The following is a 119879-nucleotide window of genomic DNA, read 5'->3' on the forward strand; positions in this document are numbered from 1 at the left end:
TATTAAGCAGCTAGCTATCAACACACAAACACGGTCGTTTATTTGTTTGTGTTTTTACTAAAGGGGGCCGGGGCCAAACTCGCCTAAACAGATGAGAAAGTCTGAGCACATTGTTCAGTCTTCCTCAGAGCAGCCTTTACTGCCAGTTAACAATCTGAGGGGTCATCAGTCAGATGGACACCAGGCTTTATTTGGACATTAAGCCATTAATTCAGAAGAAAAACCTTCTGGATATTCCCTCTGTCACATCACAGAATACCAACAGCAACTTCTGATTACATTTTCTCACATCTGATACAAATCAGCAGACTCAGAGCAGGACTGAGTTCTCTTCCTTTTAACATATCAAACATGTCCTACAAAACAAGCAATACGCAGCATTGCATCAATCTGTCCACACACATCCCTCACACTGTCTTAATGTTGCAACATGTCTGCAAAGATAACCAGAACCACACTGACAGTGCTGTACATACTTTTGAAAACAAATTGCAACAAACCATAACCCATTAAATGATCAGGAACGTTAACTCGATCCAGTTATCATCGCATATTACACTCAGCCTCCAAGAAACAGATAGGATGGCCACGTAAACAGCATATTCCCCCCCAATACTCAAGTTTTGTCTCTAATTCCTTTAAGTAAATCCAATCCAATCCAAAATTAGACTTTTAAATGCTTTAGAAGCAATTATTTTCTTTTAACGTTGAAAGCCTCAAGTATCAGGCTACACATGTGAGATGCTGTCTGTAAAGAGGGTGCAGGTGATTGGTACCAAAGGTGGGTGACCTGGGTAGGGTGGACAGGTTGGAGCTGTGTCTAGTACAGGTCACCCATTTATTTACATTTCCTTATGCACAAAAGCCAAGCCACAATTACAAGGGGTTGTTGGTTACCATGAATCATGATTCAATTCAATTTTCAATTCAATTTTATTTATGTAGCGCCAAATCACAACAACAGTTATCTCACAGCGCTGGCAATGTACTGCTAGTGGTGCAAAGAGCAGGTCTAGATCATACTCTATGATGCTATTTACAGAAGCCCAACAGTTCCCACCAAGAGCAAGCACTAGGCGACAGAGGCAAGGAAAAACTTCCTTTAAGAGGCAGAAACCTCGAGCAGGACCATGGCTCAGGGTGGGCGGCCATCTGCCTCGACCGGTTGGGGGTGAAGGAGAGAGAGAGAGAGAGAGAGAGAGAGATGGGGCGGGGGGGCAGGAGAGGAACAGAGAGAAAAAGAGAGGGATGGAAGGAGAGAGAGGGGAGGGAGGCAGCCTACACAATATACACACAGAGGTACAGACAGTGAAGGTAATGTTGCTATAGACTAAATGAAATATGGTACAGATATTTATAGTAGTGTTAATAATAACAATCGTAATGTTAATAATTATAATAACAATAATAACAATAGGACTAGTAACAATAGTTGTTGTAGCAGAGGGTGTCGAGCAGGAACACGGGGGCAGCAGGTGACCCGCAGTCACAGCTCCAGACTCCACAGCTCCAGAGCCAGAAAACCTGCAGGAAGTGATAGGAGGAGAGAGGAGAGGGACGAGAAAGCACAAGACTACCAGAAAGGGGAGAAGTTGTGTTAGTAACATGCAATAATGGGATGAGGTTGCATACAGAGGGAGAGAAAGTAGAGGAGAGAGGAGCTCAGTGCATCATAGGAAATCCCCCGGCAGTCTAGGCCTATAGCAGCATAACTAAGGGATGGTTCAGGACTCACCTGAGCCAGCCCTAACTATAAGCTTTATCAAAGAGGAAAGTCTTAAGCCTACTCTTAAATGTGGAGATGGTGTCTGCCTCCCGAACCCAAACTGGAACCTGGTTCCACAGGAGAGGAGCTTGATAGCTGAACGCTCTGGTTCCTAGTCTACTTTTGGAGACTCTAGGAACCACAAGTAACCCTGCATTCTGAGAGCGCAGTGCTCTGGTGGGGTAGTAAGGTACTATGAGCTCTTTAAGATAAGATGGTGCCTGACCATTAAGAGCTTTGTAGGTGAGAAGAATGATTTTAAATTCTCTTCTGGATTTTACTGGAAGCCAATGCAAAGAAGCTAAGACAGGAGAAATATGATCTCTTTTCCTGGTTCCTGTCAGAACACGTGCTGCAGCATTCTGGATCAGCTGAAGAGTCTTAATGGACTTTTTCGAGCAGCCTGATAATAAAGAATTGCAGTAATCCAGCCTAGAAGTAACAAATGCATGGACTAGTTTTCTGCATCATTTTTAGACATGATGTAAATATCTGAAAGTGACAACAGGGCCCTTTTCTGGTGCTGGAGGCAGGAGTGGTGTTCTGCTTTGTCCTGACAGTCAAGCATTTATTTAAGTGATTTAAGAGAGTGGGTGATGGGACCAGCCTTGATACTATCATCAGTCCTCAAACCCTGCACAGACTCATATCACCTGTCTTGGGACTCAATTTCACTTTTATTTTACTTTACACTGGTTCAAACAGTGCATAGCTGTCCCTGGTGGCTCATCAAACAGAATTAAACCCAAGAAAGGCAGTAAAAGACTTGAAAGCCCCAGAGCCAGAAGAAATGCTTTTTGACTCTCAGTAATGCTCACCAGGTTTCACACATAAGTAGGCCTACATAACTAATAAGAACTACAGGCTGCATTACACTGGAGAAAAATGCTATGGAAAATAAGAAGTTTACACCTCCACAGATTTGTTTTGGAAGAGTTTTGTTTTAACACATAAAAGTAGATGGTGGAAGCTGAGAGTTTTTAGCAGCTATAGCACCACAGAAAGAGAAGCTGGAAGGCAGGTGAAGTTCAGCACAACCTTCAAACTCAGTGATTAGCTTCCTCTGGTAGCAGTGCAGCCTTCTCTTTGATATAAACACAAGTCATAAGGTCAAAACCTTGTTGCCTGTTATCTTTGCAGACATTTTGCAACATTAAGACAGTGTGAGGGATGTGTGTTGTCAGATTGATGCAATGCTGCGTATTGCTTGTTTTGTAGGACATGTTTGATATGTTAAAAGGAAGAGAACTCAGTCCTGCTCTGAGTCTGCTGATTTGTATCAGATGTGAGAAAATGTTATCAGAAGTTGCTGTTGGTATTCTGTGATGTGACAGAGGGAATATCCAGAAGGTTTTTCTTCTGAATTAATGGCTTAATGCCCAAATAAAGCCTGGTGTTCATCTGACTGATGACCCCTCAGATTGTTAACTGGCAGTAAAGGCTGCTCTGAGGAAGACCGAACAATGTGCTCAGACTTTCTCATCTGTTTAGGGGAGTTTGGCCCCGGTCCCCTTTAGTAAAAACACAAACAAATAAACGACCGTGTTTGTGTGTTGATAGCTAGCTGCTTAATAACTCTGATAAAACTAAATATTAACCGATGGTTCGAGTTTGATAACAAGGCTAGCTGTTTAAGTTTAAGCTTGTATATGAGTGAATTAGTTAGCCTGTGTGGTTATCCATTTTCTTGTTGTGATGGCTTTTGGCCTAGTAATGCCACAATCTAGTTTCACCCTCTCAGGTAAACTCCACCCTGCCTCTCCAGTAGCGGCACACACCTGGAGATGCGGTCTGGGTATCTCCGGATAATCCGTAATTCGTTTGTAATACAAAAATGGAAATACCGTTTATCTGTTTTTTGTTTCAAAACGAAAAACCAAATAACCGTTTTTGGTGTCAGAATCAAAAAAAGAAAAACCAATTAAAAACGGCCCGTTTTTGGCAATTCATTTTATTGTTATTTCTTTATGAACAAAGAATGAAGAGAGTCTGTGAACTTCAGTTAATTTGTTTCTCGTTATAAACCAAAAACGGAAATCACGTGGTGGAGTTTCCCTGGCGGAGCTCCGCTTCAGGGTGCCGCCGAGGGCCGACACCAGCTCCAAGGGGATTCGCACAAGAATGGCAGAGCCTTGCGAATATTTCCCCATGGGTACTGTGCACCATCGTAGATGGCTACAGGCTGCAGTTCCGGGCCCGGCCACCTGTGACTGCAGTGCACCCAAGGCAGAGCCAGGCGTTGGAACAAGAAGTTTTCTCTCTACTGAACAAAGTGGCCATAGAAGGCATACCCCAGCCAGTCAGGGAGTCCGGGTTCAACAGCCGGTACTTCATAGTTCCCAAGAAGGACGGAGGATCGCATCCGATTTTAGATCTACGGCTCCTGAACAAATCTCTGAGGAGATTCAGATTCAAGATGCTCACCATCCCCGCCATCGTCAGTCAGATTCAATCCGAGGATTGGTTTGTCACGATAGATCTACAAGATGCATATTTCCACATCTCCATCCGTCCCTCTCACAGGAAGTTCCTGAGGTTCGCCTACGGGGGAGTGGCATACCAGTATCGGGTTCTCCCGTTCGGCCTAGCACTCTCTCCTCGCACGTTCACCAAATGTATGGATGCAGCTCTGGCCCCGATGAGGCTCCAGGGCATCCGCATACTGAACTATTTCAACGACTGGCTCATTCTGGCCCAGTCTCAAGAGTTTGCGGTTCGGCGAACACCTTCGGCGTTTGGGGTTGCAGCTCAACACGAAGAAGAGCGTGCTGACACCCGCCCAACAGACTACGTTCCTAGGGGTGGTGTGGAACTCGACGACGATGCGGGCCCACCTGTCGCCTGCACGCGTCGTGTTCATTGTGTCCTCAGTAACCAGGATAAAGCTAGGCTGCTCCATCACTGTGAAAAACTTTCAGAGAGTGTTGGGTCTCATGGCAGCAGCGTCCGGCGTAATCCCATCTGGCCTGCTGCACGAGAGCCCTGCAGTGGTGGTTGAAATCCAAGGGATTCTCCCAGAGGGGAAATCTGTTCCGTCTGATACGGATTACGAGCAGGTGCCTTTGTTCCCTATCAGCATGGAAGAAACCTTGGTTCCTGTCCCAAGGGCCCGTGTTGGGAGCGTCATGTCGCCGGACAATTATTTCGACAGACGCCTCACTCACGGGATGGGGCACAGTCATGGACGGCCGCTCCGCGAGAGGCTCCTGGCAGGAGCATCATTTCTCTTGGCACATAAATTGCCTAGAAATGTTGGTGGTTTTCAGAGCTCTGAGGAGTTTTCTGCCTGCTCTCCGCGGTCGCCAAATCCTTGTCAGGACCGATAACACGGCGGTGGTGGCCTATTTGAATCAACAGGGGGGTCTGCGCTTGCACCCATTATGCAAGTTGGCGCATCGGATCCTCCTGTGGTCCCAGCAGAGACTGTTGTCCCTCAGAGCGATGTACATCCCTGGGACCCAGAATCTAGGAGTAGACCTGCTGTCGAGACAGGGGCTGAGGCCCGGGGAATGGAGAGTTTGGCCCCATAGACGTGGACTTGTTTGCGTCTCAAGAGACGACGCACTGTCCTCTGTGGTTCTCCCTCTTGCCCCCAGCCCCGCTAGGGCTGGATGCCATGGTACAGATGTGGCCGAGGCTGTGGCTGTATGCTTTTCCCCCAGTCGCTCTGCTTCCGGAGGTTCTGGAGGGGGTCCGTCAGGACGGTATCAGCCTACTGCTAGTAGCCCCGTTTTGGCCGGCCCGAGTGTGGTTCTCGGACTTAATTTTGCTCCTAGAGGGCCCGCCATGGCGGGTCCCTCCGAAGAAGGATCTGCTGTCTCAGGCGCAGGGCCAAGTCTTTCATCCTTGCCCCGCCCTATGGAGACTGTGGGTCTGGCCCCTGAGGGGGCCGAGTTCCTGGAGGCGGGCCTCACGGCAGGAACAGTCGAGACGCTGCTCAGCTCCAGAGCCCCATCCACGAGAAGGATGTACGGCCTAAAGTGGAATGTGTTTGCCGTCTGGTGCAGAGAACGAGCAGTGGACCCAGTCACCTTCCCAGTGACTATGGTACTGGAGTTCCTCCAGGACCGTTTCTCTGCTGGCCTTTCCCCATCCACACTCAAGGTATATGTGGCTGCCGTGGTGGCGTTCCACACCCCTCTGAGGGATGGGCCTCTGGGGGCTTCCACTGGTCGTGCGCTTCCTCCGTGGAGCCCGGAGGATGAGACCCGTGACTCGGTCCAGGCTTCCCACCTGGGACCTGGCGGTGGTTCTCGAAGCGCTGGCTGAGGCCCCCTTCAAACCCCTGGAGTCGGCTGAGGCCAAGCACCTGACCCTTAAGATGGCCTTTCTTCTCGCTATCACCTCTCTGAGGAGGGTGGGGGATCTCCAGGCAGTTTTGGTGTCTCCACAATGCCTGGAGTTTGCCCCGGGGAGGGTCAGACCCCTCCTACACCCCTGTCCGGGCTATGTCCCTAAGCTCCCATCCAGGTTGGCAGGGTCCACGGTGCTGCAGGCATTTCATCCCCCACCTCATGTGACGGCGGAGGACAGGAGACTTCATCTGCTCTGCCCCGTCAGTATTTAGACTCTGAGGTCTTCCCGGTGGAGGAAAGCAGACCAGTTGCTGGTGTGTTTCGGGGTCAGCCAAGGCTGGGCTCTCCGCTTCCAAACACACGATCAGCAACAGGATTGTTCAGACCATTTCCCTGGCCTATCAGGTGCGCGGGTTACCTACACCTATGGCCTTAAGGGCGCACTCTACTCGAGGCATGGCGGCTTCCAGGACCCTCCTCGCAGGGGCGTCGCTCCAGGATTTGTGTGATGCGGCTGGCTGGGCCACCCCTCACACCTTCATGTTCTACTCCTAGTCGTGCCGTCAGGTACTGCACGCTGGGGGCAGGCGGGGTTTCGACGCGGCCTAAGTGGGTATTCTCGTTCCCATAGTGTTGTCACCGACGCAGTTCGAGTTCCCTCGAGTTCCGTCTCGGGTTATGTATGTAAACCTTGTTCCCGAGAAGGGGAACGAGACACTGCATCGGTCCGCCACACCTCACCCCGCCTGGAGTGCCTTGCTTCATAGAAAAGGGCTAATGTGTCTTGTGTGCCAGCGTGCTTATATACGCCACCAGTAAGGCCGTCACACGCTACCGTTCTAGCAACGGCAATAGGATTGGAGTAGTTTCATTCATGTTTCAGCCCTGCCACGCCCAGAGGCGTTCCCATAGTGTCGTCACCGATGCAGTGTCTCGTTCCCCTTCTTGGGGAACAAGAGTTACATACGTAACCCGAGACGTTCTCATAAGTTATGTAGACATACATATGTGTGAAACCTGGTGCACATTATTGAGAGTCAAAAATGATCTCTAGCTCTGGTCTTTCAGATCTTTTAATGCCTTTTTTAGTTTAATTCTGTTTGATGAACCACCAGGGAAAGCCCGTGCTCTGAACTGTTCGTACTTGTGTAAAGTAAAATAAAAGTGAAGTTGAGTCATTTAGTTTTTCACCCTGGTACTCATCTCGGGGCCTCCCAGATTTTCCCCAATACCTGGAGGATGTGAGCCTGTGCAGGGTTTAAGGACTGATGATAGTAGCAAAGATGGTCCCATCACCTACCGTCACTCTCTTCAAATTAATGCTGGACTGTCAGGACAAAGCAGAACACCACTCCTGCCTCCAGCACCATAAAAAGGGCCCTGTTGTCACTTTCAGATATTTACATCATGATTTATGGTAACCACACCTTGTAATTGTGGCACCGTTTTTGTAAATAAGGATGATGTCAACTCATGTCTTAATACACATTATATACAGTAGGCTAGTATGTACAATAGTACAGTGAAGCAGGGCTCTGCAGTGCAACTCTTTCACTCACATATGCCCAGAAATTATTTACAAGCACAGTGGGTTAGTGAAGACTAAAACCTACTGTAAATAATGTTTATACTAGTTCCTACTCCAGGCTGTGGTTAGAGCCTCTGCAGTGGACAGATGTTGATTTAGTTCAAAATCTACAATATTTGTAGGATCATGTCGAGTGTTCAGAACCACTAGTCTTAACATCATAAAACAGTCATTGCACATAAGGAGAAGGAGCTCAGGCAGATTATAAATATGTATATAATACATTTTTATAAATTAATTCTGTGCTACTTCAACAGATCCATGATATAATTTTATCCCATGGGATTTATTATTTTTACAGAGCATTTCTTTACAAGGAGAGACATGCGTTTCAACTGGAAAGGTGATTTATGAAACATCAAAATTTAAAGATCAGGTTTGGGGCAGTTTTATTAACTACACAAGCTCAAACAATAAACGTTAAATAACAATAAAATAAATCGCCAAAAACGAAAAACGGGCCGTTTTTAATTGGTTTTTCGTTTTTTGATTCTAACACCAAAAACGGTTATTTGGTTTTTCGTTTTGAAACAAAAAACAGAAAAACGGTATTTTCGTTTTAGTATTACAAACGAATTACGGATTATCCAGAGATACCCAGACCCAGACCCTATTTAACCGTAATTTCGCTGTTTCTAAAGACGTAACTGTGTATGTTCTTTGATATCGACAGTCTGAATGAGGAAATGTCAGACGGCCGCTTCAGGCTTCGCAGGAGGGGAGGAGTCAGAGAGAAACTCAGCGTTAGTTAAAGTAAACGGTTAGGTTCACAGCGTAAGTTGCAGGGGTTACAGACCTAGAGTTTATCTGATCTCGCTCTCTGAAACGGAAAACCCAGAGTTTTCACTAAACCCTCTTTCTGAAACATGCCTCTGGTCTGCTTGGTCTTTACACTTTGTGTATTGCCTTGTCTATTAGTGCATATAATTTTCTTGCGATGTTGGTAAAATTCACTGCTTGTTCATCTGATTGTGGTTAATAAAGTTTATATAAATAGGTCCTATATATATATATATATATATATATATATATATATATATATATATATTATATATATCAGTTAGTTAGTTAACGTTAGTTCTATTGAAAAAGTAAAATGAATGACAGCGGACCGGACGTTGTCACGTTTCAGGCAGAGTACGTCATCTTCACGACACGATCTTTGTTTTGATCCTCCGCAGGGACTTTCTGGTGCCGACAGCACGCGCGAGCCGTGTGAAGTGTGCCGGAACATAACCGGAAAATAGACGCGTTAGCCTTCAAATTAAAAGTGTAGAAACACTTTAAAACGTTTTGATCTCACAGCTCCTGTTCCCACGTGCTCACTAATGGAAAAAGTAATACAGACTGTGGAAGGATATGCAGCCTATGTATGTATGTAACTATGTACATTTTACATTGACATTACATTTGATTTTGCATTTCTAACTTAACATCAGTAGAAATCATTAATTATGTTAGACCATGGGTTCAAGATCCCTCTAACAGAACCTATAATTTTTATTCCTTATTTTTATTTGTGTTTGGAAAATAAAAAAAGCACAGGGATTGTAAAGTAAGTAAGTAAGTAAGACAAGTAATAGACTACTTACTTAATCAAATTGAATTAATCAAATTGAAATGAAATTAATGGATTATTTCTGGGACAACTGGACTATGAGTCGACGGGAAATAGCGGAGGGAAGTGACCAATCAGGAAGCGAGCTAGAGGAGATGGAAGTTATGGTAAAGTGTTATAGTTAGCCTATAGTGAGGAGAAATAAAAGCAAGAGACTGTTTTTAATGGGGGTGAAACGTCAAATTATTTGTAAGCACTTATATTTTGTATTTATTTGACCTTTTAACAGGTGTTTTAAATGTGGTCTCTCCCACAATACACCTACCTAAACCTCTAGATGCTATTGTTGTTGCTGCTTTAAAAAGAAAAACGTCCTTTAAACCTGTGTGCAAATTGCACTTTTAAGTGGTCTTAAAGTTGTACTGCTTATTTGTGTTTTCAAAGAGTCTTTGTTAAATGTCCTTTGGGTGTTGCGGGTGTGTCTGGTGTCCATATCTGTAACTATACTCTGTCAATATGATGCAATTTTGGCCAGGTCTCTCTTGAATAGGTTTTAAATATCAGTGAGATTATCAGGTTAAAAAAAGGTTAAATAAAATTGCACAACGGCCATGCTGTACGTGGTCACAGTGAACATGAAGGCACCCACACCTTCAGGCCATATTATATTCTTTAAAATAATATTTAATACTGTGTATGTGACATGTATTTGTGTAAACGTTAATTGTTGTTGTCGCTAATGTTGGCTGTGCTGTTAATTTTGTTAGTGGCTGTCATGCACCCATATTTTGCTGACCTTCACACACAGCTTGTGTTACAATTATCTGTAAGTAGGATTTGGATGTTGCTTAAAGGTCAGTGTGTAATATTTAGGAGGATCTAGTGACAGAAATGGGACGGCACAGTGGTCGCTGTGATTGATAGCTCTCTTGTTTTCCAAATATTTATTGCTTGATGACCTCATCAATACAAGATGGCCGATAGTGATGGCAATGTGCTAAATGCCTCAGGCCTATCTGTGAAAAACTTTTATTCAAGGAGGTCAATCAAGAAAACAAAAAAAATAGTAATATGTGCAAGTATTATTAACAGGTTTATGTTTTATACATTAAAATTTAGAGTCAAAGGTCCATGTATGTGGACGTCATGCAGCAGTGGAGAAGATTTCATTAAGTTTGATTTCTGTAATATGCTAGTTTATCCATTCTAATTTTACAAAGATGTGATCAAATGTAAAACAGACATTTGACAAATATATGAAGATAAATAACAATGCAAAAGTGCATATTACAGCATTACATGGCATCTTTTGAATGCTTTGTTGCCTTTACAAGAAATAAAAATATTTATTGTACTCACATACTGTAAAGAAATCTGTTTTAACTAGAACTTTGTATCTGTTATGTATTGGATGTTATGTTAAAACTGAGATGATTCAACATGAAGTTAGATAAGGTTAATGTTACAGCTACAGTTATAAATAACACCATGAGTGATTTTCCTGTAAATCTAGATAATGTTTTTAATAACTCATTCATGAGAGGGTTAACCGTTATGTTTTTATTACCTTAGACTGAGCCATTTCTATTGACATACGCTGTGGGTCCTCTAACATGGAAGTCGCCATGTTTTGCTGCCATGTTTCTACAGCAGCCCAAATGGATAAACTGCTCTACAGAGCAGAGGTCTGCTATTAAACAGAGGCCTAATAATTGGAAAAGGTCACCCTTTGCTTTGTATTTTCTCCAAAACTCACTGTTGGTGTGAATATAATACAATCTCCGTTATTTATGGTCAAAGGGAGGGTCATGCATTTTCCCCGATTCACACAAGGAGGCTCAGGGAAGAATATTTAGGGAGGGTTAAGATGACAAAACAAAATGAAGTTACACCCCAGCCACCCTGCCACCACTCCCCACCCCACTCTTATAAATAAGGTAGGCTACATTCCCTAAAGAGAGGCTGAAGAACACATTGGATGACAGGAGAGAAGCTGTATAAAGAGGAGGAGAGAGGATTACAAGGTAAACTTGCACCAAGACGGGGCTTCTTCTTGCGGTGACTGGAATCCAACACACAACTAACTAGAAGTAAAGATATCAGGGATGCTAGAAGTGCTAAAGTATTGAGAAATGGATCAGAATAAACACATGACAAGAAAGTTGTCTAATGACAGCGAGTTGGTCAGGGGAAGTGTCACAGGGATGCACTGAGTTTAGTTTATAATATTAGTAATAATAATAATAATAATTATAGAGTATTTTTCAAAATCCATGTCACAAAGTGAATTCACAGAAGGGCAGAAAATAAAACACACATAACACAAGTAACTACGGAAGCCCTAAGAGGCCATACATTTTATTTACATTTTATTTACTTATTTCCCAGGATAACAAGTTAATTTAATTTGTTTTCTCGAGATCTCAATTTATTTATGGCAGTTTCTCGAAATAACAAATGTTGTTACTGGGATAACGAAACTTTGTTTTCCCGAGATAATAAATTTAACATCTTGAGAAAACAAAACAATAGTCTGGTATTTTTAATGATTGCAGGAAACATCATTTGGTGTAGCAATGTCAGAGGAGCAGGGGAATATTGATCACCACGTCTCACACGTCTTTTCAATCAAGTCCTGACACAGTCTGAAATAGCTTTATGTCTTGCTGTTATAGATAATATATACGTTAGTGTGCATCATCCAAGAAGTTATTATAATTATAAGTTATTAATAATTCATTATTGTTTTCGTAAGTATGTAAATATCTTGGGAAAACCAAGTTTCATTAACTCGAGAGAATTATCCTGTTGAACATCCATGAAAACAACATTTGTTATTTCAAGCAAACATTTATAGGGAGTTAAAATACAGTTAAAAGAAAAAAAATTCAAGTAAAATCAGAAAATGCTCTTTTATAAAAGGATATTTTAAGAAAGGACTTAAAGGACTTCACTTACTCAGCCACCCTGATTTCCTCATTCAGGCTGTTCCAGATCCTCGGGGTCCTGACTGCGAACTGTCCCTTTTAGTTTTCATCCTAAAAAAATAAAAAGGCTGATTCAGTAATTCAGGCGTGATGAGATTAAGGTGTGTAAAATGCTCTCAGTGTCATTAAAAGTCAACATAGATCGTATTTTTCATACATTTCTAAGATATTAAAAACATGATTTGTAGTGTGCGGCTCAAAACTATATAGCTATATATTTTCATAATATTACAACTTCATTCTCCAAATGTCAGAGAACACAGATATGTGGGAGAGATTCTCATTGTGCAGGAAGTTGTAAACATAAGCAGAAAACTGCTCAAACACAGGAGCTATTAAAGTCCAGGGGTTTATAAATTAATTAAAAGAATTTATTATTGACGCGAAAAGGTGCAAGATGTACATTTAAAGAGGTTTCTTCAATCAGTCACACCTGAATGTGTGCTGACACAGCAGGGATGATATCACGTGAGAAAAGTAGCAGGAGAAGCAGATCTGAAAGCAACACAGAATGGCGGAGAACCTTACTGCATTACACTCTGTTAGAGGTGTAAGTTTTGAATGTCACCTGTAACCTGAATTTTGTATTTCCCTTTAACATCAATAGAAAACATTTCCACCATAAATTGGTGCAAAATTCTTCAAAATGCAAGACCTTAAGTGTTTTATTATTGTTATTAGAAGTAGTAGTAGCAATAATAATAATGCTGATAACAATAGATGTATATAGCCTGTCACATTTACAATAACAATAATTATCGCAATATATTTTTAGAGATGTTTATTTTGTTTTTTGGAAAAAGGACTGAAAAAAGCTTTGATTTAATTGTACTCGTGCATATTTGTTGACAAAGATTTTGTCATAATTGTTTTGAATGTTCTAGATTTGTGAATTGATCCACTGTTTGGCCTCAAGTGTTTGTTCTGACCATAAAGAAGAGTTTAAGCTTTCAACTTTCACTCAGGAGCAAAAATCAGTCTTTAAACTTGAAAGAAAATACGATTTGATAATTATCGTGATAATTACTGATATCAAAAGATCTTGAGCTTTTTATCGTGATGACAGTTTTGGCCAAATTGTCCAACCCTAAGTTGTTGTGAGATCTGTTTTGAGTGGATTAAAGTTGTGTCAGAGGTGGGGATTAAACAGGTGAAAATGTAAAGATGGCTGGGCTGAGCCCCTGATGTTTCAAGATCCTAAAATAGTGCCCGTACCAAAAACCAGGAAAAGACTCCTCAGGTACTTCTAGCTACAGACATGTTGAAATGTTTAAAATCATGGATGAATGGTCACAGAGAGGTTAAATATCCCAGTAAATAAAACTTGTTTGTCTCCATATCAAACTTGTTTGTCTCCATATCAGACAGGAGGAATGCACAGACCAGCAGGGAAGAAGTGAGTTGTCTTCTTCAGTATATGCGTATGACAACATCTGGAAAGAACGTATTAAGTTCAAGTCATTGGGAAAAAAGTGACACATTCACAAAGCTCAACGTTACTAACAAACGTACAAATTATTAAAATAAATAAATGCAAAAGCAGCAAATCTTCACATTTGTGAAGCTGGAACCTTGAAATGTTTTTAAAATGACTTAAGTTTTCTGTCAATCAACTGATCCTGTCAGCTGTACATGTATAAACTGTTGGGAAGTTTAATTTATAACAAAACATCACATTTTTATAAACTCTTAATATGTTTTGTGCATTCATTTGTAAAGTATTGAGTATATAAATTTGTCAGATAAATGTAGTGAAGTAAAAGTACAATATCTCCCTTTGAGATGTTTTGGAGTAGAAGTAGAAAATGTTATGAAAAGAAAATACTCAAGTAAAGTACAGGTTGTTTTAAATCAAATACAACATAAAGTATTGTTTTCATGTATGGTTAAGGCTCTTCTTGCAGAGTAACAGATGTTAAATGTTCATCTTTCTGTAGAGTCCCAGAAATATTTGTTCTTACTGAAGCATGTCACCTGATGAAGCTCTGATTGAGACTGAGAACATTAAATAGTGAATATTCTGCTGGCAAAATGTTAGGCCTATTTACACACATCGTAGATCTCCTCTCCTGTTTTTGCAGCATTTAAAAATTTATTGTGTTTAAGGAAACCCCTCTCACACTTTTACAATACTAGCTTTTGTCAGTATATGTGGCAGTCGTGTTTTCAGATGTAGCAATGAACTACAGTCACGTTCTCCAGATGTCAGCCTGAATTGTTGTTTACGATAGAGTGGGAATACACATGGTTGAAAAATTTAAAATTGACTCTGCCTTTGGAGCTGCGGTACAGGACGGCATTCAGCATAGACGGCCATTTGTAGCTGCTGGTATAAAACTATATTAAAACTATGGAATGGCAGGGTTTTTTGTCTTTGCTGTGTGGCAGATGTTACAGCCAATCCAGTGGTGGACAAAGTACACAAATCCTGTACCTGAGTAAAAGTACAGATACCCCTTGCTAAATATTACTCCACTAAAAGTAGAAGTCTTCAATTTAAATTTCTTGAGTACAAAAGTACCTGCTTTTTTTTAAAAAGTACTGTTTGTATGGTTATGTTTGTCAGTGGTTCCTGATACGACAGAGTTTGAAAAACGATCATCAAAATAGTTGCCGATTAAATTATATCAGTAAACTTATTGATCCAGTTTCATAACCTATTGGGTATTTTGATTTATAACAGAACTTTTTTTTAACTCTTTATATGTTTTGTGTGTAAAATTATGACTTTGTAAAGTAACTGAAGCTGTCAGATAAATGTGGTTAAGTAAAAAGTACAATATCTCCCTCTGAGATGTGGTGGAGTAGAAGTAGAAAGTGGGATGAAAAGAAAGTACTCAAGCAAAGTACAAATATCTCTAATTTGTACTTTATTAAATGTACTTAGTTTCTGTCCACCACTGAGCCAATCAGACAGCTCTTTTCTTCCTCTCTGGATGTTCTATTTCTTGAGATTTGGTTTGACCAAGAGCTCAGAAGGAGAGTCAATTTGAATAAATTTAAGAACAGATGTAAAAAAGGTCGTCAGTGTACTTTATTAGGGGAGGAGGGGAACGTTTGGGCACTCATGAGATCTGTCTCTGACCAACACATTCTCACAGTGGGTGTGTGGCTCACATGTCAGCAACACATCAGTCCTCTGACACTGTTGTGTAGCCTACTTATGTTTCCTCAATGGGCCTGCAGGTTATCCAGTATTTGGATCAAGTAACAGGCTAAAAATAAGTTGTGAAACTGAAATCCACCTGACAGGTACCAGCCCTGATTCTGACCCTGATTAATCTGATACACTGAAACCGGTGTCATGTTTACCTGCAGCGACTTGGCCTTTTCTCAAAACGTTAGGTGTACTACAAACTCAGGTGGTGCAGGTGGAAACTGGAGAACTGCTTTTAAGGATCAGAAGAGTGAAGTTAAGGCTGGCGTACTGGGTTACTCTCCAGGGGCAATGTGATACTCATTCGGTCTTTTAACAGAGTGCTAGGAACATGGTGAGACAATTGATTCACAAGGTTTGGGTGGATTGGCGATGCAAAGGCAGAACACATAATAGGACTACGTCAACTACAGTTCAGCCCTGCAGTTTTCAGTTTCATCCATCCCTCCCATTCTTCCCCATGCCAAGTGTACACCTCAGCATACAGCAGGGACTGAAGGACAAATCAGAGCAACTTACAGTATGGCGCAAAGTCCAGAACTATTTTGTTCTGCATTTTACAGACTGTTTGGCTTCAAAGATCCGGATACAGGGTGCGCAGGAGCAGCCGTACATATTCCAGTAAATGATTCATATATTAAGAAAGGAGTCTCTGACCATGTGTCGGTATATACCACAGAGCTGTTGGCAGTATTACTGGCCATGCAGTGGAGGAGAAGGAGACAAATAACACTGTTTTTGCATCTGACAGCTTTTCAGAACTTCGTCCACCACTGGTCGCCTTAATGCACCTCTAACTTGGTTTTTACAACCGCCAACACTGAAGAAGAACAACACAGAAGAAGACAAAGAAGAAGGAGACTGAATTTGCTAAAAATCTAGGTTTTGTATTTTTGTATTTTTTTTATTTATGATGCATAATTTCTTGTTATACACTGCAGTTCAGTTGGTGGCAGTAATGCACATCTAAGTTAGTTTTTACAACCAATACACACTGAAGAAGAAGAACGAATAAAAAAGAAGGAAACTGATTTGGCTAAAAATCTATATTTTTTGTTGTTTTCAGCGCCGACAAAACGGAGCAAAACGTTTTTTTCAACTGAACACCCTGTTTAGTACGCAAGCGCACTGCATTTCCCTGCCTTCTTAAAACCGTTGTGTTTATGAACTTGTCGCAGCTGATTGGGTAACACCTGAGACACGCCCACCAAACGACAGAAAACATACCTCGAAGCAAACCGGTACAAAACGTTTTGAGATTGAACTTGCCACAGTTGGTGACAGTAATGAACCTCAAAGTTGTTTTTTAGGCCTGGTGGGTTACTGCAACTCTAAGTTGGGTTTTTACTACTTCCGAAAAACACTGAAGAAGAAGAACACACAAAAAATAAGACAAACAAGAAGGAGGTTTTTTTTATTTTTGTTTTATTTATTTTTTCATGAATAATCTCTTTTTCCACACTCCAGTCCAGCTGGTGGCAGTAATGCGCCTCAAAGTTGGTCTTTACAACCGCCAATAAATCTCTGAAGAAGAAGAAGGGACTCGGAGTGAAGAAAAAGATGACAAGACGAGAAAGGAGAGAGAAATGAAGAGAAGAGAAGAGAAGGAGAGGAGGAGAGAGGGAGGGGAAAGAGGAGGAGGAGAGAATGAGGAGACAGGGAGGAGAGTAAGGAGGCCCGCCCGCCTGCTTTTATTGTGAAAGTGTCACCGGAAGCGCCTTCTCCCCGCCGCCAGTGAGGCTTTACATGGTGGACCGTTCTGTCAGGGAAAAACGCTCCGCGGTGGGACTTCACGGAAGATGCCGAAGAAACGGGAGCTGCTGGTAAGTTTAACAATTATTGACTTCCTCCAGAATGAGGACTGGTTAAGACACATAATCCACCCCGCTGCTCACCTAACAGACATGTATGTAAACACCGAAAGCTCCGGAGTTAGACGAGCCGCGGCGGCGGGAGCTCGGCGGCGGCTGTGTTGGGTTAGTTTACCTCCCGGAGTGGAGCTCCTGTGAGCCGCTGTTAGCCTGCTGCTGTCACCGGTTGTAGCAAGACGGACGCTAACGTTAGCTTGTCCGTCCGTGACTGACATTGCTGTTTGTATGTTTGTTTGTTGACATGTCGGCGGGCAGCTGTGCGTGCTGCTGGTTGTTGTTGTTAAAATGTTCAGCCATCACTTCCACTGCTTCATCCTTGTTGTTGTGTGTCGATGTTTGAACCTGTGTTAGCCAGGGAGCTAGCTGAAGCTATCTGTGGCTAACATGAACATTAACGTGTTTGTGTGTGTGTGTGTGTGTGAGAGAGAGAGAGAGAGAGAGAGAGAGAGATGCTGCAGGTGGTGAAGTGAGGGGTTTAAAATGATGCCGTGAGTGTGAAGGTTATAGATTATCTGTGGGGCTTCATACAAGATCAATAAGTTTGTCTAAATAGTTCAAATCAGTTCATGGACTGCAGGTGAATTTGATTTAGCTGATTGTTTTCTTCCCGTGTGTGTGTGTGTTTGTGTTTGCATGTAGCTTCTTTCATGCAGTTACAGTGCAATGTAAAAATAACGTAATCAGTGGTGGATGAAGTAAAAGTACTAATGCCTCACTGTTTAAATAGTGTTACAAGTAAAAGTACTATATTGAAAATGTTACTTAAGTAAAAGTATGTAAGTATAATCAGGATTAATGTACTTCAAGTATTAAAAGTACTCAATGCAGAGTGAAAAATGACTTGTGACTGTTATTATATATTATATCATTAGATTATTACTACTCATATGTTAATGTGAAAGCAGGATTTTACTGTATTGAGGTTGAACTGTTTATCAGACTGCAATTAATGATTATTTCCATTAAGGATTAATCTGCTGATTATTTCCTCTGTGAATCGATTGTAAATATTTCTGAAAATAGTGAGAAATGTTGTCACAGTTACCCAGAACCCAAAGTAACACCTTCACAATGCTTGTTCTGTCAGTCCAAACCTCAAAATGATTAAAAATATATTAAAATCATCAGAAGGAAAAGCTGCAAATTTTCACATCAGATGTTTTTACATGAAAAATGACTTAAATGATCATCAAAATAGTTGCGAGTTATATTTCTGTCAATCAACAAATGTACTAGCTGTACTTGTATACATCATATTTTTTTAACTCCATGTGTGTTGTGTGTAAAAAATCTTTATTTGTAAAGTAACTGAAGCTGTCAGATAAATAAAAAGTACAATATCACCCTCTGAGATGGAGTAAAAGGAGAAAGTGGCATGAAAGGAAAATAGTCATGTAAAGTACAAATACCTCAAATTTGTGCTTAAGTACAGTACTTGAGTATATGTACTTAGTCACTGTCCACCACTGGGGGAAGAAAAATACATTATAAAAATCATATGACATGACACATAGATAAATATGCTCTTCTATGCCAATCTCTGCTGTTTGAAGTCTTAGGTTTTATTTTACTCGCCTTAATTTGTCACATAAAGGGTCTTTGAATATCTAGCAAAGCACTCTTTTAAAATAAAATGTATGTTTGTAGTAGAGATGATAAAATACAATAGAATTGTAAAATGTGCTCAAGATGAGATGGTAAAGAAAGCACCTTTGAATAACTTATATAAAATCATACTCTGACACACTGGAAAAGCGGTATAGTCTACTTATGTTTCCTCTGGCCTGCAGTGCGGTGGCCTTTTCTCTGAAGCAGGACACTTGGTATTTGGATCAAGTAACGGGTGACAAAGGTGTGAAATTGAGACGCCACCAATCCAGGTCCACATGAAAGAGAGAAACCATCTGACATGAAGTAAGCCTACGAACAGGAACGTGCAGATTACAACAGCATCTTGATTCAAATAATAGATGTCCTGGTTAAGAACTGTGACGTTTATATGCTAAGATTGTATAAATAATAAAAATGCTGACTTTAGTGAGGTGATCAGCTGGTCGTTTCTCACCTTTAATTAGTCTGTTGAACTACAAACCCTCAGTCCTGTTGTAGTCCTGCAGTGATGGTACAAGGGGGGCCGTTTTCACATTCTTAAGCTCCATCCACACGACTATGTTTTCGTTTTAAAACTCAGACCTTTTGCTACATTTCCTCCCCTTGTCAAGACTGAAACGGCGAATCCGAAGACCTAAAATGGAGAAGTTTGAAAATGCTGCTGAACCTGTTTTGGCTTTAACCGTTAACAGTTCCTTAGAAATCCTAACCCATTTGTCCCTAGTGACAAAAAATTCCTTCTTCCCAAACACTGCTGTAAAAATATTATAAATTAATATTTTTTTTCACACTTTAAATAATCCAGTCTTTTTAAGCTACTTCAGCCTGAAATATACGTATCATGTATCAATTGTATTTTTGGGATTTTAACCCTTTAAATGTCAATATGTTTACGTAACTCGATGATTGGCCGCAACATTGATTTTGATGCATCGTTGTTTTTTTTGCGGTGCCACATTTTAAGAAAAACTCACACACAAGGTCCTTATGACAAAAAATGTCAGCTTCCCAACAGCTGCTGTAAAAATATCATCAATTAATATTTTTTTCCACTTTAAACAAGTTAGTCTTTTAAAGTTTCTTCAGCCTGAAATATACATATCAAACATTTATTCATAAAATTTCGTTGGCAATTACGACAGCAACTAATACTTTTTATTATGAATTAATCTGCTCAATATTTTCTCTATTAATCGATTGATTGATTGTGACACCTTCCTCATGCTTGTTTTGTCTGACCAAAAGTCCAAACCTCAACATTATTAACACTACATGCAAATAATTGCAAGGAAAACCAGCAAATCTTCACATGAGAGCTATACATGGAAAATTGACTTTCTGTCAATCCACAAATGTACTAGCTGTTTAAACTGTTGGGGAGTTAAATTTATAACAAAACATAACATTTTGTTGTCACAGTTACCCAGAGCCCAAAGTGACACCTTCACAATGCTTGTTCTGTCAGTCCAAACCTCAAAATTATTTAAAATATATTAAAATCATCAGAAGGAAAAGTAGCAAATCTTCACATCAAGTGGTTTTACATGAAAAATGACTTGAATGATATTTAAAATAGTTGCCTATTATATTTCTCAGTCAGAAAATGTACTAGCTGTACTTGTATAACATCATAATCATATTTTTTAACTCCATGTGTGTTGTGTGTAAAAAATCTTTATTTGTAAAGTAACTGAAGCTGCCAGATAAATAAAGTACAATATCACCCTCTGAGATGGAGTAAAAGGAGGAAGTGGCATGAAAGGAAAATAGTCATGTAAAGTACAAATACCTCAAATTTGTACTTGAGTAGATGTACTAAGTTTCTGTCCACCACTGGTTTTTGTACCCCACCCCTGCAGTCGCCAGCAGCTCACGTCTCAAACACACCTATTGACCTTATCTTCATGTGCAAGTGTCTGTCAGCAAATGATAAGCTGCCACCTTGAATGTTCTCTTTGAAGTTGAGTGGATCCTGGTATTTTATCAGCAGGATGTTTTTAATCTAAAACGCAGAAGTCTCTGGAAATGAAAACACTGATCAGGTTGATCAGAAGTCAAGGCGGCGAGACAATGCTGTGTCAAACTATAGTTATGGCCAGATTTGCCAAACCGCTTTCAGAACATGTGACTGCTGTAAAGCAGTCTCAGATTTCAGTCGGTGTCTGAGCATCAGCGTGACTTCAGCAGTTTGTTCAAACAGTAAAACACCCAGAATATTCCTTCAGCTCCCTCACCACGCAGACAGAGGGACTGTTGTCGACATAAAATCACTGCCATGTTGCACATGTTCCTTATTAGTCTTTTATATTTTGTCAATTTTATATTCATACATTTAGATGAATACATGTCCTCTCCACCTGTAATATGTTTGCGCAACACAAATCCGGAGTAATGCACGTGTAAATACCTTGCATAACTGTTTATTCCATATTTAAATGTTTTTAAATCTATTTATATCAGCTGTATGTTTATGTCCAGCACATAATCACCACAGCAAATACCTCGTCAGTTCTGCAGGTTTATGTTTTTTATTTTTAACTTTTCATGCAGCTGCTTGTTGACTTTGCAGATTAGAGCTCCTGAGTCAGTGTGGACATTTGAATTAGGTTGCAGTTTCGACCTAAAAATGTACACCAGCTTTCAAACAGAAGACACATGACTGCATGCATGTAGGGGCTTTGGTGTCTGACTGGTTTTTCCAGGGGTAAGCTCCCTGAAGTGATAAGTGAGCTGCCCTACGTTTAAAATACCTTTTTCTTTCTTTATTTCTTTATTTTTAAAATTGATTCTTTTTAAAGATAAATCTGACTCCGCGTCTTTCCCCTTGTTGAAGACTGTTTCTTTATATTTAATCTGCATGAAATCAGTGAAAACAACCCGACGTGAGCGCTGTGAGGCCGTGAAAAAGACGGCCCGTTTCCTGTTTAATGAAGCAGACAAGTTTTTCTGTCGCGAGGAAGAACAGATCCCCTTCACGTCTCGGACCGACCGACCACCCAGCTGTGATATTTACCCAGCAAGCAGCAGAGAAGGTGAGCGGTCAGCATGATGACTCTGCTCCTCTTTACAATAATACACTTCATTAGAACTACCAGGGACCAGATGCAGGGCCTTTCTCAGTCTGTGTGCTTCCTGTAAACCACCTCAGTACTGCTTCTAATGCCCAGAAATGTTCTCGTTCCGCTCGTTTTTATTGTGTGTGTGTGTGTGTGTGTGTGTTACCCAGCATGCATTTCATGTAAAGGCAGCCAAACCAGAAACAGAATAGTTGTCCTGGGCCCAGTTGTTCAGAAATAATCTGATCGGATTGGATCAAATTTTGAATTTTTTGGAAAAAAATCTAGTCTTGGTTTTGATCTGGATCGGACCTTCAGTATGTGCTGTTCAAAGGTTTCTAGAAGGGTTGGGATACATCTGATCCAAAAAGTCAGGATTATCCTGATCCCAGCAGAAGGCTGGATTCAGGGTGGATTTTAAGAACAATTTTATTTTATTTATTAGCTGTGGGTCAGATGAGGGGTCTGATGTAAAGTGACTCCACGCTGGCTGTTGTTGTTGTGATCCAAATTAGTTGTTTGAAAAACCATCTCAGATGTGATCATTCTGATTCAGATTAAACCTTTTGAACAACTGGGCCCTGGAGATTGGTATCAGGACCGGTCCCGGCATATTTTAATGGTCAGTATCGGTTAAAATTAGAGCTGCAAAGATCACTTAGTTGACAAGTATTAAAGTAATTCCCAGCTATTTTGATAATCGATTAATCAGATTTCTCTGATTCCACTTTATGTGAATATTTTCTGGTTTCTTTTCTCTGTGAAAGCAAACTGAATATCTTTTGTGTTGTGGACAGAACAAGCATTTGGTGACGGGTGTTAATTTCCATCCCTAGTTCTATTTGATAAGTGATACCATTAAAGCACTGTCACTTGCATACCAGTGTGTTTCTCCAAGCTGCTTAGACGTATGCTTTGGTTCACGATGTCAAAAGTTGCACTTGCTTGATTGCCATCGCTCTGTTTGATAGGTTGTAATGGGCCCTTTGTGTTGTGTTTGACATTTATAAACTTGACTTGACTAATCCCTGGAAAAAAAAACAACTCAACATCACCGTGGAGGTCAAAGCCATCAACAAAAGTCTGAAGAAGCCGTGTGTTTACTACTGACTACTACTTATTGCCCAGCCCTATGTGTCCCTCAGCTGGACGGTGACTAACACTATAAGAGATCAGTATAAAGCGATAACTGTAGGTTCTGTGGGTGTGTGCCAGCTCTGTTTCCACGCTGACATGATGTTTATTCCTGGTGAGTGGGACACAAGGACACCTATAAGCAGCTTATCCTGAATAATAAGACTACAACCAGGATCTGAGGTGGAGTGCAGGAGATGAATTACATAGAAAAAGTGTCATTTAATCCTGAAACTGAGCTCTGGGCCGAGTGGTGTGTTTGCTCTTGTTGTGTACCTGCTAAAGGGAGGAGGAGGAGAAGGTCTGAGCGGTGTGAAGGTGGCTGTGTTAAACAGACTCCCTCCCTCCTCACTGTAACCTGTTTTGTGGACAGCAGCATCCTCTCAGTTTCTGTTTCACACTCTGCTGCTCGTGTCTGTGTTGGGGTCACGTTGATGGATGGCCTACACAGCGGCCCCGTTAGCCCGTTTGTCGTCTGTCTGGTAACCTCCACTCAGCACTTCCCTGCAATCCTTCTGGACCCTTCTTCCAAACCTCCTACTATAAACAAGACAGGAAGATCGCTGTGTGTGTTATCAGATTTGTAGACAGGTTAATCATCAACGCATTTGGTAAATGGTTCTGAAACCGAAGCTGAGATGGCGACACAAACGTCCACGCCCTCTCATTAAGACAGCAGCGGTGTGTTACATATTTCTAGTAGGTTATGTCATTATTTCATCATTTTAATTCTACTTCATTCTCCACCTTATTTTAGTGTTTACTTGAATTTGCTTCCTTTCTCTCCCCTTCTCTTTTCCCCACTCTCACACACCTTCATCTGTGGTCTCTCACTGCAAACACACCTGCTGGCCCCGCCTCTTCCTGTCTCTGCCCTGCTCACTGTCTCCATCAGCAGTACATTTTATAAAGTCGTCGCGTCTAATAAACTCACCCGCGATTCTGTTTTCACAACAGCAGGTGCGCCACGTGTGGATCGGAACCAACTTGGTGCCAAATGACATCTGCAGTGGTGCATTCACTGTCCCTGAGTCTTGTAACGTAATACGCTCCGTATTTTCATGCAAAATGCTAAAATGAGTCGCCAATTATACTTTTCAGCTGGTAATATACCAGGGTGCTCCAAGTAAAGTACATGTGGGAAACAGTGTTTAAAGTTAGGGCAAGCTGTAAGCCTATATTTTGTAATTATTACACCATAAACTTATTTTATTGTCTTATTTTAGTGTCACGTGACTATTTTGGTCCAAACATGTTTGAGTGATCATGCCAGCAAGTTAAACTAATTAACCTAAGATGCAGGAGGATGATAACAATAACAACAACATTATGATGATGATGATGATGATGATAATCCCGATACGATTATTAGTAACCAATTAGACCGATATGTGGAACCGATATACATTTTCTGTAACATTTTTAATCTTGGTGTCAAAATTTTGAATAACACATTGTCATGTTTAATCTTTAAAATAGAAAATTAAATGAATTCGAGATCCATCCAAGAGATGGACTTGTTAACTATGAATGATAAATTATCATAAACTTTGTCTTTACCTGCTGCCATTTATATTGTATTTGTTTTATATTGTTAGGATTTTGATACATTTATTGCTACAATTTTTTGATACTATATTTTTTATCCATGCTCTTATTGGTTTTTCATTACTAAATAATTGTCTTTAAAAATGTCATTTAAAATATAAATTCAGAACAGTTATCAAATTAAATATTTAATTTTAAGTAACTGTTTTCAGAGCAGCAGCAAAAGTAAAGTTTACAGCAGCAATGTAACAATATGTAATTAGTTTCTCACTAGAAACAAATGGAACATGTTAAATTATATTCCTGACATCAAAATACTGAGTGAGGGCCCGTGTCCACCAAAGCGTTTTTTACCAGCTGAAAACGCCACCTGCTCTTCTGAAAACGCTTAGCTGGGAGCACTAGGGTGCGTTTAGAAGGCGCAGCATTTTGTTGGCTGAGACGCTTTGGTTGCTATAATACACACAGAATGGTGAGAACAGACTGAGAGAAGCGGCTGCATCAGAGCCAAAGGAGCACATTTTTTAATTAATTGATTATACCGCTTATCTGTTTTTGAAATAACCAATGCAGATTATTGGAAAAATGCAGAATATCTGCGGCGATAATCAGCCAGACTGATTATTGGTCGACCCCTAATTATTATAGATGTGTTTAGTATAACTGTTGTGTTGAAAAACGCTTTTTGAACCTTATTTTAGGGCAAAGTCATCAAACTTTTGAACAGTGATTTTATACACACAGGTTTTATGTCCAGTGAACGTGCAGTTACAGCCCCCTCCCATCTATATAGATAGGGGCTTGGTCTTGTTAGCCTAAAATAACAACCTGGAGGCGTTACCAAGATGGCATGTTTAGTTCAACTGAGCGAAACTGACCGTGGCTTATAACTGCTATAACTTGTTAATCTCTAATATTAGTTTACGCTGCATAAATTAGAATTGAATGATACACTGGTCAGCCATTACATTATGACCACCTGCTGGTCACAGTCTAGCTCTTACTGTGTCCCTGATCAGTTGAGGCCTGGACTCCACAGTGTCTGCCCTGTGTCCTGACACCTTTCTATCAGAACCAACTTCTTCAATGACCATGTTGCCAGTTCAATGCTTTTCCTTTTTTGGACCACATTTGATAGGTACTGACTTGGGACGTAATGAGACACTTAGCTCACGAGATGACATGAGATTTTAACACTATTTATAAGAAATCTTCAAGGCTGAATTATAAGAATATTTTGAGCATTAAACAGATGATTTGCTTCATCAACTTTTCTCATTTAATATTATTCCTGCTGAGTCATGATGTAGACTTCCCTCCTCTTAGTGTCTTTGTTTGCGGCTCCTTTTCACCTCATTGAGAAATTAATTAATTTAGAAACTCCTGGACTTTAATAGCTCCTGTGTTTCAGCAAGTTTTCTGCTCATGTTCAAAAGTTTCTGCGCATTCTTAATCTCTCCCACAGATCTGTGTTCTCTGACAGGTCCAGTGAAAGTTGTAATATTACAAGACTAATGTTATCATTAAATAAGAACTCTCAGTGTTATTCACTTCACCTGTCACTGGTCATAAAGTTCTGGCGGATTGGTGTAAATCTCAATATACACATTTTGTCTAAAATAACATAACGTACAGCCTCAAATAATGCAAACATGATGATCCTGTAAAATGTGATAAATTAGACTGAAGTAATTTTAAATTTCCTAAAACTGGAGGTCTCCCAAATACGTTCTGTAGCTTTTCACCGTCTGGACAGACTCTGCCATAGTGTTTGCAAGGAAATGAAGGGAAATTCACTTTTTACTATCAGCTTTTTTTATTGAATGCAACAGTTTAGACAGCTGGGGAACGTGATCATTAGGAAGTAAAATAAACAAAATAATACATAAAATAATGATGGGCTGTCTTGTTAAAGTGTGAGAGGGGAATTCTTAAAGTACAGTTTCTTTTCAAACACAGGAGGAGATCTACATGTGTAAATAATATTTTGTGAGCAGGATAGTCAGTATGTCAGTATTTGATGTTCTCAGCCTCAAACAGAGCTTCACCAGGTCACATTACTTGCTTCAGTAAGAACAAATATTGGGACTCTACAGAAAACTGCAGGAACTCACATCAGCTGCACTGCAGGAGGACCCTGAACTAAAAATGGAAACCAGCGCTGATGTAAGATTTGTTTTGACTTCAAACAACTTGCTGTTTATCTGTGTAAATTAACACAGTGGCTTGTATTTAATATAATCCTGAATCTCTGTTTTGTTTAATAGAATACGCATCAATGTAATCATATAATTATTAGAAGCCTACAGCTGTAACTAACGACTATTTTGATAGTTCATTAATCTAATCTGTCAATCATTGAAACGAACAAATTGTTTTTTTTTTTGTTTGTTTGTTTTTTTTATCCAAAATTATACAATGCTTCTTATTTAGCCATCAGCTTTTAAATTTAGCTTGAGGTTGTTTAGGGCATGTGCTAATAAACAATAAAGACAATCAAATGCATAATGCATTCAAAAATACATATTTTGAGTAATGTTTTGTGTATATGTGAATCCATATACAAAATTAATTAAGAATTCAGTGTTTCCCACAAGATTTTAAGAGACTATGGTGGATGGGCCACAGACCCTCTAGCAGGGGTCCGGGGGCATTCCAACCCAGAGATTTTGTACATTTTAAAGTTTAATTTGGTTTTAATTTGGTGCAAAATTAAGAATTCTATAAATAACTTTACAATGTTGTGCTCTAGTAAACTATTTGATGATAAACTCATTGTATGGCTATAAGTAGTGATGAAACGGCAACAAGACTCAACAAATTTATTTAATGTTTTTTCCAGCAACCCTAAATCAAAGAATTGAAAATAGAATAAATTATATAATCCAATTAATCTTATTTCCATCCTGTATATTTTGAAAACCACATGTGGATTCTCACTCTAAATTCATCCAGTCTGACCCAGTTTGATAAATAATGTTGTATGTGGTTCTCATATTGTGTAACATGAAGACTTCACAGCCTCTCTTCAGGTAGGACTCTCATCCTGCAACACTTGTCTTTATAAAGACATACAACATTATTTATCAAGTCCCCCGGTGAGAGGGTTCAAGGCCCACCCTCCATAGTCTCTTAAAATCCTGTGAGAAACACTGAATGTTATGGTACCATGACTGTATCCCTGCAGAAAAAGTTCTTCAAACATGGAGGTGGTGAATAAACATTTACAAAAATTAACAGAAACGGGTTCCTCAGGCTGATAGTCCTAATTTAGCAGTCTTGTGTGGCGACAGAAAATAATAGATCTATATTCTGTGATCCTGAGGTTTGCATTTGCTTGGTTTTAATTGGTCCGAAGCTTAAAAAGTTTGGTAAACAGCAAGACATTTAATTAGCATACTGTGTGCTTTATTGAACACAGGTGGGGTTCTTCCTTTTAGTCGATTCAGTTTTTGTGAAGTATTTAGATTATGTCATTTTAAGGACTTTGGAACGGCAGGTTTCTTAGATAAGCGCTCGTCAGAGGGTCAGTAGATAAATCTCCTAGATGATTAACAGGATAAAAGAAAGAAAAGTTCAGTCAGGAACCGACTGCATTTGGATTTAACCAGTGCTGGATGAAGTATTCAGATCCTTTTACTTAAGTAAAAGTACTAATACTAACAACTGTCTTGCTCAGGGACACATTGGTGGTTGATGGTCTCTCATACCAAAGGCGTGTCTTATACATACATACAATACAATACAATATAATTCTTCTGACGTTAGCACAGAGGTGGAGGGAAACCCGGACTGATATGTCTGCAAGTTCTGGGACACTCTTAAAGGCTGTGATCCAACTTCGAACAGTGAATAGTCCAGGCAACTAACAATTATTTTCATTGTCAATTAACATGTTCATATATTTTTTCCTCGATTAATCGATTAGTTGTTTTGTCTGTAAAATGGTGGAAAATGTCGATCGGTGTTTCCCAAAGCTCGAGGTGACGTCCTCAAATGTCTTGTTTTGTCCACAAACCCAAATATATTCAGTTTACTGTCACAGAGGAGGAAAGAAATCATAAAATATTCACATTTAAGAAGTTGGATACTTTCTCGATCCCTCACCCACGGTGTCATTTTCACGTTGCTTACTAACTTATAACTTATAAACTAGGACTGCAACTAACAATCTATCGATTATTGAATAATAATCTATTATTTGGATTATGAATAGCAAAATGACACAATGCCTCTCATTTAGCTATTAGCCTTTAAATTAAACCTAAGGTTGGTTTAGGCATGTGCCAATTAACAGGACAATAAAATAAATACTGCTTTCAAAAATGCATTTTTTTAATGAACGTTTCTGCTGCAGCAACAGAAATCACGTCCTGATGAGCAGCCGATCTGCTGTTTAGTGACGGAGCAGCTTTCATGCCAGTACTGCAACACCCCGGGACAAACTGACACTGTATACAAAGAAAGGAATAACGTCATGCATTTCACTTGCAAATTTACAAGAGGGGATCAATAATAACGATTTTGTTGTAACTTGGACTGCGTTTCACAACGCAGAAACAGTTTCCCCAAACTCAACAACTCACAAAACTCTGTGATTTTTTTATGGGAGTTTGGAGCGGATTAGCAGCCGCCTCATGCACAGACAAGAGAACTGTTCTCTCTTCTTTAGAAGTATGATGAAATTGTCCGGTGCTGTCTAATCTTCAGCACTCTGTAGCAACATGTTCTCCAGCTGGGAACGTCGCCATGAGCGATGCATCGTTTATGACTCTAAAGTCAGGGCACGTCTGGAATGTGAACGCGGCCATTGTGTATCATAATTATGTGCTATTCTCAGCGCCCTTACCAACCAATCAATCAAACTGACCAACTGTATAGAAAACATTTCAGGTCATAACGGGAAGTAATATGGCTTTAACGTGAAGCTAGCTCGCTAACTAGCTCACCGAGACGAATCTTCTTACGCGCCTCCTCTTCAGATGCTCCGGTGTTTCCAGGAGAGCTCAGCTTTGCTGCAGTTCACAACCTTTCTGGCTGAGTGAAGAGTGAAACGCTGCCACACTCTGGAGGTTTTAGGGTGTGAAGGTGTTACTGCAGCTCTGATGTTGTTTTAGTAACTTTAACGTTACTGTTCCCATCACTTTACTCTGTTAAGCTGACGGTGTCGCTACGGCCCGATGACGTCATGAACGAGTCGATTTTACTAAATTTGTTGGCAACAAATTTAATAATCGATTTTTGTAGACTACGTCGATTAGTTGTAGCAGCACTACTATAAACGAAGAAAGGAAAAACGAATGAATCATCACAAAGAAGCAGGAACTGAGGAATGTTTGAAATTTCTTGGTTAAAAGAAAAATCAGTTATCTGTCGGTTGACCATATCTTTAAAGAGGTGGTATTCTGCTTTTTGGCTTTTTCCCTCTCCTTTATTCTCCCTCCTCTTTTTTTGTGCATGTAACAGGTTTGCTGGGTGAAAAAGCCCAAAGTCCAGCCCAAAGGGAGTTCTCATCTCCCACAGAAAACTCTGCTCTGAACTGAAAACAGCTCGTTTGTAGTCCAGCCCTTCACTTCCTTTACTTGTGATGTCACAATGAAAACGCGCCATAAAGCTTGCCAAGCGGCTAGCGGGGTCAGCCACGCCCTCAAACCAAGCGAGTCTGAGCGGAGGCCCTTTGGCTCGACTCGCCTTTGTTTGGTTTTCCATTGTAGAAATGTTGCACCCGTACCTGCTTCCAGGTACTTTTTTCGTATCACCTCACCTCCGTCGAGGTTCCAAGCGAGGTGAGGGATACTAAAATGTAACGTGAAAACAGACAGACTGCTGATTGGTCAGAGAGAATATTCACTATTCACTGCATCATCATTGCTGCACCAGACAGAGGCCAGCAACAGAAAGTTTTATATTTTACAGTTTCCGTATGGAATTCCATCACTAAATCCACTTCTGAGAAGTTTTGAGGTGAGAAATCAGCTGTGTAGATTTCCAATATTGACAGTTTTACGAGAAGGGATGGCAGAACAAAAACGTGCTTGAATATTTTGGGAGTTGAGGAGCTGCGCGAGTGGCTGCGGGGTTAAGCCTGCGCCAACCCGCGGGAGGAGCGTGTGACGCCGGCCGCCCGGCCGCCCGCTCACAGAGCCCTCTGCTCACGCCGTCACACAGACCGCTGCAGCAACAACGGCAGAGGAAAACACAGCTGGAAGCTTTTCATACCGCTTATCTGTCTTTACATTCTGAGGAACGTTGGAACGTTTTAACTTAAAAAAGAGAAAGCTGTGTGGATCGCTGGTGTGTGCGTCGCATTGAACATTACATTGCAGCAGTTGTGTGTGGCGTCGCTATGACAACCAGCTACATACTATGTCTGGGTGCTATCTGCAATAGAAAACGGAGCAGCGCCGAGTAGAGTCGAGTATCGATTTGCGCTGTGGAAGCATTTTTCGTTTAGTCCTCCTGACGTTAAGATGTGGAACAATGATGTTGTGGACTTGTGAGTAACTTATACCATCTGCTAGGTTACGGTCGCAGTCTGAAGCGGCTTTGATTTGGATCACACTACCTTGTTTCTTATGACCCGCCCTTCTCTGCTTCTGATTGGCTAGTAGTCCTTACCTGGGAACTGCGCATGTGCAACAAAGATTTTGTACAAGTAAGATGCATCACTCTGTAGCTCAAAAGAGGAGCTGCAGCAATGTGCAGTATGAGAAAAATATAGTGTTTTTTGAAAATTAAACCATGTAAACCTGTTCTGGTACAACCCCACCACCTCTTTAATCATTTTAGCTCATGTACAGGTAGGACTTGAGGACAGTTATCGCAGGAGTTATCGCTTATTTTTGAGTATTGCTCTTCTGTAGATGGAAGGATCCATCTACAGAAGAGTGATACTCAAAAATGCAACTCCATACGGCTGAATAGTTAATCAAATTTTATTTCAATATGGCCTCCTGCAATTTTAAAGTTGCTTTGTTAAAGGGGTATTATGGAGTTTTCAGCAGCCACTAGCGGTGCGGTTTTAAGATTGCTACCAGGCGTGTGCTCGTACGCATGCTCGCTTGACCTCATGAGCGAGCATAATCCGAAACACAACCGCTTTCATACAGAGATCCTGCAATAAACGCAGGAACACCAGCATGCAGGCTGTGGCTTTGCACTCAGACATGTTCAGGCTCTGTTACTTCAACGTTCCCGTCTCAGAGGCAGATCATCAGCGGCGCCGTACCTTTCATTGAGCGCCGTGAGACACCGGCATATTGGCACAGTACTCCCGAAAAAAGGCAAAGTGTGAGAGCGGCTATAGACAGGTAGGGAGCCAGCTTCACACAACATGGTGGAAACTCAGGTAAACTCCCACCACAACGTTCCAGTAATATTTTTATCAGCTTGATGTTGAACTAATCCACGCTTGTTACATGATAAAGTTACACTGCATTTAGCCGAAGTGCTACAACGTTAGCTCGCCTGCTGCTTTCAGTAACCATCTTTATTGTCTGTGTATCTTTCACCGGAGGCTCAGCAATGTCAGCACAGCTACATGTACTGGATGATAGCGAAACGGGTAGTGAGCTGGACTTAATATTATAACGAGATTGTGTCACACTTTATAACTGTTAGACCGCAGTAAGTAAATTTACCGTTAACTAGTGTTAGTGGATGGCTCTTTCTCTGTGTTGTATATTATGTGGGTCATGTTAGTTATAGCGTCTGAGAGGTGGAGAAGCTGTGTACCTGAGTATCGGTAAAAGGCATTAAATCTAAACTAAATGTTATGAAGCAAACAGCGGCGGGTCCGAGCTACTGTAGCGTTAGCTGGCTGCTCCTGGCTGCATCACTATGGGATAGTAAACAAATCGCTCCACATTAGCTTTTTACCATTACATCATTTCTTGCAGGCTTTGACACTTTAACATAACAGTGGTACAGAGGAAAGTAACATGGGTTGCATTAGTGGCCGAAGTAATGTGAAAGCGATATAACTTTTAGGGCTGTAATCAACCAAAGAAAATCTTGGTCGACTAAAGTCCTGAAATTTTCGACTAAAAATGATGTAATTATTATTTTTTAAAATTAGTCAGCTGTGCACTGTGCGCAGTACTTGGTAGCCTTGTTGTCCGCCTAAATTGTACATAAACATAAAAAAAATAGTAGGCTATTTGCAGTTTATTAAATCGTTTTTTATCTAATTATTTTGCACTAAATGAGTCTGTCGGCTCTGACAGCAATGCGTCACGTGCACCTGCGCAATATCATAGCCTACGATTTACGAACATAGAACTATGTTGCTTGTCAACAAGTGATATCATCACAAGAATTGTTGAGAAATATGCAACATCATTTAGACAATTATTTTTGTCATATGTTATAATAATAAGTTTATTAGACACTATGATCATTTCAGCAGAGCGCAGCTGAGCGGCGGCAGACAGGAATAGACTATTAACTTAGTTTTTGCTCTTAATAAACACAAAAGGCACATCCACTTTAATAAACAAAGAATATTTATTAAACAAACCAGATCAAGAGCAGAAACGAAATAAAGTGCAAAACTGAAAAAAAAAAGTGGGCACAGCGCAATTGCGCGTTAGGCTACAAAAAATAAAAGGTGCCCAAATCCAATAAATAAATGTGCAAAATTATAAATTTTGATTAATGTCCAAAACGAACAAATGGCTACTCACAGAGAGTACAATCAATGTCCACTCCACACTTTTTTGTGTTGTGTGCGAGAAACACAAGCATATCCATGTTCTTTGGAAGGAGACAGCTTCTTGCTTTATTGACAATAAATCCTGCCTTGGAGAAAATGCGTTCAGATGGCGTGGATGTTGCAGGGATACAGAGCAGTCGCTTTGCAACTCGGGCCAGGCTCGGGTATCTGTCTTGGGTTTTTTTCCACCACCCCAATGGTCCGGAGTCTATTTTGGTTCTGTCTTGAAGATAGTTTTTCATTTCTTCTGTCACTGTGCTTCTCCATCCTGATTCTCTAGAAAGCAGATCGTCTTCGTCTTTGCACAACAGCATAGCAATCTCCTTCTCTTTGTCGTTTTTCTGCTTTTTTGACACATGTTGCTCTTCCTCACTTCCAGGTTCACCTTTGCCCGTGACAGTACTGAGTGCACCCAGTTGTTCTGCCAGCTGTACAACTACTATATAGGCCTCGTCTCGTTTGGCATCATCCAGAAAAGACAGCTGCTTAAAACGAGGGTCTACTACTGCAGCTGTAATGTATACACTGTTAGTCATCATCATTCGGTTTTTAAACTCCCATCTACTGTCAATTTCTTCGACCAGCTTGCTTTTCATTTTTTTTTGGTAATGGGGCTGTCATCATCCGCGATGGCCAGGTGACGTTTCTTCAAGTTTGCTAGCATGGGTACTGTTGCAGACAGGGACGCGTTGTCCTCTTCAGACAGCAGCTCGGTCAGGGTTGTCATCAGTTTCAGCACATTTTTAATGTCCTCTATCGCATTCCAGTGTGCTGTGGTAAGGATCCAGTATACTGTATACCAGTATAATGTCGCTTTTCTTTGTAAAGTTTGGGTCAGACAGCACTGCGGTAATGGGCCAGCGTTGCTCCAGCAGTCGCTCCAACATTGAAAATGTTGAGTTCCAATGTGTGGACACATCCTGAATTAATTCATGCTGAGGGACGTTTTGCTGCTCCTGCTTCTGTTTTAGCCCAGTTTTTGCTTTGTGCCCCTTTTTGAAATGTCCCACCAGATGACGTGATGCAGCCACGGCATGACAAATTGGATCTTGTTGAGTGCAGCGTTAATACAGAGCTGCAAAGTGTGCCCGGCACACCTGACGCCCTGCATCTCTGGCCATTTATGTGATTCCTTTAGTGTTTACACACAGAGTGCCATATTAGCCGCGTTGTCACATACAACAGAAACTCTCTTTGCTTCTTGAATTCCAAAGGTATCAGCAATTTCAGATAGTCGCGCAGCAATGTTTATTCCCGTGTGCGCCTCTTCTATTTGTTTTGTCTCAAGCACAAGACTCTGTGCTTTCCAGTCTCCATCAATGAAATGGGCAGTCACTGTCATATAGGACTCCATTCTAAGAGATGTCCACATATCTGTGGTCAAGCTCAGTGCCTCGCTGTGTCGTATTAACTCTGATACTTTCTCTTTGAGTCCCTCATATTTTGCGGTTAGTGCATGCGTGATTGTGTGGCGTGCTGGCACGGTATATCCAGGTTCCAAAACTTTTAACAAGTTCTTTAAACCTTGGCCCTCCACAACAGCAATGGGCCTCATATCCTGAGCAATAAAGTTAACAATTACTTCCATTATTTTTCCGTTTGGATGATAAAGGAGGCTTAAAATGTCTGGGGGATGCCGTCATTATGGATGGATGCGCCTGCATTTATAAAATGATTATTACACTAAAACATTGAAATAATTCGAATTTTGATATGTTCATATAGCCTACTCAAAATACAGACAGGGCAACCTAACGCAGACAAGTTAGCTTACCGCTTTTAGATGGTACGTCATATTTGTCGTCGAGCTGTGGAAGGCAAACTGTTGGTTGCAAATTTTGCATTGAACCTTTTTCCCGTTGTCAATTTTAACAAAGTGCTTCCACACTGTCGATGTCTTTGTTGTTGACATGTTAGAAGACAGACTATTAAACACTCTCACAGTTAATTATAGATAAATAATAGGTCTATTTAGCATCAAACCTTCTATAGCCTACTTATCTGTCTCTCTTCTCCTCCGGTGGGTTGGGCTAATCCAAAAAAGTAAAAACAAGGGGGGTGTTCTTAAGACAGACTATTACCTGTGAGACAGGGGTGCTCTGAAAACACCCCCATTAGCAATTAGTGGTTTCCACCTGATGAAGCGCGGCAAAACTGATGAAATGAAAACTGATGAAATGAATGCGGCAAAAAATCGACCAATCAGAATTTCAGTCGAACCAGAATCGACCAATTAATCGACTAATCGACTGGGACGTTACAGCCCTAATAACTTTGCACTGGACAACATTAGCAACTGCTCGGCGTTAGTTGGCGAGCTAACGCTATCTAACTTGAGCCAACTGAAGCACAAAATCAAAATATGTATTACATGCTTTGTAGTAATGTTAGCTTACCTGTCCAATAGGATGAAGCCAACTCTGGGTCTGTTTTTATACCCAAACAAAGTGGTTTCTCCATGATTCAAAAGCCCTGCCGATGTTGATCCGTGTTTTTGTCCGAAGTCGATCTCATTCACATTAGGCCTGACGAGCTTCAGCAGATAAAACTTTTTTTTGTTTTTTATCCTTATGTGGAGTTTGTGTTGGAGTCTGTGTTGTGCTGGGAGCAGGTCGTTTCTTAGTGTTCGCAGCGACGACACTGCAACTTGTGACATGGAGTCTGCTGAGTGCAAAGTCAGTAGACAAAGCGAGAGCCTCGGGAGCACGCATGCAGGTGTCCGACCCGGAGCCTTCAAATAGGAATAGGAATACTTGCCTTCAGAGTTAATAGCCAAACCCAGCAAGTGGATCATTTTAATGTCAGATTACAACCCCTTCACACACAGGCAATAAAAAAAAGGATTCATTTTAGTAGAAAAACTACATATAGCCCCTTTTAAAGGCCAACTGTGTGTCTAAATATACAGTTTTAAATTAGATATGGTCGTGCTGCAGAGATGTCTAGTACCTGGCGCTGGCCTTGCTTTTATTAATCTTTAATTTCTCTTTTAGGTGTTTTTATTATATTTTGCTTTTCTTCCTAATATTTAAAGTTCTCATTTTATGTTCTTAGTTTACCTAATAACTTTGCAATGCAGACTCTTTTATCCAGTGTAGAGATTACAATATTTTGGTTACATGGTTAGGCTGGAATTTGTACACACGTTAGGCACCCTGTGTTGTTGTTGTTTTGCATGAAAGGCAAATAAATGTTAACAATAAATCTACACAAATAAAGTCTGATTGATTTAATATATTCTACAGACTTAAGAAAACATCATTCCTTAGTACAGATCCCAGCAAAAATCTGAATAATTAAGTAAAAATAATGGTAATATCAGTCAAAATAATCGATATTTTAGCTTGAAGTCATGCTGGTGACGGAGGTAAATCTGTGTAGCTCAACTGTGGTGGTGTCTTCAGTTGTTTGTTTTTGACAAATTTTTAGTGTTTTTAGAGGACTTCTCGTGCAGATGGACGATGGAAAAGTGTCTTTGATTATCGAATGGTTTGCGCGATGCCCGTGGACACGTTGTCACTGTTTGAATTTGTTGTAACTGATAGCAGCTGTTGTATTTGCTGCTCAAACACCCGACCAGCCTGTGACTGCAGCTGCCCTCCCGTCCTAAAGGGGGCAAACCGGGAGTCTTGATCCACCCAGGGGGAAGGGGGGCGGAGGAGTAAGATCCTCCTTTTAAGCTCCAGTCCCTCCTAATCAGAAACAATCCTCTCACCTCCACTCATCAGGCCTTGCTACGCTTCTCTGCTCACAGAGGAAACTTTGCACAGCAGAGCAGACGTTTGCTCAAAGGAACTGAGGCAGCAGAGGACATAGACTTTAATTTCTATTTGATTAGTGAAGGATTTAGAGCTGTTACAGGCTGGCTTGTTGTCTCTGTGGTGGACCTGAAGAGCTGCATCAAGCAAGAGGAGGCCCCGTGAAAGCAGCGTCCGTACAGGAGTGTCTCTTCTGTACTCCTGACCTGATCAAAGGTGATTATACCTGCTGCCAGGAGGACAATTCAGAAACCAGTCACATTTCAAACTTCTGGGGAAAAAATATTAGCATGGTTTAAAAGAACATTTAATTTTGTTCTACAAAATGTCAGAAGTCAAACAGAAGATCTGCAAACTGTACTGGAAATAAAATACAATTAATAATTAAATTACATTTGCTTGGAGCTCTTGGTACAGTGAGCAGATCTTACTTTTGTCTTAATTTTGTTTTTATCCAGCTTTTTTTGGATGTGTGCAAGCCCTAAACTTTATATCAAGATAATGTTATAAACTGTATATTAACTGTTTCATGAGTTTAACTAAGGAATGTTTTAAAATAACTAGTGGTCGACCGATACAAGTTCTTCAGATGGATAGATTGATACTTTATTATCCTGAGGGAAATTCAAGTATCCAGTAGCATACGAAACATACATGCATACATTAAACCTATATTAAAATAAAATTTTAATTCAATATTTAAATAAAATAAACTTATAACACAGTAGCCACAGTAAACAGTGCAAATGGATGTAATGATTACAGATGGCAGTAGAAATTGTCTATTCATAGCAGTGACGTCACATTCCAATGAATACGCTCCCTTGGAGGACAAAAAAGACGTTATATTCCGCTGCCTGCCCAACCAGGAAGCAAGTGACACACTGTTACTTTGAGTTTGTTACTTTTGCGTTGCCAAAATGCTGGATGGTGGTTGTGCTTTCAGATGCACATCGAGGAGGAGACGAGCCTGGGCTGTGTTAGGTGAGGGATTCCCCAGAAGGTCTTTAATGGTAGAAATGCGGCAGCGGATGCTGTAACGTCATATGGATCGGATATGCCCAACACTTGCAGTTTGTGTTCATATTTTTCTTTTTCTTAAGCTGAAAGGTTATCCAAATAAAATTTTACTGCTTTTGCGGGGTCTCTACGGGGGAGACGCTGTGAGCCTGTATGTTGGTCTGTTTGATTTGCCCTCCAGGTCATGTCACATGACTGAAAACTAAGATTAGTCCTCTCTTATTCCGAGCTAAAGAAAACAACAACTCTGTAATGTTACAGTCCGTCCAACGTAAAACCAAACTTATGTCACCTCCACAACAGCACCTTATCAGAAAGCAGCTGGAGTTCTGCCAGCCGACCACAGACAAAGTAACAGTAACAACAACTTTAGCATTTAACTGAAATCATGATTGATTGTTGAGTTGAAGCCAAAGTAAGCTGCAGTCCTCAGCTGAAAATGTGCACACGTGCATTTGTTCCCCTTTTTGGGCCGTGAGTTGTAACCTCACAGTCAGGAGTTAACTGGGTGTCGGGAGCTGCACCTTTTAACTCCCCTCCAGCTCTCTGTAGCTCAGACAATCCCTGCTACCTGAAAATCACGTATAATTCTGTTTTTCCTGCAGATTACAGTCTAACATATGTGTGTTCTCTAAGCCAGTTTTGTGTTGTTTGATTAATGAATGAACATTCTTGGGTTCTGCTGTAGATTGCAGAGCGTGGCTGGTGTTTAAGGTGCACTTTATCAGACGTCATGCAGCTGCATTATTCTCTACAGTATAACTGTTTTCATTTTCGATTCATCTGTTGATTATTTTCTCGATTAACTATTGTTTGGTCTATAAAATATTAGAAAATGGTGAAAAAGGTCAATCAGTGTTTTGCAGAACTCCGAAATGATGACCTCAAATGTCTTGTTTTGTCCACAACCCAAAGATATTCAGTTTACTGTCAAAGAGGAAGCAAAGAAGACAGAAAATATTCACATTTAAGAAGCTGGAATCAGAATTTTTCCTCGACTCAACTCAAACAGATTATTTGATTAGCAAAATAGTTGCAGATTAATTTAATAGCTGTGAACTAGTCTTTTAATCATTGCTGCTCTACTGTAGATCTGTTTATAGGCCTCATGAGTGAAGGTATCGACCCGATTAATCTATCACTATCGGACACACGTTGCAGCAGCAATTAAAAGCCCAGAAGGAGAAGTCGCGAACTTTGATAACAAAAGGATAATAAAGTAAACTGACTGTAAACCTTTTGCCAAGTGGCTTTAAACAGCTCTTCATATTGACATGAAAAATGATCCGACAGAGTGATGAAAGTGTTCATTGTGAGGAAAAGTGAAACGAGGCCTTGTTCTGTTTTTTTTAGCTCTGTGGGTTTTGTTAGATGGAGCTGCTGTGCCTTTTGTTTCCTGCTGCCATGATGCCGTGAGCTTCCTCTTCCTCCTCATCCTCTCTGGACCTCAAGTCTTTGGTCCTCTTCTTCTACATTGCTGGATGGAAGTCGCGATTAAAACTAAAAACACTAGGGGTGGGAATCACCAGAGGCCCCACAATACAATATTGTCACGATATTTATGTTGCAATTCGATTTTATTGCGATTGGAGATATATTGTTAATAATTTATTACCTTTTTCTAACTTCCAAGGTTCCTAAAGTCAAACTTTGTCACCACCTGTTTATCTAAAAATATACATTTCTCTGTTTGTTAATATCACTTTTTCAGTCCTCTAGATGGTCTTGTTAAGTTTTCTAGTGGACTAAAAAAGCAATAGATTTTATTTATTTTTAATTAATTTTATATATTTATTTATTCTAGTACCAAAAAGTTAAAACTCCTATCTGCAATTTATATACTAAAATATCGATACTTGGCGTCTGTGTATCGATACAGTATTGCCATGGCAAATATCACGATACTATGCTGCATCGATTTTTCCCACCAGCGTCTTTAACATGGGACTGAAAACTAGGTACAAAAAATGATGCCAGGATATTTTCTGGGACTTTGTTGATAATGATAATTACAGGATATTTTGCATCCATATCCTTAGGTAAGTGTGTTTGTGCTGGTACCGTGGCAGGTTCAGGTCTGCCTGACTGCTGACTCCCAAAGCTTTTCATATAGTTGATAATCAGTGTGGTGCATAGTTTGTGGTCTTTAAGATTTTTGACATCGCTGGCGGATTGACGTCTTTTCCTGGGGGTTGTTTGTTCACTCATTTTTTAACTTTTCTTATGCAATTCAGCTTGTTCAACTTCTGTACTAAATGCATGACCCAGGTAATACATGGGCAAGGAGTTTTTTGACTCCTTAAAACAACAATATTATCGTAGATGATGCATATCGCACACCCCTAACGGAAGTCTAACACGTACAATTTTCTAAATGTTGATTAAATATGTATCTGACACCTTGAAACAGCAACCCTAGCCTTCTCAGTTTGACCCATCTCATTTTTTATGAGCTACTTCATCCAAATACTGAGGGTCCTGATTCAAAACTATTAATCTTGAAAAGCTCAAATTATTGATAAGATATTAAGGAAATTAAGTAAAGGTCAGATCAGCCAGGGAGAAGATGAGTTGCTCTGTGAAGGTGATGTTTTTTTGACCTGAGAAAGACTCACCAACTTCCAGAGAGCACACACAAGTTACCCATCAGGTTATCCCATGTGATTAATAATTATTGGTGGCAGTTGAACGACCTGCCGCGCCCATTTTTGTCAGTTAAGCTTAACGATGAAAGTAAAGTCATGATTTTCATTCTCTTTTATTCTCCTGCTGCAGGACAGGACACAGTTTGTCTTTAACAGTACAGATGTTTGAAATGTTTCGGGTTCCTTCCCCGGGAGCGATTAGTCTAAAGTAATTAGATTCCTGTAATCCTCTGTGATGTTCAGGTGGGCTTAGTGACGACTGATATAAAGCCCTGTTTGTGGGAACTGCTGTGCTGTGTTTTACTGCAGGGAGAGGTGGATTATGTTGTTTAGTGTTGACTTGTGTTATAAGCATTCAGCTCTGACACAGAATCACAGTAGCTGAAGTTTAAATTGGTGTTGAATGAGGGCTGCAGACAAAGTGATGATATTACACTGAGACATTAGAAATGTGTTGCTACTTCACCCACTTATCTCTGGGTGTATAGGTTTGTCGATCAGTCACCAATTCCAGACTGAAATATCAGAATCGGCTTTATTGCTGAGTAGGTTTACACATGTTTGAAATTTTAGTGTGTGTGTGTGTGTGTCTCTCAAAATACCATTTTAAATTTAAAATGATCATACTGTTTTTCCCAGTACCTAATAGTGTAACTAATTACTTTTCCAAAACAGTAATATTATTAGTTACTTATCCTGTTGTTCATATCAGCTGCTTTTCCACAGCTGTAAGTAGCTGCTGCCATTATTGTGTTACAATCTAAGATGCAAAGAACATTGTCATCTATTGTAAACTCTGTGCGACCTGCGAAAAGCTTTCAACTGCGAACAACTCCACATCTGATTTATTGAAGCATCTGCTAAAGCAGCACAGCAGCGTTAAACTTAAAGAATGAAACTCCGTTTGCTACTGCCTCTTATGCTTGGACTCGTCCGGAGAGAGTGGCGTTAACGTAATGTTTTGTCACTGCTCTTATAAATAGGCTACATGTGTAGAGAAACAGCTTTTAAATAGTTCAGAAGTCGGGGTTTACTTGCTTTATTTTTTTATTTCAGAAACATTAGGCCTATATGCTTTGTAAAAACCACTCCCTGCTGCTGTTATGAATATTATACTAGTTATAAAGTCGGGAGAGACTGCTTTGTTTGGGGCTGAAGGGGGGTGGTAGTAAACGCGATCCATCCATCCATCGTCAACCGCTTCTATAGATTTTCTCAGTATGAGAGTGAGGACGCTGGAGTGTGTCGCTGCTTCACAAATCGCCGTTTTTCACAAAACTTGAGTCACTAAGCTTTTTTGAGTTTAGTGACCAGACACTAGGATAAGGTGTGTATGTAAATATCTGTATTGCCAACTGTTGCTCGGCACAACTGCGGCTCTGTAGCCTAATGTTACTCACCCATGCCGGTGTTCTGACGATCTATTCTGCCTTTTCGAAAAATGCTACCGTAGCACAAATCGAGTCTATCGAGTTGCTCTGCCCTATCGGAAAATGCTACCTTATGTGTTCCCTTTTCCAATCCCATAAAGGTATACCTCTCACAGTATTATGGCATCTTCTGTTTTTTGATTATAACATCATTTCAGGGGTAGCGTATTCTGATAGACTAATAATGATTTAATCATATTTTATGTTACTGACGGTCAGTCACTGTCTCGGCTGCATTTCCCAACAGCAAGGTTGCACAGATTTATGGGCGTGGAAACAAACCACGCTTGTGGGTCATACACATGCGCAGAACCCCTAAGTAGCACATCATGATAGGTAGCATAAATTGACAGAATCTGGGATTATCTTTTCTGGTACCACTGACTGGATAACTCTGCCACGAAACCTGGATTATCGACTATTCTGCCTCATCTTCACTGCAACGCTGTTGATGTGGTTGAACGTTGGATGTATTCTCTCCGGGCCCCTGTCTTCGGTAGCTAAGCTAGCTGGTGCTTCCTCGTACCATCATGTTGCTAATTAAATACTCCTCCCTGGATCTCCTGAACCTCTTCTGTCACATCATACCAAATTGTCTTGATACCATCAAATCTCTCAAACTCCTGTGTCGCCCCCGCAATGTACATAGGGGCTCCCAACGTAAGTTTGTTTACATGGACCACCTAGTGTTCGGTTGGACAGACGCTCTGTTGCAGTGAGATGATGTCATCACAACAAACCACACGTGTGTTCTGTCAATCTGAGGCCCCTGGTCTGTGTTGATGTTGCTCCTACTACACTGCATGCCTCAGCACCTAACAAGACTGCAATGTTCATGTTATTGAACACTCGCTCCCTAAATAATAAAGCACTACTCATACATGACATTGTTACTGACAAGAAAATGGCTTGGCAAAATCGGCTAGATTTTATGGCACTCAAACAAGCCACCCTACAAGGCTATGTGCACATACAGAAGCCTCGATACACCAAGCTGACATCCCAGTGAAAAAACTTCCAGTGCCTAACATCACCTCATTTGAGTGTATTCGTTTCACATTGGCTGGGTCTGCACAGCTCCAAGTGGTCCTTGTTTATCACCCCCCAAAAACCTCCACCATCTTCATGGCCGAGCTACTCCTCTCCGTGTGCTCCATCCACACTCCTGCTCGGGGACTTCAATATCTGTGTAGACTCTTAACAGCTGTGCCTTTTGCTGCTGAATTCCTGTCTCTATTGGACTGCCTCAATATCATTCAGCACGTCAAAGATCCCACTCACACCAAAGGTCACACACTGGATCTGGTGTGCTCCACTGGTGCTACTCCCTCCCAGCTGCAATGCATCGACCTAGCAAAATCCTGGAAAGAGCAGTTGCCGCCCAACTTCATCAACGTCATCTCCCTACCCTAAGAAGACCTTGGTGTCATTTTGGACTCCACCCTTTCCTTCCAGTCACATGTCAAACTCCTCCTTACCTAATCTGCTTTCTACCACCTCAAAAACATCTCCAGACTTCGACCATCACTCTCAGACTCTGTGGCAGAGTCTCTCATCCATGCCTTCATCACCTCCTGCTTACTGACTAATGTAATGGTGTCCTGTATGGGGTACCCAGCAAGGTCCTGGACAGGCTACAATATGTCCAGAACTCGGCTGCCAGGGTTCTCTCTCACACTAGGTCGTGGCAGAACATCACCCCAATCCTCACTCAGCTTCACTGGCTCCCAGTCAAGTTCTGCATCACCTACAAAATCTTACTCCTCACCTATAAAACACACACACACACACACACACACACACACACACACACACACACACACACACACACACACACACACACACACACACACACACACCCTGCGGTCCACCGTCAAGGGCCTGCTCTCTGTCTCCCACACCAGACTGCGGGCTTTTGGGGACAGAGCCTTCAGCGTCACAGCCCCCACCCTCTGGAACTCTATCCCCACAGAGATCCGAAATGCTTCCTCTCTGGACACCTTCAAAAAACTCCTAAAAACCCACCTCTTCAAAAAGGCATTCAACCCTGAATGACTTTTTATTGCTCTGTCTCTGCAATTATGTGTAAAGCGCTCTTGGGTCTCGTGAAAGGCACTATATAAATAAAAGTTGTTGTTGTTATTATTTAATCGATGCGTCGTTTAAGAAGTACTTTTGCTTGGCAGTGGTGCCCCCCCCAGGTGTGCACGTTTATAGGTGATAGATTTTTATTGGTCCTTTTGGAAATTCATAGTGTGTCATACAGCAAACATCAGACCAACAACCAGATAGCTGCTTTACAAACACAAACATCATTCGAGTACAAGTTATTCTAAAGGCTCGTGCAGTTTTCTTCAGCTTGAAATAATCGCATACTTTGGACACTTTCTTCTTGTTCCCTCGCTATTTTCCTCTCTCTTCCTCCACAGCGGCATCATAATCACGATGTGATCACAGCGTAAGCGCGATGTGCGACAGTAATAAATGTCTGTGCGAAACAGTGGTACTATATAGTTGTATGGATGAAACGAAGCCTCGATGCAAAGTATTTGTGTCGATGCATTGTGTAGTTTGTCTCGCAATAATAAACAAAATACTACAGTATTCGAACAGAGTAACCAGAATATTCAAGCAGAGAATATTGCACATTAGCATAAAAACAGATGATAAAGTAATTTGTTTCTGTTGTTGGAGTTTAAAATTGATAGACAGAATAGAAACTTGTTGTCATTCAGCTCCAGGCTGCTGCCGCAGAGCAGCTCAGTGTCTCCGGCCTCACACTGTGATCGTGCAGCTCGTCTCTATAGTAAACTTGTTGAAGTGAACGGAAGTTAACTGAAAGATTTCAGCTAACTGGAGCCGTCTGCTCCTCGGACCCCCTCCACAGATAAATGTCCTCGAACTCGGTGAAGAAGAATTTGTTCGTGCGTGTCTGGTCTGATTCACTAAAGTTTTTCTCTCTGTGTTGCAGCTTTCCGAGAGACACCCCTCCAGTGAAGATGAGACCATGGTCCTGGTACTAGCCCCCAGAAAAGCCAGCGAACTCCCTGTTAACGAAGTAGTGTGTATCCTGCAGGTACGGTGTTTTAAAACTTATGATTAAGAGGATATTTAAAGGTACTCGACACAAATTCTGGGAAAGGCTGTACTGATGTGAGAACAAGTAGGTTTTCAATTTTGACTTAAAAATATCCACTGAACGTGCTTCCCTAACACATAGTGGAAGGTCATTCCATAAATCGGGAGCAGGGTTATTGTACGGAGGTTTGACCAAGAGACCAGCATTTAGAGAGCCAGTGAAGAGAGGCCAAATTAAGCCTTTATAGGTACATATAACTGTGTGTCATCAGCGTAGCAATGGAAATTAATAATGTATTTGTGGATGAGAGAGAGAGAGAGAGAGAGAGAGATGGATATAATTTTGATTTCTGTTGTATCTTGAGCTGCTGTAACAAGTACATTTTCCCCGTCGTAGGATCAACAAAATCTTAAACAAAACATGTATATAGATGGCAGAAGTAAAATGGTAACCGTTTTGAAGTGTTCAAGTACAGGCAAGCAATACAAAAGATTAAAATAATAAACTAATGAATTAAAGAACACTGTGCCCCCACACACCATAACACATTTAATGAAATTCAACAGTTAAAATATATTCTATTTCAAAGCTAAGCTGAGAAGCCTTAGCCTGTCCTTGGTGAAGTAGGTAGTGTTTTAAGCTTTGACTTGAAACTGGTCAGAGTCAGGGCTTGTCTTATATCTGAAAAAATATGTATATGTAGTTCCAAAAAAACACGAGCTTGATCCCTGCAACAGCCTGCTTGCTCCACTAGATTTGATGTGCAGTAAGTCTGTAGCAGGAACTGAGCATCACCTGTAAAACAACAACCAAACTATTTTCCTTTTAGAAAGTTTGTGTTGCGATCTTAAAGTCGTCCTGTGTTTTGTTGGTGCTGACAGGCGGACCTGCAGTTGGGTTTGACCCAGGACGAGGTGAGCCGGAGGAGAGCGTACCACGGCTGGAACGAGTTTGACATCGGTGAAGAGGAGCCACTATGGAAGAAATACATTTTACAGGTGACAAATCCATCACATTATAATGGAGTCTTGCACAGGAATGTGCCTTTAAGTGTTGGCAGTGTGTAGACAAAGCCACCATAGTGTTGCTGCACGTCAATCCATCCATCGTCAACCACTTATTCTGCGTACAGGGTCACGGGGGGCTGGAGCCAATCCCAGTTTACATCGGGCGAAAGGCAGGGTACACCCCTGACACGTCGCCAGTCCAGGTGTGGCTGCACGTGTGGCCCAAAATCTTTCACAGTTTGCCAAGTTTATTTGTTTGGTTTTTACAGCATGTAAAGCTGAACGTCTGACTGTAAACTGTGTGGTCTCGCTGCTGTAGGCTAATCTGACAGTCCATGTTTTTAACGCTGCTGACGTATGAGACGGCAGCGGCCAGAATGCAGCTGCAGGATAAAGCCAATATCCTATTTTTATCTTCTGCCTGTAACATGTCTTCAGGCACATCATGTTCCAGAGTGTCATTGTTTTGTCACGAGGAACAGTACTTCAACTCAGGCAGCAAAACATCTACAGAACACCATGCCAAGCTCAAACATGTTTCACACGTGGAGACCTGCAATGCTGCTTTTGTTTTTGTGCTTGTAGAAAATTAGGTGGATAAATGGTTAATAACAGGACAGTTACAGAAGACACGACACAAAAATAAAACTGATTTAACAGGGTTGCGATATGAACCGCACCACGGCTCAAAAAACGAGTGGTGAACCGAACTGTGGATTTGGTGTATCGTTACACCCCTAGTATTAAACTTTGACTCTTTTAAAAGCTCCTGGACGAAAACATTGAGAAGATCCTCTCCTCATATATTAGAGAAAGTGACCAATGGACAGTTGAACAGCTGAACATGGCAGTCTGTCTCCATCAGATTTGAGAGGTTAAGTAATGGAAGCAGCCTGAGGGAGTTTGGCTGCTGGTCTGTTTTGTCCACATGAACTCAAGGACAGAAGCTGCTGCTGCTGTTGAGCCAGAGGAACAAGGGATGGGAGGAGGGAGGAGAGGCCTCTGTGAGCAGCGACAACACATACGTTAAATTCAGAAAGGCAACAGGAAAGGAAGTGAGGATGAGACGGAAGATGGGAGAGTGAAGGCAAGAAGAAGATGTGTTGGATGGTTTTTATCTCCTTTCACACACAAAATCCTTAATTTCTGCATGAACTCGTGTCTTGACTAATCAGCCACAATCTGTCAGGTTTCCTGAAACTTTTCACATTTGACCGGACAGGCCTGAAATGTGAGGAGAATCACACAGAGTTCGTTCATTATTTACTTCCTGTCAGTAAATAAAGGCATTTAAAGTGTCTCACAGAAAAAATCACACACAGCTGATGTTTTCAAGCTCTTCACCAGAAACCTGAGTGATGTTTGGAGCACAAGTTCTTGTACATCATTTGTTCAGTAAGTTTGTTTCAAGTTTGTTTTAATCCCCACATTGATATTTTGCCATTTCTTTTAAGAAGTTATGTCATATCAGCCAGTCTCTTAGGACTGTTTTAATTGTGGGGTTTGGCTGAGTTGCTTCTTTAATACCGTAAAACTTCAATTAATAGCAGAGTCCCAAATAGCCGCCCGCCCCGTATACTGGCCTGGTGTGGAAACACATTTTGAAACTCAGGTCTTCATTAAACGCCTGGTCTGGTTTTTATAGAAGTTCTTTGGATGTATAAAACCTCTTAAACCCCCGCAGGGTCACCCGCTTTAGCTGCTTCTAAGCTGATTCGACCATTAATACAAATATTAATGTTTAAATGTATAATCAATATGTCAGTACGGACATGCTACATATCATTAGATGGGTTAGATTCTCCAAAATTCGATTGTTCAGTTCATACAACGGAAAGTGCATAAGCCGTCTGTTGGAGCTAAATCAAATGAATGACGTGTATTTAATAATTTATATACAAGTAATATTCTGTTTGATATAAACTGTTTTGTCTATTTCAGTTTTGTGCGAAAATAATTAAAGGCCGGTCCCATATGATTTTAGCAAATAAAAGCCTGGGCTATTAATCAAAGTTTTTTTGTAAACACTAGTGCAGTGCCTGTTCACAGGGGCCGATGTGACGCCTCCCTGCAGCATATCTCCGAAACAACACGACAATGGCGGAGATACTGCTAGATATTCAGCGCTTCCATAGAACTTCATAAATCTCTTCCTACGTTTCAACACATTCGTTTCTAACATATGATCGTGATCACGCAGGTTTGATATAGTCTGTTTCACTGCCACATCAGAGCATATATGCCCCGTCCTGGCGAGCATTACCCCGCCCTCACTGTTGTAAAGTGGAGCGGCATAAACCCCAAACCTGAGCAAGCCACTCCGCTCTGTTCTGTTCTCCAGTATATTTATTCATTCTGAATGTTCAAATTGTACCAAACGTGACTCTCCCTTGTTTCCACAGCAACACATCCGCCACGTGTGAAGTCGATTGGAAGAACTGTTCCTGACATAATTAAAATAGAGACAGTCACACAGAGATTCCTGCCTTTTACTAAAGAGATGAAACAGATGACATTCACTCTTTTAAGACTCCCAGTTTTCGAACTACTGTTTCTGTCTATGAATGAATCAGTCTGTAAATGATGAATAAAACATATTCTGTTTTAAAAAGATACAGAGGTAAGGGGAAATACAGTATTGATAATCACTTGGGGTTCTGTTGATGTGTATAAATATTGCTGTTTGTGTAAATATATGTATGTGAATATAGTTATATTTGGATATGTATTTTCTTTGATTTTTATAGATCGATAGATATAGGTAGGTAGATATATCTAGATAGAGATATAGATAGATTTATTATTTTGTAGTTTTATTAATTGTGGTATTTAGAGTATACAGGAGCACATAAGTTTTACTTTTTCCTACTCCTTTTTGCACATGTAAATGTGCTTAAGTAATGGAAATTATGGAGTTTTATTTTGTTTATCTGTTTTGTTACCATCATTAATTTTTCTCAATAAAAATCTCTCTCTCTATCCAACATGTGTGGAAACCGTTGTCACTTTTCAGAAAATATAGTTACAGGTGTCCCCAGTTTAACTCCCATACATTATATTGTAGACGGTAAGATCCAGCAGATTTGTGGATTAAACCGTGAAGAGGGAAGTTCTTGCTACTGCTGCTGCAGTCATGTTCTTGATGTGGAAACCAGGTCATTTTGATGCTTGAACTGAAAATAGAACTGGAGTCCGCTTCACCCAATGAGCTCCGCCTTTTCACTGTGGATGACTGACACTTGTTGTACTTCTATCTTTGTGAGGATCTGGACAAAATGTTCTGTGTGTGTGTGTGTGTGTGTGTCACAGGGATGCACCGAATGTTTGGCAACCAAAATCAATCGGCCAAAAACAGCAACAAAAGCATTTTTCGGTGTTTGGCCTAATATGTCAAAAGACCGAATAAATTTTACCGGACAATTGACCCTTCGCTAAGACACGCTGGCCTATCACAGCGCAGTATAGGACTCGCTCTAACTGAGGTCTGACACTTTTATGGCTATGCTCCATTCACTCTAATGCAAAAAGAGTCGTTTTTCTAGCTTTCTTCTACCGTATTTTTCCGAGATATGGACAAACGCTGTTCCTGGGGCACTTGTAGTAGTTACAGCAGCTACCCTGAGAGGTTAAAAGGAGAATACGATTCTTTTTCCAAAACCCAGTTTGAGTCAGTTTGACAGCTTGAATACAACTTTCAAATGTAAAATGCAATTGCAAAACTGTTTGCTGCTTTCTGAGATTGCGACGCTTTTTCCAACAAATTTGACAATATTTCTCCGGGGAGTGCAGTAATAGACAGTGGCAACGCCAACAGTTTGGTCAGACTTAGCAACAGTAACTAAGGGGGGTGGGGCTTAGCAAAGGGTCAGTTACGTGTTACATGTCAGCAGTGTGAAAGCATATGTCTGACTGTAGCTGATTTCTTAGAAAAGGCAACAAATGGTCTGACCCCGCTTTGAGTGTCACTCGTTTGGGAGAAGACAATTAAGCTAGCCGCACCTACATTTGGAGTGCACATGTATTCAAGCCTTTATAGTAAATCCACTGAAACATACTAGAGCGAGCTGACAGGCAGGTTAGCGACTCCTTTTATTATTTAATTTATGCAATAGTAAAAATGGAAAAATAAATGGAAAAATAATTTAAAACCTTGTTCGGTATTCAGGAAAGTTTTTCATTATATTTGGGTTTGGCTTTGGCCAAGAATTTTCATTTCGGTGCATCCCTAGTATAACACAAAGATTCACACAGTTTACATAAAACAGTGGCTCTGCATTACAAAGACAATAAGTTACTTTCCAAGGAAGTTTAAATCAGGGGCAGCTGGACTTTGTTGAAGATGCATTTCATCCAAAAGGCTTCTTCAGTTCTGACTGACTGGCATGGAGTCCCAGCTGTTTAACCTCTTTGGGGTCGCTATCAAGGTGATTGGCTCGTTAGTGCTCCTGGCTGTTGGAAGCCAAATGTGAGTGCTTGTTCAGGCCCCCTGGAATAGACGGAAGAACAGCATTGTAGGTGGGGGTTAAGTGGTGTCTCGGCCCTCTTCACACGTTCAGAGATGGTTTATCCATTCTGGTGTAAATGGCTTCTCTTTCAAACAATCTGTCCTCCCTGAACAAAATATGTACATTTTTGTCATTGAGAGAGTGTCCTTTAAGCTTCAGATGTAAGTAAACTGCTAAGCCTTGACCTGAGGAGACCTGTTGAGCCATGCGTTTGTGTAGTGGTTGTTTAGTTTCTCCAACATACAGGTCTGTGCATTCCTCACTACATTGGACTGCATACACTAGATTGCTTTTCTTGTTTGGGTGTGCGGTCTTTGGGGTGGGCCAGTATCTTTCTTAACATGTTCTTGGAATGTAGTGTTTGTTGAAGATCCTTCGGAGTTTCACTGATAACCCAACCTCTTTCTGTGTCTCTCCCTCTCTGCAGTTCAAAGATCCCCTCATCCTGTTGCTGTTGGCGTCGGCCGTCATCAGCGTTCTCATGCGCCAGTTTGATGACGCTATCAGCATCACTGTGGTATGTTACACCTCACACTACAGCACACTTCACTTGTTCGTTTCTCCTGTTATCTGAGAAAACCCCCCATAGACCTGAGGTTCTTAGATTGTTATTAAAAGAAAAATCAGCGTATTGTGGTATTTATGGCAGCGTCGGCAGCGGATGAAAGTAGAGACTGTAACGTGCAAGGAAACTCGCTGCAGGTGTCTGCCTGTGAGTCTGGCAAATTAGAGATTATATAAACTAATTTTATTTCTTCTTTTTGAATCCCTGTGGGGAAAATGTTGTTGCAGTAGTGAATAATTGCATTGATGTGCAGGATAAGAGAACAACGGAGGAAAAGGCAAACATTAAAGTAAATGTTATATCAGAATATACAAACAAAGATAAAAGTCAAGCAGTGTTCATTACATCCTTAATATAAGTTGTTGGACAGAACAAACTGTTCTTAGAGACTCCCCAGTAGTGGCGCTAAAAAAAATTTGTCCTGATGGTGGCGCTAGAGAAAAGGCCATATCCTGTATAAAAGAAGTGGATGTAGCCGCCGTGACGTCACCCGTTGGTTTGTGAAATGCCATGTTGAAGCCTACAGTTTGGCATTTTGGCCGTCGCCATTTTGCTTTTTGGAGACAATTTGCCAAAATTAGAGCAAGATTATCTGCTAAATAGAATTAAGACCAAGAATAATAATAGGAGAGAGAAAGTCTTTTAATGTTAATTTAATTAATGGAGAATGAATTATTATCAGGACATTTCTTGGAGTCACTCGCTGCGTTATATGAGATCTTCTGTGCAACGTTAAACTTTATTCTGATGGCAGTTTCCTAGAGGAAAAGTTAGGAGGGTGTCCAAAGTCATTAGGAGGCAAGATTAACAGTCTCTGGACTGAACTGTTGGACCAAATTACATCTGCGTTTGGAAGAAAAACTGCATTAAACATAGTGTTCTGCTTTGGTGGCGCTGTGTTTACACAGCTACAGGCTGGCAGATGAAGACCGGTTTACAATATGTGTACTCAGTAATATGGTCCGATGAAGGTGAATAGCGCGGTTATTCAGTTTACATTACAGAGTCCCATGCCAACGCCTAACGCACACACCCTAAATCTCAACAATGGGTCATGCGGACTTGACTGTCATGCTTGTTGGCAGAGTTCACACCCCAATAAAAAATCAACATAGTTATATGAATGGAAAGTTGTATGAATGAAAGTTAAATGACAAGATAAGGAGAAGCAAAAGATTTTTAGGCCCAAGAAGAGCCTTCGGTAGGGATGGTCTGTTTTGTTTTACAACGTTGAGTCAAAGTAGATTTAACATGGTTTTTTTTTTGTTTTTTTTTACACTTATCAACCTTTTAATCTCAAAGTAAAAACAGATATTTACAAATACAAAATACATTTTTGCATAAATAATCACCCCCTCCAAGTTAGTGTTCAGTAGATTCACTTCGGTATTTTTCAACCTATTTTCCCACGTTTTTGTATCTATTTAATTAATTAGGACTACTTTTTTAAAAAAAAATGGTCCAGTATTGAGCGAGCACGCTGCAGTCGGCAACAGTGAAGACTGCAACATACCATAAAACTACAATTAATAGCCGAGTCCCAAATGGCCGCCTACGCAGTTACTGGCCTGGTGTGGGAACACATTTTGAAAAATAAACACAGGTCTCCAGTAACCGCCTGGTCTGGTTTTTATAGAAGTTCTTTGGATGTATAAAACCTCTTAAACCCGGCGGGGTCACCTGTCATGTGAAGTCCATCACTCTCTGTCTGCTAACTTCTCTCACCCTGCACCGTGTTGTTGTTATTGTGATGTGCTACATCAAATGAATGATGTGTATTTGATATATTGGATAAGTTTTATACAAGTAATAGAAGTAGTTTTATGCAAAAGGAATTAAAGGCCTGTCCCACCTGTACACCTCTCCCAAATAAAGGCAGGGTAAATTCAGTGATTTTAGCAAATAAAAGCCTGGGCTATTATCCAAAGTTTTACGGTAATGTGGGTAATACGGTTTTTGCTGCTGAAAGGCTCAGACTGCTACTGTACAAATGTCTGACAACATTAGAGACAGAGACAGACATTTGTTTAAAGAGTAAGATCCTTTTTGTTTAACCAGAAACAGTTGCTATAACAATATGGGCAAATCAACTAGACTCCATTGATAAAAACGGACTACTGCGTTTTGGTTTTAAAACGGAGAGTTTTTGCTACGTTTGCACCTCCCATCTAGACTAAAACGGCGAAAACGAAGACCTAAAACGGAGAAGTTTGAAAAGGATGCAACCCCGTTTTTCGCTTCAAAACTCCGGGTAGCATTTTAGTGCAGACGGTCAAAAACAGAGGACTTTAGAAACGATGAGGCAGATGGTCTCGTTTGGTTCTCTGATTGGGTCTAATAAGTCATGCAAAGCAGAAACACAATGCTACTGACAGAGTTTTAGTATTTTTATTAAAATATTTTGAACCGTGCAAATAACACTAACCGCCTACACTTGTACTGTGCATGTCGCCTTTTTTACTTTGCGACGACTCGCAGTCTGTTTTCCACCACCACAGCCCATTCAGTAACAGTCCCAGCTCGTTATTGGTCCATGCAAAATAAAATCTGGTGTGGTTCTTCATCTGTTAGGGGTGGGAATCACCAGAGGCCCCACGATACGATATTATCACGATATTTATGTTGCGATTCGATTTTATTGAGATATATTGCAATTTATTACCTTTTTCCAACTTCCAATTAGGTCCCTAAAGTCAAACTTTGTCAACATCTGTTTATCTAAAAAGATACATATCTCTTGTTTTTTCATATCACTTTTTCAGTCCTCTACATGGTCCTGTTAAGTTTTCTAGTGGACTAAAAAAGCAATAGATTTTATTATTCTAGTACCAAAAAGTTAAAACTCCCATCTGCAATTTATATAATAAAATATCGATACTTGGCGTCCGTGTATTGATACAGTATTGCCATAGCAAATATCACGATACTATGCTGTATCGATTTTTTCCCCCGCCCCTATCATCTGTAGTACTTTACTCTTTCACCAAATTTTCTGTAACTACGGAGTAGACCAGCTGCTGTGGACGAAGATCGTAGTCATTTTAAAACTCCGTTTTTAAACTAAAACGGAGTAGTTTGTCAGTTTGTTAGTTTTTTTGTGTTGTTGTGTGCCTTTGTTGTTTTTGTTAGTTTAGGGAGTGTGGTGGCTTTGACAAGACCTGTAAGGATTACGATACAGCCCTGTCTTGCTGCTGCAGACTGCAGCGCACTCACTCAATACTGGTCCCAATTAGTCACACAGACAAAAAACATGGGAAAATAAGGTCCAAGTCACAAAGTACTGAGGTTACTCGTTAAGTCTGTGGATAGGTCTCTATTAGCTTTGAGTAAAAAGTCGTAATAGAATGAGAATAACGTCTAAACATACATAGAAAAAAGTCTTTAATAACACAGGTTTTAATACTTTACTATAGTCAGCAGTTGAGAGCAGTCTGTTGTCGTTAACACCTCAACTGCATTGAATCAGATGTAACTCGAACTTGATGTAACTTGAAGGTTAACCAGCTGCCTCTGTGTCGTTGTTTTATTATTTTACAGGCCATCATCATAGTAGTGACCGTTGCCTTCGTCCAGGTGAGTCCAGTTTGAGCGTGTTATTGTTTCAGTCTCTCTGCTAACACATGTCTCTGTTCATTTTTAAACAAACTTCCATAAATATTAAAGAGTTTGCAGCCTCAAACGATGAACAGATGTTTAAAATGTGAATCCTAGAGTGGTCTGCTGCAGTGTGTGTGGGTGGAATATACTTCTGCATGTAGATTCATGAATCTTGCATAGCTCCAGTTCTTTGCTTGTCCTCTTGTGTGTAGGAGTACCGCTCAGAGAAGTCTCTAGAAGAGCTCGGGAAGCTGGTTCCTCCAGAATGTCACTGGTGAGAGTTTAATCCATCCTCCTCTTCTTCTTCTGTGTTAATGTGATTCTGTCTGGGTCAACAGGCAGAGTCGGGAAGCAGCACTGCCGCAGTGACTGCTTCACTTCCTAATACTACTCGCATTCTGCTTGGCTGTTTTATATTCACTCATTTGGCAGATGCTTTTATCCGAAGTGACTTATATTTAAGGAACAACATAGAAGCACCAGTAAAGTGAGAGATGTCAGAAAGTGAGAGTGATAACAGATACAAGTAAGAGCTAATGGCACATACGGCATCAATGGGATAAATACCTAGGAGAGGAAGTAAGAGTGCAATCAATACAAGAGAACTGTACAGAGATGGAAGAAAAGGAACAGGAAGTACCTCAGTTGTTTCTCTTGAATGTTAATTTCTGAAGTAGTTGAATGATGGGTTCCATTTAACTCTAAAGTTGTAGCTAGAAATGAAATCACACCCGAGCTACAGATTGTAGCAGAAAACAAGATTGACCCCTCTGGCTGTTGTGAGGATTACCAGCTGATAACAAGGTATTGCGCTGTATTTTGCACATACAAATGCCGTAGCAACATGTCCAAATAAGACAGAAGTGGGTTGGTGAGGTTCTTCCAAATTTCCGTGTCGGAAATCTGACTTAAGGGGGCGTTCTCGTCGGAAAGTCCGATTTCCCATGTCAAATGGAGCGCACCATCACCATGTATCACTCATGCACGAAACATTGTTCAGTAGAGCCCCAACTACTGTCTTATAAAATAATGACATCCTATTTTGTTTGTACAACATACAAGAAGATGACGGACTGATTTACATGCAATACAAAACAGAGGAAAGCAGCGAAAAATGATCTGTGCCACAAATTGTTTGTTTTTATTTGATAGGTGACTTAAACTGATTTACTAAATGTTCAATTTAATTTCAAAACTGTTTGAATGGACTGTGTAACACTATAGCACTGGTTGGCAATAAGCGGCCTGCGGGCCAGAATTAATCTGCCGACAATAGTGTAAAAAAAAAAAATAGCACTTTCCGTGTTCGGCCTAATAAGTCCAAAAGACTTGATTAAATTTTACAATTACATTGACATGTCGGCAGTGTGGAAGCATTTTAAAGTGTCCGAGAAAGACGCAAAAATGGCGGTTTGCAGACTCTGTTCTGCTGAATTGTCTCCCAGCACATCCACTCCATCTGTGACTGACGTCTTAGAAAAGAACAGCTTTGAGTGTTTCTGTGAGAAGGCGATTAAGCTAGCCGCACCTACATTTGGAGTGCACACATGTTCAAGCCTTTATGGTAAGTCCACTGAAACGGCCCAGAGCAAGCTGACAGGCAGGTTAGAGACTTTATCGTGTCAGTTTGAGTGTTGCAGTGTGAGAGTCCTACCTGAAGAGAGGCTGTGAATTCTTCATGTTACGCCGTACGAGAACCACATACAACATTATTTATCAAACTGGGTCGGACTTGGTGAATTTAGTGCGAGGATATACATGTGACAACGTCTGGTTTTCAAAATAAGGCGTCTGTACAGGATGGAAATAAGATTAATCGGATTATATTCACAGAAAGTATAAAACATATTAAATGTGTCCATTAAAAGTAAATGGACACATGTGGTTTACTTTACTGGACCCTCTTGGGCCCCGGACCCCCCAGCGTGTTGTGTATCTGCTCTATAAAATGTAGAAACCTGCTGATTCCCTCTTCTGAGCCTCGAGTTCATCCACAGTTTGATTTTCTTCTTTTTGTTATTCTGTGCAAAACACAGCACACACAAGGTCAACCAGCTGACAGCGACAGTCTGCCTCCATGTTTGTTTCTGTCTTAAGTCACTTTTGATCACGCGAGATTTTGTGAGATCCCAAGTCCCTGGAACCGCCACTCTGAAACCCTTTAGTATAAATGCAGAGTGTGTGGTCCTTAGTCTGGACTGACCCGTCTGGTGTGTGCGTTCTTAAGAAAAAACTATTAAATATTGTTTGATCCTGTCGTTATGTCTGTGGTATGTCACGTTTTTAAAATTGGTTAAGATTTTAAAATCCTCTAGTGTGCACCAGGCATTTGGCACCAAAATCTAAACGGATTTCAGCTAATAATTAAACCCTACAGTACTGTACATCTAGCCAGCATTTCATTAGAACGACATTGCCTTAATTTTCCTTCTGCAACGATCTAAAAGATGAAAAATAGTTGTAATAATAAGGGATCAAATCTATCGGAGTTTATTCCCTCACTGTCTGGAGAAATGTAACGTACGTCACCAAAAAATGTGAAGCATCAGACCGGTCTGAAAAAACATTATAATAATAGTTTATCAATTCCCTTTGACTCCGTTCTTCACAAATGACCTAATATTAAGTCAACTTTTAAAGTAAGACACTAATATAAATGGAGCCGGATTTTCTCACACACATCCATCCGGCTCAGAGGAAGAAAATATTCCTTCAAACAAACTTCTCGGGCCTCGATTTACACTTCAAATAACAGCAGACGGACGTAACAGCTGCCCCTTCACACACACTCACACACACTCACACACACACACACACACACACACACACACACCTGTGCAGCACTTGTAAGCCGAGAAGGTCTCGGGAGCAGCTCGTCGCTCAGCCTTCCCTCCATCTCTCTCTTCCTCTGCCCAGTTTTGAAACTTTTCTTGAAATAGCTGATTTTGTCCCCATCACTTTTTTTTTTTTTTTAAATCATCTGTTAAAAATGTTCTGAAATATAGCTTGCATCAAGAGATATTGACTAACAAATGAAAGGTTTATTTGCACAATAAGAAAACTTGCAATGCAAATATTGAGAAAACAAATAAAAGTAACTTAAGCTGATTTAAAAAAAGCTGACTATAAAATGAGCCAAAAACGTGCCGCACCAGTCAGTAACTTTAACAACGTCTTGATACGGTTTCTTTTTGGCCAAGTTTTCCGTTCTCTCCCTGTGAACATGACAAAAGAGGAGAGAAGACTAAATCCTGCCTGCATGTGTGCTGACTCAGCAGGGATGATATTACAGGAGAAAAGTTGATCTACAGGAGAAACGGATCTGAAAGCAGCACAGAATGACCAGAAAGTTCACTTATTCCGGCACATTACAGCTGCGCCACGGTTTTGATGCGTCCTCAGCCCGGCGTCAAAGTCCACTGGAAGCGTCTCAGAAGCATTTCAGCAGCAGCATTTGTGCAGCCAGCCCCACGTTATTGACTTATTAATTTGTCCGTTTCTGTGACCTTGTTTCGTTCCGTCAACTTCAGGCTGCATTTCCCACAGGGAGCATTTCAGAATCGGAGCCTTATTTTGCTGACATGTTTAGATTTTGTTGATTTGGTAATAAGTGCTTTTGTGCTTCTATGTAGGCTATGTAGATAAATGATTTCTTTCTGTGTCCGTTTCAACCGAGTTTATTGTTGATTTACGATCGGGAGTCTCCACAGGGTGTTCCTATTCTCTGCAGAGCGGAGAGCCAGACTACAATGGCCGCAATTAGCTCTGGCAACGCGCCGCAGCCGATGGACTTTTGGCGTTAGATTCTATTAGAGGGTTACAGTTTGAATTGTCACCTCCCACCTGAATTTTGTGTTTCCCTATTTATTTAAATAAACATTTCCACAATAAATTTGTGCAGAACATTTCTCCAGAATGCAGGAAATTTACTCAAATTTTTGCAGAACCCCCACTGATATATTTCAGCATTGAGTATTTCTTCAAAATAGTCTTAAAATACCGTCTTGTCTTGTTCTTGTGACCCCAACATTGTGCTGCGTCACACCTCTAATATGTCTCCACCTCTTTTAAGCACAAATTTACGCCTTTGCTGTTGTACGTATCAATACACCAACTCCTTCTCCTTTAAATCAAAAAAAAGTCTTTCTTACATGTCTCATCTACAGTGCCCAATATTGTTTGAGCTTTTTCTGTTGTTTAGTTAAGTTTCTTCTTTTGTTCCTTTTTTCTTGTGCTTTGTCTTGTCTGTTGTGTTAGATTTATATTTAATTCAGTTGTCTTTCCGCTGGTATTTTTCTTGGGGTTTTCTTCTGTGAAATGTCAGTTCATGTTGTTTTTTGCCCTGGATGTTTATTTGACACAAGTAAATAAAGATAAATGTTTGAATATTCAAATCCTCTCTCAGTGTCAGGGATGGGAACCTGGAGCACCTGCTGGCCAGAGAGCTGGTTCCTGGAGACACCGTCTGTCTGTCTGTGGGAGAGAGAGTCCCGGCAGATCTCCGCCTCTTCGAGGTGCACAGCAACACACAGAAATACCCACATGTAAACACACGAATGTTTTAACATAAACACAAAACCCATTGTTAGTTCATGTTTCCACTGGGCCTCTTCTTTTATTTATCCAGTGCAGCTTCGCTGAGCGTGAATATATATTTTTCCAGGAACACACTGTTTACACTCACATAGTGGCACACGTGATGCCACCTGGACAACTGCTCAGCTCAGCCACAGACTTGAGGTTTATTTTACAGGTCACATTTCCTAGAAAGAACTGATATGTAGCTGGAAAGTCATTAGCAAGTTCTTGGAAAAGTCTTTAATTAAGCCACAAGTTTAGCTGGTACTGTGAAAGTGAAATGTGGCATCAGGTAAACTTTTAACTCAACACGTAAGGAATTCTTACAGTAAAAAACAGTAAAGCGAAAAGACATTTCTTAATTTACAGACTTGGTCAAGTCCATTTGCCATTGTTTATTGAATCCTCTGTGTCTTGTCTCCACCCTCTTAGTCGACCGACTTGTGTGTGGATGAGTCCAGTCTGACGGGCGAGACGACCCCCTCCTCCAAGTCCACCCTCCACCAGCAAGCATCCAATGGCGACATCTCCTCCCTCAGCAACATTGCCTTCATGGGGACGCTGGTGCGCTGCGGCAGAGCCAAGGTACCAGCAGGATGATCCAGTTTCCTATTTCTTTAAATGTACAGTATCTCACTAAAGTGAGTACACCCCTCACAGTTTTGTAAATGTTTGAAATTATCTTTTCATGTGACAACACTGAAGAAATGACACTTTGCTACAATATAAAGTAGTGAGTGTACAGCTTGTATAACAGTGTAAATTTGCTGTCCCCTCAAAATAACACATCACACAGCCATTAATGTCTAAACCGCTGGCAACAACAGTGAGGACACCCCTAAGTGAAAATGTCCAAATCGGGCCCAATTAGCCATTTTCCCTTTCCATGGTGTCAGGTGTGTTAAATTTGATGTTATAACTCTCATACTCGCTCTTACTGGTCACTGGAAGTTCAACATGGCACTTCATGGTAAAGAACTCTCTGAGGATCTGAAAAAAAAATGGTTGTTCTACATAAAGATAATTAAGTCAAGAAAGTTTGCCATAAAATGTCAAAGTATAAGACTGAAAATATATAATTACAAAGACCACAAACCCAAAAGTTGCATACTGTATGTGATGAAGACGATGACCAGGAGTCGTTGGATTAAACACATCAGGTGACATGCATCTGTTCGTGGAACATAGCTAAGTTACCTAGCTAATAGCAAGCAAGCAAAGAATGTTAGCGCTAACATGTTGGTGACTACACTCACCTAAAGGATTATTAGGAACACCTGTTCAATTTGTCATTAATGCAATTATCTAATCAACCAATCACATGGCAGTTGCTTCAATGCATTTAGGGGTGTGGTCCTGGTCAAGACAATCTCCTGAACTCCAAACTGAATGTCAGAATGGGAAAGAAAGGTGATTTAAGCCATTTTGAGCGTGGCATGGTTGTTGGTGCCAGACGGGCCGGTCTGAGTATTTCACAATCTGCTCAGTTACTGGGATTTTCACGCACAACCATTTCTGGGGTTTACAAAGAATGGTGTGAAAAGGGAAAAACATCCAGTATGCGGCAGTCCTGTGGGCGAAAATGCCTTGTTGATGCTAGAGGTAAGAGGAGAATGGGCCGACCGATTCAAGCTGATAGAAGAGCAACTTTGACTGAAATAACCACTCGTTACAACTGAGGTATGCAGCAAAGCATTTGTGAAGCCACAACACGCACAACCTTGAGGCGGATGGGCTACAACAGCAGAAGACCCCACCGGGTACCACTCATCTCCACTACAAATAGGAAAAAGAGGCTACAATTTGCAAGAGCTCACCAAAATTGGACAGTTGAAGACTGGAAAAATGTTGCCTGGTCTGATGAGTCTCGATTTCTGTTGAGACATTCAGATGGTAGAGTCAGAATTTGGCGTAAACAGAATGAGAACATGGATCCATCACGCCTTGTTACCACTGTGCAGGCTGGTGGTGGTGGAGTAATGGTGTGGGGGATGTTTTCTTGGCACACTTTAGGCCCCTTAGTGCCAATTGGGCATGGTTTAAATGCCACGGCCTACCTGAGCATTGTTTCTGACCATGTCCATCCCTTTATGGCCACCATGTACCCATCCTCTGATGGCTACTTCCAGCAGGATAATGCACCATGTCACAAAGCTCCAATCATTTCAAATTGGTTTCTTGAACATGACAATGAGTTCACTGTACTAAAATGGCCCCCACAGTCACCAGATCTCAACCCAATAGAGCATCTTTGGGATGTGGTGGAACGGGAGCTTCGTGCCCTGGATGTGCATCCCACAAATCTCCATCAACTGCAAGATGCTATCCTATCAATATGGGCCAACATTTCTAAAGAATACTTTCAGCACCTTGTTGAATCAATGCCACGTAGAATTAAGGCAGTTCTGAAGGCGAAAGGGGGTCAAACACAGTATTAGTATGGTGTTCCTAATAATCCTTTACGTGAGTATATATTGTGCAAGACGAGAGATGAAACTTTGGAATTGTAGTTGAATCATTAATCAGTGTCCTCCCAGGACTTGGCGGGCCTAACTCTAAACCTGCATATTTAAACCAGCTGATTCTTTCATGCAGCTGACCGGGATGCAACAGCCTGTGTCTCTGTCTGACGTCCTCCATGTGTTTCTGTCATTCTCACCGTATTTCCTTTATGTTGGACCACAATACTGCACGTTCTGCAGAACAGTATCCCCGCTCTGGTAAAGAAGATCTGGATCCTGGTCTTCTCAGACCTTTGCTTTTATATTTTGTAGGTAAATGTGAGACGTTGGTATCACACCGGTCTGCGTCTTCTAAACAAGGAAGTGAGTTTGCTGACGTGTGACAAAATTTTGTGGGAAACGGAGATGATAGGTCAGATTAGCAGAGAAGTTGTGGTGATTGGTCAAAATTGCAAGTTGCGCTGAATTCACAGGGATTTGTTGAATTTGTGTTAATAGTTGCGACATTGTGAAATCCTGGAGTGACTGAATAAGATAAATAAATAAGATGATGAATAAAAGTGCCAAACAAAACAGCTTGAATGAGAATTGAATGAGAACCCTTGGAAGAGGATGGGTAGGCTATTGACTGCTCAAAAAGTCTGACAGCTGTGGGGACAAAGGATCGTCCTGCAGTGAAGCAAGATGAGGCGTTCACTGCCCCACTTCAACACATTGCTCAGTGAGTCCAGCATCCTGCGGAGCGCCGAGCCTGGCTGAACAATTAATCCAACTTTTATCGAAATGGCAATATTTCCTTCTGTAATTTTTAAATTCGCAGGAGGAGCAATATTTATGAAAGCTGGAAAGTGTGGCAGAATAACATTTTAAAATAGATTATGGTCGTGCTGCAGAGATGTCGTGGCCTACAAGTCATATTTTCTAGCACTGCCCTTCTAGGTACCCCAATGGTTAGTTTAGCATTTACCTAATAATGTTTTTATTGATTGATATTAATATTTCTCTTTTTTGTGTCTTATATTTTTCTTTATCTTTTAATTTATTTCTCATTTTTATTTTCTTAGTTTATCTTTACCGAACATCTTCACTGCAGACTCTTACTACTGTATTTACATGGTTATGCTTGAATTTCAACACATGTCAAGCACCTTCTCGTGTTGTGTTTGCAGGAGGCTCTACACAAATAAAGTCTGATTGATTCTACAGACTTAAAACAAATTTGGTACAAATCACAGCAAAAATCACCTTTGAGTATGTATTTCTGAAAATGGTCGCTCTAATATCGCAAAGGCAATATCATTAAAAATAAATCGCAGTTAGATATATTTTGTCCAAATCGTTTTGCCCTAACCAGCTTGTCCACACCTTGTGTCTCTGGCTGTTAGCAGTAACAGAAAGTTAATGTTGAGAGGCTCAGGTTATTTGAGCACTTAATTTCAATAAGAAGCTACGCAGGTGTACTACTTATTTGTTGTTTGTTTGGTTTTATTCTGGTAAAAATAACATACACAGACTGTAACACGCTTACACCGATCAGCCATAACATTATGACCAGTGACAGGTGAGGTGAATAACAGATTCTCTGGTTACCATGTTACCTGTCAGTGGGTGGGGTCTATCAGGCAGCAGGTGAACATTGTGCCCTCATAGTTGATGTGTTAGAAACAGGAAAAATGGGCAGCGTGAGGAATTGAGCAGTCAGTACCCATCAAAAGTGGACCAAGGAAGGAAAAGCCGTGAACTGGCAACAGGGTCATGGACGGCCAAGGCTCATTGATGCATGTGGGGAGCAAAGGCTGGCCCGTGTGGTCTGATCCAACAGACGAGCTACTGTAGGTCAAACTTCTGAAACAGTTGATGCTGGTTCTGATAGAAAGGTGTTAGAACACAGAGTGGAGTCCAGATCTCCACGGGTCAGGGCTTTTTTGGCCAGCAGGTGGTCATAATGTTATGGCTGATGGACAAACAAAGAAGAATAAGCAGCAGAAAACCAAAAACGGAAGACAAATTCAGTCCGACGTGTGGCAGCTGGAGACACCAAAATAAAATGAATCTAGAAAAAATAAAAATCATAAATGTATGTGATCTGTTTGTGTGGTGTTCCTCAGGGCATCGTCATCGGAACCGGAGAGAACTCAGAGTTTGGGGAGGTGTTCAAAATGATGCAAGCAGAAGAGGTACGTTATCCTAATTATTATTATTTTATTTTATTTTTTTAAATACCAACAAGCTGTTTAATGTTATTGTCCACCCAGATCTACAGCTGTTACAGCAACACACACAGTATAATTGTTTCCAAAATAAACCGCCACCTCCCTTCACAAAATCCCAACACTCGTGTTTACATTCGAACAAGTAGTGTTAACAGACTGCACTTGGCTTTCTCCCGTAGTCTGGTTCCTTTTTAAATGTCCAGTTACCCACAATCAAGAAACCTGATTTCTCCTGGAGAGCCATGGTTACACGTGACCAGGTTTTCTGATCAGCTGTTCAGGCGTGCATGTTGCATCACAGACCTCGGATGGATAATGGATTTAACAGCAGAAGAGAGATGAAATTAGAGGTATTCACATGTAGGGAATCATCCTTGTACTCTAAGAATTAAATTCAGAGTCTGACTGAAATTGACAAACAAAAGAGCTTCTTGATGTTAGAGTAAGTTGGTTTCCACCAGCTCAGTGTTTGTAAAAACGTCAGAGACGAGGCTGCATCCTTACAGGCTCTCTTCAAAGCCACCAGACTCCTTGACAAAAATACAGAGTTTATCTCTTTGGTCTACCGCTGCCTGGATTATGTGACTTTTCTTTTGTTCAGTAACACAAACAAACTCCCTTTTTCTGCGAGGTAAAATTACATTTTTTATCAATGGAGTCTGGTGTTTTTGATGAGAGCGACAGTATTTCCCTCCCTGAGAGAGAGACACACACAGAGGCAGGAAGCAGTGTGTTGTATCACCATTACAGTTAACACAAGTAGAGCATTGTTCCAAAATAAGGTGCGATGGGAGAGAAATCTGATGATTGACGAATGTAGATTTTCACTGACCGGGTTATAGCCATGCACAAAAACACATCTGATATTCTCCGTAACCTATATGTCTGAGTGTGTAAATGTATTGATTAAAGCCAGTGCTTCAGCCTGGTTTCTGATGTATTGAATCTTGACCATAGACTTTATAAAGAAGTGGACGCGACTTCCACGCTCTAACGTCATCTGCTGGTTTGTGGACTGCAGTTTTAAAGCCCCCAGTTTGGCATTTTGTTTTTTTGAAACCAGACGTGACCATCTTTGGACGAGAGGTTGGAGCTAGCTAGCTTGGTTAGCTGGATGCATCTGTAATTTACATTAACTATTAGCAGGGATGCTAATTTTGGCTAGCGACAAACTTAAAGCAAAATGTGCTTACCTGAAAAATGAACAGCCGACTCCAACTAAGCTTTTTCAGTGATGCTGGTTGAATGTACACAGAGCAGCAGATACAGGTCTCCTCTATCCTGATTGACAGGTCACCATGGTAGCGACTTGTCAATCACCTCGTAGCCCCGCTCTAAAGCCTCCCCTGCTTTCTGGTCTATGTTCCTCTAAGTGGGACCATAATTTACTAAATGAACATCATGCTGTGTTGAAGAAGACTTGAAACTAGCGACTGAGACCATAAACTCATCAGGAAAGTGTTTACTGAGGTAATAAATCAGCAGAAGTAGAAACAGTTTCTCATAGACTCTATACAATCACACTTCTTTCTGCAGCAAGTCGGGTCGCCCCCTGCTGGCCGTTAGACAGAATGTAGGTGTAAGACTCTTCAGCACTGGCTTCGCTTTTCAGACCCGGAGGTTCCTGCTTGGTCGAGGCTGAAATATGAAGTATGGAAATAGACTTTTTATTTAAACCTGCAGTTTTCATAATACACATCACTATCGGTTTGCCACCGCAGGAATGTCGCCTCAGATTTAAAAACTGTACTGCGAATACAGAGATTCGTGAACGCGTTTTACTTGAATGTAATGGTTTATTTATATGTAAAAGTAATCAATCTTTAACTCCACACATGGAAAGTGATGCCCAGCAATGAGCCATATTTAAAATTTCCCTCACCTGAGACACAGTTTGCACCTACTCAGACCAAAATGTTCAAGTCAGCAATTTTGTGTTTCTTGCAGCTTTTAATTTAGTTCACTTGCATAAGTGCAGGTACACATTTAAATGGACAAAAAAATGAAATCCAGATGTATTTTAAGCAGAAGCTTGTGACACTTTTCTAGAAGTGTGAACATTTAATCTGTTTGGTTAATGTGTTGTTTCACTGGCTCGTGGCTTCATCACCTCCATAGATGGATGCATCGTCAGTCATGAAAACCTTTTTTTGAGGTAAACAATCTGCTTCCTGCTTGTTTTTGTTTCAGGCTCCTAAAACGCCGCTACAGAAGAGCATGGACCTGCTGGGGAAGCAGCTCTCGCTCTACTCCTTCGGCATCATAGGTTTGTTGGTTTGTTTTTCAGCCTTCATCTTTGGCCTCTCCTCGTTGTGAGCGCATGTGTTCAGTCTTCACTGTGTTTTCTGCGCTGTGTTTCAGGGGTCATCATGCTGGTGGGCTGGCTGCAGGGGAAGAGGATTATGGACATGTTCACCATTGGAGTCAGGTACAGCTGCTACGCTGAATCAGCTTACTGATGTTTGCTTTCTCCGTCTCTGAAAGCTGAAGTGTGGATCTGCTGCTGCTGCACAGACTGCCTGTATGTTTGTCTGTGTTTGGTAAATGATTAAACCCTGGCAGCAGCTTCGGCAGCTAGCAGCCTTGTTCACTTCTGTTATCAGATAACAGCCTCACTGGAAAGACTTACATGGAACCAAGCCATAAATGATGATATTCACTTCACCTCTGAGGGTCAGATGTCCACATGTCTGTGAATTCAGTACAGAGTTGGAGTCCGGACGTGGCTTTCACATCTACCTCATTTGGTCCAAACATTCAGACTTTTCAGTTGGATCCGGTCCTAAATTACAGGCGTGAAACGTCCTTGGACCTAGGATCAAACTGAACCATGGTTCGGATTGTTTCTATTGTGAAAGCATTTTGTTTGGGATGGTTCGGACTTTCAGACTATTTACAGGAAGTTCGGTGGTTCCCTTGTAAAAAGGGATTCAAAGAATAACCGTAGTAACGATATGCATCTGTTCATCCCTCATTCATTCATTCTTCTCAAAGCTTCCCGTTGAACTATTTACAAACCAATCAATGTCCGCATAGATGATGACGACAGGACACAGGCATGTCATGTAAAATTCTTTAGTGCACTCGCATAACTGCAGCGTGAAATCAAAGCAAAACTAACCTAATGTATCAAAACATAGAGGGAAACAGCTAGCCTGGTTCTGTTGTAGCATGTCTACTTATGTTTAAACTTATCAGAATTAATACAAAATTATGAATTTTAATATTCCGAGAATATTAATTCATAAATCTCTTGCGGGGCACCACCCGAGATTCCGTTCGCCCACGTTCTCGGGATTCCCTGGGTATGGTTAATAATTATATTCAATTCAATTTTATTTATAAAGCGCCAAATCACAACAACAGTTATCTCACAGTGCTTTTCATAAAAGAGCAGGTCTAGACCATACTCTATGATGCTATTTACAGAAGCCCAACAATTCCCACCAAGAGCAAGCACTAAACGACAGAGGCAAGGAAAAACTTCCTTTAAGAGGCAGAAACCTCGAGCAGAACCATGGCTCAGGGTGGGCGGCCATCTGGGGAGAGAGAATATACACACACAGAGATACAGTAGGTACAGTAAAGGTGATGTTGCTATAGACTAAATGAAAAATGGTATAGATATGTATAGTAGTGTTAATCATAACAATCGTAATGTTAATGATTATAATAACAATAATAACAATAGGACTAGTAACAATAGTTCTTGTAGCAGAGGGTATCGAGCAGGAACACTGGGGCAGCAGGTGACCCGCAACCACTGATCCAGACTCCACAGCTCCAGAAACGCCTGCAGGAAGTGATAGGAGGAGAGGGGAGAGGGACGAGAAAGCACAAGACTACCGGAAAGGGGAGAAGTTGTGTTAGTAACATGCAATAATGGGATGAGGTTGCATACAGAGGGAGAGAAAGTAGAGGAGAGAGGAGCTCAGTGCATCATGGGAAATCCCCCGGCAGTCTAGGCCTATAGCAGCATAACTAAGGGATGGTTCAGGACTAACCTGAGCCAGCCCTAACTATAAGCTTTATCAAAGAGGAAAGTCTTAAGCCTACTCTTAAATGTGGAGATGGTGTCTGCCTCCTGAACCCAAACTGGAACCTGGTTCCACAGGAGAGGAGCTTGATAGCTGAACGCTCTGGCTCCCATTCTACTTTTGGAGACTCTAGGAACCACAAGTAACCCTGCATTCTGGGAGCGCAGTGCTCTGATGGGGTAGTAAGGTACTATGAGCTCTTTAAGATATGGTGCCTGACCATTAAGAGCTTTGTAGTTAAGAAGAATGATTTTAAATTCTATTCTGGATTTTACTGGAAGCCAATGCAAAGAAGCTAAGACAGGAGAAATATGATCTCTTTTCCTGGTTCCTGTCAGAACACGTGCTGCAGCATTCTGGATCAGCTGTCTTAATGGACTTTTTCGAGCAGCCTGATAATAAGGAATTGCAGTAATCCAGCCTAGAAGTAACAAATGCATGGACTAGTTTTTCTGCATCATTTTTAGACAGGATGTTCTTGATTTTCACAATATTACGTAGTTGAAAAAAGGTGGTCCTTGAAATTTGCTTAATGTGAGACTTAAACGACATGTCCTGATCAAAGATAACTCCAAGATTCCTCACAGTGGTGCTGGAGGCCAGGGCGATCCCATCAAGGGAAACTATATCTTTAGATAATGCGTCACGGAGGTGCTTAGGCCCCAGAACAATAACTTCAGTTTTATCTGAGTTTAACATTAGAAAATTACAGGTCATCCAGGTTTTAACATCCTGAAGGCACATTTGAAGTTTAGCTAACTGATGAGTTTCATCTGGTTTGATCGATATATATAACTGAGTATCATCTGCATAACAATGAAAGTTTATGGAATATTTCCTGATAATATTGCCTAAAGGAAGCATATATAAAGTGAAGAGGATTGGTCCGAGGACAGATCCTTGAGGAACTCCATGACTAACTTTGGCATGCATGGATGACTCATCGTTAACATGTACAAACTGAAATCGATCTGATAAATAGGACTTAAACCAGCTTAGAGCGGTTCCTTTAATGCCAATGAAATGTTCAAGTCTCTGCAATAGGATCTGATGGTCAATGGTATCGAGTGAAGCACTAAGATCTAATAAAACAGAGGCAAGTCTGTTGTCTGATGCAATGAGGAGGTCATTAGTCATTTTCACCAGTGCTGTCTCTGTGCTATGATGAACTGGAAAGAGGGCAGGAAACCATAAACTTTTCAGTCAGGATTTACTGCCCTCTTTCCAAAAGAGTTTTGATGGGCTGTTTGTAATCTCTGGTTAGTGTTTCTTTGTCATTTTAACAGTCAGGCACCGAGCGTTATCTGGCTCTCAGAGAGAGAGTGGGAAGGAATTTTGAGTCTCCAAATTATTTGATATAAAATGCACAAATCCACACTGTATGTTCACAACACTGTCTAAAAGTAAAAAAGCAGCTCCTCCTCTTAGGCTGTGTCTGATTGATCATGTCACTTCTCTTGCTACTGAGGACTGCTCTGTTCTGTACCATGGGGGGGGGACGTTGAGGTTCTGTGCTGCTGCTCTCTGCCTCTGGCTTTCCACACAGTCACATGGAAGGGCAGGGAGATCCCAGAACAGAGCCAAACAGAACTAACTGCAGAGCAAATATCAGTTTCTTTGATGAATTAAAGCTACATCCACGCTACTACGTTTTTGTTTTAAAACCTCATTTCCGCCTCCCGTCCAGACTAAAACGGCGAAGTTTGAAAAAGCTGCTGGTTTTAAACTCCGGGTTAGCATTTTAGTGCAGACAGGTGAAAACCGAGGATTTTAAAAACGATGATGCACGATGCTACTGACAGAGTTAAGTTTTGGTGTTTTTATTTAAATATTTTATACACATGTCGCCGTATTTAGTTTGCAACGACTCCCACTCTGTTTCCCGTCGCCACAGTGTCTATGTACTCCCTATTTTCCAAAATGTCATAGGAAAGGGCGAATTTGCTTCATTACAGGGAACTAGATGTGCTTTACAGTAAAATACTCACAGTAACACGTAAAATGAAATTAACAGAAGAAATAACACTGACTAACACCCACCCTACAAAACACACCTAATAACTAATGTTACAGCCCGGCTGAAGAGGAGGACGAAGAGGGGAGGACAGCACAAGATCGATTTAAGAAAATATAAATGAACCAATGGAGATGTATTGGATGTAAATCAGTAACATGGGTAGTGTTTGCATGTGTGTTCAGTGAAGTACAGTGAACAAAGAGTGTCAACACAAGAAAGACCTAACCCAAAAAGCAAACCATGACGCCCAGAGAGAGAGAGAGAGAGAGAGACTGATTCCACCAGCTAATCACAAGTCTGAAGAAGTTCTCAGTTTACTTTTAAATGTGGACTAAGTTTGGGTGCCGCTTAAATTTTAATGATTGAATTTCAGTTCTGGTCCCTTCATCACAGATCTAGTCAGCGCTCAGTGACCTTCATCCTCTTCCTCCTCGCTCATCTTCCCCTTCATGGCTAAACTTAAAGGAGTCTCTGTCCTAAAGGGCCGTCTCTGGGGACTCTAATTTTGTAGCCATCATTGGTTTCCCTTCAGTATAAAAGGTGTTTTGTACCTGAGACGTTGCTACTGTTAGTGTTAGCTGTAGCTGGGAGAGCGCGACACGTTGAACACGGTGAAGCGTTCCTTCAGATTCACGCCGTGTTGAAGTAAAAGCTTCGTCATGTTCGAGCTGCTTACTGCCTCGCTCCAAACCTCCTTACTGCAGCTGGTGCATTTTGTTGCGTTCTCTGTTTTAGTGAAGCTAAGCCAAACTTTGGAGCGTTTGCTGCGGTCCGCCATGGTCCAGGACTGGAAACAGAAGGACTCTCTTCTTCATGCTTTGTTCACATAACAAATGAGGTGACGTTAGGTCGGCGTAGCAGCTCCTGGCAGATAAGAGACACTTTGATGGAGTGTAAAATGCTCACTGCAGTTCAGTCAGGAGCTGAAATATGCAGGAAGTTTGGAACAAAGGAGCAGAATCCAAACGCACGGGTCTTTAACAAATCCACTGTTCTCGGAAATTTGGTACCTGTTCCAACTTGGTTCCACCGGGTCTTGATACCCAACCCTAATGTGGATGTAGTTGTGACAGATCTCAGGTATGCAGCTTGTGGGTACAGTTGGAGAAGCAGCACCTGACAGCCTAAGAGGTTAGGTGGAGAAATTGTGATTTATTTGTAACCATAAATTGAATAGGTGTGTGAACGTTGTCTTTATTTCTGATCTCCTCTCCTTCAGTCTGGCGGTAGCTGCCATCCCAGAGGGTTTACCCATCGTGGTGACAGTCACGCTGGCTCTCGGTGTGATGCGCATGGTGAAGAAAAGGGCCATCGTCAAGAAGCTTCCCATTGTAGAAACTCTGGGTAGGTTACTTACAACATAGCAATTTTAACTTAATTTTAGTTTACTGATAAAATTGATCACAGCTCTGATTGAACCTGTAGCTCTGACGTTTCCGGTTTTCTCTCTCAAGACCAAAAGATCTTAGTTTGACCACAAAAGCAGAACGCACCAATTTCTAACCAAGTTTCTGGTTTAAAGCCCCTTTTTTTTGAACAGAAATTAACTTGAAGAATTCCCCAGAACCTTAACATGCAAAAACCCTAAATTAAAGGTGTTTCTGATCCTTTTTGGGGCGATTTCATAACACCTGCGGAAGCAAAATATGGGTTTAAATACACCAAAATCCAATTAAGTAATTATAAAAATGCCTACAAAAAAAAATCAGACAATGTTTGAGTTAATATGTAAATGTACTTGGATGTTATTTGCCAGCTTTTTGATGTACTTCCAGTTAACAGGTAACATTCCTCTTGTTGTTTTTTCCGTCAGGCTGCTGTAACGTGATCTGTTCAGACAAAACGGGAACTCTTACCAAGAACGAGATGACCGTCACTCAGCTGTACACGTCAGATGGACTCCACGCAGAGGTCTGAACGTCCCTCCTCCATCACTAATCATCACTCATCCCAGCAAATTAAAATTATATTTATAGGACCTCTTGATCATGAACTGCAGTTCATTTATTCATTCTTGATGTCTGAAACTACAGTTATCGCTATATCGTCTCCATATTTTTAACAATAGCAATTCTAAGGTAACTCAGAGAAACTTTTTGGAAAGTGAATGAAATGAAGAAATGATGAGGGGAAACGATCGGATGCGAGCAAATGCCAAGGTCGATAAAAACTGAAGCACATCTGAGGAGTTAAAGGGTGTGAGGATACACTCAGCTCACGAAACGATATTTTTAACACTGTTAGAAATTTTCAATGATGAAATACATGACTGAAAAAATCTTTTATTCTACTGGAAGTCACAAAGTGTAAAGCAATGCAGGGTGCATTTTGAAATGTTGCTTTAAATATTATACGTGTCGCCATTTATTGTTTCCACCTGGTTGATTGATTGATCACCCTCACACTCAGTCATGCTGATATCGTGGGACATCTTTTCACCTAGACCAGAAATATAGTCGCCTTCGGGAGGGAAGTTAAACTCACTGTGGTCATTAAAGATGCTAGGCCCTTGTCGCAAAGAGTAGGGAGCTCCCTGGTGTCCTGGCAAAATTCCCAACCTGGCTTTCTCCATCTGGCCATCTAATCATCACCAGTGTAACTGGCTCTATGGTTCCCTCCCTCTCAACCTCAAGCTGATGTGTTGTGAGCGTTCCGGTGCAAATGGCTGCCGTGTATCGGTGGTGTTTTAGATGAGTCCCCCTCCCCCTGAAGCGGTTTGAGTATCTATACTGAACACAATTATAATGCAAAGCTTTTGTTTTTGCCCCCATTCATTATGAGCTGAACTCAAAGATCTAAGACTTTCTCTATTTACACAAAAAGCTTATTTCTCTCAAATATTGTTCACAGATCTGTCAAAATCTGTTAGTGAGCACTTCTCCTTTGCCGAGATAATCCATCCACCTCCCAGGTGTGGCATATCAAGATGCTGGTCAGACAGCATGGGTATTGCACAGGTGTGCCTTTGGCTGGCCACAATAAAAGGCCACTCCAGAATGTGCAGTTTCACTGTATTGGGAAGGGGTCCGGAAACCAGTCAATATCTGGTGTGACCACCATTTGCTTCATGCAGTGCAGCACATCTGCTTCGCATAGAGTTGATCAAGTTGTTGATTGTGGCCTGTGGAATGCTGGTCCACTCCTCTTTAAAGGAAACTAAGTTGCAGTCTGGTGGAGACCACAATGAGGACGACGAGCATGCAGATGAGCTTCCCTGAGATGGTCCCTGACAGTTTGTGCAGAAATTCTTTGGTTATGCAAACCGATTGTTGTAGCAGCTGTCCGGGTGGCTGGTCTCAGATGATCTTGGAGGTGGAGATGCTGGATGTGGAGGTCCTGGGCTGGTGTGGTTACACGTAGTCTGCGGTTGTGCGGCCGGTTGTTGTACTGCCAAACACCTTTGGAGACGGCTTATGGTGGAGAAATGAACATTCAATTCACGGGAAACAGCTCCGGTGGACATTCCTGCAGTCAGCATGCCAACTGCACGCTCACTTAAAACCTGAGACATCTGTGGCATAGTGCTGTGTGATGGAACTGCACATTTTCAAGTGGCCTTCTATTGTGGCCAGCCTAAGGCACACCTGTGCAATACCCATGCTGTCTGAACAGCATCTTGATATGCCACACCTGGGAGGTGGATGGATTATCTCGGCAAAGGAGAAGTGCTCACTAACACAGATTTGTGAACAATATTTGAGGGAAATAGGCCTTTTGTGTACATGGATAAAGTGTAAGATCTTTGAGTTCCGCTCATGATGAATGAGGTAAAAAAAAAAAAAAGGGTTGCGTTTTATAATTTTGTTCAGTGTAAAATAAAGCGCTATATAAATGTAATGCATTTTTAATATTTTAATATTGCTAGATCTCATGCCACATTTACTGTAATACACAGTGACGTGTGACCTGTTGGTTTGTGGACTACCGTTGTGAAGCCTTAAGTTTTTTGCAACCAGGCACTGAAAGTGACTAGCTGGGATGCTAATTTTGGCTAGCGACAAAACGTACTTACCAGATAAAATGACCAGCCGACTCCTAATGGTTAAATGTACACAGAGCAGAGGATACGAGTCGCCTCTATCCTGATTGACAGGTTGCGACCTGTCAGTCACCTTGTAGCCCTGCCCTGAAGCCTCCCCTGCTTTCTGGTCTATGTTCCTCTAAATGGGACCATAATTTACTAAATGAACATCATGCTGTGTTGAAGAAGACTTGAAATCAGCGACTGAGACCATAAACTCATTAGGAAAGTGTTTACTGAGGGAATAAATAGCTGAGAAGTAGAAACATTTTCTCATAGACTTTTTTACAATCACACTTCTTTCTGCAGCCGGTGGAGTCTCCCCCTGCTGGATGCTAGAGAGAACGCCGGTTTAAGGCTCTTCAGCACTGGCTTCACTGTTCAGACCCGGAGGTTCCTGCTTGGTCACAGCCCTTGTGTTAAAGTCAATGTGTGTCAGCTGACTTTTTGGCTCCTGGCACCAGTTTATTGATTAGGACTCTGTCGGTTCTGTCAGTTTGATTCCTTGAATCTGCGTATGTACATGTACTCAGATCGAAAGACTGTCCTTTTCAGTTTAGTAAACACATGGCGGGAATACCAAATTTTAAAGATTTCAGGATGCTGTTTAATGTTATAGTCTTGTGGAAAGACTGAAATTAAACCACGGCTGAGAAATGAGATTGCGTCTGCACCTGAGGAAGGTTCGGTCTGTTTCCTGCAGCCCATAGAGAACAGACCGACCCACTTACTTCATCTGGAAATCCCAGCTGCCGTACTGGAAAAAATGGGTCAGGTGACTGAGGACCGGGAGACCTCGTCTGGTTTTAACTTCATGGCTCCTTAATGGCACAATAATACACCCTGTAATGTTGGGTCGTTTATCAGACAAAATCAGTGTTTTACCGATTCATATACAAAGAAAATGGCAGGGAACATACCTGTAACATGATATTTCAATACATGACGCCTGTTCTGTCTTTTATATGTGAAAAGAAATCACTTCTAAAATCCTCTGGGATGTTATTACTAACAGAGGGAATTGTCTTGTTTGAAGATATATTTTACCTTTTTCTTTCGTGTTCTTTACCTGTGACGTTGTCTCGCAGGTGACGGGCGTTGGCTACAACAGAGCAGGAGAGGTTTTACTGGACGGGGAGATCATCCACGGCTTTTCCTGCCAGTCAGTCAGCAAGATCGTGGAGGTGAGTCAGCATATCCAGGCTTTATTGGACAAAATGTCTGAAAATTATTAACATTTACAATAAATTTACACACAGAATCCTACCACATGAGAGTAGTTTGTGTTCTGTCAGATTGTACAAACTAAAAATACAGAACAAAACATGATTTGGTACCAGATGCACATTTTTAATAAAGGGAAAGCTCCCTGCTGTAGGAGGAGAGATGTTAATTGACGAATGTGTGTGTGTTTGATGCCAGGTTGGCTGTGTGTGTAACGACTCCGTCATCAGGAATCACTCTCTGCTGGGACGACCGACGGAGGGAGCGCTCATTGCCCTCGCCATGAAGGTAAAACCACACAAAGCACTAGGGGTGGGACTCATGAGGGACACAACTCGATTACGATTCAGAGAGCTGCGACATGATTATAAAACAAGTATAATTAACAAATAAGTATCTATTTTCATTTTTCTTTTCTCTGTGATTTCTTAATAATTACAAAACATTTCACATGCACTTCAAAAACCAATAGAAATGTCTTTTGTTTACATCCCTGATTTTATTTTACTAACCTCAGCTCCTGCATTGTCACCCACGCGCACCCGTTCTCTTCATGCAAACAGGCGTCCCTCACACATCCCTCAACTGTACTGGGCACGCTTCCAATGACCTCGCAAGCCCTCCCACTTCTGACACAATACGCAGCGAAGGGCTGCACCCTACCTGGATTCAAACACGGGTCTACAGGGTGCCAAACATGCAACTTTGACCGCAACGCCACAGTCCATGCACATACTTATGGTCATTCCTTTAGCAGCGGCGGTGAGCCGAATACAGGGGGGACACTGGTCTCCGTTATGGACACGCTACAGACTGCATGGGCGCTGCACTTCTGAGGGTTCCGCCTTTTGTCTTCCGTTAACATCTTGTTTTCTTTCTTTATGAATCAATTCAGAATCCTTCATGTCCGCTTCGCAATGCATGTAAGGATCAAAATCTTTTCCCCACCCCTACAAAGCACTGAGCTAAGACCCAGTCTTACTATGTCTGGACTCACACTGTACTACTGTTGTTCACCAGGTAACAGAGTTTACAATAAGATAGACTGAAGATTGTGATTGTGATGTCTCAGTTTCACTACAGACAGTAGTGATACGGTGAAATGTAATCGCTGCATCAAAATAATTAGGTTGTTAGGATGTTTCTCTAAATGCTCAGCATTTCCTGCAGCAGGTGGAAGATGCAGCTTTGCATGGAAACATTTGGATTTTTTTTTATTAATTGTATATTCATGTAAAAGTAAAGAAATTAAGACTTTCACTATGTTTTTGTTTTGTTGACAACAATCTCAACTCTACTAGTATAAGATTCAAAATCAACAAAACAAGAGATCGATAAGTGACAACAGATACTAGTAAGAACTGTTTGCACGTACGGCATCTATGGGTTAAATACCTAGGGGAAGAAGGTAGAGTTAATGAAATGCAATCAATACAAGAGAATTGTAAGGAGATAGAAGAAGAAGAAGAAGAAGAATATGTTAGAGGTTATCAGAGGAAGTGTTCTTTGCAAAGTTTTCAGGAGCTTCTTGAAGTTAGAGAGTGACGCCCCTGCTCTGATGGCGTGTGGTAGCTCGTTCCACCATTGTGGTGTCACAGATGAGAACAGGGACTGAGACTGCTTTGTGTGAAGGGATGGGCAGAGCCAGGCAGCGTTCATTGGAGGAGCACAGTGGCCAAGAAGGAACGTAAACTTGTATTATGGAGTTCAGGTAGGTGGTGCAGACCCAGTAGTCACTCTGTATGCAGCATTTGGGACTTGGATTTTATTTTGATTTGATTTGTAATGGAGGGACAGGAGTCCTTTTGGGTTGGATCGAACCATTTGTAGGGGTTTCACTGCACAAGCTGAAAGACCCACCTGGAGGGCATTGCAATAGTCGAGGCGAGAGACAACGTTGGCTTGTATCAGAAGCTGGGTGAGGTATTGAGTAAGGTAGGGCCTGAGACAGCAGCTACATGGTCTGAGAAGGACAGCTAGGCGTGACTTATCACACCCAAGTTTCTCACCGCCCTGGTTGGACTGATAAAACCATCACAGCTACATGTTTAACCTTAACCTGATCCTAACGCTTTAACAACGTCTTAACCCTCAAAAACGTCTCTTTTTTCTTTTTCGGTGGATTCAGTTAAACACAAACACTCAAACAATTTTCTTAGTCGCAGCAGAGAGCTTCCTCTCTCTGTCACTGCAAAGTCTGGTCAAAGCCAACAGTGTCCACCACGTTGCATCATCTCATACAGAAGCAAAGTGAAACGATGAATCTGTGCCTGAAGGGACGAAGACGGATCCAGAACAAACGTTCTCTTTTCAATTCATTTCTTGCAGCTCGAGGCAGAACGCCCGTCCTCCGCCTACCCTTTACTGGTGCAACTGGGAGATGAGTCATATAGCTTCTGCATGACATTAAGCACACTGATAATTTTTTTTATTTTTATATTGTGATTGTTGTGGATGGATCAGTGTCGCTCAGGGGATGAGCGATCTCGTCTGTGCGTCACATTTTCAGATTTAAATGTGCCAAACTGGTTCTCTTCTGTGTGAAGTGATTATTGGGAGCTCAGTGTGGGTCAGCCAGCGTCACTGAGACACTGAGTCACTGAGACATCAGAAGAACAGAATATTTTTTTTAAACATCATTTTAATCACTTTAACAATAAATGTCATCATTTATTGTTTATTTTTAATTAATTTTATATTTTTAAGTATGGATCATGTTTGTTTCTACTGTGTAGCACTTTATAACTGGGTTTTTAAAAGTGCTATACACATAAATAAATAAAAAATTTCTTTAGTGCAATAGCAATAACAACAATAATGTGTTATAGATGTAGTGCTCTACCAAACTGTTGAGATGGTCCTTCATGGCAAATGCATTTAAATACAAATTTGTTTTATAAATCATCAAATAAAATGCTTAATATAAATAATAAAATAAAATAATTTTATATATAATGCTTAATATAAAATAAATAAACCTGTAATGTTATAATGCTAGTAATATGTTAGTATGCAAACATATATATTTCTATTTAGTCTAGATATTTAATATATTTATCTCAGAATTGGTGAAAAATAATACTGATGTTTGTAAATTTATTATCTTATCTTTAAGGACAACTCAACCTTTCAGTAGAGCATGTTTTTAAACATTTAAATAAGTCGTGTTTATGAAATTATTTCACCATACATGTACAAGGTACAAGGTTGTTTATTAGTCATTATACAGCATAAGGCTGCATAACAAAACTAAATTTATAGTTCTTTCACGCTACACACATACTCTTTAATTAAGTGTTTTACCATATTAACATTTATTAACCATATTAAAATATTGTAACATAAAATAAAACAATACAGTTATTTATATACATATATATCCATAGTTTTCAGTCATGTGACATGCACGGTGACCTGGAGGGCTAAACAACAGACCAAGATATCTGCTCACACCGGACTCGCTCAAAACATCACAAAAGCACTTAGTTTATTTGGATCACCTCTCAACTCAAGAAAAGATAGATATGGACACAGACTGCAAGTGTTGGGCACTTAAGATCCATATACATCACCCGCTGCTGTATTTCCGTCGTTAAAAACTGCCAGGTCCCTGCCGCCACTCGACTTTGGTAATGTTTACTTTTACCTTGTAGGGAATCCCTCACCTAACACAGCTCAGGCTTGTCTCCTCCTCGATTAGTGCATCTGAAAGCACAACTATCATCCAGCATTTTGGCAACGCAAAAGTAACAAACTCAAAGTAACAGGGCACCACTTGCTTCCTGGTTGGCAGGCAGTACATAAAACGTATTTTTTTGTCCTCCAAGAGAGCGTTTTCCTTGGAATGTGACGTCATGTGAAAACTAGGATATTCCACATTGCATTTTTGGAATTTGCATCTGGGGTGAATGTAAACAAAATTAAAGTTTCATCTTCCTAATAAACAGTCTGTGTTTTACATCGATGATGCTTGGTGCTCAAACGCAGTCAAGACGGACTCTGTTTCCCAAATGTCCACCTCCGCTCATCCTACCGGAGCCTTGCGCTGACAGCTCAGACCACCATGGACCACCTGCCGAGTGTGTGTGTGTGTGTGTGTGAATGTTGATGGGGCAGGTCTCTGTAAAGATGTGGGCACGACAGACTCAGAATTCCGTATTCTGGTCGACATGAGTCCCATTTTGTCCAGACCAGCTCTTTAGGAGCAGAATTAAGTCCAACTTGGGCCAGCATGGCTCCTCTCCCGGTTCTCTTTCCTCTCCTATGAGCGATCACTGCACCCGCTGAGGTGCCTGGTCCGGTTGTTTGGGCACGGTGGATCGTGGTCGGCTGTTCTTTAATCCAAAAACCCCGTCTTCATCTTCCAATGACTTATGATGATTTATGTCAGAGGTATCTGATAAAAAATAAGTGTATAGCGATTTATAATATAACATATTAACATATAAGATATGTAATGGGATAACAACAAATGTTTAATTTGAACAACAATGAACCAAATAGTCCATTTTTATTACCTTTACAATAAAGTGACAACTCAACAGTTTGGTAGAGCATGGTTTTAGAACACTATTTGAACCTTGTAAATCTTATTTTTGTTGGTTTAAGTTACATAACTTTGGAACTATAATATCTTGACAAAAATATGCTTACCTTTACAGAGCCCCTCAGTGTCCTATAAGATGATGATTTTTTTCATTTTGTTCACACAAGATAATAACTTGTGTGCACAAGAAAATGTTTGATGGATAATAACCAAACACTGATAATTATCTTGTGCGTACGGAGTATACCAGATGTTGCACAACTCTGGAGCAACTATGGTTTTGATCGTCATGCTCAGAGACACAGTGGTGGATGTTTCGCAGTGGGAATCGAACCGGGGTCTCCCACACCTAAAGCATGTGTCTCATCTGATGCATCGCTAGCCCCATTCATTTCTGTCTGATCAGCAGCTCGACTGTCTGATCCAGCCATGCTTTTGTTTTTCCAGATGGGGCTCGAGGGCCTGCAGCAGGAGTATGTCCGTCTGGAGGAGCATCCCTTCAGCTCGGAGCAGAAGTGGATGGCAGTTCGCTGTGTTCACCGCACCCAGCAGGTCAGCATGTTCTCCACCTATGCTCAGTTTATTAGGAGATGCTTTCTGCCGCCTCCACATGATGAGCTGTCTGTGCTGCGCTGAGTTAGTCAGCACTAATATGGTGTTTATTCAAGAACTCTTTAATTCATGCTTAATAAAAGATGTTTAAACAAGATTAAGATTAAATCTTTTGAAACTCCAGTGTTTTTTACTTTCTCAGTCAGCTGTAATGTGCTCAAGGTTCAGAGTCGTTACTCTCAGGATCAAATATGGTTTATTGGTCCCCCAACGGAAAATACTCACTCTGCAATGTCAAGGTATTAAGGAGTAGAAATTAGCTAAGTATAAAATACAGATGCTGGTCATATAATTAGAATATCATCAAAAAGTTTATTTATTTTAGTAATTCCATTCTAAAAGTGAAACTTGTATATGTATGTATACATTCATTCCACACAGACTGATATATTTCAAGTGTTCATTCCTTTTAATTTTGATGATTATAACTGGCAACTAATGAAAACCCCAAAATCAGTATCTCAGAAAATTAGAATATTGTGAAAAGGTTCAATATTGAAGACACCTGGTGCCACACTCTAATCAGCTAATTAACTCAAAACACCTGCAAAGGCCTTTAAATGGTCTCTCAGTCTAGTTCTGTAGGCTACACAATCATGGGGAAGACTGCTGACTTGACAGCTGTCCAAAAGACGACCATTGACACCTTGCACAAGGAGGACAAGACACAAAAGGTCATTGCTAAAGAGGCTGGCTGTTCACAGAGCTCTGTGTCCAAGCACATTAATAGAGAGGCAAAGGGAAGGAAAAGATGTGGTAGAAAAAAGTGTCCAAGCAATAGTGATAACCACACCCTGGAGAGGATTGTGAAACAAAACCCATTCAAAAATGTGGGGGAGATTCACAAAGAGTGGACTGCAGCTGGAGTCAGTGCTTCAAGAACCACCACGCACAGACGTATGCAAGACATGGGTTTCAGCTGTCGCATTCCTTGCGTCAAGCCACTCCTGAACAAGACACAGCGTCAGGCGAGAGCCTGGGCTAAAGACAAAATGGACTACTGCTGAGAGGTCCAAAGTTATGTTCTCTGATGAAAGTAAATTTTGCATTTACTTAGGAAATCAAGGTCCCAGAGTCTGGAGGAAGAGAGGAGAGGCACAGGATCCACGTTGCTTGAAGTCCAGTGTAAAGTTTCCACAGTCAGTGATGGTTTGGGGTGCCATGTCATCTGCTTGTGTTGGTCCACTGTGTTTTCTGAGGTCCAAGGTCAACGCAGCCGTCTACCAGGAAGTTTTAGAGCACTTCATGCTTCCTGCTGCTGACCAACTTTATGGAGATGCAGATTTCATTTTCCAGCAGGACTTGGCACCTGCACACAGTGCCAAAGCTACCAGCATCTGGTTTAAGGACCATGGTATCCCTGTCCTTAATTGGCCAGCAAACTCGCCTGACCTTAACCTTATAGAAAATCTATGGGTTATTGTGAAGAGGAAGATGCGATACGCCAGACCCAACAATGCAGAAGAGCTGAAGGCCACTATCAGAGCAACCTGGGCTCTCATAACACCTGAGCAGTGCCACAGACTGATCGACGCCATGCCGCGTTGCTGCAGTAATTCAGACAAAACTAAGTATTGAGTGCTGTACATGCTCATACTTTTCATGATCATACTTTTCAGTTGGCCAACATTTCTCAAAATCCTTTTTTTTTTATTGGTCTTAAGTAATATTCAAATTTTCGGGTATACTGAATTTGGGATTTTCATTAGTTGTCAGTTTTAATCATCACAATTAAATGAAATAAACATTTGAAATATATCAGTCTGTGTGTAATGAATTAATATAATATCCAAGTTTCACTTTTTGAATGGAATTACTGAAATAAATCAACTTTTTGATGATATTCTAATTATATGACCAGCACCTGTACTTACAAAGTAGTGACTTGATTTAATTGGAAAATACTGAAATTGATTGTCATAAGATAAATAACAACGCAAAAGTGCATATTACAGCATTACATGGCAACTTTTGAATGCTTTGTGGCCTTTACAAGAAATAAAAATATTTATTGTACTCACATACTTTAAAGAAATCTGTTTTAACTAGAACTTCTAATCTGTTGTGTATTTGATGTTATTTTAAAACTAAGATGATTCAACTTGAGGTTGGATAAGGATAAAGACATGCTACAGGGTTTCCACATACATGTAACTGCAATTATAAATACCACCATGAGTGATTTTCCTGTATTTGTTCCTAAAATGTGTTTTATTGTTAATTTTTAACTATTTAGCTTAAATACATGACATAAAAAACATAATATTCCATATTGTCAGGTGTGGCATTTTACTCCTTTATTGCATGTTGTCCACAGTAAAATAATTTAAAAATAAAACAGAATTTTTAAATAGATTTGTATTTTAAGTAATAAAAGAATCTTAAAAAAAATCAGTGCATAAAAACCCAAGTAAAAGTCTTGCTTTCAAAACTTTACCTAAGAAAAAGTACAAAAGTATTGTATGTAGTGGAGTTAAAAGTATAACTTTTCCCTCTTAATTGTAGTGGAGTAGTAGTATAAAGTCCAAAACTGTACTTACTATTAGAGAACAAAACTGCAAATAAACACACTGATGGCAATGAACAGAACTGATCTGTAGTTGAATACATGGATGAAGAAAACAAATTAAGCTGTCAAAGGAAAAATTCTCCTTGAAAAGTAAGAATGTGAGCCTTGTTATACATGTCCTCCTCCCCCCAGGATAAGCCTGGAGTTTACTTCATGAAGGGCGCTTACGAGAAGGTGATTCGCCTCTGCAGCTCCTACAACAGCAGAGGAAGCACACTTCCTCTGAACCACCAACAGAGGGAGTTGTACCAGCAGCAGATCAGCTACATGGGCAGTGCTGGACTGAGAGGTAAATACACTCAGTTACTGTATTATTGTAAGCTTATTGCGTAGCTTTAACACACGAATACCCTTAAAAACATGAATCTGTCTCCTTTTTAGTTTTGGCGTTTGCGTCCGGTCCTGAGATGGGGAACCTAACCTTTCTGGGTCTGGTGGGCATCATCGACCCACCCAGGGCCGGGGTCAAAGACGCCGTGGCCACGCTCATCAACTCCGGAGTCGCCGTCAAGATGATCACTGGAGACTCCCAGGAGACCTCCGTGTCCATAGGTCAGAGGGAGGAACGGGCCTGCGTACACATTAACTCTGATTTTATCAACCAGGTTCTGAAAAGGCTTCAACGGGCAGAGTGGAGGAGGGACCTTTAGGAACAGATCAGATACAGAAATCGCCAAAACTTGTAACTCCATTTAAACTTACCTGGACAAAAGAAAACTCATCATGCGAACGATAAGGCTACGTTTCCCCAGCAGGCCTTAATACAACATTTTATTTATAGAACATGTTACAAAGGTCTTTTTCAAGATAACAAAACACACAAAAAAACCAATAACACGATAAAAGCAAGGAAATTCTCAAAATTGAAACACAGTAACAAGAAAAGGGGGAAAAAATACTTTTGCGGACACGGAGGCCACAGAGTTTGCTAACCCTCCCTTTTTCTTCGCCCTCTCCCTATTTCCTCCCGGGGTCACGACAAATGATAAATGACTGTCTGTAACTACACTGTCAAATATGCACAAACACCAAAACCCTCACTTTAAAAAAAGCCTAAATACATGTATCTTGGGCTTTTAAGAGTCAACATGTACTGTAAAACCTCTATTAATAGCCCAGGCTTCGATCACACAAAACAGGCTTTTAATTCCTTTCACAAAAAAATGGGAAATATGCTACAATCAAACTGTTTATTTAAACATTTATGAATATTGTTTAAAAATTAGACTAAATGGGTAAATTAACGATACAAATTATTAATTTGATCTAGGCCAATCTCAAAAACAGAGAGAGAGACTGACTGATCTTAGCGAATAATATTTTGATGCTCATCGTTTCAGTTAATGAACTACTATGAAAATGAATAAAGTAATTGAATTGTGGAGAATCTAACTGATCTAACGATGTGTAGCATGTCCATATTGACAAAAGTTTAAACATTTATATGTGTGATCTAAGCAGCTTAGCTCAAGCAGGTGACCGGGTGGGCTTTAAAAGGTTTTATGTACAGTATCTCACTAAAGTGAGTACACCCCTCACAGTTTTGTAAATGTTTGAAATTATCTTTTCATGTGACAACACTGAAGAAATGACACTTTGCTACAATATAAAGTAGTACAGCTTGTATAACACATCACACAGCTGTTAATGTCTAAACCACTGGCAACAACAGTGAGGACACCCCTAAGTGAAAATGTCCTAATCGGGCCAAAGTGTCTATATTTTGTGTGGCCACCATTATTTTCCAGCACTGCCTTAACCCTCTTGGATATGGAGTTCACCAGAGCTTCACAGGTTGCCACTGGAGTCCTCTTCCACTCCTCCATGACGACATCACGGAGCTGGTGGATGTTAGAGACTTTGCGCTCCTCCACCTTCCGTTTGAGGACGCCCCACAGATGCTCAGTAGGGTTCAGGTCTGGAAACATGCTTGACCTCACCCTCGACCTTTACCCTCAGCTTCTTTAGCGAGGCAGGGGTCGTCTTGGAGGTGGGTTTGGGTTCGTTATCATGTTGGAATACTGCCTTGCGGCCCAGTCTCCGCAGGGAGGGGATCATGCTCTGCTTCAGTATGTCACAGTACATGTTGGCAGTCATGGTTCCCTTGATGACCTGTAGCTCCCCAGTGCCGGCAGCACTCGTGCAGCCCCAGACCATCTCTTTGCCACGAGATGTTGAACTTCCAGTGACCAGTATGAGGAAGTGTGAGAGCGAACACCAAATTTAACACTCCTGCTCCCCATTCACACCTGAGACCTTGCAACAAGTCACATGACACCGGGGTTGGAAAATGGCTAATTGGTGCCCATTTGTATATTTTCACTTAGGGATGTACTGCCAGGGTGGCTATGGGGTCTTTAAAAGTCTTAAAGGGTAATAAATCCATTTTGTGAAAATTAAGGCCATTAAAAAGTATTAGTCTTAATCGCCATTTAACAAGGTATTAAATTTTGTAGATATTTTTGTCGATGTGAAAATCCTTTTTGCCCTAAGAGTTTGTATGGTAAAAATGTGGGTGAACATATTTATTTATTTATATTGCATAGCCAGAAACACTTCATAGGCAGGACATAACTTTAGCGGCTGTGCGATTCTTCTGTGTAACGTTAGGCGCAGGGATCTACCATGTGAGAGTTTCACTGTCATCCGGCCCTAAAAGTAGATCCGTGCGAACCGGAAAACTGCACAACCGACCATAACTTTCCACCACGCTGGACCCCCAATGCTAATCATTCAAAGCATAGTCGGACTGAGCTCTGTGGCCGCTTAAACAGCCTCCTTACTCAAAAACAAGATGTGCTGTCAGCAGGTGAAACAGTAAGACAGAAGACAACAGGGAAATGTAAGCATCGTTTGGATTTGGCTAACGAAGGCTGTCTATTTAGCTAAATCAGTGCCTTTTATTGAAACACATTTAACTGTTCGTAAAGCCGATGTGCTCGTCAATGTCACTTTTCATGAACGGATCAATCACAGCCTGAATGGAGTGGGACATTAAAAAAAGTAATCGTTCTGCCTAAATAGTTATGATTATTAACGCATTAGTAGGCTACTTACAATTAAAGTTAGACTATCTGCTACCATGTAGAGCATTTTTCTTAGTTAATGAATAAAAAAACACCCCAAAATGAAACGGTTTCAACTGCAATTATTATTATTATAATAGTGGTAAGCTATATACAGTACTATTATATGAAATTCTAATGAATATAGAAACATAATATAAATAATATATTAATATCAAACTAACAGTTTACTATTATTATTATTAACAATATAGTTTTAATGTTATAATATTATGCTAACACACTCATTTATACTAGCTCCTCCTCCAGGTTGCACAGCAGACAGATGTAGGTTTAGAGCCAGAATGCTATTGTGCTAATATGTGCTGCTTCTAGCCACCTCCTCCCGAGAGCAACATGTTAATCTTGTTCTATTAGATGTTATATGTTTTACTAAAGTTATTGTTATAAAAATTTACATAAAACCCTTTTAATGGTGTGTTTCTGACTTAACCGGTTACAGCTCAAAGTGGTACGGCAGTCTTAAAATATGTTTTTAAAAGTATTGAATTTTATTTCAGGATTCCTGTATATACCCTGTACTCCCTTTTTTGCCAGCAGTTTAGACATTAATGGCTGTGTGATGTGTTATTTTGAGGGGAAAGCAAATTTTACACTGCTATACAAGCTGTACTCTCACTACTTGACAAAAATGTGAGATACTGTATATCCAGAGAACTTCTGTATAAATCAGACCAGGCTTCTAATTGAGACCTGCATTTATTTGTCAAAATGTGTTCCCTAAAAGGGACAGGCCTCTAACTGGGACGCTGCTTTTTATTCTTTTACGTTACAGTAATTTAACTGAAAGAATCAATGAATGGTATTTTGTGTTTGCTCATATGAACCATTTTTCCTTCTTTCTCCGTTTGTCTGCAGCCAGTCGTTTGGGCCTGTTCTCTAAAGGCTCTCAAAGTTTGTCTGGAGAGGAGGTGGATCACCTTGACCTGCAGCAGCTTTCAGAAATGGTCCCCAGGGTGAGAACAACACACACAAGTCACATTTCCATCAATATTTTTTGAAGTATCACATCGGAAAAGATTGATGGAAACGGCAAAAAACACATCCTCAATTTCGCAAAAAAATAACGCTGCGTCTTCTGTCTCTACAGATAGCTGTGTTTTATCGAGCCAGCCCCAGACACAAGCTGAAGATCGTCAAGGTGAGCAAGGATCAATAACACTGTAGAGAGTGTTTGATCCATTCAGGGAGTGGAGACTCTAATTGTCTGGGGATCTAAATGGATCACAAAAAATGTTTGTTTGTCCTTTTAAATATAAAATCCGTGTTGAAGTCGTGAACTGTTTCAGAGACAAACTGCTGCACTGATCAGTCAATAAATAGTTTAGGCTGCAGTCTTTATACATATTCAGTATGGACTGAGCTTGCTGTAGAACAAAGTTTGGTAAGAGCACACAGTGATGGAAGAAGATTTTATTACAATCATTTTACCCCAACTGAAGTTAGTGGAGGACTAAACAGGAAGTTGGCAAGCAAAGGTCACAATGGTGTGGCTACGGTGATGATTCGAAGCAGAAGTATGAATTGGACTTTAGTTTGAACTCCAACCTCCTCAAATGTTTTCAGCTCATCAGGTTCTTCATTTTAGGAAACACAAATTCTTACACAAGTGTTATATTTACATTATTTGTTTGGTTTTACGCTGTGCACTTAAGCAAAACTCAAACTTAACACTCAAGGGGAAAATAGTGCTTTTTAGCTAAATGAAAACGGTAGGATTGTCAAAGTCTTACTGTTGAAAATTTTACCTCTTCTAAAAGTATTGTCAGTCAATCAAACCGCAAGCTCTGAATGCTCCTCATTTATTAGTCAGAATATTAAAGTTAAAGTCACTCCTCTCTGCAGTCCCTCCAGAACATCGGCGCTGTCGTAGCCATGACGGGCGATGGGGTGAATGACGCCGTGGCGCTGAAGGCTGCAGACATCGGCGTGGCGATGGGCCAGGCAGGCACAGATGTCTGCAAGGAGGCAGCCGACATGATTCTGGTGGACGATGACTTCCAAACCATCTTGTGAGTGAACGACGCCAGCACTCTTTGACCCTTGCGGTAAAAGTTTTAAGGCGCCTTAAAAACTAATGTTTTGTTCTCCATTTCCAGGTCAGCCATCGAGGAAGGAAAAGGAATTTACAACAACATTAAAAACTTTGTCCGCTTCCAGCTAAGCACGTGAGTGAAAAGAAACTGTAACAGAGTCCAAGTGTTACAGACCTACAGCTAATTTTATACCACGTGGACTCGCATATAAGGTGTATGTGTTTGTCTACAGTCATTTAATAAAGATTTCCCTAATTTGTGAATATTGTGAAGTGTTGCTCCTGGCTGGTGGCGTCCTCAGTGCTTTCAAGAGATTAAATATAGAGAGCCTAAGTCCCTCACTTCCACTTTCGCCCTCTAGGACCTCATTTCGGGAAAAATGTTTAGTAGTCAATGGCGAGAGACAGCTAATGTTTAGATGCTGTTTGAATTGTGTCCTGAAACACATGATGTTTGTCAGTTTAAATGTTTATTTGTGTTCAATGAACTACATCTCTTGTCTCGCACATTGTACATCGCCAACATGTTAGCGCTGTAATGCTAAGCTAACATTCATTGCTTGCTACTAGCTGGGTAGCTTAGCTATGTTCCACGCATAGATGTTTCTCACCTGATGTGTTTTATTCAACGATTCCTGGTTCTTTCATCACATCATCTATACATGGAAGCTCTTCAACATTGGCTTCAGTGGCATTGGCTTCAGTCATTGAGAGAAACAGTTATGACTTTTGTGTTTGTGGTTTTTGTAATTATGTATTTTCACAATTTTACATTTCAACAATAAAAAAAAAAAAAAACTTTCTTGACTTAAATTATCTTTTAAACTGACAAACATCATCGAATCAAACAGGATCTCAACATTAGATGTCTCTCGCCGTTGATTACCAGACAGATATTTTCTGAAATAAGGGCCCATGGCGGTCTATCGGAGGGAGAGAGGCTTAGGCTCTCTATGAAGGCCCACTCCTCCCTTCGACGTGCATAAATAGCTTCATACCAGCCTGACACTCCCTCCCTCCCCCTGCTGGCCTGCAGGAGTATTGCAGCTCTGACGCTCATCTCTTTGGCAACGCTGATGAACTTCCCCAACCCGCTGAATGCCATGCAGATCCTGTGGATCAACATTATCATGGACGGACCTCCCGCTCAGAGGTACAGGGGTGTCATGGAAGCTGTAGTGTAAAGGCACTGCAGCCACAATGGGTGTTTTCAGGCTGATTCCAGTAGACTCTGTATATTTAGATGTGTCTCCTTTTAGCCATTATTTCTTTAGCAAAGTTGAATTCCTGGCAGTGTACAGAGGACTTTAAAACAACATTTAGACCTTAATGTTGGGGGTAAAAAACACTATGGATTTCCTAATGTCTTACTTATTATATGGCAAATAGAGACAGTTTTGAGACGATACTTTTAATCAAGTTTAGTTGAGTTCATAAGCAGTTGTTGAGTTCCAGAAGAACGAATAGTATAGATTTATTTTCAGTTTCTTTAGAGGAGGTTGGGTTTCTACAATTCAGGCGCTGGTTTATGTACATTTGCTATTTTAAACATTTTTAATAGTGAAATCAAAATACATTGTGGAACTTTTTTAACTTTCTGCAAATTAACTGCACTTTAATTCTTTGTCAGTGGGTCGGGAGTGCCTTGTTTGTGACAGTGTTTTGTTTTTTAGTTTGGGCGTGGAGCCTGTGGACCGCGATGTGATCAGGAAGCCTCCTCGTAATGTGAGTGACAGCATCATCACCCGCAGTCTGCTTGTCAAAATCCTGGTGTCAGCGTTCATCATTGTCTGCGGAACGCTGTTTGTCTTCTGGAGAGAGGTTGGTCACTTTTCTGTTTGATGGGCTCAGCGTTTCATTCCTTTGGGTTTCTTCTTGTGTTTTTCTCTCTCGTGATGTTAAAACGGATTGAAGGGAAATCCTTACAGAAGCTAAGTAAGCTGTGGTATACGCTTATTATATCCCAGTTCAGGGGCGTTGTCCTGGCAACTCTCTTAACTGTGATATAATAAGCGTATACCACAGCCTGAAGTGAGCTATTGCTTTTATAAAACGGTTACCAAGTATGGCAAAAAGAAACAGACGGACTACAATTTGACTTTATTTCATCAACAGACATTTCTTTTTGAATGCAAAAAGTAGTTCCACCAGGCTGCCGGTAGCATGATGGTTGCTAAGCAACATACATCAAAGGCTAGAATTATTAGAAATATTTATTTCTATCTATTTGCACGTTGCCATTTGTTGTGCAGCCACTAAAAAAACTGTCCAGCGCCAGTAGATTGACTTTGGTAACTTGAACTTATATGATAATATGCTTGCTACTGTGTGCCGTCTGCCAGCAGTGCGTAAAATATTAACTAATAATCTATGATGGCCTTTTTCAGTCTATTGAAACTTAAACTTTGTTGCAATATTGCAGACATCAGGGGCAAGTAGTGGGCTGCTGTGTGTTTTCATGTGTGAGAGGGGGAAATGATAAGCACGGAGCTCGCTCTCCCTCTCATATATATTATTTATTTATTTATCTCTGCCTTTAAAATGCGATCTGATCGCATTTTAGGTGTAAATGTGGCGTAAACCCCCACGAAACTCGGATTACAACTCGAACCCTGTTTGTTGTGGAGTGATACAGATCTGTGCGAAGGAATTCAATGTCATACCTGTTATACACGCTTATTATATCACTACAATGAACCAATCAGATTGCTTGATTTGAGCTACCCATTTTATAATGACAAATAAACAACCTAAATATAATAGAAGTGTGATTTAGAATAGATAGAAGTGATTTAAAATACTTAAAAACTTGTTTATATTCTTTCAATTTCATATTTAGGAAAATCTTTGTATTATATAGGTTTTTGTTCATTGTTGTTGTGCATTTAGTCTGCAAAACAAATTCCTTGTATCTGTAAAAACAACTTGGCAATAAATCCGATTCTGATTAATCACTTATTGTCAGAGAACCATGATCTTTTCCTAAACCTAACCAAGTAGTTTTGGTGCCTAAACTTAACCAAATTGCGACGTTTCACAACGTTAACCACTAGTTTTATTTTAAAAGTTTTTAAAAGTCTTGACCGAGCGCACAGGGATGATTAGGCCTCAGAGAAAATATACTTATATACTAACTTATGTTGCTGCCGTACTTCACCAAGTATAAACACAAATGCATTCGTGTTTGATGTACAAGAAAATGCAGAAGGAAAAGTTAAATTTTTAGAATCAAAACTTGGTAAAGCTACAGAATCAGACTTTGTTTACCAAGGAGTTTGTTTTGGTGCCAGAACATCAAAATAAAGAAATAAGATGGAAATAAAATAGAAGGATTAGATGAGAGAGATAACTGAAAAGATTAGTAAAACAAGTGTCAATATTTGTGTTTTGGCCTCCAGTTGCAGGACAACATGATCACTCCTCGAGACACCACCATGACCTTCACCTGCTTTGTCTTTTTCGACATGTTCAACGCTCTGAGCTCTCGTTCACAGGTAAACACACCTCAGACACACCTGAGGGCACTTAGTTTAATAAAAAGTGCTCTCTTGAGCTTTCTTTTCCCTCCTGATAAACTGTTTGTGTAGCAGAAATGTGCATTGTTAGTTTTGCAAAAATCACAAACCTTTTTATTTTAGACTGATTGCATGTTCTCACCCTAATACTTGTTGTTTTACGACTTTTATGCTAAATTAAAAGCTAAGTGACGACATTGATCAGCCTGTGAGTGTTTGATCTGTACCTGACTGCCCCTCGCTGCTTCTCAGACTCGTATGGTCCACGAGATGGGTCTGTGCAGTAACAAGACTTTCTGCTACGCCGTCCTGGCCTCCATCATGGGACAGCTCCTCGTCATCTACTTCCCTCCTCTGCAGAGCGTCTTCCAGACAGAGAGCCTCAGCATCTTTGGTGAGAACAAAGTCTTTAAAGACACGAGGAGCCGCAGGTGGATTTTTTAAAACCTTACAGAAAAACCACGTGGCACATGTATTGCACATGGGAATCATGGGGTTTTGGTGGCGCAGCAGCGATCAGCTGATCTTAATGACGGAGCCTGCGGCTGCTTTAGGTGTAATCTGTTTGATCGGCTGGACTTGCAGCCTCTCTTTACTCTGTTTCTGAGTCTTTAGTGTAGTTTACAGACTCTTACTCGTTTTATACTTGTGACTGTCGTTTTTGAAGGTTTGTGACTCACCACTAAAGGAAAAAGCACTCTGAGATCTTTCAACTCAACAAAATAATTTTCCGTTGTTTATTTTCAACAAACGTATCAAAAATTACCTTAAATTTGTTTCCTACCACTTATTTGGTCAATAAACTATTTCACTCCTCTCTCATTCAAATATAAAAAAAATTGCAAGCTGTAGTCTTTCCCCATGTAATACTACCCCTGGGGATGACCTAATTAGGATGAGGAGGATCTGATACAATTTCCCAATACCTTTTATGTAACAGTTATTTGAAACAAAAAAATAGATAACAACAATAATAATAATAGGCTACCAATCAACTACTATGGCTTCAGCAGGTAGCATTTTATGCAATGTATTGAATGAAATAATGGAGCAGTGGATAAGACACATGCCTTTGGTGTGAGAGACCCGGGTTCAAATCCACTGTGAGACACCAAGGTTTCCCTGAGCAAGGCACTTAACCCCTAATTGCTCCAGAGGTGTGCGACCTCTGGCATATATAACAATTGTAATTCGCTTTGGATAAAAGGGTCAGATAAATGTAAAGTGTATAAGTACTCAATTGGTATCAGTATCACTTTAAGGGTACTGGTATCAGCGTCCACGTTTATTCCGCATTCCAACTTAAGAACACATGAACACACACTGAAGTCGGAAAAACTACTTAACAACTCGGGGAAATGGGGCCCATCCGAGGAGCACCTGAATGCACCGTGAGCCGCTGGTTGCAATTCACAACCCTCACCACTAGATGCCACTACAACTTACACACTGAACCTTTAATTGTGGTAAAACAAAGTGGCTGTTTAATGAAGTCTTTTGTTGCACATGTAGCATCATAGCTGAGTTAGCTTTGTGTTCTGATCTTCCTCCTGCAGACCTGCTGTTCCTAGTGACCCTCACCTCCTCTGTGTGCATGGTGTCCGAGATCATTAAGATGGTGGAGAGGTGGAGGGAAGCTAAAAAGAGCCCGCCCTCCGACTTCTTCCACGAGGTATGACACACCCCCACGCCGCTGGCCCCGCCATGCTGAATGGCCGAAGGACTCTGAGCCTTGGAGGAGGAGGAGGAAGAAGAAGAGGAGGACAGTGATGGGTTTTAGGATATCAGAACTGATGGCACTGACTATATAAGACTGACAAGACTTGAGGGATTTTCCTGGGAGGGAGGAGAAATTCTGGTCTGGGACTGGAGCTTCAGCCTCAGGTTGCAGTGACGGAGGGAGGTGAGTTAGCAGACTGGACTTTAATTGAACTGGGAAGACATGATGGCTGCTGGGAGATCTGATCCAATAAACGGCTTTAATACCGATCCACAGCAGCGGTTCAGCTCATGACCCCCCCCCCCCCCCCCGACCGTAGCTTTTGGGGGAAACTGATTTAAACATTGTCGGCGTGAACCCAGCTCCAGTCTGCTCCTCTTCATTTAGGACGTTAACCCTGTGAAGATTCAAGGCTGTGTGCAATTCTTTGTGTTCTTCCTTCTTTTTCAATCTTATCCTTTTTAGAAGGTGTTGACCACTATTCTTTCTTTTAGCGGTCGAAGGCGGTGACTTCACGCACGACCACGACTTTGTTTTGATTCCTCTACAGATGGGTTTACAGGACATGGTGGAGGTGTAACGGTACAAAGTTTTTATCACAGCAGGGAACAGAAAATATAACATTTTTTGTTCTAATTTCAGCTGGAAATTAAGACACTGAAGCATTTCCATATTTCCTAGAAAACTTAAGGCAATATGTCCGTGTTGCTGTACATTAAATACAGAACTGTATTCATGTAAAGGAACATAACAGTGCACTTTATTGCATATAAATCTTTAATTGTGTGTTTTCTACTGTGAAAGTCTGTGGCTGCCAATATTAAAATCAAAATGTCATCTTCCATTTATGTCCATAGATTTTCAAATTACATTTTTTAATGGACATTTTCATAATAGGAATAAGGTTTGTCATGTGATTATGGAAACGGTCTGTGTTCTGCAAATGAGGGTGCATATAATAGAGGTAGATAGAATAGAAATTTTACCTGACGAAGGGATGAGGACTGAGACAGTTAATTAAAAGTGCATTTATTTAAAAATCAGGATGTAAATCTTTAAATCCAGTTTACATTATAAATTTATATTTAAATCTGATTATTATTATAGATTGAAAAATTAGTCACTTTAAAATGATTTTATTCAGTTTTTGTTATGTTAGTAATTATGCTTTTCAACAATGAAAATGAAAGTTGGATTTTTTTCGTGTGTGTCACAACTGGAAAATTAGATTTTGTAGAAATGTATTTGTATCAGGATTCAACACCTTGTTTAAGTGATTTGATTTTAGTGTTGGCAGCCATACACTTCCATACACAGACACTGACATGAAACACTTTGGTGGTTTTTGTAGGACGGGATAATATCTATATGTACATTTGCTTATTTTTTTGGATTACTTTGAAACTTTAACTTTCTTTCCTTGAGAATTTTTTCTTCAAACAAATTAAGTTCTGAAATTTAACAGTTAGAGGAACTCCTAAATAAAATGGTGTCATTTTTAATTGAATCAGGAACTGTCGGATCAGACAATAATTAAAATCAGAGAATAATTACAACAAGATTATTAATCTGACCAGACTTCTGACTGACCATGTTTTTGTCTTTTGTCCCAACAGCTTCTCATCCCAGGGCGTCAGATATTGGTATTTGATGCACAAGGTACCCTTTAGAGTCCTTGTGAGATGCCTTTTTAATATGTGGTGTGTGTTGACATAAGTAAAGTACGTAATGGCGGATGGGTTACTTTAAAGTGCAGGACATTGACGGGTACCTTGTGCAACAAATAGCTTTCTATATTTGTGTCTATAGTGTCTATATTTGATGCCCTGGGATGAGACCGGGCTGTTTGTCCAGTCCAGCTTAACCAAATACTACTGCCATAACAAGCACAGGTGTTAATTAACAAAATATTTGGTGCACTAACGGTTTAGGAGGCGTAATCGTACCATTGCACCTCCACTACACGGGCTTGTTTCTGGGATCCGCATGTTATGTTTCACGCTTCTTTCTACGTACAATGGTTTATTTAAATTAAAACGGAAATCTGGTTTCTGTTGAGCAGCTATCGTATTTAAGCTCCATCACGCTCGCCACCTCGTCTGTGGCGGCGAACGACTCTTCCTCTGGCCACAAACCGGCTGCTGTCTGCAGATTAGGAACTTTATTTTTCCTGCAAAACAGCAGAGGTGGAACATCCTGACGCTAAAATGTGGAATTAGGCCTCAAAAACTCGCCAACACAACTGACACGGTTGCTTTCAGGGTACACAGAAACTTTAGTAACAATGCTTTCTCATCCTGTGCCTTAGAGAAGTCATTGATAATTTTAATTATCTCCACTCCTTTAGTGGACGGAAGCCCTTTACTGATGCATGGCTTTTCTGTTTAATCAGTTTTAAATTATTTTTTTTTTAAAAGAACAATCATATGAAATATTAACTTATTTTCCATTTATAGTTGATATATAGAGAAGCCAGGGTGCTTTCTGGGAAATGTAGTCCACATGACTTTTAATATGTAGTTATTGTTGTTTTTTTGTTTGTTTCTTCCAAAAGGCACATTTTCACAGGTGTTTGCTAAATGAACAGTAAGAAAGGAGGGAAGAAAATACCTTCACCCTGCTGCTGTTTCCTAAAATTTAAATCTTGTTTTATTTTATACAGTTCACATTACTGATAGATGTTCACTGCAGCAGAGTTCAGGTGTTCTTTTGCTTTTCATCCGGGATTTTGGTTTATAACACGATTTGTTTTTTTTGTTTGTTGTTTTTTTTTGCTGATGTTGGCAAAAAGCTTTTAATTTCTGAAATGAGAAAATGACCAGAAAAGGGGGGGGGACATATTAAAGGAAAATTACTGTTTTTACAACCTGAGTCTTATTTTTGTAGTTTCTTTCATCATTCCTGTTGGTTCTGATAAGACTTCTGAACTGACATCTCTAACTGTGCATTCAGACCAAAAGCATGTCAAATTTCACAAATAAGGCAAGTAAACACAACCCAGTTTACTATAGCGGTATGAACCCAAAATAAACATTTTGCTGTGATTTAATTGTAATAAAATAGATCAAAAAGATGCAGAATTCACTACAAAATGACACCGATTTGTTTTACATATGAATTGTCATGTCTGTCTTTTAAAATGCATGTTTTTTAAATGGAGTTTTGATCGATCAGTCCTGTGTTCTGCTAACTTGTTCACAGTACAATGATAGCTGGAGCTTACCAGGTAGTTCAACTTCCTAGCTTAGTCTTCTCCAAGCAATGTCCACTTTTGGTTTTTAATTAACTATGAAGTAGTAGCACAGAGCTGTGTGTCCACTGAAGCTAGTGGAAGTCCGAAACACACGGTGGCATGCTGCTGAGAAGTGCCACTGAAGATAAATAAATATTTTAAATTCCAAAAACTACTAGTAAAAAGTTTAATAAAAGCAGTTAACTCCATCACGTCCTATGCTCGCCTCGCTTTTGGTGTGAAAGTACCATTACTATTACTGGATATAACGTACAGCATAATATCTCACTGGACTCAGCAACAAGAATATTCAGATAGAAGTATTCAGTAAGCACTATTGTATAAGAAATTATTTAAAAAAAGACTAATTTAATGAGTCTTAGAAAGAAATGTGAGCAGACAGGTTTGAAACAAACCAAAGTTTAGTTTTGGTGAGCATTATTTGTACAGCACATTTTCATACACCAGGGCAGATCAATGTACTCAACAGTAGAGCTGCGATGACTAATCAGTTACTTGTAAACTATTAAATTAAATCGATTGATTAATTAATTTAATAAAAACTTAATTTGATGATCGATTCATTGTTTTGAGTCTTTTTTTTTTTTTTTTAGAAAAAAAAAGACTAAATTTGAATAAAAATGTGAATGTTTTCTGGTTTCTTTGCTCCTCTTTGACAGGAAACACTGATCCACATTTTGTTTCATCGTTTTGACATTTTATGGACTAGACAACTAATCGATTAAATCGTGAAAATTATCAACAGGTTAATCAGTAATAATAAGTAAAAGATTTAGAGTTGTAAATGGTGCGAAAGTACAGGCCAAGGGATTAAAAAAATGTAGTGCATTTTTAAAATCAAGTGGGGGGAAAAAAACACATTTAGATGCACAATTTAATTCAATTTTGACATTTTTTTTAACTAAATACTGAGTTAAAAAGTTTTCAGCCTGTCTAACTGCTTCTGTTTCTTCTTGTTATTGGGCCCCAGATCAAATTTTAAGCCATAAAGAAGCTGAAAACTCAGGTTGTACTAAACTCAGCAAAACCGATGTTTCTCCCGCTGTGATTAACTTAACGATCACATGACCATCCATCCATCTCTATCACTTGTTTTTGAGGTCTCTTTCCCGTTCTCCCTATGGCCAGATGTGATTGAAAACCTTCAGTTCATGTTTCCTGTTATTGATCCAGATGTTCTGTTGCTTTCTTTGTGAACTTGTACATTTACTCTGTAAAATAAGAGAAGGTTCATCTCTTGTTTTAACAACATTCATGTGCACTTGTTATATAAATTGTGCTTTTCTATTATCTTCTGTGTGTCGGGGGCCAAATGTACGGAAGACGATTAGGGTTAGGATTTTTTTCATTTTTTCTCCACTTTATTGACTCTTCAAAATAACAAACTGGCATCTCTGTAATGTTACATAAACCTAACATTTAACTAAATCTAAGCAGCAAACAACTTAAAAATAGATGAATACAAATAAAATAAACTAAGAATTTTAATTGAATTGAAAATACAAAATCAAAATACAATGTAAGTAACTCAGAGTCTGAAGGCACCATTCTTTTCCAGTGTTTTATTGACCGGAAAAAATTTCAAATCACTAATAAATGATGTAAAACTTCAAAAAAAAAAATCTATACTTTACGAATATAAAATGTAGCTATAATGAAAATATTGTTACACAACAACTCAGTATCTTTGTTTTCCGTAAAACAACCAAACTCCATTATGGTAATAAAACCAGGGTTTACAATCTTTGTACCTAACAATCATATATTCTGTAAACAAATAATTTAACAACATTAAAGCTGTAGAAAAGATGTCCCTGAGAATAAAAAATTAATTACATGGGTAGATATCATTAATTGTTTTGAAATGAACCTCTTTAATTTTAGGAAACAAAGGATATGATCAAAATCTTTCTTTTCACAGGAAGTGGAGAAAATTTTTTTTCATCATCAATCATCTCAATGTTATCACCTTTACTAAGTAAATAATTATACTTATCAAGTATAGTAGAGAATAGCAGCATTACAGTAGAATATTGTAACAATCCTTTTATAAAATTTGTTAAAGTCAGAATTCTGAATTTAAACTCTGAAATCATAATTATTTGTACATGTGGCACTAATCATCTTCCGTACATTTGTGAGTGGTCTTTTTTTTTTTTTGTTCCAGCGAGGCTGATTGTCTTGAAGGTATCTCGCAAAGCAAATCAAACCCCCCCACCCCCTTAAGACTCTCAATTGCTGTTGTAATTAATGTAATCAATGAAGTCAGTTTTCAAGCATTCCGTGTCTTAAATCTGAGGAAAATATCATTGGGTTTGGTACAAGAAAATTTAAGATGACGACTTTGGGGGGCGGCTGTGGCTCAGGAACCCCCGGCTCCTCCAGTCTGCATGTCAAAGTGTCCTTCGGCAAGATACTGAACCCCAGTTTGCTCACGATGGCTGTGCCATCGGTATGTGATGGATTAGTTTCTTTTGTCTGATGAGCAGTTGGCACCTTGTATGGCAGCCTCTGCAGTGAATGAATGATGGTGAACGGGTGAATGTGACTTGTAGTGTAAAAGCGCTTTGAGTGGTCGAAAGATCAGAAAGGCGCTTTACAAGTACAGTCCAATTACCATTTTGGGGTTTTAGAAAGTGTGGTGGACATTATTCAATAATTTATGAATGAGCGATTTATCTATATAGAAATCAGCAAATGAATCAATAATGAAAATAATCAGTAGTTGCAGCCCTGATCAAAAGCGAAGATACTTGATTTTAAAGTTTTTTTGGGTTTAAATGTGTTACATAAAATTTACATTAATTTATTAAATTTACAAAGTGGTTTTGGGACTGTTTAAATAAAATAAACCAGAAGTAACTGAAGTCAATAAATGTAATCCTAGTCAATTAATCAATAAGTTATTCATTTGAATCGTCATCATCATCGTGTATTTATTTTTAGGTTGTTTGGACAACAAAAATTAAACTAAAGACTCTGTTAATGTTTCCGCAGTCTGGAAAATTAATCAACAACAAATTTGAGAATCAATTACATTTTTGAAGCAAAAATGTCAAACAAGTGCTTCAGCTTATAAAGTGAGGATTTTTAATACTTTTCTTTGTTTTATGTCGTTGTAAACTTGGGGGGGGGGCTTTTGGCGAAAACAAGCACTTTGGAAGTAAACAAACTACAACACAAAGTTGTAACTCTACAGAAGGAACAGCAACATGGATGTTTTTAGAGTGTTAATCCACAAAGAACAATGCTAAATTTCCTTTGTTTTTAACAGTGTAACTAAAGGGAATCAAACCAGCACAACCAGACCAACAAAACACGAAATGGACGGAGGCGTCCACAAATGTCTAGCTATAAAATCTGTCTGACATTTAGAGCTGATATTTGTTTTGTTTTGTTCCTTGAGCAACCATACCCACACATTTACAACAACTAAACTAAAAACAACCAGTTTCATATTTAAAAAGGAGACAACATATTACAGACGTTTTCATACACCTTAGGCCTGAACAATTAATCTAAATTTTGTAAAACGTCAGTAAATACACCATTTTAAATTAAATATTGTTGTGCTGCAGAGATGTCCTGACCTACACATGATATTCTACAGCAGTGGTTCTCAAACTTTTTAACATCATGGACCCCTAATCTGACAAATTAGATCACGGGCCCCCATTTGCTAAGATTTTTGCTTTTAGATGTTTTATTATGGACAGTGTATGAAACCCAGGATCCAAGCAGTCATTGTGTTACTGAAGTGAAGGAATTATAACAAAAATTTTACTTTTCCCCTTTTTGCTGGCGACACCCTGTAACCCTCTCAAGGACCCACCACACTACAGACTTAAGAAAACATTGTTTTATTTTTTTACAACCAGTCCCCTAAAAGGTCACACCATAAATCTAATTGTTTTTAAATGAGAAAAATTATATAAAAATTCTATTTCCCCATATTCCCACAATTTGATATTTTATTCAGCTCTAATAGTTTTTTTTGTTTGTTTGTTTTTAAGTGCATATAAGGTATTTGGGGCAGTAAAATATTTTACACTTGAATATTTAGGAAATATAGATTTATATTAATGTGTATTTTTATTTTTTTTTGTAATTTCTGACAGACTGCAGAGCTTTGTGAAGTGCTGTTTTTAAGCTTCTTTCTCCGTCGTCTCGGCTGTTTTTACTCTCTGCAGAAGTTTTGTCTGTTTTACTGTTTTTCAGCATGTTTAATGTCTGAAAAACCAAATCTCATGTGAGAATTAAACAGAAGCTGCTGAGGTTCAAACTGAGCTGCTGCTGCGAAGACCAGTCACACCACTGACTCGCTCTCTTTATCTTCTGTTTATTTATAGTGTGTGTGTGTGTGTGTGTGGGAGAATGAGAATAAAATGTTTATTAAAATTTTATAAATCTTTTAAATAAACTTTCACTTTGTTTTTATTCGCAACTCATATTCAGAGGCAGTTTGAGTAGCAGAGAAGAGTTTAATCCTTCATTTAAAAAATATAATTTTACACCATAAAACAAGAGATTTCCTTATTTGTATTCCTTCATTCTTACCTCCCATTTAGTTAAAATACACATGTACAAAATAAACACTGACAAATACTGAAACTTTTCATTTTACAAATTTTGTTTGCATTTAAAAAATCGGTCTCTGATTAGCAAAGAAGTTTACAAAATATTAAAACATTTAAAAGTTAAAAGTGCCTGTATAAGTTAAAAAAAAAAAAAAATAGAATTGAGATAAAATCCAAATCTTCTTCAAGCTTCAGTCAGAGAAAATAAGTGTCGGCCCCCAGCAGAGGACAAACAATCAGACCTTTTATACAGAATTTCCCTTCATAGCTACAAACAGAGGGAATATTGATCTGGATTTTAAACTAGTTTGTAAACTACTTTAGATATCGCATATTAGCAAACAGCTAAAAACTTCATAAAGAGACTTGGGCCCCTCCCTTTTCTGTGGACCACCATGGGATCTTACCAATGTTACTGAAGCTAACGTCAAAGAGCTTCCATGTGTAGATGATGTTAAAAGGACCAGGAGTTGTTGGATTAAACACATCAGTTGAGAATCATCTGTGTGTGGAACATAGTTAAGTTAACTGTTTGACGACAAACTGCGACTTTCTTGACTTAAATTATCTTTTAAACTGACAAACATCGTGTGTGTGGTTCAGGACACAATTCAAATGGGATCAAAACATAAGCTGTCTCTCACCGTCAACTACGGTACATATTTTGTTACGAAATACTGTCCCATGGGGCGGAAGGGGAAAGGAGGGACCCTTGTTAGCAAACAGCTACTTTTTTGGGTCAAGTAGCCAAAAATGAATGAAAGCCCCTTTTAACAGGTTACGCTAAAACTGGTAAGATGACAGAATACAAAACAACACATTATGGCAAAAACAGCAGCACCAGTTTGCTTCTGGTCCATAAAGTGGACTTGGAGCTGGACAGCTATCAGAGGAGGTCCTGGCCCCTGCACTCTGCTTTGCGGGCCAGTTCTGGGTTTTTGCACCGGTTGTTTCTCTCCTTCGCTCTGTAACGAGTTTTTATTGACAACAAGTCATCCAGATGTAGATCCAATTGAACTTTGGCCACGCTGCTGATTTCCGTCGGGGTCTCCTCGTCATACTCGTGCAGGAGGAACAGCTGCTGCAGGTTGGTGGTCAGGTCGTCCAGATGCTGCCGCTGTGGCGTTGACGCTACCTTAGGATGAAACTGGTGGACGACTGCCAACATGGACTGATACAGTTTCACACTGGAGGGATCGCTCTTCAGCCTCAGTTTACCTCCAGTCCTCATCCTGTGGACCATCTGGTGGATCAGCGTCCCCTCATATAACCTGAACAACAAGATGGAGATTTAACAGTCAGGGAGACGTCACCTGTATGAGTCACGGTCTTACAGTCACCTGGGAGTCCGTTTAAAAGTCCAGTGTGTAATATTTAGGAGGATCTAAGACGAAGAACAAGTAACTGTAGTTGTCGTAGTCATTGACTGCTTGTCTTTAGCCCCGGCGTTGTTGGCCAGTGTGGCCAGATCCAGCTGATGGATACCAGCCCAAAATATGTTATGAGTGTTTGTCAGTTATTTACCTTCCACGTTTCCTTACCTATGTTACGTTATATTTACATACTTTATATAGAAGAAATGCAAACAGTCAGCCGATGCTTACATAAAGAAACCGTTTTAGGTGCATTACAGCCACCTGCTGGACTGTGGAGTGGAGTGTTGCCCTTATAAATAAATAACCCCATCAAAACCTTCCGATGAAATGACAATATCCTCCACACACTCGTTTGTAAGGCGGCTCATGTATTTGAGCAAGTCGATTTTATTTCATCCAATGCCATCAAAAATGTTTTAACTTCATTCATGGGGGGTTTTGGGTAACTGCATAACTGACAGCGCCAACGGTGTGTGTGTGTAACCATAGTGACAAAACGGTGAAGGAACGCGATCTGTCAGTCAAGAAGATTTTCCAAAACTTTACTCCAGACAGACAAGTGTGGCAGTTTTTAGATTAAGAAGCAAACCAGGCTGTCAGCTGCACACGAGTGTGTGGAGGGTATTGTAATTTCCCTGCAAGGCTTTGATGGCGTCATTTATGAAGAAAACCGTTAAACATCTGAATGCAACCTTGTGGAACTATGTACTGTCTGCGGAGCTGTCTAGTACCGTGAGCAACGTGACTTTGAAGTGAGCGTTGATGTCTAGTAATAATAATAATACATTTCATTTCTATAGCTCAAACACACTTTACAGTAAAACCACAAGTTAGGTACATTTAAAAACAGATAAAAAACAAATAGCAAAAACATGTGGTGCAGAAATACATAAGAGCAAAGGGGCGACCATATAAATAACAAACAGCAGCAGGTGTAATATAACATTATTTGAGGTGAACCATAAAGGATGCTATTGCAGTAGTCAATTCTGGACGTAATGAAGGCTTGTATCAGGGTTTTGGCAGCAGAGAAGGTGAATGATGGGCAGAGATGGGCAATGTTTTTGAGGTGAAATAAGACAGTCCTGGTGACATGATTGATGTGGTGTTCAAAAGTGTAGGTTGCGGATGTGTGGGGATGGAGACAGGGTGGAGTTGTTGATGGAAAGGCTGAAATTGTTGATGTGTTTTGCAGTAGTAAGATAATGATGATTGATTGGATGGAGTACATGCACTCTTAGGTTTTGTTTCAAATTACCTATAAAATACTACAGTTAAAAAATGCCGAACTGTTCCCAAACCAGCCCAAATTTTGTCTAAACTAATTTTGACCTGCACAATCAAAATCAAAACCGGGAACCGCCCAATCTGGCACCACTGCAGGAGGCTTGGGGGCGTGCCCAAGGCTACATCCCCACCCAAATCCTTCACATAAGAAGCAGAATAGTGACAAGCAACAGAGAAAACAGGCTTGTGCTTGATTTCTAAGTGAGGCTAGAGCCCATTGACAAAAATTAAGTAATAGTGGAAGTGATTTATTTATTAATAAGTAATTTCATTGAAAAATTACATGTAGCCCCTTTTAATTAAGTATTTGGTTGTATTTGTCAAAGGTTCAGTGTGCAGGTTTTGGTGGTATCTAGTGGTGAGGGTCACCGCCACTCACTCCTGCCTTTGCAGGCGTGCACAGGAGAAGCTACGGTGCAAAATAATACGTGTGGTCCTCCATTTGTCCAAATTTTACTTCTTACTTACTAACAGACCAGATGACTACTAGGACTACTACTAATACTACTTCGTATGTATTCAACATAGTGACGAAACGCGCTTTGAAGAGCAGTTTGTCCGTTTGGGCTACTGTAGAAACATGGCGACTACCATCTAAGGGGACCTGCAGAGAAGACCTGTTACTATAAGTAACTGAACGAGTATTAATATATTCTGCTGTACAGTGTTGTTGAATTCAGTCATTAAATGTGGTCAGTGCAATGTTTACTCAGTTCCTAAGTCAATGTTCCTTTCCTAACTTTAGATAAGAAAAGTGTATTACAGAAGCATCCTAAGTTTAGGAGAACTGTTAAGCTGTCCTAACTTTACTTTTCCACCAGGTAGTCTTTGCTAACTCTTTAATCCACATGGTTATTAACTGATTCTACCCACGTGTTTGATGACCAAACACTCGTTAGCAGAAGGCTGTAGGCGACGTAACGCCGGATAATGTCATTAGATAAAATAATGTAAAGGCTTGGTGTAACAAAAGGATCCTAATGCAAGTCTTTGGTAGGAGGAGACTGTTAAAGACTAGAAATACATGAAAACATGATGACCTTAGCCCGCAGCCTTTATTATTATTGTTACCGTCATTATTAACTTTGCCCAGATGAGTACCGGCTTCTGCCGGGGTCAGTTAGGGAGCACAGGAGGAGCCACCACCGGGTTCCTCTGACCTTTGGACACAGCAGCTGCCTTTCTCTTCGTATCACTGGTCAGTAGGTTATTTTCTTTTTGATATGTGGCGGTGACTGTGTCCGCTATTTTAGCCCACTCTCTCTCTTTCATCTAACCAGACGAGCGTTACGTGGATTTCCTCCATTTTCAGCTTATTTCATTTAAAAAACGACCAAAAAACAGCGATTAAAAGCCGTTTAGCTCGGCGGGATGAGAAAAGTGGGATCAGTTGCTAGGTAACAGGCAGAAAAGTTGATCACCGATGTTGGATTGAGTATTTAGGATTTTATAACCTGAGATAAGACAGGATTCCTAAAGTTAGCTAGGATTTGCTTCTGTAATACCAAATTGGGTAAAATCCTATCTTAGACTCTTCCTACCTTAACTTAAGACAGAAACTTTCTATAATATGGTCCCAGAGTCTAAACTAAACCTGGAGAAGCAGCGCTGAGTTTTTATGCTCCGTATAACAAACTCCCAGAAAACTGCAGGTCTGCTGAAACTCTCAGCTCTTTTAAATGAAGACTGAAGACTTTTCTTTTTACCTTTAATTAAATCCAATTTAAAGCTGTAGATTAATATCTTACCCTGCACAGTAGCTTTTACTGTCTTTTTTTATTCTGTTTTGATTTTCTATTTAACTATTTAAAAAATTGTATTCCAATCTCTTTTTTGTGTTTCCCTGTGTTGCTTTTGTGTAAAGCACTTTGAATGTCCAATACAAATAATCTTGCCTTGCCTTTAGCATTAGATTGCTGGAAACGAATATATAACAGTCCCTTCAGGATTTCCCAGCCTTTCTTGTGATCGTTGCAGCCTGAAATTCCTGATTTTACGGCAGCTTTTCTGAAAGATTGCGATGAAAGCTGTGATGTTTTGGGGGGGCGTTTTTTTTTTCCTCGATGAAATTGTTGAAATAAGTGAAAACTGCAAAGGTAGGTGTGATTTTTTTTTTTTTTTACTTTAGAATTCTTGTTGATTCATCCATCCATCCCTGCACTCACAGCTGACATTTTTTCAGCTTTGAGTACTTTTAGTTAATTTTTAACATTTACAATGCATTTTTACTGCGTGGTATTAGTACTTTTAGGTAAGTGAAGGACCTGAATACTTCCTCCATCTCTGTTATAATGTGCTGCTTTAAACCTAAAACAAATGTGATTAAATGAAGTTCCAGTACAGTTTGATTCCTGTGGAGACTCACTGAGAGACTTGTGGTTCAGCTAAGGGGAAGCCCAGCAGCTGGTTCAGGTGGATGCTGTTCTTCAGGCAGGCCTGCCACTCGTTAAACGCATGAGCCACGCCCACATCCACCCTTTCCTTAAAGACTTGATTTGTTGTCTGCAGACCTGCAACACACACACATCATTTACAGGTTATACTGCTGTCCTATCACTGTTTTATATGTGTGTTTAATATTATTCCACTATGGTGGCCCCTAAGGACATTACAGGTTAAAAAGCTGAGTTTCACTACCAGTCAGTCAGAACAGAAGCAGTCTCTCGGATAAGACACAAAGCATCTTGAGTATCTTCGAGTATCTACACTTCCAACCCCTAACCTTTAACATGCACTTCCTGTGCTCTTCTTCTATCTCCTTAGATTTGTCTTGATTGTATTGATTGTGCTATTCGTTAACTCTGAAGCCTAGTTCGGGGATGGTACAATGGATAAGACACATGCCTTTGGTGTGAGACCCAGGTTCGAATCCACTGTGTCCCTGAGCAAGACACTTAACCCCTGTAAGTAGCTTTGGATAAAAGCGCCAGCTAAATGAATAAATGTAAACATAGTTCACACTGCACAATTTTTGCCCTGATTTGCCGGTCAGAGAGCTCAGCAACCATCAGGCCGTGATCAGGGGTAAATCAGTGGTCAGTCGTTAAGTGTGAACTACTGAACGACGCATCAAAACGGCTCCCCGACACATCGCTGACACATCACCGACGCCAGCCAGATATCTAGCAAGCCAAATATCTGGATATCTAGCTCAGACAATCCCTGCTACCTGCTTGTGCTAATCCATTCTTTCACTCATATTCTTTGTCTTTATAATTGGCATCTTTATAATAACAAACAACAGCTGTTTTATGTGTGTTTTCATGACAAAACGTGGTTTGGAGACCAGCGCCGGGTGACACGGCTTCTGTCAGCTTGCAGGATGGCAAGTTGTGTAGTGTGAACAGCACGGCGATAGGCCGACACTTGTAGATCTCTTACTATATTGATGTTTATTGATGCTTGTATGTTGTTCCTCAAATGTAAGTTGTTTTAGATAAAGGCATCTGCCAGATGAGTAAATGTAAATCTTGAACCAAGTCCAGTTGCCTTTTGATTTTAACCTTCCTTGGGTAACTGTGACCTGGATGGCTGAGAACCTTCACAGACTCTAATATAGACCAATCAATTACTGAGAAAATAATCTGCAAATGAATCTGTCTGAAAACAGTTGTTATTTGAAGCTGTAATGGAAGTATAGTACTATTATTTGTGTGTGTGAGAGAGACTCAGCTGATCAGTGAAGTAACCCAGATATGAAAGTACCCAAGTGGACCCGGTTAAGGTCAGAAGCATCATGGCGTGTTTGTTCAGTACCTGCTCTGTGCCTCAGTGCGTCTCCGTTGCTGAGTCCCAGCAGCAGAGCCTTCAGCTGACTCTCATCCAGGGGAGGTTGAGCATTCTGCAGCCAGAAGCAGGTGGCGGCCACTGGGAGGCGCAGCTGAGGCGGCAGGTGGCTCAGCGAAGCCTCAGTCACCCCCAGAGCCTCCAGTAACACCTGCAGACGCTGAGAGGGCTCCACCTGGGGGGTAAGGGTTAATATGAAAAATTCAATTTAACTTTGTTCATCTCACACAGGGAGCTTTGAACATAAATAAAACGAAAGCAGACCGCACAAGACATTAAACACAACCCAGTATCTATAGCTGCTTTCACACTGCCTTATTTTCCAGGAGTATTGTGCCAATATGCCAGCTCGCTGCGCTGTATGAAAGGTACGGAGCCAGAAAGAGGGGTCCGATTTGATCCGCCTCTGAGCCAGGAACGCTGTCTGTGTGAAAAGCTGGATCGCTGTGTGAAAGCACACATGGTTGCGGGATTATGCCTGCAAACTTTTGTTTAGTACAGTATGAATTAGCAAATGCAGCGTATTGGCTGATATTCTTTCCACATTTATTGCAGGATCTCTGTATGAAAGCAGCTTTACTCACCATAGTAAGTATTTAAGAAAGATTTGAAGTGAAATTTCAAATTGAAGTGAATTTCTATTTACATTTTTTTTGTTTGTTTATTAAGTGTTTGCCTCAATTTATATTAAAAATATGAAATTAAAGGATTGTTTGTTGGAGAAAAAAATACTGTACTGGCTCTGTTTGACTAAGCTATTGTTTGTTGCATTAGTTTGATATTAATTTGCTTGTAATAGCTACTTTAACTTTGTCTCTGTTAGCTAAGTTTGATACCACCGAATGTGGTGTGCTGTTTGGTCCAAATATCTGAGAATGATCATTTCAGTGTACTGTGTGTAAATGCTCCGTACTTGTATAGTCTTTTTGACCACTCAAAGCGCACACATTCATACACTGAGCCTAAGTGCTCAAACGGAAACTAACATTCACACTCACTCATACACTGGCGGAACAGGGGCAAATTGGGGTTCAGTATCTTGCCCAAGGACACTTCGACACGCAACCAGGGGGGGGCCAGGGATTGAAACGCCGACCTTCCGATTAACGGCCAACCCGCTCTACCTCCTGAGCCACAGCCGCCCTATTGTGTGAGTGTAATGAGTGTTCCTCAGCTCATGGTCCAGTATGTTTTCTGATTAACTGTGTATTGAAATTAAAGTAGTGTCATTAAAGAAAGGAACCTTGGATGATGTGAGCTTAATAAAGTCTCAGTTTTGCAACACATTTGAAAATGGTGGGGGTCATCTCTACTAAATATAATGATGCACTTGCGGTAGTTTGAATGAAAGCTTCACCTTATCCAGCAAGTTGAGCTTCAGACGCTGAGTGACCGGTGTGAAGACAGGTTTGACTTTGATAAATTTCAGCTGGAGGCCGTCCCTGTCTCGCTCCTCCACCTGGAGCGCCCCCCGTCTGCCCAGCAGCAGCCCGTACATCACCTGGCGGAGCGGCCTGGAGATCAGGTTGGAGCTGGGGAAGTCAGCGTGGTCCACGGGGAAGCCGAGGGGCATCCTCTGCAGCAGCAGCACATCCAGCACATCAGGAGTGAGCTGGGCCTGCGTCAGCGGCAGCCGGGCCCAGTCTGGGACGAGACCTGCCACCTCCAGGAGGACAGAACAAAGTGAGCATATTCAGCAGACTTTCATTAAAGTTTCTGCACCAATTTATGGTGAAAATGTTTTTATTTCTGTAAAAAGAAACACAAAATTAAGGTGGCACGTGACATTTCAAAATATATAATAGAATCGGAGTCAGTGCAGCTCTCAGTCATTCTGTGCTGCTTTCAGATCTGTTTCTCCTGTAGATCAAGAAGTTGTTAAAGTTACTGACTGGTGCTGCACGTTTTTGGGTTATTTTATAATCAGTAGCTTTTTTTTAGCCCAAGTTACTTTTTTTGGACAACACACATTTGTTTATTTAAGATTTTAATTGCATTGCATGTTTTCTTAATGTGCAAATAAATCTTTCTCAAGGCATTTTCATTTGTTATTAAACTGCAAGCTATATTAGAGAAGGTTTTTTTAACTGATTAAGCTCTGAAAAAGTTATTTCAGTAAGTGGTGGGGACATGACCCCAATGACACCTGTGGGGCTGCAACTACACTAGAGCTGCAACGATTAATCGATTTCAGTAATTTCTAGTCTAAATTCTCTGATTCCAGCTCATTAAGAGGACCTGTGGTGTATGTAGATATAAATGTCTCATTCTAAGGTAAAAAACATAGCGGTTCATTATGTAAGGTCGTCAGACACCACTAAAAACACAGTTATGGATAATATATATTACATTTCTGTCAATACATACTAAATATTACACACTGAACCTTTAAAATGATTTGAGTAAGAAATTTTAAGAAAGAAAAATCAAAATTCTCTGATTCCAGATAAATGAATGTGAATATTTCCTGTTTTCTTTCCTCCTCTGTTACAGTAATCTTTAGGTAGGATATAAGTATATCTTTAGGTTTGAGGACAAAATAAGACATTTAAGACATCCTTTTGGGCTTTGGGAAACACTGATCGACAACTGTTTTCTGACCAAACAACTAAATGATTAACCAAGGAAATAATCAACAGATTAATCGACTATGGAAATTAGTTACAGCGCTAAGCTAAACATTATTCTCATTATAATTTATTTATTTATGTTTAGTCTGTTAAATTTCATTAAACAGTCCAAATGAGGTCCTGCTAACTGACAGAAAGGATTTAATTACTTTTTCCTCTGCAGGGAATGGAGGCGCTATCCCATGAATGAAGAACCTCTTCAGGGAGCTGGGAGGAATCTTGTACTCCTCTATCCCTACATTCATGCCTTGCAGCACCTCCTCTTTTTTCTTCTTGTTCAGCCCTCCCAGCAGCCCCAGCACCGCCTCCAAGGCCTCCTGAGGCTGCTGGAAGCCCCTCAGCCAGCCGATCAGCCCCTCCAGGTGGTGGCCTGGTGTCCCACTGCTTTCCCGGGAGAACTGAGCCCAGCTGATGGACGATTCCATCTTCTGTAGCTTCACGTAATCATTTCCAGCCAAGGCGGCGAAGATGGGCAGGAGCTGGCGCTGGATGTTGAAGAGCGTACAGAAGCTGGAGGCGTTGTAGCTCTTACAGGGGATGTAGCTCTGCGAGCCACTCTTCTTCACCGCCTGCCACTGGAAATGCGAGATGGGCAGCAGCCCCGCCGGGAGGTCGAAGATGTAGAAGTCGCTGTCGTTGGAGAGAACCGGGCACTCCCACTCGTTGGCCAGGGCGGCAATCTCCTGATCGGCCTCTCCAAAGCACTGAGCCAGCGGGATCTGGAGCCGGGTCAGCGTCTGTTTGAACACCAGCTTGAACATCTGTGGCAGAATGTTCTCCTGCCTGCCGCTGACCATCGCTTGATGGGCTCTCCTGGCTCGGTCCTTGGCTCTTTGGGTCAGAGTTTCAAGTTTTTTGTCCGTTTGGTCGGTGCCTCCATCCATGACCACGTACGGCGTGATCAAACACTCTCTGAGGGCTTTGATGAACTTCTCAATCAGCTCCTCAAAAGCAGCATACTCCCCACCATGATTCTGGTCCAGACCTGACCAATCAAACCAAGGAAACACAATGAACAGATTAAACACCACATTACTGCCTGCTCGTTACATAGGGCCTTTCTAAATCTTTGTTTCTCGTCTGTCCTTGTGAAAAGGCCTTACACAAGTTCGTATTTCACCAAGGGTGGTTAAAATTCCCTGAAGAGTTCTTGACAGCACAGATATCCAAGTATTCATTTCAGCATTAAGGCGTGAAGCAGGAAGTAGCAGAGAAAGAGACTAACAACAGAACTGTTTAAAACAATTTTTAACAAGGAATTCAGCTCTAAGTGCATGTGGGCATCAACACCTGGAGGAGGGGGGTGATCAGGAGGAACAGCCTGCCAGATCTGAACCAAGCGGGAAGCTTCCGGTCTGAGACGTCAATCCAATGCGGAAGTCCCTTAAACCTGCATTCTAATAAACGGCCAGCAGGGGGCGACTCTTCTGGTTGCAAAAAGAAGTCCAGCTCCATTAGAAACAGCTTTTTCAGCAGCGCTAATTAAATGTCCACAGAGCAGAGGATAAGAGTCGCCTCTATCCTGATTGACAGGTCCCCATCGTAGCGATTTGTCAGTCACCTTGTAGCCCTGCCCTGAAGCCTCCTCTGCTTTCTGGTCTATGTTCCTCTAAATGGGACCATAATTTACTAAATGAACATCATGCTGTGTTGAAGAAGACTTGAAATCAGCGACTGAGACCATAAACTCATCAGGAAAGTGTTTACTGAGGGAATAAATCAGCTGAGAAGTAGAAACATTTTCTCATAGACTTCTATGCAATCACACTTCTTTCTGCAGTCGGTGGAGTCGCCCCCTGCTGGCTGCTGGAGCGAACGCACACATCATGTGTATATACTGGATACCTGTTTGCTGTGGAAATGTTGATGATAAAAGTTCAAGTCCAACAGGTTTAACAAATACTTATGATGACACAGCTGATTTTTGTTTACATACTATTGACTACATGCTGGTGGCGTCTAAACAGCCCTGACCCGTCGAGGTCCGGACTCCACTGTGTGTTGTGACACCTTTCTGTCAGAACCAGCATCAATTTCAGCAGTTTGACCTACAGTAGCTCGTCTGTTGGATCAGACCACACGGGCCAGCATTCGCTCCCTACGTGTCTCACTGCTGCCCATGACCCTGTCGCCGGTTCACCTCTTTTCCTTCTTTGGACCACTTCTGATAGGTACTGACGCACTGCTAACTGTTTTAGAGATGTTCAGACCCGGTCACCCATTTTTCCTGCTTCTAGCACATCAACTCTGAGGACACAGTGTTCACCTGCTGCCTGATAGATCCCACCCACTGACAGGTAACATGATAATGAGATGATCAGAGTTATTCACGTCACCTGTCAGTGGTCATAATGTTATGGCTGATCAGTGTTTATATAAACATATTTTAAATACAATATAATAAAATGAAAATATATATGATAACTTACACAGCCTATAAACAGTGTACACGTGTACACCCAGAAAGTATTACAGTAATGACAGTGTAAAGTTCCATGGCAGTTATTTATAGTGGCGTGCTCTGGATTGTGATAAATCCAGATGTGAATTGCAGTTATTTATAAATGGAGGAGAGAGTCCACAGAACATATTAATTACCATAAATATAAGTATTACAATGATAACACTTTACCATAACCATCCCCTCCCCTATTCAACATTTATAAGCACTAAACATTTCATATAATTCTGTAATGTAGTTCTACGCAGCTTTAAGGTCGTTTTAGGTGTTTATTTATGTTCAGTATTTGTCAACTTTTAAGTATTTTTCCATATTATTACTGTGCTGTAATACAGCAGCATCCATGAAAACCCACAGGAGGAGTTATAATTGTTAACAAATACATGTTTAACACATACATCTACTTACTTACTACTAAATTTTACTATTTTATTCAAGTTTATGTACAGTTTATAAAATGCTGGATGGGGGATTAATGATATACATTATTACCAGGCGTGTTTATATAACTGAATATATAAAGATTCATCCTCCACACCAGAATCTGGTCCCTTCAGGCACTTGAGCTGATGAAATGTGATGCATTGTTATCCATCAAACTTCCCAGCAGGTAGGTCAAATACAAGATTAAAAAGCTGCTTATATTTTGATGCAACAGCTTTAAAAATTTCATAACTTCCTGCTTCCTTCTTATCTTAACAATCTCTTAATGCTGCCAACACTTCTGCAAACTGAAACTATGAAACTTGTTGTGTTTTTAAATTAAGGTATTGCTATATTTAAGTAAATAAAGGTCCTTGTTAGATTAATGAAAAGTCAAAATGTATGTCTACTGCATCCAGTTGTTTTGACATTATGGAGATAAGAGGTTTCCACCTGACAACAGCTGTATATCTGATAATCAAATTATAATTTTAATCGAAATATAATAAACTGTATGGACGATGAAAGATGAATAAAGTTAAAAGTAAAGTTTTTTTGACCTGTAGTACTTTTATACTAGTAGTATTTGACAACAGTACTGCAGTCAGAATCCTATAATATGAAGTTTGTCTGTGGTTCCTACCTGATTGGAAGTACAGCTGGTAAATCAGGTTGCAGCCGTCGATCACCAGCCGCCTCTGTCTGAACCGGACGTCCCGGTAGATCTCCCGGTGACTGTCCAGCAACGTAGCCAGGCCTTTAACACCCATCTTCGGTCTGATTCTGTGAGCCGATCCCCTTCACCGCCGACCTTATACCAAGGCTGCTGCTGCTGTTTCTGTTTCCTTAAGTTTCGCTTTCCTGACATCATACCACTTAATCTGCCAACAGGTCGCGTCACCAGACTCCTGCACGATGTCATGCAATTTTTAGAAGAAGCAATCAAGTTCAAGAGAAGAAGGAGAAGAAGGCACACTCAGGTAAAACGTGTTTTATTGTGATACAACTTTCTGTGATGATAGTCAAAGCATTTATGCACCTCCTGTTTATTGTTTGTTGAAGAAAACGAGTGTTGTCATGGAAACTGTGTTGTTTTACCAGAACACATATTTATAAATATAAATACAATGTCTCTCTCTCTCTCTCTCTCTGTCTCTCTCTCTCTCTCTCTCTCCTGGTTTGTAGTTCCCTTCTGATACTAAGAGGATGGTAGCTTATATACAAAAAAACAACAAAAACTAGCCTATATGGGTCACAATACTTACAGATTTTGGTCTTAATTTCCCATTCACTTTACGTCTTGTCATAAATAGTACTAGATGCTTAGATACATAAGGTGTACAAATTTCTCCATGAATCGATTGATTGGTTTGCAAAGATTGTGGATTGTGGCCCCAAAGTGACACCTTCACAACACTTTGTTTTGTCCAAACATATTTTACACTACATTCTAATTATTAAAATAATTAAAAGGAAAGCATCAAATCTTCACAGTTGAACCATGAAATGTTTTTGCATGGAAAAAATGACTTAAACAATCAATATTGTTTATTAAATTTATTAATTAAATCAACTAATGTAGCTAATGTTGGGAAGTTTTATAACAAAACATCATATTCTATAAACTTCTGTAAAAGTACCATATCTCCCTCTGAGATGTGATGAATAGAAGTAAAGTAGCATGAAAAGAAAATACTCAAGTACAGTTACCTCAAATTTGTACTTACAGTACTTGGGAAAATGCACTTAGTTACTGTCCACCACTGTAAAGGACAAAATATGAAATTTAAACTGGGACCATGAAAGACCGGACATTTTCATTCCACAACGTTTTATGATGAAAACAAAGTTTGTAGTCCCTTCATGCTACAAACACAGATCCTAAACTTATATTTGGGCATCAAGCATCATTGACGTCCACCTCCTCATTTCCAGACTGGGCCTTTAGGAGCAGCTCACTATATCAATATTAACTTTATTTATATAGATCACATAAAAAAAACAAGGTTGACCAAGTTGCTTTACAAGGTAAAAGTACAACAATACACAACTATACACACTTTCAACCGATTTGTCAGGTAGGGTGACAACAGGTAATTTGGGATAGCTTATGAAAAGAGTATTTTAATTCATCCCTGAAAAGTCAAATTATTGGGCACATGACATAATTCATGTGTCATCACATGGCAGGGTGTGGTCTGCATCAAACAGGCTAAACAAGTCCAATCAAGCAGCAATTTTGATTCATGCAGGTGTAGCCTACTCTTGCTCACTTTATTTAATCCACGGTTTTATTCTTGATGAATGTGGTCTGTGGCAGAATAGACCCCCCAAAAAACAAAAAACAGATTTATAAATATAATAAATATATTTTTTTTAAATGTTGGTATCTTTCATCATTTTAACATCTTAATCAAAAGTCTAGCCTTTTGAGACAGTCATAACAAATCATAGGCTAATAAAAGTAAAATACCTGGCAAATAACCAAACATTTAAAATAATTTAACCGACATGCTACACAAAGGCAAGTGTACCTGTGTAACAGCCCCCCCAGAGGCTAAAGGTGATTTCCCACTATATTTGGATAAATAATCCACCACTGCATATTAATATATTCTATTATATGTGTAACAAACGCAATAGTAGAAGACATTCAGCAGTGAAGTGGCTGCGGCAGCTTCTGGTTGGAGTTTGGAAAAGGAAAGTGGATCCCAGAGGGGGAATATGAAACTGCAGCTCTGAAAAACCTCAACAAGTCACATGACAGCTGATAACAGATAATGTTTATCACACATTTAGACAACACTGTGAAAGTGCTGTTCAACTGAGAGCTGGAAACCAACTTTAACTGCAGTGTTTACCACAGTGGACACTTCTGTTACAGCTTTAGATGTTTAAATGGTTTACAAATAAAGCCGAATGATTATGACATACCTGTGGAAACCTTAAGAGGCCATACATTAATACATAATGACGTTTATATATATCATATATATTATATGACATTGATGTTTATATAATGAATTAATAAATTTATTATGTCATTATCTCTCTAAAACATGTATCGTTTTCTCGAGAAAATTATCCAGTTATCTCTGAAAAAACACATTTGTTGGAGTGGTGATGGGGCAGTGGATAAGACACATGCCTTTGGTGTGAGAGATCTGTATTCGAATCCACTGGGAGACACCACTGTGTCCCTGAGCGAGACACTTAACCCCTAGTTGCTCCAGAGGCGTGCGACCTCTGACATATATAGCAATTAGTGCTTTCAGTTAAACGCGTTATTAATGGCGTTAACGCAAACCCATTTTAACAGTGTCAATTTATTTATTGCAAGATTAATGTTGTTTTTGGCCTAGCAAACTTTGTAGGCTGCCAATACGATTCTAAATGGAAAGTTTACATTTAAAAAGTTGCCAAATGGTTCCATTGACAAGACCAAAGTGACATGTGTGTTTTGTCGTTGTGAACTGAGCTGGACGTAAAGTGCTTCTCTATATTATTGTAGGTATGTGTCTGAACTTCTGGGAGGAGAGAAGTTTATGTCTTGCTCAGCAGTGCTGCCAGCATTGTGTCATCTGTTGCGAGTGTTGGAGGTCACTGAGGACGACCCAGCTTACATGATTAAGTTCAAGGGAACCTTTGCAGCAGACATGGAGGGTCGCAAGGAGAAGACCAACATCACATGGCTGAGAGTTGCAACAGCACTTGACCCAAGGTCAGACTGCCATGCTTCATTCTTACACTCATCCTCATTCTCAGCATTGTGTTTCTCTGTGTGTTTGTTTTGTTAGGTTGCTTGCTTCATTACTTTGTATTTTTGAATTTAGCATTGCAGAGATAGGGGTACTGTCGCAATTTTGTTATACCTGCACCTGTACTTGTATTAAAGTTGCATTTCATATCATTTCAAGGTTTAAGGACCTCAAGTGTCTGAGCAAACCTGACAGGGCTGAGGTGTGGGGTCCACGCCTTGCTCCTGGAGAGGAAGAGGCCTGCACAGCCGGGTAACCAAATCACGCCTGAGCCTCCTATGAAGAAACCAACTCTCATGCTTGCACACGAGTCTTCGTCTGATGAAGAGGAGGACAGTATTGAGCAATGTCTGGAGCGCTACAAGGCAGAGCCTCTTACTGGCACGGATGACTGTCCCCAGGAATGGTGGTCCACACATGAAGGGGCACACAGTGAAATGGCCCGCCTTGCATGCAAGTACTTAGCAACACTGGCCACATCAGTACCTTGCATGCAAGTACTTAGCAACACTGGCCACATCAGTACCTTCTGAAAGGTTGTTTTCACTGTCTGGGCATGTTGTACAAAAGAAGCGAGCTTCCCTGTTGTCTGAAAATGTCAACAGGCTTGTCTGTTTGAGTAACTGGCTCAAAGCAAAGAAGTAGTAGGCTTACCTTTTATTGGTAACCGACAGTTACTGTTCATTCTTTCTCAAATAAGAGGCTGGGTTGATGAGCCTCTGGTGAATAAAGAGCAGTAGCCTGACTGCTATGTTCAAAGCAAACTTGAGAAAAAGAAAGTATTAAGCCATGGTTTAACTGCACTATAGGCTGCTGAGTCCTAGTTTACCGTACATGTGCACTTTGTAATTGTATTTTGTATTTCCCCGTTTTGATCACTTAGAAAGGGCTGCTGAAGGGGTTTGTGTGACAAAGTATTTTTTCACCCTTCTATTGATGAACAGTGTTACACTGTGTGAAAGATTATTTGCTCCAAGTGTGAATGTTAGTGTGAAATTGAACACTACTACTACTACTAGTATATGCAAATGTTGTTTTCAATAAAAAAAAATTGTACTAAGTAAGCAGATCCACTTTTCCATGTTGATAAAAGCATTAAAATGAAAAAAGAAAATGGGACAAAAAGAAATCAAGGGACATTTAGAATGCAATTAATTGCGAGTTAACTATGACATTAATGCGATCGCGATTAAATATTTTAATCGTTTGACAGCACTAATAGCAATTGTAAGTCGCTTTGGATAAAAGCATCAGCTAAATGAGTAAATGTTCCAAGATAAAACAAAACAAATAAAACGCAATACTAGAACACAGCAGCTTCAGTTCAAAAGGTTTGAGTGTGGAAAAGGAAAGTGAAACCTACGGGAGCCTAGAGGGGGAAATATAAAACTGCACCTCTGATAAACCTCAACACATGACGGCTGATAACAGATAATTTTTATCTTAGCCCTAAGAGGCCATTCATTCATACATTTTATTTCCTCAGCTTTCCCGTGATAACGAGTTAATTTAGTTTGTTTCTCTAGATCTCGAGTTATTTATGGCATTATCTCAAAATAACGTGTTGGGAATGAACAACAAGAAAACGGGATACTTTTCCTGACTTCGCGAGATAACGAAACTTTGTTCTTCCGAGATAATGAGGTAATTAATTTGAGAAAACAAAACAATTTTCTAGTACAGGGGTGAGTTTGCCATCGGGCCAATTTTGTTTTAAGCCATTAGATTAGACAGAAAACAGTCCAAGGATAGTTTAAGACTGGTTTTCAGTGTCAGTTTTGACGCGGGCCGCCTGTTGCTGATCACTGTTCTAGTATCAGTAGAATTAAGTGTTACAGGCAGCAGGTAAATGTAGTCTTGCTAACCGTCTTCTTAGATGACGCGCACTAATTTGTAAATCTGTAACCAGTGTTGGGAAGGTTACTTTGGAAAAGTAGTATGTTACCAATTACAAGTTACCCTATTTAAATAATAGTGTAACTATTTCAAATACTTTTTCAAAGTAATGTAACATTTTACATTTAATTACTTTTTGATTACTTTTCTAAATTTCTATTGAATGTTTTCAACTATTAACCATTTTAAAAGAAAGCTTGGAGGCAGTTTAAGTGGCAGACGGGCGGGACTGCAAATTCAAACATGAGAACCAATCAGAAGCTTCAGAACAGTATCAAACTTTACTAAACAGCTGTGGCTAGAAATGGTAAAGAAGACATTGTGCACATCAAAAACATGCAAAGCAATAAAATTAATATTATTCAACAAATAGCCGAGCTTTTTACAGAAAATATTCAGATGTAACCCCCAATGTGATCATGAACATTTTCATAAGTAACTATGTATTTATTTACACATTTACTATAATGGATTACCATTAATTTTATTTTTTTTATTAAATTACATTTCTAAATTAAATGGAACTTTTTACTCCCCAACACTGACTGTAACAGCAGGGCATAAAGCTTTTTCAGCCCATGTCAGGCCTTGATTAAAAAGGTACTAGACCAGTGGTTGACAACAGGCCAAAACCAATGTTGACAACCAGTCTTGGATTATTTTTGGACTATGTTCTGGCCCACCAATTGCTTAAAAAAAATTGTCCCAATGCCAAACTCAGTTGCCAACCCCTGTACTAGACTATCATTTTGTTTTCTTGAGATCAATTACACAATAATAATAATTACACCATTATCTCAGGAAAACAAAGTTCCATCATATCAAGAAAATTATCCGGTTATCCTGGCAAAAATTTGTTATTTCGAGATAATGCCATAAATAACTCGGGATCTAGAGAAAACAAATTA

The 119879-nt window shown here is 40.4% G+C and overlaps 2 protein-coding genes and 1 long non-coding RNA gene across 4 annotated transcripts; 2 read left to right on the forward strand and 1 right to left on the reverse strand.

Moving 5' to 3' along the window:
- The first annotated feature begins 17015 nt into the window (after positions 1 to 17015).
- On the forward strand, positions 17016 to 96057 carry atp2c1 (ATPase secretory pathway Ca2+ transporting 1). 2 transcript variants are annotated; one of them, XM_038710342.1, is made up of 27 exons: positions 17016 to 17173; positions 45108 to 45212; positions 46097 to 46213; positions 51155 to 51244; positions 54830 to 54865; positions 55102 to 55163; positions 59295 to 59403; positions 59900 to 60052; positions 64038 to 64106; positions 66333 to 66408; positions 66504 to 66570; positions 71416 to 71540; positions 72010 to 72107; positions 75306 to 75401; positions 75640 to 75729; positions 80435 to 80539; positions 83301 to 83457; positions 83550 to 83720; positions 87113 to 87210; positions 87345 to 87395; positions 88100 to 88266; positions 88354 to 88422; positions 89326 to 89442; positions 89963 to 90110; positions 91688 to 91783; positions 92057 to 92198; positions 93361 to 96057. In XM_038710342.1, exons 1-27 carry the CDS (start codon positions 17150 to 17152, stop codon positions 93480 to 93482), a joined length of 2760 nt encoding a protein of 919 aa, XP_038566270.1. In that variant the 5' UTR covers positions 17016 to 17149; the 3' UTR covers positions 93483 to 96057. The 2 variants fall into 2 exon arrangements, with proteins under 2 accessions (XP_038566270.1, XP_038566269.1); XM_038710341.1 differs by lacking the exon at positions 17016 to 17173 and adding an exon at positions 21841 to 21864.
- Positions 96058 to 101194: 5137 nt separating this feature from the next.
- On the reverse strand, positions 101195 to 114153 carry aste1a (asteroid homolog 1a). Its single transcript, XM_038710343.1, has 6 exons — positions 113961 to 114153; positions 110583 to 111418; positions 109161 to 109466; positions 107774 to 107978; positions 106383 to 106527; positions 101195 to 102625 (listed from the first exon to the last, which is right to left on the reverse strand). Exons 1-6 carry the CDS (start codon positions 114085 to 114087, stop codon positions 102241 to 102243), a joined length of 2004 nt encoding a protein of 667 aa, XP_038566271.1. The 5' UTR covers positions 114088 to 114153; the 3' UTR covers positions 101195 to 102240.
- LOC119896916 lies at positions 112164 to 118267 on the forward strand. The gene is made up of 4 exons (XR_005443319.1): positions 112164 to 112604; positions 114209 to 114297; positions 116829 to 117038; positions 117235 to 118267. It is a non-coding gene; the product is annotated as an uncharacterized LOC119896916 (long non-coding RNA).
- The last annotated feature ends 1612 nt before the right edge of the window (positions 118268 to 119879 follow it).

The sequence above is a fragment of the Micropterus salmoides genome, unplaced genomic scaffold (assembly GCF_014851395.1).
Source record: "Micropterus salmoides isolate LMB-PRFRI ecotype aquatic unplaced genomic scaffold, ASM1485139v1 Ms_hic_scaffold_11, whole genome shotgun sequence".
NCBI lineage: Eukaryota > Metazoa > Chordata > Actinopteri > Centrarchiformes > Centrarchidae > Micropterus > Micropterus salmoides.

What these genes read in the sequence shown, in the direction of transcription:
- aste1a (XM_038710343.1), bottom strand. Translation starts at nt 114,087, where the DNA reads ATGGGTGTTAAAGGCCTGGCTACGTTGCTGGACAGTCACCGGGAGATC. An exon ending in CCAGCTGTACTTCCAATCAG is followed by an intron (nt 111,419 to 113,960) that starts GTAGGAACCACA and finishes TTGATTGGTCAG; the next exon opens with GTCTGGACCAGAATCATGGT. An exon ending in CGCACTGAGGCACAGAGCAG is followed by an intron (nt 106,528 to 107,773) that starts GTACTGAACAAA and finishes TGTGTGTTGCAG; the next exon opens with GTCTGCAGACAACAAATCAA.
- atp2c1 (XM_038710342.1), top strand. Translation starts at nt 17,150, where the DNA reads ATGCCGAAGAAACGGGAGCTGCTG. An exon ending in GGAAGAAATACATTTTACAG is followed by an intron (nt 46,214 to 51,154) that starts GTGACAAATCCA and finishes CCCTCTCTGCAG; the next exon opens with TTCAAAGATCCCCTCATCCT. An exon ending in ACGCTATCAGCATCACTGTG is followed by an intron (nt 51,245 to 54,829) that starts GTATGTTACACC and finishes ATTATTTTACAG; the next exon opens with GCCATCATCATAGTAGTGAC.